The following is a 144,179-nucleotide window of genomic DNA, read 5'->3' as shown; positions in this document are numbered from 1 at the left end:
GCCCTAACGGTAGACGATTCTTCTTTGCGGAAGCTCAATAAGAGGAAGTGTGTACCAAACTACAGGTATTGGAAGATTCAGATCAAGAAGAAACGCCCTTTATTATCTAACAACCCACCTATTTTCCCAAACGATATTGTCATGGATTGTGATGAAGTTCAACAGGATCTAATCGTTGGGAAGAATGGTAACGGAGACTCTAAGAAAGCTCAGGAACCTAATTTGGAAAAAGTTAGAGGTATTGCCGAGTGCAGTGGTCTAGATGATCAAGAGCAATCTAATGCCCCTGATAATCTACACTTTAAAACACTCAGCAAAACAAAAATGTATATATGCAATTTTGCCATTGAATGAAGTGTATAGATTGCGCGTTGGGACATTAGTGAGTCTTGTGGTAATATCTGTAGTAAAACATTACCAAATATGCATTAATTTAGAATGGAAATCTTGAATTTTTAAGAAAAAAATCCTTGATTTTGTGAACCATAAAGTATCGTTTTTACTATCGCCCATAATGCATATGAAAAATAGTGAAATTGAAAGATGAGAAGCAACCTTTGTTGTAATGTATACGTAAAGCCGAAACGCAGGTGTAACATTTTGAGGTTGGAAAATTTGGCGGCCATATTGGATTTCGACGCCATCTTAGTTTTTAGCAGTTGAATGATTTTTTACAAACTCAGCGCTCATCATCATTTTCCAGCTGCTTGGGCACGTCAAGAGTTAATCATCAATATTAACCTCCTTTTCCCGAGCAGCCTAGATAGCCGCGTAGTGTCGGTAGCGGTTGTTTCAGCTGGCTAAGAATTAACACTACGGGCTGCCTGTTCCGGTGGTAAAAGTCCACCTCACAGGTGACCCCTAATTTATGGTGTAATGCGTACCGTGCCTAGGAATGAATGGTTAGGGGGGTCTAAATGAAACCTAACCGCAAACGGAGCCTGTGGAGTACCAGGTACTCTGCAGTATTGTGCCCATCCTGTGCTACCCAAAGCAATAGCGCAGGTAACCTTGTGTTTCTCCGAGATAATCGGCTGCTCTTCTTCAGTCTATAGCCTGAGGCTAAATAAGGGTGGGATCATGGATTCAGCATAAAAGAACAGCAACGATTAATCTTTGCAGACTCATGACATCATCTGGGGCAGCTCAGATATTAATTTGAGAGGCTCCAGTCTGATGGAATACTTAAGTAGTACAGATCTTGGATTACTTAACATAGGCAATCGCCCAACCTTCATGGTATCTAATAGAGAAGAAGTGTTAGACATAACGCCCTCCTCGAATAGAATCAGTTACGAGCTGACGAATTGGCATGTATCAGATGAGGAATCATTATCTGATCATCGCTACATCTTCTTTGAACATTCAGATGTTACTGCGCAGACTTTGTGTTTTAGGAATTCCCGGTCAACAAACTGGGAACTCTATATTGAATTGATTGCGACCAAATTTCATGGATATTCTCCGTCCATTGAAAATTCAAGTGATTTGGATGATGCCGTTGATACTACAACATCCTACATTATGGAAGCTTTTGAAGAAGCATGTCCTCTTCGGTCTGTAAAGATTACAAGAGGGACCCCATGGTGGAATTCTGATCTGACTAGACTCAGGAAACAATGTAGAAGGAGTTGGAACAAACGCCGTTCAGCTGGATTAGAGTCGTTCAAGTCGGCTCGCAAGGCTTACAAGAAGGCTCTTCGTTCTTCTGAACGATCCGTCTGGAAAAAAAAAGTTTTATATATTCCCAGATCCTGACGTGATATTACTGTAAAGTTGATCCTGAAAGGAGGACGTGCGTCGTATGAGGAAGCGAAGAGTTTTAGACCAATCAGTCTGACCTCTTTTCTTCTGAAATGTCTGGAACGCATTATCTATCATCACATCCGTGATGTTAATTTGACCTCTTCATGTGATTCAACATGTTTATCAATCTGGGGCCCAGATAGCCGTAGCGGTAAACGCGCAGCTATTCAGCATGACCAAGCTGAGGGTCGTGGGGTCGAATCCCACCGGTCGAGGATCTTTTCGAGTTGGAAATTTTCTCGACATCCCAGGGCATAGAGTATCTTCGTACCTGCCACACGATATACGCATGCAAAAATGGTCATTGGCATACTAAGCTCTCAGTTAATAACTGTGGAAGTGCTCATAAGAACACTAAGCTGAGAAGCAGGCTCTCTCCCAGTGAGGACGTAACGCAAGAAAGAAGAAGATCAATCTGGAAAGTCCACTGTGACTCTTTTACACAAAGTTGTATACGATATCGAGAAAGCATTCGCTCAGAAGCAATCCTGCTTGGGTGTTTTCTTGGATATTGAGGGTGCCTTTGATAACACAGCGCAACAAAAATGACATTTTTGCGTGTCTCAAGGATCAAATTATGTGTCTCTAGTAGATTTGGGGTTGCTAAATCTGATGCCGTTCTCAGAAATTTCCCAGCACGTCACAATTTTTAGCTACAGGTCGCCAAAGTTGTATAAAACATTGGTTTTATTGATGTTTACCTAAAATTTGAAGTACATTTTATCAAATTGTTTTGTAATCTTATCCACCAAGCATGCAAAAGAGGACTTATACTTTCGTTTAAGATATATTTTGGTTGAAATTTCACGATTAAATTAAGATTAAACCGATTTTTTTAACATGCTTGCAGTCTCCATACAAAATTCTTCGATTCTCTTATATGTCAAAATACAATACTTTTTTAAACCATCAAAAAATAAGTTTTCCGCATCAAAAGTATTATAAACTTTGATGATAAGTATTGTTATGCACATAAAGTGTGAATTCTGTGGCAAATATCGCAAATAAATTGCCTTACAAGCTGGCAAACTTGCATGCAAGTTGGGTGAAATAGTCTTTTTTTGCATTTTCAACAAACAATATTTGAAAAACTAGACGTGCTATGATATTTCTCTAAACGGCAATGGATTCAGCAACACTTAATTAAGTAAATAGAGGTATTTTGATGCTGGAGACAAAAACGTGTTTCGAAGTGTAACGTGTCTTTTGATGCCATATTGGAAGCCGCACGAAACCATGGGCTACCTACAATGATTACCAATTGGATTCATCAAATGCTCAAAAACCGACATCTCTTCTCGACATTGCGTCAAGCAGCGATTCGAAAATTGAGTGTTTGCGGATGCCCCCAAGGGGGAGTCTTGTCACCACTTTTGTGGAATCTCGTAGCAGATACGCTTTTGAGGCAACTCAATAATAGCGGTTTTCCAACTTATGGATTTGCCGACGACTATCTAGCTTTGGTAGTTGGTATGTGCATAAGCACCCTATTCGACTTGATGCAAAGTGCTCTTCAGGTAATCGAGAGTTGGTGTCGCCAATATGGCCTAAAACATCTATTGTTCTTTTTACGGAAAGACGAAACCACGATGGAATTCCTTTACGTCTTTTTGGTACTGAGATTAATGTAACTGATCAGGTAAAGTATTTCGGAGTCGTTCTAGATTCCAAACTTTCTTGGACACCTCACATTGATTTCAGAGTCAAAAAAGCTTGCATGGCCTTCGGTCAATGTCGGCGAACCTTTGGTAATACTTGGGGCCTCAAACCCAAGTATATCAAACGGATTTACACAACCGTTATTCGACCAATATTGGCATATGGATGTCTTGTGTGGTGGCAAAAGGGCGAAGTGAGAACAATCCAATCAAAATTGGGCCATCTCCAAAGGATGTGCTTGATGGCGATGTCTGGTGCATTCTCTACAACTCCCACAGCAGCGCTCGAGGCCCTTATTGACGTTGCGCCACTACACATACATGTATCTTTATGTATCTTATCTTAATGTATCTTAAACAAGAAGCACTTTCTTGCTCTTACCGTTAATGAGTACTGGATCTACTGGAGAAAAATCCAGTGAATCGTAGATCTACACACACTTCGTTGTTTCAACTTTTGGTGAATTGGGACAAAATGGTCCTTGCTCCAAGCGATCTCACAATTGCTTGTCACTTTCCTAACAGGACATTTACCTCACAATTCCCTTCACGGGAAGAGTGGACGTCTGGCTATTTGAAAAGAAGTATATCAAACAATATAGTATGTTACACTGATGGCTCCCTCCTTGAAGGTAGCGCTGGTGCAGGTGTATATTCTCGTGAGCTAAGGCTGTGTGGAGTGCAATCAGCACTTCAACAGCGTGTAATGGGGAAAGTCATATACTACTGTTCAGATAGTCAGGCTGCTATAAAAGCTCTTGCTTCGGCCAACTCAAGGTCGAAGCTTGTTATAGCATGTCGAACTCAAATTGAGGAACTGAATTCAGTCAACTCTGTAAACCTTGTATGGGTACCTGGCCATTCTTCCATCGCTGGAAATGAATTGACTGATGAGCTTGCTCGAGATAGAGCATCGCATGACTTCATTGGCCCTGAGCCGGCTATTCCAATTTAGAAATGCTGGGTGAAGCTTCAGATAAATTCTTGGGCGGCAACTCAGCACAAGCAATATTGGAATAGTTTGGAGTCGTGTCATCAAACAAAATTGCACATTACTGAGCCATCTCCAAGGGTGGCGAAGTATTTAACAAATCTGTCATAGCAGAATTGCAGTCTCTTGGTCAGAGCGTTGACAGGCCACTGCCGACTCAACTATCACATGGAACTTCGTATCACCTGATATGTAACTGTCCAGTTTTTTCGCAAATGCGATTCCAATTACTTGGTAAACACTTATTAAGTGAAACTGAATTCAGAAGCCTGAATCTTTAGGACATTCTGTTATTCTTAACCCGCTGTGGTAATGGGCTCTAGGCTCTCTTTACGCTTATGCGTTTTTCAGTGCCCTTTTTAGGGCGCTGTACGAACCCATTGTGGTATGGAGCTACATACTCTCATTTCGCGTATGCGATCTTCCCTCTTCAAGGGACCCCACTCCTATTTTCTCCCACCTTCTCCTTCCCTTTCCTCTCCCATCTGGTAGATGATGAAATAGGCTCAAATATGGCGATAGAACAAATCTCCCAACTAGTGGGGAACGTGTCTTTGGAGCCGGCCTTCTGATCCCTGATACGTAATGCCGAAACGCAGGTGTAACATTTTGGGTTGGAAAATCTGGCGGCCATCTTGTATTTCGACGCCATCTTAGTTTTAAGCAGTTGAATGATTTTTTAACATGTTGAATTATAAAGCCTCCGTTAAAAAACAATTAAATTCTTTTTTAGACTAAATAAATGAAAGAATTATTGCGACTTGCTTTTCCCGGGGCAAGCGACGAGGGCAGGATCAAACGGCTTTACGACATTTCGTCGAATGACATTTGGTCGAATGACGTTTGGTCGAATGACATTTGGTCGAAAGTACATTTGATCGAAAGGACATTTGGTCGAAAGGACATTTGGTCGAATTGCTTTGGAACATTTATTTTGGTCGAATGGCGTTTAGTTGAACGGAAATTTGGTTGAAAGCTTATTTTTAAATGGTTTATTGAAAGATCATCTGATCATTATGCCAAAAATCTAGGATTTCGATGATTATTGGATAACAAAATGTTACTAATCGCATAGAGATTGTTGGTAAAATAGCTGATACTTTTTCGGTTATTCAATCACTCTTGTATTCGCGCCAGTGAATTAATTATTCTTTGAAAATATCATCATTCTTCGACTGCTCAACAAGCTTTTATTTTATTACCCAACGATGGAACATAATGTTTTCATTATTTATTATTCTTTTGAAATGCCAACGTTCTTAATAATGAACAACTGATGTTAATTTGATGAAAAATTTAGAGAGAGTGCTCGGGATCTTTCTTTGAATTACGGGTTTTGCAGCTTACGGACGTGGGTAAGATTTTTGAAAGCGGAAATCAAGATTAAAACGCCAGTAAAAAAATGCTTTAAGGAAAACCTTTATGACGAAGTGAATGCTAGGTGTTGGTAACTCTACTTATGGTCAAGTGGCTTATTGTGACTTCCAGCTTCATAACTTTCCTCAAGCAAATATATGGCTGTACTGGCAGTGTTGATGACCTCGGGTAAAAAACTGAGTTTGCTGTAGAAGCTATGTATTATTAAAAATGAGAAAAAGGGCTCATTTTATGTATCGGGTGAGTAATACGAGTTGACTGAGGAGACAAAAGTCGGCTTGCTTCCATTTAGGATCAGCTTATCGAATCGCAGAACATGCCTGAACAAAAAAGCAACAGGAATCATTAAAAACCCAAGAGCTTAATCAATGTGTTGGGAGGGCGTCCATCAAATTGGATAACAAAATGTTACTAATCGCATAGAGATTGTTGGTAAAATAGCTGATACTTTTTCGGTTATTCAATCACTCTTGTATTCGCACCAAAATGGTACTCTAGAAATATTCTATGCTTTCTGTTGCAACTAAACCTTTTCGACCAAATGTCCATTCGACGAAATGTCCGTTCGACCAAATGTACTTTAGACCAAACGTCATTCGACTAAATGTCATTCGACCAAATGTCTTTCGACCAAATGTCATAGATTCGGATCAAACATGTCGCGCGTCGGTCTCGTAAGTGAAAAAGTGGCGTGATCGATGAGGTAGGTTGAAGAAAGTGAAAAAGTGCCGCGATCGGTTAGTTCTGTTTGATCTTTCGACCTTAACGCTTGCTCCTGGGCAGTGCGTCAAGAAAGCCCGAACAGTTTTTTTTTTTATTCTTTTTGGGTCGCGCGCTTATTTTTTTTTTCCTGAGTGCTTTTTTATAGCCGAGCAAACGAGTGAAGCCGAAAGTGGATTGTGGCTGCTCAGTCAAGGATAACGGATCAATTGGTGAGCTCGTTCCATGCTACTATTTCTAATCTATAAAATATGTATGACTGCACATTCAATCGTTACAATGGTGGGATGTAAATATGATTTTTCAACAAACTATGGATGGTTCGTCACTGTGAGTGTCGACACAAACTCTGATTCATGATTTATTTATGTTTAACATTTTTTTTTTTCAGAACACCTCTTATATACCTTTATTTTTGTAATTAAAAAAAACTTTGAATGGTTCGACACTACAAGTGTAGACTTGCGAAAGGTTCACTTTATTCAACAAACTTTGGATGGTTCGCCACTGTAAGTGTCGGCATAAGAATAAGAGTGTTCTATGATGTCCCAACCAATCGAGTTTTTTGTTTCTTTTCAAATGAGTAAAATATAATAACATATGCTTTCGTCCTGACAGCTGTAGGAATGTTACATTTAGGTATTTGTTCAACAAACTTTGAATGGTTCGTCACCTCAAGTGTCGGCATAATTTTCCTCTACATAGAAATTGTTCATATCAAATAAAAATATTATATTTACGTATAAGCATGTATATATCTCACAAATCATTGTTTATCATGGTCTAATCGCTTATCAAAGTGAATCCTATGACCCAACGATCCTCCCCATTAACAAACATCCCTCCCAGTAACCTTTGTGGAGATGCAGAGGCAAACACGGTCTCCAAAAAGCAAAGGTTACACACTAACATTCCTTCCCCCAATCCCACCTGACTGCAAGGACGTGGCCGGCGTTATTGACCCTGTATAAATAGAGGCACTGAATTATGCACACTGAAGAAGATTATGGCCAATCCCAGCCGAACTTCTAGTTGATTCTTTGTGCATTTTCACTGACTTCGGTCAATCACGGAATAGCAACCATTGATATGTGTAGTCAGCAGGCGTTGCAGAATTCGCTCTCATTTGAGAATGAAGCACGATCAAAGCAAGCAAAGAAAAACATCCCATCTGTTGCGGTCCACGATCGTCATTGTATCGCAAGGTGTAACAAGTCTGATAAATGGAAGCAGCGAGTGAGAGCCCCAACGAGAGAGCGATGATAAAATCCATTTTTCTCGCTTGTTTACCGTTGGGGATAGGTGTTTTTCTTTACTGGCACGATAAACAATCCACGAACTTCCAATAACAACAGTGTCCCCCAGGCTTGGAGCATGTTTAGAGGGGTTTTATCATGCACTACTATCCCCCCAATCTGATCAAACTTGTAGCAGTATACGATAAACAGTCTCTCATAATGTGCAGCATGTTATGATAGTTACAGAGAGCGATACGTGAGAGATTCTCTCAATTTTCTCAGGATTCAATCCCTGGTAGTCAGTCTAAGCTAAGCTAAGCTAAGCAAATAAATGAAAGAATTATTGCTACTTTTCAACTCGAAGATATGCAGAACAATCATTCAGGTAGAAAATACGCGTTTGATAATTTGTATTTGAAGCTAGTTAAGCTGAGGGGCTGGCTCTGTTCCAGTAGGGACGTAATATCAGGAAGAAGAAAAACAAGAAGAAGAGTAAGTGTAACGGTAGCATTAAAATTCAATATGTTGAGTGCTAACTGCTAACTCAATATGTTGAGGTGAAAACTCATTCTACCACTTAAAACCAAGTTGGCGTCAAAATCCATGATGGCCGCCAGATTTTTTTCACTCAAAATAATACTTGTATTCTTCATCTGACTCGAATAATACACCAACAATTGACTCTTTGTTGTACAAAAAATGATGTTTGCATTGATTGCACTCGCTATATACGTCAAAATCGTAGAACATAATTTAGAAAATCGTTCAATTCATAGGGTGAATACCATTGCTCACCTAGTTTTTGTAGCTTTTCTTACGCAATTTTTCTCAACTTTTTGATTGATCTAAATTACAAACTAGCAGTGCGCTGAACTTCCAATGAAAGCCATATCCTTCCTCTATACGATGCCACTAAGTTTGCTATGTGTTCCAAGGGAAATGTGAGACATATCACGTGAAGAAATACTCAAGATTTATAACAAAAATTGGCTTTTTTGCAAACTGTGCAGCTAGCTGGCGTACGAGGGGTCCACCAATTTGAGAAAACCGAAAGGACCACCCTTAAGTTTTATCGAAAACTAGCGATCAGTGACCAAAAATGGAATTCTAACGATGGGTGCCGATGGCGGCCTGGTTTCAGCGAGAATTGCTCAGATGTGCCGTTTCAGATTCTACTGTTTCTTCATGCTCATTTTTGAAAACCTTTGAGACAATATCAAATAAAATGTTCCAGTCCATCTGAATTTTTGATTCCATCATAAGCAAAACTCAAAGTAGAATTAGCTTTCTAATGCATGCTCTATGTTTAATGTCCCTGACCTTCGAACCAAAATTTCTCACGTGAAAAAGTGTGAAATAGGGAATCGGTGTGAGACTCGTCCCTATACCAACTCATTAGTTCTCACCCATTCGGGATTATCGTTTATTGTTTCCAATAAAAAAGATAAATGTTTCACCGTTGATTAGCGACGCCTTGACTTGCCGCAGTTAATTTTGAAAAAAGAAGCGAAATGACTTCAGCTTAAACCGCTTATCTCCCCTCCATCAACGACTTCTAATCACGCAAGTTCCGGACGGGGGAAGTGTAATTTTTCCTTTTTCCCAACTCTCGAGCCCACAAACATTGGATTCGGGTCGTGATGCAAGTGTGCAACAGGACGACAACGGGACCAGCAGAAATGGTGCGGTTTTCTGGTATTTGTATGTAGGAACCCAAACACGGTTAAGTGCACTAAAGATGATGGTTTTATTAGCACTTGAACGTGGGAAAATGTTCCGCTTCTTTCTAAAATACGTTTTCATAAGGATTCTATTCCATGTCGAATTATGAGGGCGGTTCACCCTTAATCTAATTGACAAACCCTCTTAGGGCTAGAAGGGAGCCTGACCAGATCAGTAACACTCTGAAGCCGGTAGGCATAAGAAAATTTAAGGAACGGAAAATTTGGAGATTTGCCCGATCAGAGTTTCCCACTGTGTACACCAAAACTATGGCCAACCATTGCGAAGGTGTTTGAATTTCCATCAATTAAGTCTCAATAAATTGAAATACAATCAATTTTCATCAATCTCTGACTCAAACATTTCATAGTACGACGGGTGTGTGTGATAGCGGTAACAGTCCCAGCGTAAATACTGACGGATTTTTAATTCGCTCTTGCTGGGATTTGATTATGCGGGCAGCAGAGAGCAAACTTTCCAAGCCATGCCGACAACTCAGTCAGTGTGACGTCGAGTTCAAAGTGCGTACTCGCGTCAGTCCCGATAAGCGAGGGAATTCCACCCACTTTGATTCATGATGATGCTATTGCACAGATTTCATCCTGCATGCTGTAGAGTTGGAAGCCTTTAAATTAGGACCATTTGTGGGAGAGAGCAAATGAATCATCGATCGCTCTGTGCGTACTAAAATTCGATAGTTTCCGAACACAAAACGAATAATGCAAAATTCGATACAGTTTACATAAAATATGATTATTCTGTGTATTTATGTACCAACATAAAATACGTTTAATTTAACATTAACATCATTTTGTAATATGCATGTTTTTTTTTTTTTTTTTTTTGTCTTTATTTAAGAGGCTTTCAGCCGAACGCTGGTTCACCTCTTTAGATACTTATATAGTTAACTTATTACTATAAACATCAATTAGATTTTTGTGTACAAATCGGTTTTCTTCAAGAGTGCTATCAATTTTGTTTCTTCAGCTTCAGAGTTTTGCAGAATGCCCGCGATGCTGGTTTGTAAATTTATAGTAGTCCTATCTAATTCTAGTTCCGTGCAATTTACAAGAAGATGTTCCACAGTAATAGGCACTGCACATGCCGGACATATTGGCCTGCAGGTGTTCGAAATGTAGTGTGGATGTGTTACTCGAGTGTGTCCGACTCTGAGTCGCGATAGAATTTGTTGTTCCCTGCGCAATTTTCGATCATTCCACTTCCCTATGTCTACCTTTATTTTCCGAAGAAAAAGGTCACGATTCATGAACCATTGGTGCTGCCACGATTCGTAGACACATTGTTGGATACTTCGTCGTGCATCAATTCCTGGAATGCTTAGGCTCCACATTCTAGAGTTTCTCCCTTGGTCAGCAAGGCGGTCTGCCTGCTCGTTACCTTTGATACCACAATGTCCAGGTATCCAGCAGAGCGTGGTGTTGGATGAGATTGCAGCCTCGATTTCTTGGATGATAGAATGTTTCTGTTGTGGGTTCTCTAATGCTGAAAGAACACTGGCTGAGTCAGTGAGGATAACGGTTGGGACTGCAGGATCGTTTATTAGATTGATAGCAAGACGAATTGCTGCGGCCTCAGAAGAAAAAACGGAGAACTCGTCTGGAACCCTTCTAGCTACGCTCAAGTTATCGCTGTATACGCCAATACCAACTTTCCCTCTAGCTCTAGATCCGTCCGTGAAAATTTTTTTGTGACTGGTGTACTTAGTGTTCAGCAAATGGTTGAGTACCGCCGATACTCTAGCAGCTGAATCTCCTGCTCGAATAGTCCGCTTCACTGACCAGTCAATTGTTGGGGCTGGTTGATTCCATTTTCTGTCTCCAACCCGATGGACTTGTGCTATCGGTGGGAAACGTATGTTCGCATTCTCTGTGAGAAGTTGTTTGGCTTTCTCGAGGACGAAAACATTTCTGCTGTCTCCATATGTTTTCTCAAGAAAGCTGATTGCCCTGTTAGCTGCTGTAATTGTCAGAAGATAGTGGAAAGGTAGTACACCAGCTTCCACACATGTAGCTAGAGTAGGAGAACTGGGAAGTAGGCCAGATGTGAGACGAATTACTCTGTTGTATACTGGACTAAGGAGATTAATCAAATCTATGTATGAGCGCACGGTAATTTCTAATCCATACAAGAGTTTGCTGATAACTATGCTACAAGCGATATTGGAGAGAGATCTTCGGTTGTTTGATTTGTGCCTACCGCTTATTGCTTTGATTAGTCTTATTCTGCACTCCGTTTCCTTCTTTATTTTATTGAAATGCGCTTCGAAATTACATTTCCTATCAATTATGACACCGAGTATTCGCAGCTCTTTTTTATAGGGTATTTCACATTGTCCTATCGTTACTGGAGTTTTCCATGGGTGATGTCTGAAGGTGCAGCAGTGTGTTACAGAGCATTTTTCAGCAGCCATGGTGAATCCAACGTTTTCTGCCCATTTAGCAACCGCTCGAACAGCTGCTTGTAGTTTCCTTCGAATTATTTTCGGACTTTTTCCAACGACAACTATTATTATGTCATCTGCATAGACAAATATGAAAATGCCTTTCGGTAGTCTATCGAAGATAGAATTCATGGCAATTAGAAAAAGTGTTACCGCCAGGACGGAGCCTTGTGGCACTCCTGTCTCCTCTTGGAACATTTTTGAACGCGTGTTTCCTATCAACACTTGAAAGGATCTCTGCTGCAGAAAGCCTTGAATAAATTTTCCCATATTTCCGACGATGCCCCAATCTATGAGCTGTCTCAGAACTTGTGGGCGCCATACTCTGTTGTAAGCTTTTGCGAGATCCAGAGCAGCGATATCCACATGGAGGTTATTCGAAAGAGCATCGTCAATTATTTGGGCAAACGAAGCAAAGTATGAACCCGTACCCCTACCTTTAAGGAATGCATGCTGCCTTTGATCAAGTTTATCCTGGAGTATTAACGTTAGGCGCCTATTCACCATACGTTCCATAATTTTAGATGCGCAACTGGTTAGCGCAATCGGTCGATAGTGACTTGGATCACTTGAGTATGTTCCCTGCTTGGGTATAGGTACCACCAAACTATGTCTCCATCCATTTGGAAAAAGGCCCATAGTCCAGACGTTGTTGAAGCTTTCAAGAAGGGATATCTTCACCCGGAAGGGTAGACGCTTGAATAAAAGGTAGCTAAGTTCGTCAGGTCCTGCTGATTTGCTTTTTGTAGAGTCGAGGGCGAATAGCAATTCTTCGACGGTAAAAGGCATGTTGTAATCGTGGTTGTTGGTATCATCGGGGATTGCTATGTTGATGCTAGGGTATTTGCTCTTTTTCTGGGTGGCCAAGAAATTCGGCGGGTATAGCGACTGCGATGAGATTTTTGCGAAATACTCTCCGATGCTGTTGGCTACAAAGGCAGGATCATTTGAAACGGTATCGTGTTGTCGTATAGTGATTCCTTGTGATCTCCTTTTTCCGCTTAAAGCATTAACTCTCCGCCACATTTCAGTGGTGGACTGGTTGCTATCGAAACCTTCTAGAAATTCTTCCCATGAATTCTGTTTCGCTTTTCGGATGATGTCTCTGCATTCGTTTCGAAGTAGTTGGTACTCTTTATTAATGTTACTCCAGTCTGGATGATCCTTGGGAGTTCGTTTTCGTCTGCGGAGGGCTTTTCTGCGAGCTTTCACTGCTGCTTTCGTTACGTCGCTCCACCAATGTAGCGCTTTTCTTCCTGGCTTACTGCTCGTTCTTGGAATGTTGGCCTTAGCAGCATCTAGGATTAGTTCGCCTAGCTGCTCAGGGTCGTACACGTGTTCTGGATTTATCGAGGTGAGTAAGTCCTGCTCATAAGTCTCCCAGTTTGCGTCGTCGAGTCGCCATCTTGGTCGCCTGGTGATTTTTGGTAAGACCTCGGTACTTAGAATTTCAATTGGATGATGGTCACTGCCCATTGGATCTGTATGGATAGTCCATCTTAAAAGTCTAAGCATTTCACAAGAAGCCAGCGAAACGTCAATACAAGATTGATAACTGCAACGGGAAAAGGTTGCACTCCCGTCGTTAAGGACGATTAGATCGTTTTCTTCGGCTACTTGTAGTATGACACTTCCTCGTTTATCGGTTTTCGATGATCCCCAGGCATAGTGATGGCTGTTCATGTCACCTAGTATTAGTACTGGTTTTTCAAGTTGGTTAAGCAGATTTTGTAGAAGGGTTCCTAGTTCGTCCACACCGTTTTGTGGAAGATATATGGAAACAACTGTATGTGGAAAGGGAAATTCCATTTTCACAGCAAGAGCGATAAGAGGCGTATTGAGTTGAACTGGAGTATGTGGAGCTGAATGGCGCACAGCGATTGCGACATTCTGAAAGCGAGTTGAGCCAGTTTTGATGTACCATTTGTATTGCCTCCGAAGAAGCTGATTAAATGCATCACCATCCGATTTTCTGCAGTGGATTTCCTGTAATGCTAAAACTTGTGGGGGATTTTCATGCGTCAATAGTTGCAGGTCGCTGAGGTTGTTGAAAAGTCCATTTATGTTCCATTGCAACGCCAGTGGAGTTGCAGTTCTGCGACTAGTCGAGGTTGTTGATGCTGAAGAGCTTGACATTCGTGTAGATTCGCAGTCTTCGGGTCTTGGTGGAGTTGGGTATTCTTGTAGAATAAGGTCACTATGCGTGACTGTAGTATGGCTGGCACTCGCCGTCTGTTGGATGTGGAACAGTCGATCGTACTCTGCGGAGTTTGATACTACTGTCGATGGTAGTGGTGCTCGGCTGCTATGCAGAACTGCTTCCTCGGGTTGATTTGGCTGAACATGGTCGGGTTTTCGGAGCGAGTGATCTTGAAGTCGATCCTCCAAAGTATGCGTGGGGACTGAAAGGGATGGCGAGACTACATACGGTGGTTCGGTGGCTTTATTGAATGTACTTGCCTGAGATATCAGGCCCCCCACACCTACTGCCGCCTGGAATGCTTCTCGGGGACGTCTGGTGATTTTTCCAGGCAGGGTCAGTGTGGGGTGAGGCCTAGGGTTTTCGAAACCCATGAAACTTTTCCGGATCTGGTCGTTTGATTTGCTGGTTACAGGGGTTGCATTTGTTCTCGTTACGATTGGTGGATTTAAAGCGTTGTCTTCTAAGGCCGCTCTGAGGGATTCCCCGTCTACGGGTTGGGGTATGGCTTCCCGGACAGTTCTTCCTCTCAGATGCGCTTCCGCTTGTGGAAGTGGGAGGGGTACTGCACTTTCCCCTCTCCCAAGCCTTTCCTCATTTGTTTGACTGATGTGATGTATAGGGGTTTCTGCGTTTTGGGCGGTGAACTGACTAGGTGCGTTGGTAGGGGTAATATTACATGCTTGTGTTTTCGTCTTGAAGAACTTAAATGGAGGAGGTACTGCTTTCTGGTGCTGGATCACCATCAGAGATATCCACAATTTCTTCTTCATCGATGTATTCTATCATTGGGTCTAGTTCCAAGTGGGATATGGCGGACTTCATCGTTTTCTTGGGAGGTGATCTTGAGCCTTCAGGAGAAGTGTTGAGGACACTCCTCATTTGTTTCAAATGTTCTTCTTCTTTCTTGGTCTTTCGTTTGCTGATTCCTTTGAGACTGCTTGTTGTAATGACAACTGGTTTCTGCTGGTCGCGTGATTCGTGTTCCGAACCCGACGGCGGCAGGGCTACATTGTCAGTTTGCTTATTAGTGGGGGTGCTGAAGTACGGTTGTAACGCTTCCACCTTTCGCTCAAGAGATTCCAACAGCGAGTTTTTCGTTTTCATTTCTTCGAAGAGTTTCAGTATCATTCCATCTTTCTTCTTGTTGTCCTCAAGTAATTTTGAAATGGTTTCGTCTTTCTTTTTATTCTCAGCCATTAGTTCTTCGAATTTACTGGCATCCAACCGAGATTGGGCAGTGACTTGCGCGTATGAACCTTGTCCTTCCTCGATACGTCTTCTGGCCTCTGGGTAGGTTAAATTCCCATCCACCTTCAATTTTACGACGGCTGCTTCTTTTCGGTATACTGGACATTTCCGACTGCCAGGGCGATGATCACCTTGACAGTTGCAACAGAAGGCCGGCGCTTGGCAGCTATCACCATCGTGTTCCTCAGAGCAGTTGTTACATCTATTCGGGCCTGGGCATCGTAGTTTTGGGTGGCCGTATCGGAAACAAGCATAGCAAAGAAGGGGATTTGGGTAAAACGGACGAGTTGGGATACGCAGAAGTCCGATTTTCACGTGATTAGGGTAGGTGGTTTGATTGAAGGTCAGTACTAGAGCTGGGGTGTTGATTAATTTGCCGTTGTCGTTCCGTGTGATTCGTTTGACGTGTGTTACATTTTGGCTGCGCAGTTTTTCGAGAGCTTCTGCCTCCGAGTAGTGGATGGCATCGAACGACGAGATTACGCATTTGCTGCTGTTGAGCCGAGGATGAGGTACTATGGTGATTTCCGTTCCGTCGAGTAGAGTGGTTGTGTTGAGCAATTTGGTCACGTGAACTGGATTCCGAACACGAAGAATGTAGCGTGAGCAACGTTCTTCGCTCTGTGCCGATTCAATCGCTTTATTTCCCACTACTGCTTCAATGCTCTTCCCTATCAAATCAGGATCCACGGGTAAAGCAGCTCCATCTTTCCCAGTCATTTGCAAAATCGTTAGTCGACCGAATTCGTTTTGTGGGTCCATGAAACTCGGGTATCTTGGACCCAACGACCCTTCGGGGTCGCCCCCGTAGGGAGTTGACATTGTTTCTGTCTTGTCAGCTATGCGGTAGTTTTTTTCATGCACTCGGAGATCGAAAACGAGCCAATGATGGGTAACAGTCACCTGTTACCTACCCCAATATAAATTGGTCAGTGACCAATTTTGAATTCGATTTCTCCCACTGTTCGGTCGATCGTCTGGTCTCTATGTGTTTCGTATAGCTGCAAATGATGCGCTGAATACAGCGATGGTCACTCACAACTCAGTCACACACGGTCAAAACGTTGAGTTGTAGTGATAACAACACTATCACTGTGAACGAATAAACCAACGTTCGGTGTCGACGAGTGTGTTGTAATGGACGCGGATCGTACACTTGTTTAGAACAAGTGGAACCGATTTTGCAACCACTAAATAGTGATTTATGGTCGATTCGACCAATAGAGACACTAGCGAAATTGTCCGCGGTCGGTAGATCTTTGCGTCCGGTTGGAGCAAGAATTTTTCCACGACGAGTCACGGATAATTTTACGAAAAACGTAGGTGAAAAGTTCGCGACGTATTTACGCTTTGGCTATTCACGCACACTCCAATATGCATGTTCTTCAGTGCCAGTTTATTCTTAATCATCCAAAATTTGGGAACCAATGTGCTTTGCAAAAGTTTTAGGGTGGATTATCGTGACGACTTGTTTGGATCAAGGTTTCTATCGGGTCTTTTTTGGGACCTTGAGTTTGTTTACTTTTCAGAGTCTATTTGAATACTTATTCGAGAAATTACTCTGGAAAGAGTTACAGCGCTCCGAGTTGTTCAAAAGATGGCTTAAATCACTTAGAGTAAAGTGGGGCAAAAGTTAGAGTGGGGTAAGAGTTTCTTTTTAAGATTTCCAGCTCAATTCAAAATAAACCTTATAAATGTCATGGTGGTTCGAATGCTATTCAAGTAAGAGACTTTCAATCCAAATATCATAAAAATCGATTGAGATTTGGAAAAATTATGGCTATTTGTTGTTTTTCGACGTGAATATTGTAATTTTTGGTCAAACTTTCGTTGCATGGAACCAATTGAAGATAAAATCTTTTTCAATATTTTATGTAAGGGCGTTTCTAGGCCTATCATAAGGTTGCTTTGAGGTGTATTAGTTTTTGCGTAGATGCTTGAAAACAATTTTTGGCCCATAGTGGGGCAAAAGTTCGAATCAGCGGGGCAAAAGTTCGACCCATGTATAAAATCACGGAAAAATTTGCAAATTGCCTAAAATCCACATATTATCTTCAAATTCAATTAAATTTGTCTGATCGTGTGAAAATTGTCACCAAAATTTTATATTTCCACATAGTTTTGTGAAAAACTGCTATTTTTGAGTATATTACAATTAACCCGGTTTTGGGCAATTTTTTGATGAAAATTTAGTGTGTATTTTTCTTCAAACTTAAGTTTACGGCTGGTGTAAAGTATGCCTATCATAAAAGGATCGATATTTTGTGTTTTAGCCAGCGAACTTTTGCCCCACACTAGATTCGAACTCTTGCCCCACCGGTGGGGCAAAAGTTCGAATAAGACAATTAATTTTCAAACTGTTATAACTAAAAATTGTTGAGATTGTAGTGTCGCACCCGTAGGTAGAATATACGGGAATCGTCGGTGGTAGTATTTAGAGGTATGTTATGCTGTGCTTAGTGGAAATGAATTGTAGATACCTGGATGAAATAAAAGGAACAGCAGTTGCTAGTTGAGTTATCAGTCAGTAGCTGTCTGCAGAGGAATGGACTAGCTTGTTTTTCTTTGTGCTCAATAAGCTATCCTGGAATTGGAATTGTCTTTGTGTACTTCCAATAGGTTATGGGCCCAGGAACGGTTCATCTGCGAGTGTGCCCTACAGAAGGTTACGGCCGCATAAGCCGTGTAACGCCGCACGGGATCCGTAGGAGGAGCTGCTGATTGGTCGGAGCATGTACAAGCATCGGAGTCGGGCCACTTGTACAGGGCTCGAGTTGAGGAGGAGCTTCGTGATCCTCGGAAGGTAGAACCTCGACGAGCTTCGTGATCCGTTAGGAGGTAGAACCTGAGCTTCGTGGTGGATAAGTAGAAGGAGCTTCGTGATCTTCGGAGGGTAGAACCTGGACAACCTTTGTGATGGACGAGATGGTAGAACCTGGAAGGGCTTTGTGGAGCTTGACGAGGAGTTTGGCGAAAGGAGGAGCAATCCGGATGTCGACACTAAGGAGGAGTGTTGAGATTGTAGTGTCGCACCCGTAGGTAGAATATACGGGAATCGTCGGTGGTAGTATTTAGAGGTATGTTATGCTGTGCTTAGTGGAAATGAATTGTAGATACCTGGATGAAATAAAAGGAACAGCAGTTGCTACTTGAGTTATCAGTCAGTAGCTGTCTGCAGAGGAATGGACTAGCTTGTTTTTCTTTGTGCTCAATAAGCTATCCTGGAATTGGAATTGTCTTTGTGTACTTCCAATAGGTTATAGGCCCAGGAACGGTTCATCTGCGAGTGTGCCCTACAGAAGGTTACGGCCGCATAAGCCGTGTAACGCCGCACGGGATCCGTAGGAGGAGCTGCTGATTGGTCGGAGCATGTACAAGCATCGGAGTCGGGCCACTTGTACAGGGCTCAGGTTGAGGAGGACCTTCGTGATCCTCGGAAGGTAGAACCTAGACGAGCTTCGTGATCCGTTAGGAGGTAGAACCTGAGCTTCGTGGTGGATAAGTAGAAGGAGCTTCGTGATCTTCGGAGGGTAGAACCTGGACAACTTTTGTGATGGACGAGATGGTAGAACCTGGAAGGGCTTTGTGGAGCTTGACGAGGAGTTTGGCGAAAGGAGGAGCAATCCGGATGTCGACACTAAGGAGGAGTGTTGAGATTGTAGTGTCGCACCCGTAGGTAGAATATACGGGAATCGTCGGTGGTAGTATTTAGAGGTATGTTATGCTGTGCTTAGTGGAAATGAATTGTAGATACCTGGATGAAATAAAAGGAACAGCAGTTGCTACTTGAGTTATCAGTCAGTAGCTGTCTGCAGAGGAATGGACTAGCTTGTTTTTCTTTGTGCTCAATAAGCTATCCTGGAATTGGAATTGTCTTTGTGTACTTCCAATAAAAATGAGTAAATATTTTGACACAAGTTTGTTCAGCAAAATTATAGCCAATATGTTGACGATTCACTGTATAGTATTTGTTTTGTTTTAACTGCTATTGTTTTCCTGGAAACTTTGATTATACCACTAAGGTCGAACTTTTGCCCACCTTACTCTATACTACCAACACACGCTATGCCTAAACCAGCAGATTATGAAGATCGAATGTACCTTGGATTTTTTCCCGTTAGAGATCAGTGTTTGGTCTATAATTTTATAATCAGAAGGTTTTAAAATATTCTATCGGTGAAATTTTTTCCATGCATTTTGTATGGGCTGAAATGCGTCGAAAAACATAATTTTCATGGGCTAAAACTGAAAAAAAAAAAACAAAATACCACCGATGGAATATTTTAAAATCTTCCGATAATGAAAATATAATCCAAATACCGAACTCTAGCGGAAAAAAATCCGAGGTACCGTAAAACGGGGTATCTTTGATAATGCGGGTAACTTTGATAGTACGTTACCCACCAGAAACGAAATGTCATAATTTCTGTTAATCGGTTAAGCAAAACGAATGCAAAACTAAAGAATATTAGTATGACACTTCATGTAGGAGCTGTTTTCATTTGAATCGAGAACATTTGAGGCTTTATATACGAATATTAAAAGTTGATGCGATTTTAGCATTTTGGAAACGCTTACAAACAATCTGTTCTACGATCACTATTTAATATAGTTTTGAACAGTTGGTTACTTATAATTTATAGCCTAGTTACTATAGAACTTGAATATGGTCTCAAATCTCTTAGCGAAAACCATTTTCACAAAATGGGACCATTTTTGTAATCTAAGTCAAATATTTCCATATAACGATAGAGGTATGCAATGCCCTATAAATGTTCGTAATTCATTCAACCTTGTTTGATTTATGCTCCATTATCAAAGTTACCCCAAAACAGAAAACCAACTTTCGATGATATGAAAAATTATGTATCCATTCAAAATAAATCTTGCGGCAATCTATCAACTGCGATCGATAGCTAGGATGCCAGTACATGTTTTAAAAATTAAAATGAAAATCTTTGAAACAGCATTCATACATATTCAAGTTTTCTTCGGAAGTCATATTCTTTCATTAACATTTTTTTCCTTAGGGGCCTGGATCAATGGTTGTATATGAAATTTTATTCGATTTGCCTAATTTCAACTTTTTATCATACTAGATAGACATATAAACAATAAAGTTTTCGAAAAATATTAGCTAAAATTTAGAAAAGTCATAGAGATTATCTTTATGCAAAATTCGAAAGATTTTAGTTGCTGCTTCGAGAGAAAATGATTACATCTATGTGAAAATCAACTATTTTGTTCGAAATTTTTTGCATGTTTCCCGGACGGCTACTACTTTAGTAGTAACTAAAAATAATTTTATTATTCTTTTTATTTATTTTTTTCTAGTATTATTTGACACGGAAAGGTTATTTATAGGATTTATCGTTATTATATTTTGAAATTTTGTTATTAAGTACCGTAATTCGGGGTGTAGTTGATGTATAAAGCGCCAAGAGAGCTATGATCCCAGATAGCCGTAGCGGTAAACGCGCAGCTATTCAGCATGGTTCAGCATGGTATTCAGCATGGTTCAGCGGGTCGTGGGTTCGAATCCCGCTAGTCGAGAATCTTTTCGTAAAAGAAATTTTCTCGATTCCCAGGGCATAGAGTATCTTCGTACCTGCCACACGATATACAAATGCAAAAATGGTCAATCGGCAAAGAAAGCTCTCAGTTAATAACTGTGGAAGTGCACATAAGAACACTAATCTGAGAAGCAGGCTTTGTCCCAGTTGGGACGTAATGCCAGAAAGAAGAAGAAGAAGAGCTATGATCCGTTACCAATTATCACTTCTTCTGTGATATCGCATTAGGCGAGCCCGCAATGAAGATGCCATCCCGGCGGCTTACAACAGCAGGTTGCTGGCAAGCAATCAGTTTGCCTCCCTGCCAGTGGACCAACCCAGACAACCAGAAATCGCATAAAAGTTCACGTTACAACTCGTTTATTCATACTAATTACATCAAACTCGCAAAACACCGTGGATAAACTCGTCACATTGATGACCTTCCTCGCATAAAACACTTCTTTTCTGAGTTCACTTGTACATTTTGTTTCGTCTCGTACACTCGTACAAACAAAATCGGATCACTCCTTAGCAGCTGTCAAATCAACATTTGTTATCATAAGTTAAGTCGGATACAAAGCCTCCAGGTGATTTCGTTATACGTACATTTTGGTTGTCTGGGAAGTCCCCCAGAAGGCGAAGGTTGCCCCCCTGTTCGCGGCGACAACGGACATCGCGGCACAGTGAACGGAACTAGCGGCCCTCAACATCAAGCCGCTATTCAAGCTGTGCCACTTCGGCACGAAGGTCATGTGCGACTCCCGCAATTACTACGAGAAGGCCGGCAAGCTGCTGAAGGCAAAGGGGTTGGAGTTCTATACCCACGATGCCAGTGCCCACGGTAGCAAGCTGCTGAAGGTGATTATTCGAGGGCTTCCGGAATACACCCCGGAGGCTATCATCGAGGAGATGGTGTTAGCCGGACTGAAGCCGACGAACGTTTTCCTATCCGGCGAGTGCAAGGAGGAAGATACCGGGACAACCTGTACCTGGCCCACCTGGAGAAAGGTTCCTCCATCATGGCGGGACTGATGAGAGTGAGAGCGCTCTTCAATATCGTCGTTGAATGGGAGCGCTACCACCCGAAGAAACGAGACGTGACGCAGTGTGGCAACTATCTCGCGTTCGGTCACGGGACGAGGAACTGCCACATGAAGCCCCGCTGTGGTAAATGTGCCGGCGCGCACGCCACGACAACATGCCAGCCGATGGAAGAGGACATCAGCCGTAATTGCCCCAAACGAGCGGAGTTCCTGGCAATCCGCCAGCAAACATCTGCCAAGAAGCTGGGACGGCAATGCCTGCGCCAACCACCCCCAGCGCTGACTGAGGAGCACTTTCCGCCTCCCCGCTACCAGGTGCCCAATCTGCCACTACTTCCATCCCGCATGCATCCCGCCAGCCGGTCCCCTCCGTTCAGCAACGCCTCGCAGCCGCCGCTGCTGCTCCATCGGTCTGGAATGCGCCCCCTCCTGGATGGGGAAATCCTGGACCCAGTGCATCCGACACTCCTCCTCCCTCCGACGATGGCTCCCTGTACACGTCGGAGCAAATGTTGGAATACACAAGGAATTTGTTCCAACGGCTGCGAGCCTGCCGTTCCAAGTCTGAACAGACCGTCGCCGCCAACTCGGTGGTATTTGCTTTCCTTTCCGAGTATGGCCCGTGAGGCCATCACCAGGATTGCAAATTGGACCGCTAGTTCCCTCCGGAACAAAGCTATCGAGCTCGTCGACTTTCTCGAAGAGAAAAGCATCGACATCGCCATCATCACGGAGATGCACATCAAGCCTAAGCTGAGCGTCTCTATTCCAAACCATCGACTTGTGCAGCTAGATCGGACCGGCTCTGAAGGAGGGGGAGTCACCATCGCTTTGCGTCACAACATGAACTGCCGCCTGCTGCCGAACCTGCAGCTTAGGCTCATCGAGGCCGTAGAAGTGCAAGCTTCGGACGGCCCGATCACCATCATCGCTGCATACTACACAACGCAAGCGAACCTCAACGACGGGTCGGAAACGGCCCTGCGACAGGACATCACCAAGCTCACTCGGCGGCACGGGCGGTACATCATCGCTGGCGACCTCAACGCGAAGCACGAAGCCTGGGGGAACCCCTGAAGAAATCGAAACGGAGTCATCCTGCAGTAAGGCCTGCAGTGAGACCAGTTCCGACAGTGTGTCGACACCCACGTCGACTACGAGGTGCGACCCGAGTCAACCGATGACGTCGATCGGCAGCTGCAGGCCATCGAAGAAGCGATCTCCCAGGCCAGGAAACAACACGTACCGGCAACCTGTCAGGTGAGCAACAACATACCAATCGATAGGCTTACTAAAGATTTGATCAGACTTCGCTACGCCATCCGCAGGCAGCACCAGCGAACTGGGCTGCCTTCCCTTAAATCCGATGTAAATCGGATGAACAAAATTATCAAGGCCAGAAACCAAGCCTAGACCAATTCCACCGCTGGTTCCACAAGATAACAATAGCCCCGTAGATCGCTTGATAACGCCTGCTGAGAAGGCAGCCGAAATAGGTCAACATTTCGTCAGCTCACATAATCTCGGACACAATATCATCAGTTCGCATGAAGCTGCCGTGAATGAGCATGCATACAACCACCATCTGATTCCCAACGACTTCGTAGAGGAGTTGGAAATCACAGCTGACGAACTCTCGACCTATTTAAAACACTCCAAAAAGGCCCCAGGTTTCGATAACATCATGAACTTGGAACTCAAGCAGTGATCTTCAACCAGTGCCTCCGGCTTAGCTACTTCCCATCGTCCTGGAAGTCAGCTAAAGTCGTCCCCATCAGGAAACCTGGCAAAGATCCTTCCTCCTCCAAAAGCTATCACCCCATCAGCCTTCTCGCAGCGTTATTAAAGCTTTTCGAAAGGGTTGTTTATCGCCGACTTCTTGCTTCCGTTGAGCAAAACAACATCCTGCTCGATGAACAGTTTGGTTTTCAACGCGGTCGTTCAACCGTGCACCAACTGTCCCGAGTCACCAACATCCTCAGACGGAACAAGTCTCTATCCAAAACCTCTTCCATGGCTCTGCATTTGACAGTGTCTGGCATGATGGCCTGGTGTTCAAGCTTCAACAATATAATCTTCCCAGCTACCTGGTGAAAATAGTGCATAACTATCTGTCAGCGATCTGTCCGGGTCTCACTAAACGGAGTAATTTCCGATGCGCACGATATCAACGCAGGCGTCCCCCAGGGCAGTGGTAGAGTGATCAGAGCGCTCACGGCAAAACTCCAAAAACGAGGCCTGGATGTCCTGACAGAATACCTTAACAGCTAAAAGATATGAATTAACGCAGCGAAGACCCAGGTCATCCTCTTCCCCCACTCCAAATCCCCCAGACTTGTTCCGGCTGAGGATTGCAATTTGCAAAGTCACCCTGAACGGCACAGCGGTGGAATGGTCCAATGAGACCGATTATCTAGGCTTGACTTTAGACAGCAAGCTGATCTTTCGACAACAAGTCGACAAAACGGTCACGAGATGCAACACGATGCTACGAATGTTGTATCCCCCGTTGGTCGACACTGTCCCAAAAGAACAAGCTTGCTGTCTACAAACAAATTATCCGTCCCGTGATCGAGTACGGCATGCCGGTCTGGGAGAGCTGCGCTAAATCGCATCATCTAAAACTCCAGAGGGTTCAGAACAAGATTCTGAGAATGGCCCTGAACGCCCCTAGGAGAATGCGAAATTCTAAGGTCCACCGTCTGGCCGAGATACAAACTCTTGAAGATCGCTTTAGTGAGTCTATCGAAAGGTACAGGGCTCGTTGCCGCACGTCAGACCAGCAGGTCATCCGCGCTATAGTCGCACCCCCCTAGGTTACCAAATTTTTGTCTTGTAAATAGCAGTCAGTAGCTAGGTTATCAAATTTCTAAAATAACCAGAGCTCCAAAGGGCCAAATTGTAGAGCAACGTCTAGTTTTCAAAGTAAACCATCTCCAAATTAAAGTAGACTAAGATTGAAAGGCCCTACGTCTGAAACGTACGATTATACTGTACACCAATAAAACGTGAAAAGTAAAAAAAGTAAAAGTGATAGGGTCGATGTACCAATAGCCGCATAGCTAAGATCAAATATTCGTATAAAATCGAAAAATAAAGCCTGCGGAATTATGTTTAGATCATCCGAAAGCTTTTTATCTTGGCTTTGTGTAAAAATTATAAAACATACGAAAACTCATGTTTTTGTATTTATTATCGCTTGTGCCACTATCGGAACACATGTGCCTATAGTAGCACTATTCCTAATTTCTGTTCCTATAGTAGCACTAGCCTCACGGAATAGGCAAAACACAAATCAAAACCGTATTTTTACAAAACTTTTATATTTTTCCTTTGAAGTGTGGATCAAAAGCGTTCGATTGATGTGAAAAGTTTCTAATTTATCAACTATTTTGTTTAATAACAAAATAGTTTCTCTTAGTAGTGCTACCATAGGAACAATAGGTTAACTATAGGTGCAAGGGAGCTAAAATTTTAAGCAAAACTATTTATTTCGATCATTTTTTGAACAAAATCGAGCTGTGTGTCAATGGTACCTAGATAAATAGCTACTGATCTTCATGTCAAAAATTATTTTGCTACGATTACCAGCGAAACGGCCGTAAAAAGCCACTAGTGCCACTATAGGGGACCGTCCACTAAGGGAACACCGACCCTAGTACTACCGCAAAATCCGAACACCATCGATCCGTTTGGCCTGGTGATGTGTTCTCCCGTGTTGCTGCGAATTCTGTTCCAGTTCCTGCGGAATCGTGATCCATATTCGACGCTCGGCAGCTGCAGCCGCTAGCTCCTTCTGCTGCTTTCGATGTCACGGAATTGCTCGTTGCTTTCCTTATTCCTCAAAGAGTTATATTCCCGTTCTTGTCAGAACAGGGTTTTCAGGAGGCAGACGATGTAGAGTGACGATTGCTTGGCAAGTTGGAGTTGGTGCAATTTGATGAAGGGATTTGCCGAGTAGATTCTGTGAACGTTGCGTCATCGGTGGCAGTCAGTCAACTAGTCCTTCGGAAGTTTTTCATCGTTGGCGTTGTGGCCAACAGTTTCCTAGGGAACGTCTCATTCTGGGCAATGGATTTCTGGGGAATGTCCCATTATGGGAAATGTCATTCTGGGAAATTTCGTACAATCCGTTTGGACTCCCAGAAGCTACTATCAAATTAGAGTAGAATCCGTCAACTCAAGTTCGAGTAGCTCCTCCTTAGAGTTGCTGAATTCCGCTCAAATTTTTACACTAACTTCTTGGATCCCAAGAAACTAAGCAAACTTGGAGGATGTAACTTAAAATTTTTGCAGTCTGATCAATATGGGCTATCCTAGTGCACACAGGCTTTGATATTTTGATATTTACGTTTTGTTGCATATCTACTAAATACACTGTGTTCAAGAATGTGTGTGTGAGAATATGCTATGAAAGCAACAAATCAAATAACATCAATTAGTTTTGAGAATATAAAGTATACAACGCTAGTACAAATCACCATTTTAGTGAATCAAATTGTCATAAAAACAACCGTTTGTCTCAACTTTTACGGATAGGGAATCAAAGCCAAACCTAAAATTTTCAAAAGCACAAATCTCGAGAACCGAACACTCGTTGAGCTGAAAAGTTAATCGATTGGTCACCACCACCTAGTGACCAATCGATTAAGTTTTCAGCTTAAACGGATGTTTGGTTTGCTTCAGATTTGTGCTCATGAAAATTTGAAGTTTGGCTTCGATTCACCTTCACCTTAACGCCGGTGTCCGGGATTCGAAGCATCCGGGCAATCCGAATCAACACGGTAGGGGAACCTGGGGTAATATGCACCCCCGGGACAAATCGACGTTTTGGGGTTTATATGAATATTTTGAATTGAGACATTTCCCGAGGATTTTTCTTATCAAATCGTATGTTGGGGTTCCATACTATCAATCCCTGATGAAAAATTGTTCGAAATTACTTCACAAATAGCCCAAAAGAGCATCGTGGGTCGTTTTGCCTCAAGGGTGCATATTACCCCAGATTCCTTTACCCTCGTGGTCACCAAAGTGCGGCCCGCACATGATTACTGTATCTCGTAAACCTGATAAGTTTCGCAATTTGTTTCTTCGGGAAGCTGTTTTATTCCCAAAGTTATGAAGAACATGTAACTAAATTATAACGAGAAATACCCACTACCGTCAAGCTACCATTCACCGTGCATTTAAGAACAATTCGCACTTCAAAAAATTATATAATTTTTTCAAATTATTTAAAGCGAACTAGAATCCCACTCCGAGGCGTACAATTATACCATAATTCAGGGAAAAATCTTAAATTAGCGATGCATAACAAAAAATACTCAAAAAAAAATGTTTGCAAATGTAATGTTAAGGTCGCCTCGTACCGTGCTATGTCACCATTTACCGTGCACACTGGTGCACCATTTACCGTGCGTATAGTTTTCGTCATGATTTAATTTCGTATCTTGGAGAAACGTTGTTGAAGGATCAACTATGTTGCTAGTAGTGTGCGCACTTAGTTTTAAGGGTATTAAAGCCTTATTTTACAATGAAAGCCATAGAAAATTGAAAAAAGGGCTAAATCATAATTTTTTCTTTGAAATCGTTATAGGAGGATTGACTGTATTGTCCAAATCATTCCATATTCGCTCAAAAATTAAATATGGAGTAATTAAATCACGACATAACAATAAATCCATTATTACCCAATAATTTCAAGCCTTTTACACTAATGCACGGTAACAGGAACCATGAATATTAGAAAGGGTCCATTCACCGTGCATTTGTGTTTCGACTGAAACATAATAAAAAATCTAATTTGCATAAAATCTTATAGTTCATACGATGAAATACATGTAACTAGAAGTATCTACGGCGAAAAACTTGTTAAAATTTTGAAAAATTTCATGCTATAACGTTAAAATGAAAAATGTGTTTTTTTTGGCGTTTTTACTGAGAGTTTTAAAAAATTCCAGTATTTAACAGAATTCGCATGATTTTGACTACTAGAACCAGGTTTTTCAGAAGGCTTTGTGACAAAAACTACTTTATTCCATCAGTTTTACCTTATATTGCTGACAAAAAAATAATTTGTGGAAAGTGTATGAATATTCTGTAGGAATTTGTATGTGTGCACGGTGAATGGAGGCCGCACTGTGACTGGTGACTTAACGGTATAATCAATCAAAATGGTTCAAAAAACAGGCCTGCAGATCACTGCTTTACCCACTCTAATACCTACTTATCGTGTTCAGAAAAATAGAAACAAAGCTTAAGTTAGCAGTTAAACTTTGAGAACTACTCTTTCCAGCTCTACTTTCTCGCTCTTTTTATTCTTTTCTGTAAAATTGAGTACATGACGGATCGCTCTGTATGATGACGGTTTTCAGTTGCAGTACCGCCCGCTTTGGCGTGATGTCTCTCAAATGCCTCCGCCTGTCAATATCCACTCAGGATGCATATTACACAAAAGACTTGCGTATTTTAAAGCAACTGACTGACTGGTGTTATCCGTTTATGCGGGACTGCAGAAGCGTGTTGCTGAATGTGGCTGTTTGAACATAAATTTTAATTTGGGGGATTTTAGCAGTGCAATTACATTCCAGAATCCAGATCAAGGGCATTCTTCTACTTGAACTTTTGTAAGAAAGACATTTTTCTAGCTTCATTCACGCAAACTGATAAATTAATTTCAAAGTGAATTTCAGGCTATTAGAATCGTAATAATATAGATAAAGATCAAAGAATGGTGCAAGTTGATTTTCAAAGCTATTGATCATATTAATATGCCGACTTGTTCTTCGCGATCTTTTTTTTTTTTAAATTGGGTGTAAAAAAAGTCGCGAACAAATTTTTTGTACGATTTATAAGTTGCTCGCTCTTATAATTTTAAACTGAAGTACCAAAACTGTAGTATTTATTCGATGTAAAAAGCTAAATTGAAACACCATCATTTTTTTAACTATATGGGGTGAGTGGAAATGTTCTTGTTAGAGATTTAATAAGTGTTCGATTTTCAAGTAGCCATAAGTAAGCAATATCTGAATATCCAAAAAACAATTTGCTCAAAGCGTTAAAAGCTAATAGAAATCATTTTCTTCTCAAATTGACGGCTTTATGGTTATGGTATTGCTGCAGATAGATAGAAAGTTTTCAATCATTCGTCTTTCGATCTTCTGTTCTTTAGACTTTTTCTCATAGATTCCGAAACATCTAATGCACTAAATACTTGGATGTTCTTCTGAAATTTGATCCAAGTCCCATGCCCGTAGCGAACCACCGGTTTTACAGACCCCCTTCATGGAAATGTTTTAGACGAAGAACACTCATCCAGCCACGTGCGTGTGCCCACGTTCAATGAAAACCCCTTTCCTCTTCTTTTTTATCTATTATTCAAATGTTTCAGAGAACGATGACGATGATGCTGATGATGGTAATGATGCTTGCCTCAAACTGTTATACGAGGGTGGACAGCAGCATAAAAATGCTCACATTCGAAGGGACGCCATGGTAGGTGGCAACCTATGGGTGGTTTCTCCGACACCAACGATGATGACGAGTTTTCCTCCATTCCTGGTGTAATTTATGCTACCAATGAGTGCGCGATGTGCTGGTGGAACGCTGTTTTCCACCAAAGCCGATGATGGGGGAATTGTCGAATCGTTCCGACCCAATGTTTAGAGAAGAGCGCGAGAGAAAGGTCGCGCTTTGGAGAGGGAGTAGTACTACACAGTCCAGACAGTTTGCCGTTTCTTCCTCGAAATACTTTTACAAGACGCAAACATTTCATCAAATTCGATTCAATTGGGAGTTTAGTTTGTCGATAGCCGATTGTGAGGTGAATAGTGTTTCCAGTTACAGCGCTCGTTGCTTCTGGTTTGCAATAGGATTAAATTGAATGCTATTCAATTAACACAGCGGGTTTTGTGTGAACGACGGACTTCAAAATAAGTTTTTATTATGTGCCGAGGACCAATATGTATTGTTATTTATGCAATTTAAAATGTGAAAACTAGAGTGATAAATGTATTATAAATCAAAACGATTTGTTGTGTGAATATTTTATGCATATGGATTAAGAGACTCGAGATTTTGCAAGATGACATACTGTGGATTGAATTAAAATTACATCGCTGAACATTTCACAAGGGACAAAGAGATAAAAAAGAAAGCGTGGTAAGTTATCAACACCGATTTAAGCTGGAAATTTTAGTATATCCCATGGTACGGTCGATTATTAGTATTATTTTAATACTGTATCTGATTTATTTATGGCCCGATTTGAATGAAATTTTCACACTTCTTCAGAAATACCTTGAAGATTAACACACATTTGTATTGGATTTTTACAATTACCAGCCACGCATACCTGAAACTACAATATTATCAAACTTGAATGAATCCGAAATTTTCTTACGCAGAGTCTTAGTTTATATTCTAACCTTTTGGAAAATCCTTGGTTCAAAATATTCTATCGGTGAGAAATTGAAAAAAAGTTTCAATATTTTATATGGAAAACTCCTAGGAGTACGAGAATACATTTCATGACTCTTAGGCTTAAAATTACTTAAAAAATAATATCAAACAAAGAAAATCGAACATATCATTTTTTCTCTAGGGCTTGTATAGTTTATATCATTACGGAGCTGGATAAATTTCGAAATTACATCATTTTAACCTAATTATCTACAATAGTTTTGGTAATACAGTCGCTTCTCCACATCTCGATATCGAAGGGACCATCGGGATAGGGAGAGATCAAGACAAAGAACATTAATTAAATGAACACTAGATTGAAAATCACTCCGTTGAAAATAGTAAGAAAACAAACTTCATTGCGAGTTGCCAAATTGTTCTGAATCATTTAAATCTGGTCTAGTAACCTTTGATAATGTTCATATCGACATATGGAGATAAATTGGGAACAAAAAATCAACAGGACTACATCGAGATATGGAGATATCGAGATAAGGAGGATATCGAGATATGCAGAGCGGAATCGTATGCAGAATGAAGGGACCGAAGCAATCATGGACATAGGGAGAGATATCGACATGTAGAACATCGAGATGTGGAGAGTCGACTGTATATGTACAGGTCGGACTCGATTATCCGGACTGTCGATTTTTTTTCACTCCGGATAATCGAATCACACAAAAAAATAGAATCTGCTCTAAAAGAACTTAAATATTATCTTTTTTCGTCGTTTATTCATTTGATGCAGTTGCGTAGCCAGCAATTATTTCTAGGAACTTTAGGGGTCTTGAGAAGAAAAAAAATATGTTGACCGGCGTACATAAAAAACAACTTTTTTCATACTACCCCCCCCCCCCCCCTACCATTCATATTGTATATTCTGCCCATAATCGCATAACAGTCCCATGTCGACTTCTGACCGATTTGCGTTTTTTGCATAAACCAACTCAACATCGTCAGAAGATCGATAAAAACTGCTAAAAAAATAGCCTTTGTTCCTAACTTGTACAAAAACAAACCCCACTTGTGTTGTCCCATCTTGAAAATATTTACATAACAGTCACATCAAAGTGCGTATAGTGGCCAGGCTCAGAATGGGAACCACTTCCAGTACTACATACGGTCTCTCGGTACTACTAGTTATTCACTGATGTGTAACGAAGTAAAGGGAAATCAATTATACAGTGAAACCTCCATGAGGCGATGTTCTATGTCTTAATATTGACTCATGGAACCATACATAAACTAAATTTCGTGGTAACTATGATGATTCGCGCAAACAGCTTTCAAAGCATTTCTGTTCCATGACTCGATGTTTCCATGAATCTATGGTCCCTTCAGATATCGACTCATGGAAGTTTAACTGTATTTAATACACACTTGCTTACGGCATGGTAAATGTTATGTATTCACGTTGTTTCGAAAATATTTTTAAATTAGTGGATATCACACATAATTATGTATTTTCAATCACGATGCATTACAGATTTTCATTTTAGATAAGGCTTATACAAATATTAATCTTCTTTTATGTCCGTAGTCAACCATTTGGGTGGTACGAGGGGAATATTAATAAATGAGGAAAAATATATAAAGTTCATTCTACATTTTTCATTTAATTTTTGTAATGATGCTTTGCTGGTGCTCAGGAATATCGAACTAAAACTTATTTTTGCATTTTTCGATAACCGTTTAAAATTGACTTCAGGAGTAGTTGCTTATAAAAAATTATACGCGAAAGCAAGATTTCCATACAAAAACCATCAGCAATTATCGTCTTCTTCATCTGCTTATTGGGAAAATACAGAAAGACTTTGACTCGGCACATCCCACGAGCGACTGTATTTTAGATCTGCGGCCAAGGCTTACAGAAGTTCTGGATCTCCCATATAACAGATTAGCTAGATTCGTCATGAATCAGGTTGTTCTGGAACACTTCGAATCCTTTCCATCGGATTCCAATTCCGCATTATCCAAAAGATGATCATCTGGGTCTCTCATGACTGGGACTCATGACTGTAAGCGCATTCCACATCATGACGTGTGTTTTGAGAAAGCATTCAATCCTATGTTTTTTTTATCTGGTGATTCATCCATGAACATACAGTATACTATCCGCAACCGCAACTCTCTATTCCGTATCTCGATATCGAGTTATAAAACGTGTAGTAAATGTGGGTTTTCATCGAGATGGTCCCTTTAACCAAAATTACCCTGATTTTGTGTTCTTTAACACGATATTTCCCTAACTCGATAGTCGCCTTAACATCGAGTTACGGAGAGTTGACTGTACGATAATAACTAAATTTTTACGGCCAAAGAATATAAATAGCAAATGAGACAACCAGTGCATTAATTACAATGAGTTTTCTTAGTAGCTGCACGTAAAAAAATCCGTTCTGATATTCGTGAACAAAATATCATAGGAAACAGAACGCACACCTTATGCAGATTCGTGCTTTAGATCCTGTCATCGAGATTCAACACATTTGATTTTCATGAACTGTTTTCACTAGTTCGGGAACAAATTGCTTGTCTGTATTCTGGCATCCTTGTTTCGTAACGCTCCCAACACCATGATTTTAAAATCACGATACCGTAAATCCAAAAATTAATAGGTATTTGTGATTTGGTCCTGGCAGCGCGAACAGGGTTGCCACATATACAGATTTATCTGTATTTTACAGATTTTCTCGCATATTTTGTTACCAAGAATCTGTATATACAGATTACAGATTTTTTATTAAAATATAGATATACAGATTCTGTATACAGAAATTGGCCAAAATTATACAGATGTATACAGATTTTTGAGTAAAATGATTTTTTGTATTTTTGAAAACGTTATAATTTAACCATTGATGTGACAATTCCGCAATGTTGTTACAAATGATTGGTATTTTCATGAATTTCTTGCATATTTTTAACTTCTAGCTCCATTTTGAAGCATACAGATTTTAAATACAGATATTTTGTTCTAGGATACAGAAATGCAGATAATTGAAAGAATAAATACAGATTTAAATGTGGCAACCCTGAGCGCGAACTCTGTTCACGCGCGCTGTCAAACATAATAACGCATGCGCAAAACCTAGTAGTCAACAAAACAAACCCGAGTGCAAAACTGCAGTTCATTTTTTGGCAGAAACTTTCTTTTTTTCAGCTTAATGCTTAGATTCGGCTGGAATATTATTTAAATATGACTTATCAAGACGTTGTTCCTGCTAAAAAAGAAGCCTGCTGCTAAAATGGAACCATTTCGTAGCTGATACGTTTCATTTCGAGTGCGTAGCTGCCTGTGCAATGGGACAAACGACGTACATTTTTTGATGCTACCCCTTCAAATTATGCAGTTTTCTGGGCTGTTCAAAGTTATACAACCTGTTCATTTACAAATATTGTACCATAATGGTAAATTTTGTGTTAATTTGAAGAAAATGTCCTAAAATAATCTTCCATAAAATGGGCAGTGGAAGGGAAATCAAAATTGGTCATTAAAATCACGGATCGCAGAACGCCGAACGCGATCCAGAACAATGTTCTGGTTCTTGTGAACGGAGTTCTTGTTTGTCAGAACAAATATCACGTTTCTATAATTCTATTCTTTTCTATGGGACCCAGATAGCCGTAGCGGTAAACGCGCAGCTATTCAGCATGACCAAGCTGAGGGTCGTGGGTTCGAATCCCACCGGTCGAGGATCTTTTCGGGTTGGAAATTTTCTCGACTTCCCAGGGCATAGAGTATCTTCGTACCTGCCACACGATATACACATGCAAAAATGGTCATCGGCATAGTAAGCTCTCAGTTAATAACTGTGGAAGTGCTCATAAGAACACTAAGCTGAGAAGCAGGCTCTGTCCCAGTGGGGACGTAAACGCCAGAAAGAAGAAGAAGATGATTTCTTTAAGCGGTCTGTGATAAGATCAACAGGCGTTACGGATGATTTGTGGAACTTTGTTCCCGAATCTGTGATTTATGTTCATGGTGTATTTTTGTAAACCGAAAATAAGCTTGTTCCTGGATTCGTGACTGATAGTGCCTATTTTTGGGAACGGTTTTATTTGCGTGTGGCTACAAAAGCGGCTTGCGATACACAACGCCTGTTCTCCAAAGTTTCAATCCCAATCAGCGGTCTTCGTAAGGAGACAGGTTACTGGGATCATGCCAAAGAGGATTTCTAAGGGCGTGGCGCAGGAATTTTCTCTGAACAGATTCAATTCGGGTAATCCAGCTGGCGTAGAATGGACACCACACTATCGCAGCAAATTCCAGAATCGAACGAACTAGAGCGCAGTAAAGGGATCTCAAACACAGCGGGTTCCTGAAACCTTCTGTTACTTTCAGAACAAAACCAAGCTCTCGAAACGATGTCATTGAAGTGGTAGTTGAACGTGAATTTCTCATCTAGCCAAACGCCCAAATCATGGACATGGTGTATTCGTTCAAGCGCTGCACCAGATAGCGTGTATTGGAAACGAATTGGATTCCGCTTTCGGTTAAACGATATTACTTGGCATTTTCGGGAAGAAACCATGCTGATCACTGGATATGTAATGTTTGCAGCTATTGAATAAGGAGTCGTTGATGATAATTTCAAATACACTTGAGCAGACACATAGTGAAGTAATACCACGGTAGTTAATCACGCAACGTTTGTCACCTTTTTTATTAATTGGAAATAGGAATGACATTTTCCAACTTCGTGGGATGAAAATTGCACTGCAAAACTTAACATGCAAAAATGAATGCTTTCCTTTCGCGTTACAATCAATAAACAGAAAGTCAAACTCTTCAGTATTTTTAGGTCGTTAGCAAATAAATAATTTCTAATTCTCAAAATTATCCTGAACTTTTATAATTTTAATACAATACAACATTTAATATGCATTTGAGGATTTTTTTAGAAATGTTTGAATGGTATACTTAAGATATAAAAAATGATTCAACTCTTTATTTTTTTTTTCTAAAAATGAAAAAACATCTTTATTTAATAATTAACGAAAGGATTGGACATCCCAAATAATGGAAAATTTTCAAATACTTTAATGATGACTGTTTTTTGAAGATATTTATTAAATTTGGACCGTTGTGGTTTCAAATTGAAACTTTGGAAGAATCAGCTAGAAAAATGGCCAGCTTTTCTTGTATGTCTTTCGAAGGAATATCCGTTCACTATCAAAACAGATGTATAAGAATGACAGGTAATAAATATTATATATTTTAATTTTTACAAGAAAAAAATTAAATGACAAGATTTTTAAAACAATTATCAAAAATTATGAGCAAAAAATAGTCTCGACTATGTTCTTTAACGGTGCCACTCAAATAGAAAGTGCTTATGGAGTCAGCCTTCAGTTACCTCTATTATAGTGGCTTTTCACCCAACAAACAACAAACATACCAAATAAATAACGATCAAACAATTTGTAAGGATTTCAAGAATCACAGGTTGATTTTCAAGTTCAATATGATTCAACTTACGGCGCCCCTGTAAAAGTGCTAGGCGCCGCGGCGCACAGTTTGAGAAGAACTGGGTAGCTATTTGATTGATAGCATCGTGTTTAAGATGCGCAAGTACCACCCTAGCCTAGCCTGGATACTAAACACTTAAAAAAAATTTCGGATTACGGTGAAATCTCAACAGCTGAAGGTTCGGTGAAAAATCACCAGGCAATCTGTAAAATCGTTGAACAAAATCATAAAGAAAAAACAAGAAAATAGTTCGACCCTGAATCGAACTACTGACCTACCGATCAGGAAGAAGGCTTGTTACCACTAAGCCAGCTTTCACTTCTTGTTAGTGGTGTGCAAAAATTGAAACAAAAGGAAACTGAAAGTTGATTTCACAGATTTTGTCGGTAAAATAGTAGATTTCACAGGAAAATCTGGGCAGTGTAGTTTTAATCAAGTACACGTCAATGTCAGTTACATCTTGTCAGCAAATTCCATTATCAACAAAGTAATTAGAGACCTCAGAAGCTTTAGTGCAAAACTTGTCTCTGCATAATTTTTCACTGGTGGGTCGCAAGGAATACGCTTGTTGGCTAAAGAATACCGGTGAAAATACCGAACACTTCGAGTTCCAAAATCGTTACAATTACTATGTTACAATTTTATCATGCCACCATAAATGATTTCAAAATTTATTTGGCACCGTCATGCGCTACATAAACCTAAACGAAAAATAATTAAAATGTTAATTTTTTTTTCTTCGAATTTTTCCTACTTGATTAATGGTATTTTTGGCAATTCAAAGCATATAAGTTTGTTTTTTTGTCTAGAGCATATTCATTTTTAGATAAATCATTTTTAATTTATTAGTTTTGGTTTTTTTTAGTGAAATGGGAAGCAAATTTTCTCAGCAATTTATAAAAAATATGATGAGTAAAACATTTTCCAGACAAAAATTACCATGTAGAAAATTTTTGGAAAAATAGTGGGAATTTTCAAAATAATATTTGTTGTTCATACTCAAACTTTCGTCCATAGACACCAAAATGATATCTTTTACTGTCTTTTTTAAATTTGAGATGTCGTAAGTTTTAGACACGGCACGGACCTATGTAGAATGTAGATCCATCTCGCCGACCTTTCACTGTTTATTTGATAGGACTTAAACGCCGATGAGGATGGGCTTATCATTGAAAAATAATATAATAAATATGCGTATCTCAGATCCCCATTTCAATCGAAAGATTCCTCATGTTGGTTGTTACGTGCATTCGTTTTTAACAATAGTTTGCTAAATCAAGACCACTTAAACTTTAAATAACATCCAATAGAAAAAAAACAGACATTCTCTACATAAGTAGTTTCTATCGTTTTTGCTCCACACTGCTCATTAGATTCTAGATTTAATAGTGAGGGTCCTCCCAAAGTTCTCATTTGGATGACTACACAAGCCATTCAAAGCATGGCAGAGGTTCAATGACGCAACCCAACACACTTAAATTATTTCACCGACGTCAGCAAAACGTTTCGCCGAGAACCCAACACATTTCAGTAATTTTCAATACCAAATCTCGGTACTTATTTTACCGAAATCTCGGCAAACGTTAGCGAGATTGGGCAAATAATTACTCAGATATCAGCTGTTGGGTTATCGGAGAATCAGTTTACCGAGATCGATTTCCGAATTTAACCCCTCTACCGGCAGCTTCATTTTTTACCGCAAAATAAATATTCAAAAATTATAACTTTCCAGTTTTTCAATTTTTTTGCACCATTTTTTCACAACATCTCAAAAAACTCTTCTAGTTTAAAAACTCTTCTAGTTCGTGTTGATATTAATCATTAGTGATCTAGTTTTAAAAACATTCCGATGTTCCTTGTGGGACCGACATTTTCCATATAAAATGTCTTTGGCGGCCATTTTGTTTTTGGTCAATTTATCAAAAAAATAAAATGTGCACTATACAATGCCAGGTAATAAGGAGCTACTCTAAAAAAAAAAGTTTCAGGAGCTAAGATTTTAGTAAATAACAACATTTTCAATATTACCTAACGTTGTTCACATTGGCTAAAGATTTCGGAGAAAAAAAAATCTTGGCCGTCGGTGATGCTTGTCCCATCGGATATTACAAAAATAAACGAGATTTTGTTGCTAATCACTCTCATTTTATTTTTTGAATAATAAACATTATTTTATTTTCTGGAATTATTTTATTTTTTGGATAATGAACATTATCTTAAAAATGGTTGGAAAACAAATTTTAAAGATCGCATTGACAATTTTAAGTTTTTGGCACATATTTGCAATGAAATCAAAACAAGTTTTTGACCTCCAAATCCAATTTTATGTATTTTTAACTCTGTTACATGAGACAGTTAGGTCTAGAGTTAGGCTTTCATCGATACTTAAATTTTGCAATGCTGCACAGTGGCACATGGCCGGACAAAACCACAAACAATCACGTTCTCAAAATCACTTGGTAATATTTTCTATAGATTTATACACCATTCAGTGACGATTTCTCAAAATTTGAGATAGAACTGTTTTGTTTTCGATTTTTGACAGCATCTTAAGTGCGGGAAAGTCAGCAAAATTGGACTTCATCAAAAAACTTTAAACAGCTGTATCTCAACGAAATTATAACTGATTTAAGCTGGCTTTATTTGAAGGCGTAGTCTTAAGCCTTAGATTTGGCTATAATAACATAACCATCAGGCATATAATAATAATCATCAGGCATATTGGCGAACCACCAGGGAAAAACCTTGAAGAAATTAGTTTTTACATACAACTTGTTTTGTAAACTTTTGATTCATTAACGATGGGATTCAATCACAAGGCTTTAAAAATTACATAACTCTTAGTGTTTTCAACATTGAAAGTGCTAAAATTTTGGTTCTCTGCTTTTATTCTCTTATACATCAATCAAGATATTTATATCTTGGATTTATCCAAATATTACAATCTAAGAAAAAAAAATCACATTTCATCATTATATGTATCAAATTTTTAAATCAATACACTTCTGATAAAAATTTACAAATACTGGATAAATAATAATTTATCAACCATTCTTAAGATGAAACCAGCATATTTTTGGACAAATTTCAATAGAAAATCGATTTTTTAATTTGATAGGTATTTCCAACAGGATCATATCAGGTATCCAAAATAGTTAATAGATCACCATTATCAAGTGATTTGAAGTTTGAAGTTTTGTCAGACCTTTGTATGACTTAAGGAGAATTCTCATAGTTGAAAGCCCTGTACATTAGCCTGGGACACGATTATATGAAAAATTTAGATTCTCGCTCCAGTCCATTTTTTGGATTGCATTTAGGTCCCATAACAACTGTACAAAATTTCAGCTGGATCGGTGAAACTAAATCTACGCGCCAGCCGTTCAAAGTTTGTATGGGATTTACTATGGAAAAACTTACTTTTGCAAAGAAAAATCACCAGACATTGCCCATTGACCTCTATAAAAATTCTGAACACAGATATCGATAGGTATTTTTATAATGAACAACATTGTCGAATTGAAACCTTCAGCCTCGTTCTCAGCATCTGGCCTCCAACTCTTGGGCACCTCGTCCAAGCCACCTCCCGTCCAGACTCTACCTCCTCACCGCAGACAGACGTTCAAGTTAGACTCAGCCACTTGTGTAAAAACATGGCCGCCACAAATCGCCAAGTGGCAATAAGCTAACAGATGGCGTTAGTGGCGTATGCGTCCCGCCACCATCCTGATCACATTTCGTTGACAGCATGACACACAACCGCTCCCACAGTCCACGTGCTCAACGCTAAAAACTATGCACCTTTTTTTCGCGCTGGGTGGGTGATGTTCCCTTTTGGTTCTAATTTCTCATGTAAAAGTTAATTACCCAAGTAACCAGTAAGCACGATAATGCGGCACGGTAACAGCATTATATGCGCATATAAGGTAATCATTTGATGCTTGTCAGTTTTATATACGCATATAATGCTATTATAATGCCAGAAAAGGCGAAATAGCGTGCCATTATAATGCGAAGATATAACCGTGCTTCTCGGCATCCCTAGTGCTGATATAAGACCACGTGAGAAACGTCAGTTGTTTTCGCCAGGTTTTTCGGGCGAATATTTTGTGCTTTCGCGTACGCAGCCAGAGAGCTTTCGCGTATGCGGCCAAGCAGCTGGTACACGAGGTAAATAAATAAATGAATGAAAACGGAAACCTCGAATAGTATGCAAAATGTAATAAAATGATTGAGATAGTATCAGGTATCAGAAGGCCGGCTCCAAAGGCACGTTCCCCACCAGTTGGGAGATTTGTGCCATCGCCATATTTGAGCCTATTTCATCATCTACCCGATGGGAGAGGAAAGGGAAGGGAACGATGGGAGGAAATAGGAGTGGGTCCCTTGAAGAGGGAAGATCGCATAAGCGAAATGAGAGCATGTAGCTCCATACCACAATGGGTTCGAACAGCGCCCTAAAAAGGGCACTGCAAAACGCGTGAGCGTAAAGAGAGCCTATAGCTCATTACCACAGCGGGTTAAGAATAACAGGATGTCCTGAAGATTCAGGCTTCTGTATTCAGTTTCACTTAATAAGTGTTTACCAAGTAATTGGAATCGCATTTGCGCAAAAACTGGACAGTTACATATCAGGTGATACGAAGTTCCATAATCGGAGTCACAACTATCACACACAAATGAGTCAGCACGCTGAATATTTGCCATGTGATAGTTGAGTCGGCAGTGGCCTGTCAACGCTCTGACCAAGAGACTGCAATTCTGCTTTGACAGATTTGTTAAATACTTCGCCACCTTTGGAGATGGCTCAGTAATATACAATTTTGTTTGACGACACGACTCCAAACTATTCCAATATTGCTTGTGCTGAGTTGCCGCCCAAGAGTTTATCTGAAGCTTCACCCAGCACTTCGAAATTGGAATAGCCGGCTCAGGGCCAATGAAGTCATGCGATGCTCCATCGCGAGCTAGCTCATCAGCCAATTCATTTCCAGCGATGGAAGAATGGCCAGGTACCCATACAAGGTTTACAGAGTTGACTGAATTCAGTTCCTCAATTTGAGTTCGACATGCGATAACAAGCTTCGACCTTGAGTTGGCCGAAGCGAGAGCTTTTATAGCAGCCTGACTATCTGAACAGAAGTATATGACTTTACCCATTACGCGCTGTTGAAGTGCTGATTGCACTCCACACATAAGAGCAAATATTTCCGCCTGAAAAACGGTGCAGTTTCTACCAAGTGAGTAAAACTGATTCAGCCTTAGCTCACGAGAATATACTCCTGCACCAGCTCTACCTTCAAGAAGGGAGCCATCAGTGTAACATACTATATTGTTTGATATACTTCTTTCCAAATAGCCAGACGTCCACTCTTCCCGTGAAGGGAATTGTGTGGTAAATGTCCTGTAAGGAAAGTTACAAGCAATTGTGAGATCACTTGGAGCAAGGACAATTTTGTCCCAATTCACCAAAAGTGGAAACAACGAAGTGTGTGTAGATCTACGATTCACTGGATTTTTCTCCAGTAGATCCAGTACCCATAAACGGTAAGAGCAAGAAAGTGCTTCTTGTTTAAGATATATGTGTAGTGGCGCAACGTCGAAAAGGGCCTCGAGCGCTGCTGTGGGAGTTGTAGAGAACGCACCAGACATCGCCATCAAGCACATCCTTTGGAGATGGCCCAATTTTGATTGGATTGTTCTCACTTCGCCCTTTTGCCACCACACAAGACATCCATATGCCAATATTGGTCGAACAACTGTTGTGTAAATCCATTTGATATATTTGGGTTTGAGGCCCCAAGTTTTACCAAAGGTTCGCCGGCATTGACCGAAGGCCATGCAAGCTTTTTTGACTCTGAAATCAATGTGAGGTGTCCATGAAAGTTTGGAATCTAGAATGACTCCGACATACTTTACTTGATCAGTCACATTAATCTCAGTGCCAAAAAGACGTAAAGGTCGAATTCCATCGCGGTTTCGTCTTTCCGTAAAAAGAACAATAGATGTTTTATTCGGGTTAACCGAAAGGCCATATTGGCGACACCAACTCTCGACTACCTGAAGAGCACTTTGCATCAGGTCGAATAGGGTGCTTATGCACATACCAACTATCAGAGCTAGATAGTCGTCGGCAAATCCATAAGTTGGAAAACCGCAATTATTGAGTTGCCTCAATAGCGTATCTGCTACGAGATTCCACAAAAGTGGTGACAAGACTCCCCCTTGGGGGCATCCGCAAACACTCAATTTTCGAATCGCTGATTGACGCAATGTCGAGAAGAGATGTCGGTTTTTGAGCATTTGATGAATCCAATTGGTAATCATTGTAGGTAGCCCATGGTTTCGTGCGGCTTCCAATATGGCATCGAAAGACACGTTATCAAAGGCACCCTCAATATCCAAGAAAACACCCAAGCACGATTGCTTCTGAGCGAATGCTTTCTCGATATCGTATACAACTTTGTGTAAAAGAGTCACAGTGGACTTTCCAGATTGGTAAGCATGTTGATTCACATGAAGAGGCATGTTTGCCAAATAAACATCACGGATGTGATGATCGATAATCCGTTCCAGACATTTCAGAAGAAAAGAGGTCAGACTGATTGGTCTAAAACTCTTCGCTTCCTCATACGACGCACGTCCTCCTTTTGGGATAAACTTTACAGTAATATCACGCCAGGATTTGGGAATGTACCCGGTAGCAAAACTGCTTACAAGTAGCTTTTTCAAAACATGTTTGATAAACTCAAATCCCTTTTGGAGCAGAACAGGATAAATCCCATCCGCTCCTGGAGATTTGAAAGGAGCAAAACTATTAAGTGCCCATTGAATCGATTCAGTAGTTACGATACTGCGAGCCGAGGCCAGAGACTCGTAACTACATGAAAAGACATTTGATTCATCCGTAGATGCTATGTCCACACATCCGGGGAAGTGTGTATTGAATAAACATTCTAAAACTTCTTCATCGGAAGAAGTAAAGTCACCATTAGGTAAGCGAATTTCGTTCACTTGGAAATCCTTAGATTTTGCAAGAATTTTGTTCAACCGACTGACTTCACTCAAACTGGAAACATTTGTACAAAGGTTTTTCCAGCCGGATCGTTCAGCAGAACGAAGAGCCTTCTTGTAAGCCTTGCGAGCTGACTTGAACGACTCTGATCCAGCTGAACGGCGTCTGTTCCAACTCCTTCTACATTGTTTCCTGAGTCTAGTCAGATCGGAATTCCACCATGGGGTCCCTCTTGTAGTCTTTACAGACCGCAGAGGACATGCTTCTTCAAAAGCTTCCATAATGTAGGATGTTGTAGTATCAACGGCATCATCCAGATCACTTGGATTTTCAATGGACGGAGAATATCCATGAAATTTGGTCGCAACCAATTCAATGTAGAGTTCCCAGTTTGTTGACCGGGGATTCCTAAAACGCAAAGTCTGCGCAGTTACATTTGAATGTTCAAAGAAGATGTAGCGATGATCAGATAATGATTCCTCATCTGATACATGCCAATTCGTCAACTCGTGACTGATTCTATTCGAGCAGAGCGTTATGTCTAACACTTCTTCTCTATTAGAAACCATGAAGGTTGGGCGATTGCCTATGTTAAGTAATCCAAGGTCTGTACTACTTAAGTATTCCATCAGACTGGAGCCTCTCAAATTGATATCCGAGCTGCCCCAGATGATGTGATGAGCATTGGCATCACTGCCCACAATCAGCGGAAGGCCTTTTGTTACGCAGTGTACGACAACTCGTTTGAAGTCATCCGTTGGGGATGGTTCATCATGTGGTAAATATACCGAACAATAGACGTATTTCCTGTTGAGGTCACCAACAGAAACATCGATTGTGACAGCACATACATCTCTGGTAGTTAACTCAGAAATGAGTGTAGCAACGATTGCTTTATTAACGAGCACGCATGCGCGGGGCATGGAGCGCGAGTTTGCCATTTCAAGCTTGCTAAAAGTAGCAAAAACTGGGTCCACAAGGTTACCTAGATAGAAGTTCCCTCTACGAAAGTAGGGTTCTTGAACTAGCGCCACTTGGGCTGCACCATTTTGCATGAGTCTGCAAAGATTGATCGTTGCTGTTCTTTTATGCTGAAGATTGATCTGAGCTAACCTAACCGTAGCCACTACCCAAACTAGGCAGGATTAAGCTTTTTGCAATCTCAGCACGAAAAAGACCAGCAACGAAAAAACCAGATCGGTATCTATTTAAAGTCGCCAAAGGCGAAAGAGCACAGAATACACTGTGTAAAACGCATAATGCGAATCCATATAGGTGATAATTTAAATTAAATGTCAACATATTCATAATCCCACCCTTATTAAGCCTCAAGATAGAGACTGAAGAAGGGCAGCCGATTATCTCGGAGAAACACAAGGTCACCTGCACCATTGCTCCGGGTAGCACAGGAAGGACTCAATACTGTGGAGGGCGCCCTGGTACCCCACAGGCTCCGTTTGCGGTTAGGTTTTATTTAGACCCCCCTAACCATTCATTCTTAGGCACGGTACGCATCACACCATAAATTAGGGGTCACCTGTGAGGTGGACTTTTACCACCGGAACAGGCAATCCGTAGTGTTAATTCTTAGCCAGTTGAAACAACCGCTACCGACACTACGCGGCTATCTAGGCTGCTCGGGAAAAGGAGGTTAATATTGATGATTAACTCCTGACGTGCCCAAGCAGCCACTGTGCTTTCGCGTACGCAGCCAGAGAGCTTTCGCGTATGCGGCCAAGCAGCTGGTACACGAGGTAAATAAATAAATGAATGAAAACGGAAACCTCGAATAGTATGCAAAATGTAATAAAATGATTGAGATAGTACAGGGTGTCCGCAAATTATCCGTACAAACTTCGAAGACATGGCTCTATACAATCAAGCATAATAAATTCAATATTCTTGTATGGTTTTGAACATTGGCTTATAATATTCTTAAGGAGTAAATTTGACACATTTCCGATTTTAAATATTTGCAAAACCAAGCCATATATATTGAGGTGTCTTAAAAGGAGCTAATTTTCGAGCTTTATTACGGAAGAAAAATGTCCATAGAACTCACTGGATTTAGATCGAATAATTGTCTATTTCCAGTCTAACTTGAAGCCTATAAACTGTAGGTAACCGCAAATAATAATATGGCATTTGGATTCATTTCTTTTACATTTTAGGGGAAACACATCTCCAGTATGACTTGCGGCCCTTAGAAAAACCGTCTCAGAAGAATTTGAATTTGCCTATCTCAGTAACAAGCAATCATTTCGAAATTATTTGAAGTTGTATTTTGTGTTAACATATAGATGTATTATGAAAGGTACATGGACATTGATTTTTCATTGTTATCAATGTGAGAACATCATTCCAATATTTAGCTGTTCGGATAATTTGCGGACACCCTGTACTTCTCCGTATCAGACTTATTCATTTTGGTGGTTTTCATCCTTTTGAGGACTTGAAATTGCCACATATTGATCCTTGTTTTATGATGATGAAATTCCTCATTTTGCGTCTCGAACCTGCGACACCTGTATTGTTGAGTTGTTGAAATTCTGCTCCTTTGCTCCTTCGCCCACATAAGATGAATAGTATTGGAAAGAAAAGTGACCAATTTAAACCACCACTTTTCCCCGTCATAAAACCTGCAATTGTAGTAGTGAGAAGACTTATGTTTGACTCCCTCTCACCCAGGCGTTGCAGAATTCGCTCTCATTTGAGAATGAAGCACGATCAAAGCAAGCAAAGAAAAATATCCCATCTGTTGCGGTCCACGATCGTCATTGTATCGCAAGGTGTAACAAGTCTGATAAATGGAAGCAGCGAGCGAGAGCCACAACGAGAGAGCGATGATAAAACACATTTTTCTCGTTTGTTTACCGTTGGGGATAGGTGTTTTTCTTTAGTGGCACGATAAACAATCCACGAACTTCCAATAACAACAGTGTCCCCCAGGCTTGGAGCATGTTTAGAGGGGTTTTATCATGCACTACTATCCCCCCAATCTGATCAAACTTGTAGCAGTATACGATAAACAGTCTCTCATAATGTGCAGCATGTTATGATAGTTACAGAGAGCGATACGTGAGAGATTCTCTCAATTTTCTCAGGATTCAATCCCTGCTCTCACCACTATATGTAAACACAAAGCACGTGGTATATCTGTCAAAACACTGGATGGCATTTAAACAGGCCCTGTATGCGAATATAGAGCCAATATAGTGCTTATTTAATGCCCGTATGCATCAGGCTTAGATGCATTAATGATGCTGTAATAGGGTTTCTATGCAGCGGAAGTGCTGTTATAAGGTGTGTAAGCATTTGTGGTGCTATTATAATGCATGTACGCATTTATGATGCTGATTAAGGGCTTATTATTAGTGCTTATGGTTACTTGGGTAAATCCATTGTAATTTTTACCACAAGTTGGCATTTAATTTACTCACAGATTCATGCTAGTACAACACCCTTGAATGATCGTAACTCATGTAAAATAAATTGGCGTGAAAATATCACAATTGTGTGAATCATTTTTAAAGTGATTGTTTTGATATTTTTGTTCAGTGGGTGGTGGACTGGGTGGTAAGCGAGAAGATTAAGCCACGTGCTTTTACGAACTGTCACTGTACTGCAGCAATTTGCTCCCTAGGTGACACCACGGTAGAATTTACACAGGAATTTTGAATAAATTTGTTCGTGCTTAAACGTCTGTCTGCGTCCTCACCGAGATTCTGCCTCCTCGTCTAGGTCATGTCTCCTCGTCCAGGTGCTTCCTTGTGGTCCCTCATTGAAGCTGCCTCAGCATCCCCCAGGCGTTCCTGGGCCCATAACCTGTTGAAATTAACTACACAAAACAAGGCTATTCCGCTCCATACCGCAGGCTACTGACTGATATTGCTACCACGTCATCACCTCTCTTTTATTCAATGTCTGGGTAAAGATATCTACAATTCATTCGCTTAAAATACTACCTCTACAATTCTTACCCATAGACATCTCCACTACAGGGTGTGTGATGTACCAGCTCTCCAACAGAAAAAAGGTCGTTCTTTATTTTAATGATATTCTGTTTCATGGTACAGGTATTTTGGTATTCACTACCAACCGCTCATCGCTAGATGGGCACATTTAAGAAAAAAAAGTGTTTCTAACAGAAACTTTTTCTTGTCCCAAATTATTTTTTAGCGTGTCATTTTCAAATAAAAGTCACAATCATCTCAGAGTTCAATGGAGCTCAATAAGTGAGTCAATTTTGTCTAAAATCAGTTTACTTTAAAATATCGAGAATTCCATGTCAGGAGGGCCCACGACGCGTTTTTCGCCGCATTATATTCGGAGTTGGCATCACTCTGTTAGAACCAAATATGAGACCTTATCGAAAATATTATTCCGTTATTTTTTGTCTAGTACCGTTGGAAAAAAAAGGACTTCGATGTACTCTGGATCCTGTGTGTATGTTTTTCAATTCGTTTTATTGTAGCATATAGGGTCAAACTCAACTGAATGTTTCAAACCAAATTCAATATGCAAATTTTGATTATTCCGTTACTTCGCAGCACATGATGACACCCGAATGGGATATAAATGACGCACACATACCCTTTGTTCAGGATATTTCCTACGATAAATTCAACGATTGGGCAGATGGTCATTGCCGTCATATCTATCTTCCAACGGATGAACAAGCTCGGAAACACATATCTGGCTGGGCTATGCGAAACACCAACAATCACAATGTAAGCATCTTGAAGAAAAGCTGCTTAGGCGTTCTTATATGCTCGGCACGGTGCTGCCTGCCGAATGGAAGCCAAATACATCTACGACCGGCAATATGTGATAAAGCCCGCAGAAAACAACAGGGACGAGCTTGTCCTAATCGAAGTTGCAAAAATGGTCGCCTAGAAGTACTACCTTGTCGAGGACACTGTGGGTACCCCGTTACACACTACTGGCGGCATACGGATAAAGCAATCTTTTTCCAAGCCAAAGGTACTCACGACCATCCAAAGCCAGAATCAAAAACATCTGGTGAAACGAGAAAACTTGTAGGTGTTTCATCTAAAACCAAAGCCAAAAAACTCTCTGTGCTGTTACTGAGAGATGCAGCGCTAGGAAATAAAGTGAGTTTTTGATTTTTGCGATTTGTTTTATTGTTTCTTTAATTCCAACTTATTTCAGCTCATGTCATTGAAGAATACATCAAAGACTACCAATAATGTGTCAGGAGAGATTCTTCAGCCCCCACCACTGATACCGGACGCGAATATAGGTGAGAAATGCAACTTTCGAATTTACGCCTTGGTTCATAATAAAATATTATGTTTTAGAGAAACAAAAATGTCAAGTTTGTTGTAAATTGCAGTGTTCATGCAAAAACACAAATGTTGGATGTACATTTTCTATTAAAACCAGTGACATGCTGAACCCAAGCAGTGGACTTCTCGAAAATGCGTATGGATGTTCACAATCGAACACGTGGTCATACTACGCGAATGCGACCGGAAATCAAATGTGTGACACTATCAGTTGTACCAATGGTCAAAACATTGTAAACCATTCCGCAAACAGTATTGAAAGTTTTCAACCAGACGAAATCTTCCAACTGGATCAACCGCTCAGATCAAATCCTCAGCAAGGCTCCAGCATAAATCCACCTCCAACAACTCTTCTAGATCTAGGAAGCGGTGCAATTTATAAGAAATGCAACCAAATTACACCAGACTACTTTATGGGAGGAAATGGCAATATATTCAACGATAATTTAATGGGTCATAGTGGAACATGTTCTAGTATTCCTCCATACGAAAACAAAACATCGATCCAATCCCATATCTACTCAACCAAATCGTCAGGCTCAGCGATTAATCCAGTTCACACTACATCTCAGTATTCTCTAGACATTTCAAAATCCATCAAAAAAGAAGTTGGTTCGAAATCATACGAATGCAGTTTTGCTCAAAGGACACGATATGACTGTGATAATAATCAAATGAACTACAAGAAAACTAGTAAGATAATCGGTTCAGCAAATATCATCAATAACAACAACAGCCCGAACGAACCGTTCGAAAGAACTGCTAATTTGTACGGAACAACATGTGATGAAGTCAACTACTGCTTCCAAAACGAAACGAGTACTTATCAGCATACCAACTACGTATCAGCTAATGCTTTCCATTCAGATGTATCTAACGCTAACTTAACCTACGGCTACACAGAGGATTGTTATCGCTATTCAGGAAATACGTACGCAAAATCCAGCCATCATGGTGGTGGAACTGGACTACACGCTCAGCAAACAAACTCCGAACTTCCGATAGCTTCGTATGAATTTTACTAATTTTGTTTAAACTTCAATTAATTGGACGATCGCATTTTGTAAAGTATACATATATCACATTCCCAATCAAAAGCCGACCATAACCAAATGGTCTCTTATACAGGGTGTTTGGTAGCGGACTTTAAGAATGTTGAGGGTAGATAGATCACCACGAGTTATGAAAAAGTGCCCAAAGAACATAGGGTCGCAAGTCACTGCTAGGTGAGTTATTCACAAGTGAAAGTTTTTCAATTTTCTCATCTTTGACGCTTTAGGGGTACCCCCTGAATTTTTACATATGTGAATAATTTTACACTTTAGATGCAAACAAAATATCTGATGCCTGTCGGAAGAGTAAAATATCCACTAAAATTTCAGAATAATTGTTTAAAACATTCACACTTAAATTATTTTACGGATTCCTGTGAAATCTCAACAGCTGAACAGTTCGGTAATAATAGTTTACGGAACAAGTTGCAGAATGATGATTTTTACAGCACGAGTCGTAAATAAGTGCTGTGAAAATCGAGTTCTGCAACGAGTTACGTACAACATTTTTTTTGCAATTTCGTAGAAGACTACTTTAGGGTACCAGAAATTATATAGGAATGCATTCACCATCATTTTACAATTTCTGAAAAAATGTTATGTAATCATTCATTACGCAACTCAAAACAGTTGCATAATGAGAAAGCGTTGCGTAATGAATCATTACAGCACTGATTTTAGTTGCGTGATGACTATTCCCGCACTGCATACTTCAGTGCAGGAAAGTAGGCCGTTTCATGACAGATTGGCGTGATGAAAAACAGCCTATTACGATGAGAAATTGCAAAAAATAAATTAACGGAGTACGGTAAATTTTTACAGTAATCGGTAAAAATTTACCGGAACCCGTAAAATTTCGACGAAATTACGGTGTTTTCTGTTGAGATTACGGTGAAATTCACCGATTTCCGGTAAAATGAGCTTAGTGTGTTGTTTTAAAACCGAAAAATTGAGCATGATTTTATTGGCTTTAAAAATTATAACATTCACACCTCACTAAATAAGGTTTCAGAGGCAAATGACTGCAAGTTGACCGATAATGTAGCTCTTTATTGGATCTTCAATCTTTATTGTTATATACACTCAAAATAATCCAAACGTCATTGTTACGTGAAAACGTGATTATTTTCCATCCCACTTTGCGCGTAGCTCTTACGTGAATCATAGGTAGTCCAGAATGAACGCATGAACTTTTGAACTTCGTCCATTCCACCGACGCTTTACATAAGAGCTAAGTGGATTTTCCGGTAGCCTTTACGAAGCGTTTCATTAGGACCTAGATGGTTTGGCATTAAATTTAACTGTAATAAAGACCAATCTTATTTCTAATAGGCTTTAGAAGAAAACTAATTCCCAATTGGGTCCTAAAATTTTTAATGAAATCTTGTTTTTATTCAATGACACGAAAGAGCATCTCACTGCAACTACTTTAGCAATTTTTCCCGCTCAAATAACGGCTGTATCATGTTTAAACTTTAGCTGTGATGTTAAAGTCACCAAAATAGCTTTGGTGAGCGAATTTGACGGATAGCGCCGACAATTTTTGTCGCATAGGATTCATCGAATGTACACGGAGAAATATTTTTACCTAATTTTTGAGTTTACTTTACCCAAAATTAAGTATATCGATTATAGTTTCAACCCAAAATCTCTCGGTTTTCTCTTTCTCCCACACGAATGTTGTCAAAAATAGAGAGAGCTGCATCTACCCAATGGGGGTACTTTGGCCCAATAAGCCAAATTTGGGTAAATGCAACTTTTCTTATGTTTGGGTCGAAAGAACTCAATTTTGCGTTAAATCAACCCAAAATTGAGTATATTTTTCTAATGGAATTAAAGCCAAACTACCTAGTGGGGACCTTGGAAATTTAGCCAAAATTGAGTTATTGGGCTCAACTATGGAATTGCGTTGAAACAACCCAAAATTGAGTTGAATTCCGTTTCCGTGTAGCGCGGTTGTTGCACCATGGCCAGATTCATTTCCCGAGCGCGTGCACGGAAAGAAATAACAATTGTGATTTAAAAAAACAGTAGCGGAAAATCAACTGATGATCATTGTCGTTCTACTATTATCAAACATTTTAATAAAAATAAAATGCTTTTAGAAGTGCGCAGCAATGCTAAATCGGTCTGATGTATTCTGCGCAGTTCATATGTATTTTCCACACGTTCTCCTATAATTGTTTTTAATCCACTTCGATACCGTCAATCCGCCCCCAAACTGGATGGCGTACACTCAGCTTAAGGTGATTATAAAACGAAGCCAAACAAGGGCACAAGACTGGAGAATCTGACAACAGTTTGCGTTGAAAACCAATCAATCTGCTTGCTTGCTGGTGGTGACTAATGGGATAAATTTTCAACGGTGAGAGCTGTTTGTTGAGAACAAACTTTTGTGCTTTTAAAAATTTGAGGTGTGGCTTTGTTCTATAATCACCTTAACGCAATTTATAATTAAGTATTGAGTTGTAAATATTAGTATATATTAGTTGTGTTGCTAGAGGACATCTTGAAAATTCACTGAGATTCTTTCAGAAACCCTTCTGAAATTATTATATGTAGTTATTTCTTTGATCGCTCTGATTTTTCCAATAACCTCCTTGGGACTTCCTATTGGACTATCCCAGAAACCCATCTTGGGTTATTATGGAAATCCTTTCAGGATTCTGCTGTAAAATTCTGGAATTCTGCCGTAAAATTCGGGAATTCTGCCGAAAATGATTTAATGATTGCTTTCCAGTGTAATGGAATCTATTTTAAAAATCTGGGTTCGGGGATTCTCACAAAATTTCTCGGGATTTCTTCTGGAAATCCAATCGAAATTATTATTTAAATTCTGATATTTTCCTCGTAATTCTTCAGTATTTCTTCCGTGAAACTCTATGAAAGTTCTTCAAAATCCCTTTGAGATTCTTTCCGAAAAATGTCTTAGATTATACCTATTATTCTAGAATACTCTAGGAAAGACGCCTGAGACTATAATCAAAAAAATCTATTATTTCACTTCACTTTCTTCCGTGTAAATTCTTGGGATTCTTTCGGAAATTCCTCTGGAATTCTTTTGTAAATCCCAATGGAATTCTCACAGAAATCCATGTGGAATACTTCCGAAAATCCTGCTAAGAATCTTCCAGATGATTTTTGGATTTTTTTAAATCTTTATTTATGGAAATCATCCGAAAATTCCTCTGTAATTGTTTGTAAATCCTCCTTATATTCTTACAGAAATCCTTCTTATATTCTTACAGATAGCAATAAGATTTTATTGTTTCTGCCTGAGATAATTTTGTATATCCAGAATTATTCCGAAAATTCCTTCGTGATTCTTTAGAATTTTTTTCTAAGAATTTTTGAGAAAAAAAACTCTGTGATTCTTATGGAAATTCATAAGGAAGTGTTTTTGATTTTTTTTCGTGATTTATCATTGCTTTTCCTTGAAAATTTTCTTAAATCCTTGGCAGAATTTTCTGAAAATCCCTCTTGAGTTCAAATGGAAATCCTCCAAGAAAACTACCGGGCAGTCACTGGGACTTTAAAAAAAATACCTATGAGATTGTTTGATTACTGATTTCTTTTTCTGAGCATCTTTTGAAAGTGACTTTTAAATGGTTCTGGAAATTCCATTTGAAATTATTCCGTAAATCTTTCTGGAGCTCTTCTGGACATCGTAATTATTCTGGAAAATATTCATGAAATCTGGATGTCTGTGACTTTTCATTGAATCTTCAGGGGTTCTTGCGAAATAACTTCTGGGATTCTTTTGGATATCACTGTAAAAAAACATTCAAAATCCATTCGAAATTCTCCTGAGATTGTTTCAGGAATTTACGAGAATCCTTAAAATAATTCCTTTAGAAATTTCCCTGATAATATTTTAGTGATTTCTCTGTGGTTCTTCTGTAAATCGACCTGGGATTCTTCCGGAAATCCTCCTTTAATTCCAAAGCAATTTCCAGAAGAATTTTCAGAAGGATATTTTTAAGAATCCTGTATATTTTTCCCTAAGAATCTCAATGTATTTAAACAAAATACCAGGACAATTTACGGTTGAATCCCACAAGAACTTCCAGTGGAATTCTTGAATGCTTATCATTCAAGCAGAATTCCAGTCGTATTTCCGGATGAATTTGGGCAGGTTTTACGGAAGAATCCCAGCAGAATTTCTTGAAAAATTCCACTAAAATTTCTGGAAGAATCTTTGAAAGATGTTTTGAAGTCCTCCAGCAGGATAACAGAAAGAAATCTGGGGGTATTGTAGAAGAATTTCTGAAAGAATCCTAGAGAGATAGTCGAAATAATAACAGTTTTCTTGAAAAATTCAGGAAACTCCCAGAGTCTAGAGGTAATTCGGGAAGAATTTCTGCAAGAATCCTTAACAGAAGGATTTGAAGGATCCTCAGAAAGATTTTCGAAAGTATCCCAGAAGGCTTCCCGAAAGAATGCTAGAAAGATATCTGGAAGATTTCCTACAGGATTTTTGGAAGAGTCCCAGACAAATTTCAAGAATATGGACGTAAAAATCTCAGTGGCATTTCTAGAAAAATTTCAGAAAGATTTTCGGAAGCATCCTCGAAAGTATTCTAAAGGGATTCCGAAAGCATCTCAGGTGATTTCCGGAAGAATACCAGAGGTATTCTCATAATAATCCCAGAAATATTTCCGGAAAAAGGCCAGAGTTATTTTCGGAGGAATTCTCGACGAATTTGTAGTAGAGTCGTAGTACATTTTTTGGCAAAATCCTCTAAAAATATCCAGAAGAATTGCATCAGGATTTTTGTTAGAATCTTCCATTGAATTTCCGAAAGAATCTTCGAGAATTTCGATTCGAATTTGATTTCCAGGATTTCAAAAGTAATCCTTAAGGAGATAAACGCAAACTCACATACAGATTTATGCAAATATTCCAATAAGATGTCCAGAAGAATCACAAAGGATATCCGAAAGAATCTCAGATATAGTACCGGAATGCTAACGATGTTTTTAGATGAGTTCAAAAGCGATATCTGTAAGTATTCTGTGATTTCCAGAAGAACTTAGAGAAAAATCAGAAATAATCTTTAGATTTCCAGAACAATCCCAGAGAGGTTTTGAAGGATTCATAAGTGATTCAAGGAAGAATCCCAGGAGGGAAATTCCATAGAATTCTGGAGTAATTTCTGGACCAATGTCTTTTTATATGCTGTATCAATATTTACAAGTAATTATAATAAACAAGTATTTATGTAACAATAACAATTTTAATTTATCGCCATAATTGAACGACAATTTTAATTAGAATGTGCATCCACCACATCATCCCTCTCAGAAGGATTGTGATTCTAAATATTTTTTTTGCGGTGATTCAGAATTGTAATCACATACTAGTTTAATTGTATGTGGTGTCATTCAATATTTAAAATAAGATTCGTTAAGCCGAACATGTTGATCCTTCGACATGAACCAACGAGCATTGCTTGAAATAATGAGATTTTTTCGATTACTTTGATTACTGATTTCTTTTTCTGAGGATCTTCTAAAAGTTACTTTCAAATGATTCCGAAAATCCCGTTTGAAATTATTCCATGAATCTTTCTGCAGTTCATCTGGACATCGGAATTATTCTGGAAAATTTTCATGAAATCTTCTGGATGTCTGTGAATATCCTTTAAATCTTTCAGGGATTCTGGCGAAATAACTTCTGGGATTCTTTTGAATATCACTATAATTTGGATTTAGAATTTTCATGGGATTATTTCAGATATTAACGATAATCCTTCATACAGAAGTGATGTTTCTGTGAATCGCCTTGGAATTCTTCTGGAAATCCTTCTATAATCCCAAAACAATTCTCAGAAAATTTTTCAGAAGGATATTTTTAAGAATCTCAATGGAATTTCTGAAAAATACCAGAACGATTTACGGTTGAATCTCACGAAAACTTCCGGTGGAATTCTTGAATGATATCCGGAAGAATGACAGTCGTATTTTTGGATGAATCTTAGCAGGTTTTACAACACAATCCCAGCAAAATTTATTGAAAAATTTAGAATAGAAAGATATCCGAAAAAAAAAACTCCAACAGGATTTTTGTAAGAGCCCCAGGAGTATTTCAAAGATATTGGCGTAAAAATCTCAGTGGAATTTCTTGAAGAATTTCAGAAAGATTTCCGAAAGCATCTCAAGTCATTTTTGGAAGAATACCAGAGGCATTCTCATAAGAATACCAGAAGTATTTCCGGATAAAAATCTAGAGTTATTTTCGGAGGAATTCTCGAAGAATTTCTAGTAGAGTCGTACATTTTTTGATAAAATCCTCTTTAAATATCCATAGTATTTCGAAAACAATTTTCAAGAATTTCAAAGAATTAATTTCCTAGATTTCAAAAGTAATCCTTAAGGAGATACACGCAAAATCACATACAGAGTTCTGCAAAAAAATCCAAAAAGATGTCCAGAATAATCGCAATGGGATATCCGAAAGAATCTCAGAAGTAATACCGGAATGGTAACGTTTTTTTGGATGAATCCCAAAGCGATATCTGGAAGAAAATTCAGAAATAATCTCAAGATTTTCAGCAGAACAATCCCAGAGAGGATTTGAAGGATTCATGAATGATTTAAGGAAGAATCCCGGGAGACGCTCCCAAAGAATTCTAGAGTACTTTCTGGAACATTTTTTTTTTTCATATGATTTATATATAAAAATACTTTGATTCAAATATATTTCTTGTGTAGCATTAAGTTTAACTACAGACATAGCTCGTAACATCAATAATAAATTAAATTTATAAATCTTTTAAACACATCCAAATTAAATAACAGTTCAAAGAGTAAAATACCATTCTCATGAGTTTTTGAGAATCATATGGTCGGTGTTTAGACAGACCAGACTAGATGAATTTTGGAGCTCTAAGGATACGTAAAGAACTCCATCAATTTTAAATCTTCCATGTTATTTTGATACAAATGTATCATCAAATAGATAAGTTCCATTATTACAGTAAATATCTATAATATTTTGATGTTTCACATGTTTGGGGTACATTTTTCTTACTCGATTGAAAAAAAACACTTGGTTCAGTCTGTCTGAACACCGACCATATCTATGTTTGCTATTTGATATTTAAATACTTGAATTGTGCTGTATCAATATTTACAGGTAATTATAATAAATAAGTATGTATAGAACAATAACAATTTTAATTTATCCCCATAATTGAACGACAATATTAATTAGAATGAGCCTCCCCCACATCATCCCTCTCAGGAGAATTTTGATTCCCAATATTTTTTTTGCGGTGGTTCAGAATTGAAAATATCAAAAGTCTTTTGTAATCACATCCTTTTTGTTCAATTACATTTGGTGTTATTCGATATTTAAAATAAGATTCGTTAAGCCGAACATGTTGATCCTTCCACAAGAACCAACAACAAGCATTGCTTATGTTAAGAGATTTTATCGTAATGCACAATCAGCCTAAACGTTCTTCCCCTTTTGTATATGTACTAATTATAATTTCAAATTATTTTAATTAAATTAGTTGTGTTGTCTACTATTGAACACGGCAATATGTTTCAAAATAAGTGGAGCTGCTTTTAAAACAAACTTTAACATCGATCAACCAAACCATAGAATATCCAATAGCGAAAAAATAATAATAATAACCGATCGTTGCAAATCGAACCGAACTGGCGCTCTGTCCGTGCGCACGCGCTTTATGCAGAGCTGTCAAACAGACTTTTGTGCCTTCCTTCTTTCGCTCTCCTTCAACTCAACAACTCAGCACGATCCACCTCGCGGTGGATTGGTGAGCTGTCTGGTTGTTGCAGATGAACACTTATCGTGTAGCGTGACATCATTATTGACACTAAGCGTGCAACTCACCAGACAAACGATAGGTGTAATTAACAACTGCCCTTTTAATTTAAAAATTGGGTCCATAAATGAACCTTGACACTTAAGATCATGTTTGACGTTCGCTTAGTCGACAAAAACACCACAGGGGTTTTAGTTTTAACACTGGGGTTATTCCTATCTGACATTTCGGCAGGGACACGGAAAACAAAATGCACCCAAAATTTGAGTTTAAGCCAAGGGGTGTGACAAAATCTAAAAAAAATGTTTTTTGGACTCAAATCAACGGAAAACATTAGAAAATTGAGTAAACATGTGTTATTGGCCTTAACTTAAGCGTTTGGCACTAAAATTGGGACAGGGCTTTAGGACCCTATTGGAAAATGTAAACAAACATAAAAGACTGTGATATTTTTTATTGTCAATCTGAGAATTTTGAATGCTGTTTCTCCAATTTTTTGAGCTTGGTCTGTCTTGTTGCAGCCTTCGCGTGCTTTAATTGATAGAGGTTATAAATCAGGTATAAGATATGAAGTAATGCAGGGATTCTTCGGTATTCAAAGCATATTTACCTTGAAATCAATCTTACACAGCGTTTAAAGCAGCAACAGCTTCTTAAGTTCTTCTAAAATCAAGCGGGCGCCATTTTAGGATTTGAGCTCAACACCGAATGTACGTACAATATGCAGATGTCAAAGTGAACTTAGGCACCTACGTGAATTTCACGTAAGCGCGATAGGTAACCTCAGTAAAAATGACCGAGACACTATTTGGTGGTTATGAATGGTTTAGTGATCTTTATCTTAGTCAGGTGAAGAGGGGGTAAAATGAATTTGGAATGATCTACGTGATTTTTCACGTAGCAATGACGTTTGGACTTTTTTGAGTGTATTATATTGAAGCTATATCTTTATGCTTTATTGCTTTATTGAATCTTTATGCTATATTTGAAAATAAAGTACCGTGGGGCAAGTGGGTATTGAAAATCATAGAGACATTAAATTGAAATAAATGAGGTCGTGCATATTTTTTAGCTTGACTCCCACCAAATATGAGCGGTATGCTGAAATTGATTTTTATGTAAAATAGAAGAAAAATACAGAAAAAGTTTTTGAAAAATGTGTCTCTACTTTTCACTTGTCCCACAAGTGGGGTAAGTGTAAAGTTTGTCGTTTTGAACAATAAAATGAAAAACTAACAGTTATATTTACGATTTCCATTAACTGTAACATTTGTAAAGAAGTCTAAATGAACAATAACATAAGTAGCATGTAAACAAAGAAAGTTTTAATCTTACCAATTCAATTGCTGTTCTGTTCAGTTATGTTTGTTGAAATTATTCGGCAACATTATTACCTACTACAGCATTTTCAATGTAAGTTCTTACATCATGGGACAGCAATTGTATTTCTGCTCTGTAGAATTTCCACCGCTCGTTATTTGTTTATAAGAAAGTCGGATATGACGTCGAATAACTTTTCGGGAGAAACCATTTTTTGGAACAGAATCCTTGAATAAAGTATTTTGATTATGTTTTTTGTGGATAGACTCATACCCCATTTTTATGTTGTGAACTAGCATTACATAGACATTCCACGAGATTCCCTGCGTTCTCTTACATTGGACCCTTTCAATCAACGTCTACCTTTCAATCGGCTGTTCGAAATAGACACAATGATACAGGAATGTTTGGCAACCTCTTTTAGAGATGTTCCGTGTTTCTATTAGCTTTTAACGCTTTGAGTAAAGTGTTTCTTAAATTATCAGCACGCTGTTTTTCTATGGTAATTGCAAACCTATAGATGCCTAAAAAGCAAACACAAATTCAATCTCTAATAAAAAAACTTTTCATTTGCCCCATGTGATTAGAAAATTGGAGATGTTTTAATTTAGTTATTTTTAGAGCTACAACGAATTCATTTCAAAACTTTTTCTATTTCAGTTTGAAACTTTCAGAGAGGACAACTTAGAAGAGGTACCGAAAATTATTTTCCGCAACTTTTTTCCACTGAATTCCACTAGATTGCACGCCGCCAACTTGTTACGGAGTACTAGTTGACAGGTTAACAATCTTTCGCTCTATTATGCAATAATGGTTGAAAAATCTCAGGAATCTCTTACCTACCGTAATGCTCTGAATGGCCTCAATGGTTTACGCATGATTTTGAAACGTTAATTCACATATTCAATATATAATAATATATACCAATTATTTTCACTTACCCCATTTACCCACTTGCCCCGCGGTACCTTATAGTAGATTTTGTTTCTGCTACTTTAAGACATGAAAAACTTATAAGAAAATTTCTTATACTGTTGGGATAATATGTACACCGGGTGACAGAGTAGAACTGACACTCTAAAGAGAAAGAAATATAACTTCAAACACAAAATTATATTTAAAAAAAATGTAGCATTTAATGCAATGATTATGATGTGGAACCACAAATCGGTTGAAAATCGAGGCAATATTGAAAGCATCTCTATGAAAAATGTCGTAAATTGGCTTTAATTATGTTTTCTGTGGCAAAGTTACCTGTCACTATGGTTTCCTGATTATATATTTCACTTTTCGAGGTTCTAGGAATGATCGCGGAACAATTTTCCTATAAACGTTAAGGTGTCCATACTGCCCCATGGGGGTTTTCACTTTGCCCCGCTAGCTTGATGGTGGCCACCAAATATAAGCTTTTTTCAAACCCTTTTTTGGAAACAAAATATTTTTTTCCAAATTATGCAACAATGTTTAACAAATGTCTTTACAGTCAAAATAAGCAAATTCCTTAGGGTGTCCATCAGGCCGTCCCTTATTTTTCGAAAATGCGAAATGTTGTAAGTTCGTCATTGTAAAGTGCCCATTTTGGTGATAAAAAAATCAGGTGAAAATTTGAAATCCGTACGTGGACGCTAGTGGTTCCCCAACGACCCTAAAGGTATTAGGTGTAGATGACCCCCGTGCGCCAAATCGAGCGCGCTGCTCTAGTGTATGCAACATGATTACGAAAAGCCACTAGTAACAAACTGATAATCAGCATAGAATTTTAAGTAAAATAATACTTTATACTGTGGATATCTTTATAAAACTGCACGCTGACATAAAATTCAGAACTACAAAAGGATCGTTCAAATATTACGTAACGCAACAGGAGGAGAGATGGGGTCTTCTGTAGTGTTACGGTCCACACAAAAATTTTAAATTTTCCATACAAAAGCTGTTACGTGGGGGAGGGAGGTTAGACCCCCTTACGCAAATTTTATGTCACGTAATATTCGAATCATCCCAAAGAAAACAAACTTCTATGCTGATTTTCAACGCGCGCAGGACATTTTGTTACTGGTGGCTTTTCGTACACTCAAAAAAATCCACACGTCAAGGCTACGTGGAAAATCACGTAGATTGCAAAAAAATGAATTTTTCTTCAGTTTACCTGACGACAGTAACAATCACCTAGACGGAGATATATATGAAATGAACCCTCAATAACATTTACTGTTGAAGAACATCACCCTTACGTGAAAAGAACATACGGGTGAATGAACCGAAATTTTGACAGTTCAACTTCTAGTTCATTCTGTGTTATGGTGAGTTGAAAAAATAATTAATTTAATAAATAATAATTTGCAATAACTTCAGAACCGCATACAATATTGAAAAATAGTGGTAAGTAAACTTTGTTTAAAATAGACTTCCCCTTTATTGCTTTATTTTTTTATTTCTTACAATAGAGCTGAGCGGAGAGTGCAGTACTGTCAACGGCAGTCGCGTTTTTGATGATCCACCTGCAATGTATCCGGTTTCGGACGAAAAGCAGCATCGTCGACATGCAAAGCCATGCACCGGACTCAACATTGAAAGCGGATCTACTGGTCTAAAAAAGAGTTGGAATCGAATTTGGAGTTGGAGACGATGAGTTGGACCACGATGGCAGACGGTTTTTTTTATCAATGTGTAGCTAAAGTGTTTTTTTTTGTGTTTGAATAAATGTTCAAATGTTATTGCTTGTTAGTTTCAATTTTAATTTCTTTCCAGTAATTAAAAAAAAAACTTAGAACAGAGGAAAAGAACCTGAAATTAATGTCTTTCCTATCTAAAGTTCCCGTAATTCATACTGGAAAAATGTTTAGAATCCAATGTTACGCTCCGTAAAAGTTACTCACAACCCTGATAACTGCTACGTGAAACTCCGGTGGATCGAAAAAAGTTCATTAACTCGTGAGTTAATTCAGTGCCACCTATGATCCACGTAGCTGCTACGTGAAAAGTGCGATGGAAAAAAACTACGTATGTTTTCACGTAGCCTTGACGTGTGGATTATTTTGAGTGTACTCATGCTGCGTACTCTAGATCAGAGAGCTCGATTTTGCGCACGGGGTCATCTACACCTAATACCTTCAGGGCCGTTGGGGGATCACTTAGCGTCCACGTACGGACTTCAAATTTTCACCTGATTTTTTTCTTACCAAAACGAGCACTTTACCGTGAAAGTGTTCAAAATTTCACATATGGCCAAATAGGGAACCACTATGACCATAACTGGCACACTTTCCCTAGTAATCTTGAGTTATGAAAATAAAATATGTATAGCTAAATTTGTCACAAAAATTCACTTCAACCAAACCGGTCTTACTTTTGAACTCTTCATTGGAAAAATATCTCAAAAATATATGTTTAAATGTCGAAGATAACTGTAGAAACGCCTCCAGAAAATTATCCAGCTGTTTTGTCAGATATTGGTCAAATTTCCATCATTATTTATTTAAATGACTCGGCTAGAAAAAAAGGAAGAAATGACTGTATCTATGGAGTTCGTCTAGTTTAGCCACTAATATCCGTGCAATTCTTGACACTTTGATTTCTTGTAGTAGCTAACTCATCCTATAGTCACCAGAGCTTGAAAATAGTGACCATTCTTCTGAAAAAAAAAGACTTAAGTGTATTTTCGTTGCAAATACATAGTGAAATTTTAGTGTTCAGCTCGGAAATAGTAACTATCTACCAGCCCTGGAAACCGTAAATATTCATTTGAATTTGCGAAACTTCCGCAACCTATCCTCACATTTGATCGCCGTCCCTTAGTTTTTCAAAACCTGTCTGCACAAGGGCCTATTTCTTCGCCTTCACTTAAGCCGTATACCACGTTTACCCATACAATTAAAATCGGTTTAAGGCCCAAACGGTGGTGAAGAAACCGCTTATAAGTGAATTAAAAGTTCCGGCAACAGGATACGTCTCCCTAATGCACCTTAAAAAAACAAAAAATAGAAAACGAATGTGATGATGATGAATGAACAGTATAGCTCCAGGATTTGTGCATAATTGTGGAATCAATAAATTAATTTATTCATCGTGAAATACGTCTAAACTAGTTCAATGTGAAGATTTTCGTTTAATTCTAATCCTAACACTTGGTATCGAACACATCCATAAACGGGAAGCTGGCACGCTCTGGTCGCAGTAAGTCCAACAGGAAACAAACGGTTCCGGCGTAGCCTTCGTACAGACTAAAGGGACGATCTGGATTGCGAGCATAACGAATGAACTCCTCATGCGTTAAATATTCCATGAACTTGATAGCACGGTAGAGGTATTTGGGATCTGCGGTCAGTCTATAGAGGAGGAGGAAGACATATCCACTGCCGGCTACACCGTGGCATATGCCCGGGCCCTTACGCAACAATCCTTTGCGCCAAACTAGATCAGCGCAACGAACACAGGATTGGAGATATTTTTGGTCTTTGAAGACAATATAAGCCTTGGCCATAAGATACACTATACCGGGTGCGCCATGACACCAATGGACCAATGTTTCGTCCCTCGTTCGTTGCAAATAATCTTGTAGCGTTACAGGAAAATTTCCTTCAGCATCCTGTAAGGACAATAAACTATTGATTGTGGCACGAACTGCAGCCAATTCGGTGCAATTCGGATTTGCTTGAAATGGTGACTCCAGCAGCATGTGCATAATGGAAGAAACTCCGTGAGCTGCTCCAAGGTATTCATCTCCCCAACAATGGTACATCAACGGAATTGGGCTGCGATGAGCTGTTGAATAGCGTTTTCCACTTTCGATTATAACTCCACAAATAGTGTTCAACGTCTCGTGAGCAAATAACTTCTTGTCGATTGTCTGATGCAGCCAATAAATCCCACTTAGATATCCCGCTCTTCCAAAGAGCAATTCGTCGCTTCCGTTTTTGTTAAAGTCAATCTTCTTGCACACGGTAATGCCAGAAGCAAAATTTCTTAGGTCTTCATCCATCTCCTGTCTTTGTCCCATTTTGTGACAAATGACAGCTGAAACCGCATAGATCCCTGCATTTCCACAGAGATAAGAACACCGTTCCTCAGCCCGAGCTGCATAGCGTACAGCTTTACTCTTGGCATTGGCCACGTACTGCTTGGCATACTGGAGGGCATCAGCTCCGAAAAGTCCATTTTCGTGCAGCCTCAGAAACATATACGCAATACCAGCATCGCCCACATACAAGTCTCCCCGATGGTCGCTATTCTTCCCCGGCTTCGTATTGTCCACGATGAGATTTACGTAGGATTGGATCAATCCCCTGATATGGTCGTCATTTTTCACTACTGGGCCTCCTACATAGTCTTGGAAAGGATTCTGAAAAAATCGTCCTCCAGCGCCAGACATTCGTCGTGTTGAGATATGGCTGCAGCTGCCGAGCAGGACACAATTGATGGAAAATCGATGGCAGATTGGTCTAAAACACAAGATGCAATTAAACATTTGCTGTCTGACTTGAAATTTTTGGTCTTTCAATACCTGATCGAGTGAAAACTCAAATTAATGAAAATTTTCCCTGGGAAAGCCTTACCTATCGATCCAAGGATCCTTTTATCTACTTTGTTGTGATTCCTTCTTCAATATGCGCTTTGCCTGTTGAGTATAAATTAGGGATGGCCAGAATGTGCCACACCGGAAAACGCACATCCATTTTATTTCTTTTCCTGCTTTTCACGTGCCATGAATACAAATTCAGTTATTAATTTAAGTTTATTTTTATTTATTATGAGCAATAATTGGGATTTTGATATAATAAATAATTATAATTTCCTTTCTTATTTTATTTTTCAGGCAAATCGTTGCTAATTTTGAGCGCAATGCAACTTTTTATTTTGGCTTGTAGTTTTGTCAGTTTTATATCCTGAAAAGGAAGAAATAAATAGCAATATAATAAATTACTAAAACAAATATAATAAATTACTAAAACAAATATAAATTACTAAAACAAATATAATTGCGCACGCTCCTAATTTCGCTCACTGCCATTTTATCCATATTAGTTGATACATATTGGATTGTATAATTGCAAGTTGTATAATCATGACTGAAGTAGAATTATTTAAAATACTAGCCAACAAAAATGTCTTTTGCAAAACATGTTTAAAATGACAGTAAGCGAAGTTAGGAGCGCGCGCGAAATATGGGTACTTTACGGTAATACTTTTTCATTTAATGTTAGTGAGAAATAACGAGGAATGTATTACCGAAGTGTAATTTGAAACACATAGTGCAAGATAAAGATTTTTTAATTTATTATTGAAACTGATGAGATTTTTGATAAAACAAATAATTATTTTCTTTCTGAGAGATCGCAGTAAGCCGCGCTCGCGACCGGTCGCAAAATTGTTCATGTCACGAATTTTCACTCTATAATTTTAGCGTTTTGGCTGATATTTGGCTGACGATTGTGCCATTTAAAAGTGACTTGGTTTTTCAGTTTTGTTAAAGAAGCATTTATTGTTGTCATTTAAAAAGTTTGTAAAGATAGTGAAACGTCTTTGCCGTAAATCTGCAGGGAAAAAGATCAACTATTCCAATCTGAAGAAACTGAAACTGAGAAAAGAAAAAGTGTTTCTCATCGGTCAAGATTTGTGAATTCGAAGTCTTCGCAAGATAAAGAAGAGCAGGATTCGAGTTGGGTTTCTTTTACATTTCGCTAGCTGAAAAGGAGTAGCTCCGGCCGCTACAATGGACGAACTTCCCATGAAGACATGCTCTGACATTCGGTGAGAACTTTCCTTTTATCATTCTACTCTATAGCATTTGAAGAAGTTAGTTGTATTGTTTGCAAATCCCTTGGCAAAACCTTTTTATTATTCCGCATTTCAGTTCGTTTCATGCTTGTGATAACATTAATTTGTATCATGGCATTGCTTCTTTTTTTTAATCACTAAACAAACTATGGATGGTTCGTCACTGTAAGTGTCGGCATAAGGCATTATCCCTGTTTTTAAAATTCTGAGCTACACGAGCATATTATTTTATATATTGGTCGCAATAACCAAAAAATAACCTTTGAATAGTCCGACAATAAAATTGTCGACGACAGATAGATAACTTTTTTCAAATTGAGGCTACATTAATCGCATCACTAACCAAGGTGAATCCTGATTATGTAGCTTTTTAACCCTCCCACTAACAATCCTCCTTCCTGTGAAAACCATGGAGATGCAGAGGTGATCTCGGTCTCTAGTAGCAATGGACGTCACACTATCATTCCTTTCCTTCCCCGATGACCGTAAGGACGTGACCGGCGCCGTTATTGACATTACTACCATTGGAGTTCTCGAAATTGTACATTGAAGATGTTAGCTACTCCCAAGCTGCACCTGTTGGTTCCCTGTACAATTTTGATTACACTGGTCAATCACGGAGTAGCAACTACGAATTGTACGGTCATCTATGCTTATACTTATGCTTATTAAAACAAATAATTATTTTCTTTCTTACCTTATTCGTTAAAAAGAATCAGTATGGCATATCTGTGCTAATGTTGAGCGCAATACAAATTTTTGTTTTGATGTTCAATTTTGTCAGTTTTATATCCTGCAAAGGAAGAAAATATGGACTGTATAATAATCCTATTTTATTTAATGCTAGTGAAAAATGATAATGAACCGCGTTAAATGTGATTTGATATACATAGAGCATACATCAGACCGGGTATGTGCGGAGTATGCGCGCCCCTTATGAAAGTTATAGCTTATCTTCCTTAAGGTGAAGCGGCGTGTAACTCAAAGAATCATTAGAATCATCATTGATGTAACAGTAGTAGTGTCGCCTTTCCATGTATATTTTCAAAACAAACAAAAAAATATAACATTTGTGTTAAGCATATTTTTATGTAAACACATGGGAAATTTAGTAGATTGACGAGTATTGGAAATCAAAATCAACTGTTCAATCGTACATATCAAAAGAAAACATTACAATTTAATGAAGGGCAACGGAATTTCTCTGTTTTTTATTGGATTTATCGCATATTTTTGTTATGCATCGGTACGGTTTATGTTTGCAATGAATGACGGTGTTGCCAGGTGAATGGTGACAGATTTTTCTAGTAAATGTTATATGCTTGTTTTCGGAATATTTGCTGCATATTATAAAAACTTATCATTTTGCAAATAGTTTTCCATCATAAGATCACTGATTTAATAAAATTTTAATGATTTTTGTGATTAATCCACATTATGCACCCCACAGACGCTCAGACGGTTTGACCAACATTGACTCCTGGGGGGCGCCAGGTTTATGCTCATGTTGGTACTATGTTTGACCGTGTGTGATGCTGTTTGACGAACCAATTTGACAGTTTGTGAAACCAATTTGACGGTTGACGAATCGATCGGCCAAAATCAAACGAGTTTGATTTTGCTCAAACCACCGGTGGGCGGAGCCAAATGTTCGACGAACCGATCGTACCGTCTGTAGGGATGTTGCACGAACACCGACGTCATCATGTCAAATTGAAGCTTCGACGTCCCAGGAACTGCCGATGCAGATGGGTGGAAAGTCAAAATGCGTGAATTTACGCAGCGTCGGTGTCATAGTGATCTATCAAATGCCCGCTCTTGAGTTGTTTCTATAATAACCGTTTTCTTCGGCAAATTCACCAAGGATTCTTTAATTATTCTTCAACCAATTTCTCCAGAAATATCTTCAATGAATCCATCAGCAGTTTCACCTGTGATTCAAAAATTCCACCATGGATTGTACCTGGATTTGAACTACAGGGATTCCATCAGGAATTTAACCATGAATTTCTCCAGGTAATCCTCTTGTAATATCTTTAGGAATTCTTCCAAAACTGCTTCATGATTCCACCAGGTGTTCTTCCAGGAATTTAATCAACATTTTATCCAGTGATTTAACAAGAAATTCCTGTAAGAATTCCTTTATAAATTCCTTCCGAAAGTTCGCCTGGAATTCCTCATGGGATTCTATCAGGAGTTCCTACAGGGATTCCATAAGTGATTCCTCTAAGAATCAAGAGTTCTTCTTCTTCTTGGCGTTACGTCCTCACTGGGACAGAGCCTGCTTCTCAGCTTAGAGTTTAATGGGCATTTCCACAGTTTTTAACTCAGAGCTTTCTTTGCCAAAGTTGCCATTTTCGCATTCATATATCGTGTGGCAGGTACGATGATACTCTATGCCCAGGGAAGTCAAGCAAATTTCCATTACGAAAAAATCCTTGACCGACCGGAAATTTAAACAAGAAACCTTCAGCAAGGTTTTGCTTTGTAGCCGCGGACTCTGATCACTCGGCTAAGGAAGGTCTCTAGAATCAGGAGTTATTCTAGAGAATTAAACACGCAGTTCCTTCAGGGTTTTTATCAGGACTAGCTCTAGGGATTCCACCGGAAGTTCCTCTCCGGATTCCATCGGAAGTTCCTCTAGGAATTCCATCAAGAATTGTTCTGAGGGTTTCATCAGATATTCGTCTAGGGATTCCATCAGGAATTCTTCAGGGATTCCATCTGGAATTCCTCCAGAGATTCGATCAGGTGTTCTTTCAGGGATTCCACCTGGAACTTAACTAGGTATTTCATCAGAAGCTTTTCCTGTGATTCTATCAGGAGATATTTCAGAGATTCCACCTGGAATTCCTCTATGGACTCATGGAACATGTTTGCGTTCAACGAGCCAAAAATAGTTCCAAACGATTCTTTTTAAAATTCTACAACGCCTTATAAATTCTCTAAAAATCTCTGTAAAGCTCAAATATTTAATGACATAAAATATTCTTCTTTACGAGAAATCCATAAGGATAATTGGATGTTATGAAATAGATGTGCAAATGAATATTGTTATAATGGCAGGAAACAAACCTGCAGAAACTACTAACGATGATTTTCGTAACATATTTCAGTGTAATGCATTGAACAAAAACAATAAAATTAAAAATAGGTTAATGATATCTAATACTTTGTATCTTTCTGATAATATAATATTGTGTATTTTTTTCACCACTAGACTGCGAAGTGCGGCCTCATAAGTGCGAAAATGGGAATAAAAGTGCGAGATTGCATCGAATCACGTTGGTGTCTTCAGAGCACTTATTCTTTGATTTACAAAGAATAAGTCCCCCAAAGACACCTACCCGATTTGATGCCATTGCGCACTTTTATTGGCGTTTCCACGCTTATAAAAACTTCTTCGATAGTCCAGTGGTGAAAGAAATGCGATATATATAATAAGATTATAAGAGTATACCAACCCGGATTCACGAATAAATCTTTTTAAAATTTAGAATGTTCCAGATTCTGAGGGAATCCTATTTAAAATTTAATCTCTTTCAAGATTTTCTTGGATTCATACTCTGGATTCAATGAAAATGTTTTTTGAAATTTTCTTGTAATCCAGCCTCTGATTTAGTTATTTATAAGATTTATAAAAATTCAGTATTGCTTGCAAATTAACGGAAAAGGCGTAGAAAATGGGACGTTCCTTGTAGTTTTGTATAATTAATGTTGTTGATAGAAAAATCCTTGGTTTTAATCATAACGAATCTTATATAAAATACCACAAATAAATTGATGAGTAAAATAGTTTTAAAGGCTATTAAAATTCCACGAATGTGCTAATCTTTCAAATTTAGTTCATAATCATAAACCAGATTATTATAGAAAATAAACAAAAAAGAATCAACAAATTCAAATTTAATGTTGCGTTAAGGTGAAACATCTCGACATCCAAGTATTACCATCACAATCGCTGACATGTGCCCCTACTCAACATTTTAAAGCCACTCAACTGAAGAAATAGTAGTCCAACGTTTTTGATCTTTATTTAAGCGTTTGTTGAATACTTCCTTTGCAAGATTAGTGCGTTAGAAATATTGGTGCAATATAGGAAGTTGCATTTTCAGCTATTACACATTGAATTTTTGGTTGATAATCACACAACGCCCAACGCATTATCTTAGGAAAAAGGATAAAATCTATATAAATAAAAATGGAGTAGTGTTTGTATGTCACGAAATGGTTTGAGAACGAATGGTCGGATTGACGTAAGTTTTTTTTTTGTAAGTTGAGTGCAAAACAAGGGATGCGGCGTGATAGTGCGAGGAAAATGTTTGGGAAAGTCTACGGAACAACGAAAAAACGGGAGAAGACTATTGTGTCATTTTGCATGGGGGATTATATGACGTTTTACAACAGCCCACTTGATGCCAAGACGAAGTTTGTTGGACGGTACCACTAGTTAGTTATAAAAAAAAGCTGCATATAATGCATATAGTGAAGAAGGGATCAAGTCTCCCCAATATGGAAAAAAATATGGAAATTTTTTCAAGCTGTGAAGTAGATTTTGTCACATTGATGTCTTCTTCTTCTTCTTGACATTACGTCATCCCTGGGACAGAGCCTGTTTCTCAGGATACTGTTCTTATGAGCACTTCTACAGCTATTACCTGAGATCTTTCTTTGCCAAAGTTGCCATTTTCGCTTTGGTATATCGTGTGGCAGATACGATGATATTGTGCTCAGCAAGATAAATCCACGTAATGCGTTTATCTGAAAATGTCGATATACCGTCGCAGTGATAATAAAAATCACCAAATGTTTCATATTTAGCCAATTTGAAACATTTGCGTCCTTGAACAACGAAAAAATCCAAGCATACTTGAGTTTTGACGTTGCGTTTGAATTGCGCGCATATCTTCTGCGCGTTACCGCCGCCGCTGGATGTGGATTTAAAATGAGCGCCGCAATACTCTATACCCAAGGAATGGATCATTGAAGGTAGTTTTTGTCAGTGCTCACCGCATCAAAACAAGAGCGCCATTGTATATGGGATTTAACATTGTGACAGCATTGCTGTTCTGTCAAACACACAAGGCTACGGTGGCGCTATCTATGCTTTCCATAGTGGCCGTTTTGGTTATTTTAATGATCCTTTCGAGGAAATTTCCAATACGAATCGAACTGTTTTGTAGCTACTCTGCTACTCGGCTAAGGAAGGCCCGTGAAGTGAGGTCGTAATGCAGAAAGAGAAAAATAAAGGAATTTTGATATCGACGTAAATATCATAATCTATAAAGACAAAATTGTTATATTTTGTGTAAATTAATACCCAACAACTGTGGTGTTGATGTTTTAAAATTACTCTTGGTTTCTGAAAAACTTATATAGTTCAGCCATGGATTCTCTTTTATGTAATTTGGTGCAACTAAAATTGGTTTGGCTCATTTGCTCTAAACTGCCGTGAATCGCAAGTCAGTCCCATCTGCATTTTCGTCAAAATTGAGTTGAGTTCAGTTTTCAACATCTCTTCCAATGCTCTTTCAGCTGCACTAATGAAATAATATGATGTGTTCGGAAAACGTGTTTGAAAACTTCACAGCCCATTTTCTCAATGCCTACTTTTTACAGATGGGACTGACTTGCGATTGACGGCAGTAAAGTGGTAGAGTTTCAGACATTTTATACCAACTAATTATAAAAGATCACATATTCATGAAAGCACGTGAAAATTATTGATTTTTACTTATAGTTATAGTAGTTTTGTTACGAATAGGCCAAGTAGTACATTTTTTTGTTTCTAAAATATATAATGATTTTAGGGTTAACTTATGGCAAACCAAAGCGGTAAAATGAGTTTTACCATTTTTTGTGAATTGTGGGATATCGGATCCGATTTCGATATTCGAAAACCGATATCGATTTTATATCAAGATTAAGGGCAACCGATATCGGTATTATCAATAAACCCTACCTCCGCACAACACTAGTAGTGTTACAACGGTGATTTAAGTGAAGGAAGCAATATTTTACATAGATTTATTTTGAAATAATGAAAAGTCTACCAGATGAACTGGAAGCTTTATTCGAAACATTTCAATTGCTGTCCCCACGATGCTGAAAAATAATGTGTCAATTTAAATCTTTTGCATGGTGTTCTTAAAGAATTTGAAGTAAATTATGTTTCTGAACAACCCAATTTCAACAGCTTTATTCTCATTGTTCTCTGAAATACACCTAAGCGAGAAAAATATCTCACTGCGGTTGGGCTGACACATTCGCTCTCCGAATCCCATGTATGAATACGGTGCTGTTCGGAATAATAGCAACGCATGCCAATTTTTACACTGAGGCAAAATTCTCGCATGATTTTCATAAGATCGCACTAATGAACGCGTTTTTTATTATTTTTTTGTTGGTTCATAAGACACTTGCGTATTTCATTCGACGAGATTGAGATTCATAAGACAAGTGTAATTTTTTCATAACAATCAATTGTCAATGTCATAAGAACGCTTATGAACCCCATTGCTCATCATTGTGAAGAACCACGTGAGGCAAATTTTCTCGGTACAGCCATTTCACTATCAGAAATTCAATATGGCTTCCGAAATGGACGTGTTTGCTGATTTGTCGCTGGCTGACTCCGTTTCTAATGCATCAAAGGGTAAATATTTTCTATTTATCATCAATTCCGCTGTAACTAAAACTTTCTTTCGATCAGATTAAGGAACTGGATCCAAAGAATAAGATTTTTGACTGAAAATTCAAAACAATTTGTATGACGCGTTAGAAATCACAAACCCCCTCATCCATTAATCCGCCCCTAATGTAAACCTGCACCAATTCAGGCGTTCTTCACAACTTTTCTCAATAATGTTTCGCTGCTGTATAATATACTTCTTCGCGTTCAACATAGGTTAGCCAACTAGAGAAAATCGAATTTTCATCCATTTTGTCGTATCGCAAATCGATTCTAATGCTTACAGTAAAGGGCTTTAAGCGAATTGCGACATGACAAAATGGATGAAAATTTTATTTTCCCAAGTTGGTTAACCTATTTTTCAACGCGGATTAGTATTATTCATTCATTGAAATTTATAATCTAAAGCTCAAATTACACAAGACAGTCTTATGGAACCAAGAATGGATCAGAACGTAATTCATAAGACTATCTATGGATTTTGTTATCAAGTCAATGCTGGTTCATAAGATCATCTTACGAAATTCCTTCGAGGTGTATTATGGAAACAACATCTGCCGAAAACCATACGATGGTCTTATGAATTTCAAAGATTTTTCTTGTGTCGTAATTCCATAAGCAAATCTTATGACAGTCTTACGTTTGCTTTCCTCAGTGATATACAAAATCGTAACTTTGATAAGCTGTAGCTTGGTTCCATTATAAACATTGTTGTGCTAAAATTTAATGCACAGAAATATAAATGTGTTTACGGATGTACTAACGGAGTTTCGATGTTTCCCAAGCACCTGCCAAAAAGTGAAATACTAATGGAATTGGTTAAGAATAATAGCAGTTTGAAACAAATGAATTTCTGTTTGACGTACATTCGAAACAGAAATGTTCAAATATTTTCTAGAACACACAATTTAAAATCGTTTTGCTATTATTTCCAAATAATTTCACCTAACATCTTACTTCTCGGCAGGGGCTGAGAAAAATTGAAAATGTTGCCATTAGGAAATTGAGTATAGGAAGCAGGATTCTTTTATTTGCACTTTTGATTCGCTCGACAGAGTTTATTTTAAGCTGCTGAGCTCATATTTGGCCACAGTATGCGTCGTATCAAAGTACTCTTCTTATTGTAAAGTATCAAACAATTCGTCCAAAAAGCATCCCATATCAAAATAAAGTGCCCAAGCAGTTCTCTACTCTATTTGTAGCTCATAGGCCAGGGGAAGTGGTTCACCTAGAGTGAATTTCTGTCAAAGAAAAAGTAGATTTTGTATGAGATTTGACAGAAAAATGAATGACAAGTTCATCCACTTCTCCTGGCCTATTAGAGAAAATATGAAGCTGATATATTATGACTGATATTGCTGTATAAGAGAACAAAACACATGCTCTACCCAAGTCAATCGTTTTGTATAAAAATTAGCATACACTACAATTATTTCGAACAGCACTGTACTGCTTCTGAAGAGTGGGAAGAGTGTGATCACATGTAGGTACGAGCTCTACCTCCACAGTATACGAGTGCGTCACTAGTGCCAGTGCGAGAGAAAGTATCATTTCCAATGTGTGTTTCACATTCATACAAGCATTAGCATACACATAGCATTAAAGTCTAAAGTTCATAACTGGACACTTGTTTTGTTAGTTGCTTTAAACTGTTGAACGTATTTAGCTGCATTTCGGGGCTAGTAAGTGTTAGCAAAATTAAATTAAAATATTTTACAAGATAATTCATTTTTTCTATATAATTCAGGCCCTTAACAATTTGAAAAGATGAGCAGAAACTTATTCAGAGCGGTAATTATGGGAGCCCCAGGCTCTGGCAAAGGTACAGTATCTGCACGTATTGTGAAGACATTCAACATGAAGCATATCTCTAGTGGTGACATGCTTCGGAATAATATTGAAAAGAGTACCGAGCTAGGCAAGATAGCCGAGAAATACATCAAAGAAGGGAAACTGGTGCCAGACATTCATATTACAAAGTGTATCCTGGGTGAACTAGCGCAACTAAAATCCAGTTCGTGGCTATTGGATGGCTTTCCGCGAACACCGGAACAAGCCGAGGATTTATGGCGCCAGGAGAAGATAGATTCAGTTATCAATTTGGATGTACCTTTCGATGTCATCGTGGACCGATTACGCAGCCGTTGGGTCCATCTACCCAGTGGTAGGGTGTACAACATTGGATTCAACGATCCAAAGGTACCGGGTAAAGATGATGTAACCGGCGAACCTCTTAGCCAACGACCAGATGATGATCCAGTGGCGGTGAGAAAACGGTTGGAGATCTACGACGCATGTACTAGGCCATTGAATGAATACTTCCATCAGCAGGGAGTATTAGTGACTTTTAGTGGTAAAACCACAGATGAAATCTGGCCGAATGTAAAAAAATATCTCGAAAGCAAAATCGTAAAGTCATAGACGTACGGTATAGGTATATTTTTGTAATATTAGAATCCAGGTCCAAGGCACAAAAGTTATGTTATCAGTAGAGCAAACAGACCAATAATAACGTATTCCAAGACTGATAAGGCATTTTGGGGTATGCAATATGCATAGAGTTAGAAGTGATAAGAACCGTTTGGTGCTACTTAGATGTCAATCAAGCTTACTTAATAGCGCATCATGAGTAATAAACTGGTTTTGAAACAATCTGCTTCAATTAAATTCTTTGATGTTAAAACTTCGAACAGTGTTTACAGTCCTTCATGTTAAATTAAGGGTGTCGCTTAGCTTAGAATAATTGATGAACGCGTTGAAAACTATGTTGAAAACGGCTGAGCTTATCGAATAATCGTGTCATTCACACGTCATACGGATGCACGAATGATGACTGGCAGAAAAAGTTATTACCTAATCAACGAGAAAATTAAGTGAAAACTGACAAAACTGGTCCCGGACTATGTGTCGCAGTTCCGAATTCCCACATTAAACCAAGCGACCTTGAAATTGACCCACATTTAAACTGTTATCTACACCAACATAATTGGATTTTCAAAAAAATGTGTATTTTCAGTATGTTGTACAACTGATCAAACTTGATTTTTTACAGTTTATGAGGCATAAGAAAACCTTGCAAATGTTACGCTTATAGGATAGGAAGGGGTAAGAACTACCAGTTTGGGCGCAATAAACCGTACCGTGTCCTACATCCACGCACATCGCCCGAAATTCCGAATTGACATGTTAACACCCTGAAAGAATTGTATGGATTCCAGTGAAATCACAACAGCTGAGCATTTCGGAAATGTAAATCAACGGAGTGCGGTAATTGTTTAGATTTTTTGGTTTATAAGATAGTCATACATCATAGTACTACAAACAAATGTCTACCTGAAATGCGAAACTACCTCTATTCCAGCAGACGCACTTAATGGAAATTCGCCACAAGGAATCAGATTGAATTTCGTAAATTTGCGTTAAGCAAACAAAATTTAAAATTGAAATTTCGTGGCAACCTAGAACCGAACCAACAACTTTGCGATCGAAATATAGTTCAAAAATATTCAACGAAATTTTACCTCAATTAAACTCTTTGGTTGATCGAGAAAAAATATTGTTTTGTCATTGTTAGAACAAGTAGGCCACTTGACGGCTTGAACATTTTCTTAAGTTGCCAGCGATTTTAGTGAGATTTTAACGTTGCCAGTCTGTAAATATAGTGTCTGCAGGTTTAAAACCCAAAGAACGATTTTCAACAGATCCAGACAATTTGTTCGCTTCGCGGATTACATGAATATAGTCGGCAAAACATTTAAAGAACGGGCTGGTGGCGAATGCGCCAAAAACAAAATACATACTAGTATAAAAACCTCAGAACATCTGCTCTGCTGTGGTGCTTTGTACAAGCTTAGATTTAAATTCCTGAACAGTGGTTATACACTACCTGTCGTAAATACGGAATTCTCTTGATAAATTATTGCAACCCTCAGCTGAATATTGAATTACCCTGAAAAGTTTAGCATCACCTCAAAACATGAACATTTATGATGCTATATCGAGAAGCTGATGATCTACAAAGGTGCGATCTTCACCAAAGTTGTTCAGTAGATCAAGAACATTCGGAAAGCCAACAATTTGATTGGCAATTTTGCCGCTAGGTGGCACTTGTGATCATGTAAAATTGAGCATTTTAATTAAGTTCTATCACAGACAAACAGACGTCACACTCTCATCGCTATCCATCGACCAACTTTTTAACGATCGATTCAAATATTGGGTAGATGGTCAATCGACCACCCGCAGCGCTCGCGTCGTTTTTGTTCGTATTTGACGTTTACACATTACCGCCACCTGTTGGTCCATCGGCCAACTACAGTGAGAGGCAAAATAAAGTGCCCACCTTACCAGTTTTCGAATTTCTCTCATTGATTTGGTTCAAATTAAAGTTAACACACCTAAATCTTTTGTGATATTTTATTTTTGATGTTCTTTTAAAGTTGCACTTACGAAATTTTGATTAAAAAAAGAATTTTACTTAAAGAAAAAGAAAATCAATTTGTATTGAAAAAAAAGTAGTGACAAAAATAAGTGCCCACTTCCTTCTTGGCCCCAGAAAAGATGATTTAAGAAAAATAAAAAGCAATTTAATAGTTAATGTGTCCTCCTTTGGCCTTAAGGACTTGCTGGAGGCTCTTCGGCATGCTTTTCACCAGGTTTTGTAGGTGTTGTGGATCTAGTTCTTCCCAGGCGCGCTCCAAGGCTTCAAAATAATTATTTTTGTTGGTAACACCAGTTTTTTCAACCCTAGCATCGAGAATCGCCCACAAATTCTCGATGGGGTTGAGGTCTGGGCTTTGTGGAGGCCATTCCAGCGGTTTAATCCGACAAGACCGGAAGAAAGACTTGGTCTTCTTTCCAGTATGCTTCGGGTCGTTGTTCTAGAGAAATATGAATTTCTCTTCAAGGCCCGTCTGGATCAGCGAAACCTCCAGATTTTCCAGCAAGATGTTAATGTAGGAATCTGCCGTCATTATTCCGTCGATTTTCACGACGCTTCCTACTCCACTCCATGAAAAACACCCCCAGACCATCACATTTCATCACATCACACTTCCATGCGTCACCGTTCCTTGGATGTGGCGCTCCTGAAGCTCGAGCTGTCTAACCGAGAGCGGCGGGCTCGTGTGTGATGCAGAGCACCACATCCAAGGAACGGTGAAGCATGGAGGAGGAAATGTGATGGTCTGGGGGTGTTTTTCATGGAGTGGAGTAGAAAACCTCGTGAAAATCGACGGAATAATGATGGCAGATTCCTACATTAACATCTTGCTGGAAAATCTGGAGGTTTCGCTGATCCAGACGGGCCTTGAAGAGAAATTCATATTTCTCTAGAACAACGACCCGAAGCATACTGGAAAGAAGACCAAGTCTTTTTTCCGGTCTTGTCGGATTAAACCGCTGGAATGGCCTCCACAAAGCCCAGACCTCAACCCCATCGAGAATTTGTGGGCGATTCTCGATGCCAGGGTTGAAAAAACTGGTGTTACCAACAAAAATAATTATTTTGAAGCCTTGGAGCGCGCCTGGGAAGAACTAGATCCACAACACCTACAAAACCTGGTGAAAAGCATGCCGAAGAGCCTCCAGCAAGTCCTTAAGGCCAAAGGAGGACACATTAACTATTAAATTGCTTTTTATTTTTCTTAAATCATCTTTTCTGGGGCCAAGAAGGAAGTGGGCACTTATTTTTGTCACTACTTTTTTTTCAATACAAATTGATTTTCTTTTTCTTTAAGTAAAATTCTTTTTTTAATCAAAATTTCGTAAGTGCAACTTTAAAAGAACATCAAAAATAAAATATCACAAAAGATTTAGGTGTGTTAACTTTAATTTGAACCAAATCAATGAGAGAAATTCGAAAACTGGTAAGGTGGGCACTTTATTTTGCCTCTCACTGTACATAGTTTCTAGCATTGGGCGTACATGATTTCGCGACTATGATTTTGATCGAGATTTGTTCTAAGTGTTACGTCTGTTTCACTGTGGTTCTATCTTGTGATCCACGTGAGATAAAAAATTCGAGTCTTTTCCAATGTTGTTCAGAAAGTCAAGGACATCCGGAAGATAGACTATATTTTGCCGCTAGATGGTGCTAGTATGCATGTGCAATTGAGCATTATAAGCATAAGGTTTATCTCGTGATCCATATGAGATAGAAAGTTCAAGTCTTCGGCAAAGTTATTCACAATGTCAAGGACATCCGGGAGAAATGTAGTTTGATTCACAATTTTGCCGCCAATGGTGCTAGTGAGCAGATAAATATGAGCATCTATCTCATCATCCAAATAAGATAGATGGTTCGAGTTTTCGACAAAGTTGATTATAAGGTCAATGACATACGAAATTTAAACAGTTTGATTCTAAGTTTTGTCACTAGGCGGCGGTAGTGAACATGTTGTATTGAGAATTTTAAGCTAGCTCTGTATTGTGATCCTGATGCAATAGCAAGTTCGAGGCTTCTACAAAGTTGTTCAGACAGTAAAACAAATCTGGACGTCACTTTGAAACAGTTTGATTCGTTTTCTCCGGCGCTTGGTGGCGCTTGTTAGAATGTGAAATTGAGCATCTTGAACTTGAAATTGAAGGGATGATCCCGTTATAAAACACATAATCAGTGCTACTGAGGTCCTAGGTTGCCACGAAAACCAAGTTTTACTCTGGTTTTTCAACTCTTTGCCGAGATATATAACATCAATTTTTGGATTAAATTAAATATATTATTAAATCTCATGATTTAATAAGAAAGAATGTCCAGATTGTTGTTCAGAATGCCTTTGGCATTTGGAAGTGGAAGTGTATAAGGTCAAAATCATATCATATTCAAGTGATTCAGGACTGATCCGTTGCATATTTTAGTATTTCAGATCGGATGCATCTGTTAAGGATTCATGTATGTTTCACTTCAGTGAAGTGATTCATGCCTGATGCACAGCATATTCAAATTATTCAAGTCAGAACCTTTTCATATCCAAGTGATTCAGGATTGATTGACTTTATATTCAAGTGATTCATGTTGATTCACTCCATACCCAATGTCTGATCCTCTTTGTATTCATATGTTTCATGTTTTAAATCATGTCAGATTCACTCCATGTTCAAGTGACTCAAGACTGATTCACTTCATATTCAAGTGTTTCAGGTTTGGTTCGCTCCATATCTAAGTGATTCACTTCATTTTCAAGTGATTCTGGATTGATTCACTTAATATAGGCTAATATTTCCAAAGCTAAACGATCACTTCGACATCTGGTGACTAGTAGGAAAACCGTCAAAAAAGAGATTGGGTTGAGAACGCACCGTGTGCAGCATAGGAAGGAGCACACAATTTACATTTTTTTTTTTCTTGGAATAGATATTTTGTAGACAATCAGAGAGCATTGAAAAACATGATAAACTTCTTTCCTTTGAAAATGTACAGATCCGGTCAGTGCTCATGTACGATTAGTGGGATAAAATTGGAAAATTGGTAAAATAATGGGTCAAAATGATTATGCCAATGGGAAATAGTTCAATAATTAATTAATTGTGACCTAATTTTTGGGATGAAAAATTGAATTTTGGAAGTAAACAAACATTTTTAGTGACATTTCTCTCCTCCTTTCCCAGCGACCTCTATGATGGTGGCGCATTATATTTGCCTATTCAAATGATTTATTTTCAAGTGCTTAAATTCGTTCCATATCCAAGTGATTCATATTTGATTCACTTCATATTCAACTGTTTCAGGTTTGACTCACTCAATGTTCAAATGATTGCAAATGATTCATGTCTGTTTCACTTCATTTCATGCTTGATTCACTTTATGTTCAAGTGATTCAGGACTGATTCACTTCATATTCCATTGATTTATGATAGCCATATCCAAGTGATTTATGTCGGATTCACTGCATATTCAAGTGTTTCAGGTCTAATTCACTTGATATTCAAGCAATGCAGATCTGAATTAAGTATAAAATACTTAATATAACTGTTCCAAGTATAACATACTTCATATTCAAGTAGTTCAGATTCTATTCACCTAGAATTTAGGTCATTCAGTATTGTTTCACTGCATTTTCCAGTTGCTCAGGTATGATTCACTTCATGTTGGGCTGATTCACTTTAAAGTGAATGAAGTCTGTTTCATTTTATATTTGAAAAGTTTAAGTGTTCTGTGGGTGATTTAGGTCTGATTTATTTATTTATAAGTGATTCATGTCTGATTTACTTCATATTCAAATGCTTAAAATTTGATATAATTCATTTTTAGTCATTCGGATTTGATTTACTTAATTTTCATGCGATTTAGGTTTGAAATACTTAATTTTCAAGTAATTAAGCTATGTTTTATTTGTTCAAATGACTCAGGTCTGATGCTTTTGATTAAATTTTCAAATGATTTAGATTGAAATCTCTTCAAAATCGAGACAGATTCACTATATTCAAATATTTCAGGTCTGTCATACTACATATTTTAGTGATTCAGGTCAGCTTCACTTCATATACCGTAAGGACGCCATTCACCGCTCATTGAATTGTTTTGAAAAATCTGAACAAATTTTTGAAATAAATGTTATCAGCATATAGTAGTATACCAAAATGGATTGTATCAGAATGAAATTCATATGATTTTATATTTTAAATTTTTTATACAGTCAACTCTCCCTAACTCGATATTGAAGGGACCATTGAGTTATGGAGGTATCGACTTACAGAACATAAAACCAGTGCATCTACGATCTAAGGGACCATCGAGTTAACCATGAAAACCAATTTCTACAATGGTTCTCTAACTCGATATCGAGATACGGAATATCGAGTAAGGGAGAGTTAACTGTATAAAATAATTTTAGGCTGTTTAAGGCGGTAAACATGAGTTTTAAGAATGATTAAATTATTGCAGATCGAAAAATGCTTCTTAGCTGCCACAGTTTGATATGTTGTCGTACTATAGTACAAAAAATACAACCAGCTAATGAAAGTAAATTAATTCCAACTAGTGCTGTATATAGGGCTTCATACTTAGGATGAGCGGTGAATGGCGCCCTAAACCTTTATCATTGACATACATGTCATTCGGTAGCATTAGGGTAATTCGCTAATTGTTGAACGCTACCCAAATGTTGAACGATCTCTAGAAACCATGTTGAAACAGGAAATTGAACCATTTTCAAACAGCTTTAATAAATTATACAGATTATTTTGTAAATTAGCTGTACTATTGGACACAATAAATTTAACCCTTTTTTTCCCACAGCTTTGTTCGACAATTTAACTATCAAAATGGCGTTTCTAAAAAAAGTGCTTGAACAAAAGTTGTTCCAAGTAAGCTATATTATTCAAAACCACAATAAAAAAAATTGATTGTTTTTCAATAGTTTGACCCTTAGGTCACTTATTTCGATGTTTGATAAGACAAATGAGCGTATAAATTTATTCCAATTATTATTGAGGTACTTGTACCAATTCGGTTTAGCCCGCGTTCGTTGAAAATCGGTGGATCACCTGTGCTACCATGGGAAAGAGAGGATTAATTAGCACATTAATTTCTTAAACGAAATATTTATTGAAAATTTTTATCGGTAGGTGAAACGAAAATTTTAATTCTCTTAGAAAAAAAACTTAAGCTGGGGCTGCTATGAAATAAGCTGTGTAGTAAAACATACTACGTATATTGGGTTAAGCACCTATTCAGGATATCAGTAATAGTCTACTTTAGTTATTTTCTAAACATCAGTACAATTTACTCGTACCTATTAATTACATAAAAACATTTTCAATTGCACTTCCGTTTCACGTAGGTACATTTTCCATTTGTTGAACACTAGCATAACATGACAGTCTCAGTTTCATCAATAGTATTGCCAGATTTTTTATTTTCGTAGCAAACACCTATATTGAAATGGAATATTGCATTACACAAAATAGTATTGTTTATTGCTTCTAAATAATTATTATTAAAAAATCCTATAATGCTGTCTGTTGCAATGATGAAAAGCGCGATTCAGTGAAGTAATTAATTGCATCTCTGGCTATATCCTGAATCATTTTCGAATTTCACTATCTTCACTATGGCATCAATGCCATCACCGTTTGTTTATTTACATCATGATTGAAATTACGCATCGGCTGCCGATTTTTCCGGAGTATAACCTCAATATCGCGATTGATGCTGTAATGTCGAAGGTAATGTACATTAGGAGAAGCCGCTAAAGTCTATGGAGTGCCGAAGGGGACGATTCACTTTCGTCGCAGCTCAGAGTGGTCAGGGAAAGTGCTTCGCGGACCTTACCCTGTCCTCACAACCGACGAGGAGCGCGAAATTGCAAGTTGAATGAATGCAGGAGTAAAGCGGTCAACATTTAGCGACAATCGTTCAACATTAGGATAAGATGGGTTATGTATGTGTTCAACAATTGGGTAAAGAACTATATTTTTAAATATATATTTCTTTATTTCAAAATGAACATTACCGTACCAAAAATGTAACAGGAATAATGTTAAACAATCGCCTACGGTGTTGAATGCTTTTTTTTTAGCAACCTTTCTATCAGAATTTCCATTAAAATCAAATAACATAAAAACATCTATCTTAACATTTCAACATTTTGCGATTTACCCTATACATTTTTCACATTTCAACCTTTTTCTTACAAAAACATTTTATTTATTTTGCATCTAGTGCAAAAAGTTGGGAAAAATATCGAACAGCCGATTTTTGGCAGAATTTAACAAGTTGGAATGCTGTTAAATGAGCGGTGAATGGCGTCCTTACGATACAAGTGATTCAAGTCTGATTCCTTTTATATTCAAGTGATTCATGTTAGATTTGCTCCATATCCAAGTGATTCGTATTTAAGTGCATCAGGTCTGATCCACTTTAAAAGTATGAATTACTTCATATTCAAGTAATTCAGATTTGATTCAATTCGAGTTTAAGGCGCAAGAAAAAATGGCACGAAAGTCAAAACTCAAAAAGCCGTTTTCTCTTTTCAAATAGACAAATCTAAGAAAATAAAAACACACAGCTCTTTGATTTGCCAAATAAAAAGGCTGTGTGTTTTTATTTTCATCAATTTGTTGTTTTAAAATGAGAAAACTGCTTTTTCAATTCTGACATTTGTGCCATTTTTTCTTGCGCCTTAAGTGATTTATTTTTGTTAACCTGCACTTTCCAATGATTCATGTCTTCTAAGCAGTTTAGGACTGATTCACTACATTCTCTAATGATTTAGGACTGATTCACTTCATATTCAAATAATTTAAGACTGATCCACTTAATTTTCAAGAATGTCTACTTAATTTTTGACAAATCATGTCAGATTCACCTCATATTTAAGTGATTCAGGTATGACATCATATTCAAGAGTTTCAGGTCTTATTAACTTCATATTCCAATGATTCAGTCCTGATTTACTCAATTTCCTAGTGATTCGGGTAAAAATCATCAAATCAAGACTACAATTTTCTATCTTATCTTGATCAGAAGATATAACTCGCTTGAAATCCTTAGTTTTATTTGCTGGCACTAACCGATTTTTTTTTTTTTTTTTTTGAAATAAAAAGTTTGTTTTTCGGATGTCCTTGACCTTTTGAAGTATTTTGCCAAAGACTTGATCTTTCTATCTCATGTGGATCACAAGATGGAACTTGCTTGAAATGCTAGCACCACCTAGCTGCAATTTTGCTAACCAAACTGTGTCTTCCGAATGTCCTTGACCATTCGAACAAATTTGCCGAAGACTCGAACATTCTATCTCATGTGGATCACGAGCTAGAACTTGGTCCAATTTTACATGCTCACTAGCGCCACCTAGCTGCAAAATTGCGAACCAAAGTGTTTGCCTTCCGGATGTCCTTGATCCGCTGAACAACTTTGCTGAAGATCGGTTCTTTGCTAATCATAACGATCTCGATGTATAGCAATGTAAATTTACCTATTTTGAGGTGATGCTAAACTTTTTGGGGGGTGATTCAATATCCAACCAGGTGTTGCAATACTAATATTAGTGAGTCCGTATTTATGACGTGTACATATGCAACCTTTTGCATAAAGGCTGCTTATTTTATAAAGTGGACACCTTATTCATAACCTTATCTGCATCGTTCAACTACTATTGTAAGATGTTATGAAATAAGCATAAGCATAAGCATAGATGACCGTACAATTCGTAGTTGCTACTCCGTGATTGACCAGAACAATCGAAGTTGCACAGGGAATTATTGAATGGGGCTGGGGATTAGCTTACCATTCTTCAATGTGCACAAATCGAGAGCTCAAATTTCATAGTCAATAACGGCGCCGGCCACGTCCTTACGATCATCGGGGAAGGGAAGGAATGTTAGTGTGACTAGCGTTGTTACTAGAGACCGAGATCACCTCTGCATCTCCACGGTTGTCATGGAAAGGATATTGGGTTAGTGGGATAAGGTAGAGATCTGGGAGTCACCAATGTGTGGTGATGCGATCCATGATATAATCACGCCTAACCGGATTCGCGAAATAGTTCCCTAATCGAATTGTACGCCGAACAAGTGTTCGTCACTCGCCCACGCAGTAGCAAGCGACGCGATCAACAGATCAAACACTACTAACGATCCGCGGCGCTTTCTCATTTCAATGAGCGAACGACGCGCGACAAGTTTGATCCTGCCCTCATCACCCGCCCCCGGAGGAACAAGTGTCAAGGTCGAAGGATCAAACACTACTCTGAGGATGGAATGCCAATAAGAAGAAGATTTAATGCATCTTTGATCTCTTTTAGAATATCCTGAAAATAAAACTTTGTTTGTCAAAGTCTAAGAATTTTAATATTTTTTTCTCACAATCATTGGTAAAGTCTTATTATAAGAGTTCTAAATATTGAAGAGTACTTATCACCGATAAAATTTATTAAACGAAGAATTTTCTGAAAAGTTAAACTATAAACTAAAACCCCGTGAAGGATTGTTGGTTCATTCAAGTTCAATAATAATGCGGTTCCAGGAATGGGTAGGCGTTTCACCCAAACTGATAAGTCACTGATAGTACAAAGCTACACAGGAAGGCATAAAAATAAAGAAATTCGATAGAATGGTCAGTTAATTCAATTAACCTCAAGTTACCAAACTACCCCCAAAAAAAAAAACAATAAGGCTAACAACGTCCCAATCGCTAGCATCCTCTTGAAAACTACCTGATTAAAGCCTAAAACAAAAGATCTCCTCTACTGAACGAAGAGGAACGCTCACATACCTGCAGCCAAATCGGATTTTGGTTGAGTCACGTCATCGCCATCATCGAACCCGTTTCCTGTCGACGCTGGAACAATTTCGTCCTCCAGACCGGCCAGGGCGTTCTGTTCCCGGGCCAAAAACTCGGCTGCCGGGTCGACTTCCGGTTGGTCAAACTTTCCATCGCCGAATGCGTCCATTTTTCGATTGATTTTCAAGCTAAATTGCACACAAAACGAACGGTCTGCGAAAACTTTTCGGGGGAGTAACTTCGCGAGTGGAGAAAATTTTGCTTCGGACTGACTGACTGCGCGATCGATGACGGAATCACTATTGTAAGATGTTATGAAATTCAGTGAAATCGATGTGAAGTTTTATAATTTGTTCATTTAATTCAATTGCAAAGTATATGTAATGTTTAGCTTTTCGGTAGTTGTTAAACTTCCACTCGGCTGGTTGGCCGTAAACCACGATTCATAATTAAAAGCAAGTATTTATCGAGCAACGGACTCATGTTCCGTAACCGGTCGTTTGAGAATGTCGCGACCCATTGGAAGCCACACAATAGAAACCTCAGCCAGCACAGTTGCTGGCTAGTGTGGTGTGTTATTTCAATACCTAAAAAATAATGCGCTCTCGGGCTAGGCATTGGATATAAATAGAAAGCGTTGTGTTTGGATGGGCATCTTATTCTTCCGAAAGAGGTGCACTTTACGAAAAAGGACCACGTGATTATTGAGCTGAAATCGAATTAAGGTTAACTTCTGCGTCCATGAGTCCTCTCGTGGCATAGGGGTAACGCGCCCTAACAAGAGATCAGGGAGTCGTGAGTTCGATTCACACCGAGAAGACGTGTAGCTTTTTCGCAAAACTTCACATCAATTTGTCCATTTAATTCAATTACAAAGTATATGTAATGTTTAGCTTCTCGGTAGTCGTTAAACTTCCACTCGGCTGGTTAGCCGTAAACCACGATTCATAATTAAAAACAAGTACCTATCCTACATTGCCCATTCCAGGGTCAGACTTGGCTTATTACCTCTCAGAGCAATTCTCTCTGCAGCTTGACATTATATTTTCCAACCAACCACAACATCAGCAAATGAGAAGTCTGATATTTATAAAATATTTTACAATTCTTTTATTAGGATCTGTAATTTCTATTTAGCTCAAGCCCAGGATATTCCAGTGATTCGGAATCGTGTATCACCTAGATATCGAAAAATAAGCACATGAATTCGAAATGAGCTTGTCCCATGAATTGAAACCAGCCTCATATGCTGATTGAGTAATTTTTCAACCTCTCCATTATCTAGAACGAATAGGTCATAGTGGCCTGTTAGTCTCTTATATTCGTCCGACTGTAACTTATACTTATGAGTACTTATGTACTACCACAACAGTACAATATGTCACCCCGTAACGCACCGCGAAAATGTGATCTACCCGCGTTACGGGTCATGGCTGCCGTATATAAAGGGAACAGTTCGGATCAATAATTTTCTATGGTGTTCTAAAGAAAACATACCTCTATTTACAACATCCGCCTCGTCTGCGTCCAAACATGTGAGATCACTTACTATGACGGTTTTTCCTCTACGGCCACCGGCGATTTTCCACTCGATGCTTTGTCGTTTGCAGTCGAAGATTTCTTTTTTGATGCCGCAGGATTTGCACTGACGAATTCGATGTCTTCTACCTGCGATCGCCGCTTTTGGATCCATTGATAGAAGGTAAACTTCGCCCAGTCACTCTTTATCAGATCAGTTGGAATGAGGTTGTGAACAACTGGTTGGAGCAGTTCAGCAAAGTGCATTTCCGATATCCGGTTTCCGTTGCTTTCCCTCCACTGGGCCAGTGCATCACGAAGCTTCTCCACGATGTGGGTTGTGAGCAATGTTTTTGACGGGAAGTACTTATTGTTAAAGTTGAAACTTTCATCTGGATTAAATGCCACTAAAATGATTCCAAGAGACCTACATGCTTGCCACAATCTGAACGATACATTTGGCCTAGTTCCGTCCACAAAAAGAACCACAGGAATAGGCATTTTGTTCAACATCAAGTACTTGTAGAAAACTTTGGTGACGTAATTGTAGAAGGTAGTGGTCGTTGAAGTGCCTTTTGGACTACTGCCATATCCATAAAATAAGGGCACTGTAGCTGCCAGTTCCAACGGAATAGTTCCATCGTGTGGATATATTATACTGGGGAAGGCTAGTCTGCCACTTGCTGATGTTATAACACCAGTAGTAATTAATTCAGATTTGCTGGACGCGTTATCGCCAGCAATGTAGTTGTAAAAATTTGAACAAAGGCCGAATTTGATTTCGTTGTACTTGAAAACACGTGAGGGATCGTTGAAGATATCGAGACAATCCAGATGCTGGAAAACAGTCTCGAAGCACTTCTGTTGTGGCAACTCAGGCGATTCTTCCATGTCCACGCGCAGATATGTGGGCACTTGAGGGTGTCGCTTGTAGAATGCTCTTACCCAACTAGTAGCTGCAATGGGAAGAAACGAAAATTAGTTAAAAATATTTGAAAAATGATGCAGGAATTGAAATATGTCATTATAATTTACTTGGGATACGTTTGAAAGGTAGGCGGGGCCTTCATTAGCCGAGTGATTAGAGTTCGGCTACAAAGCAAAGCCATGCTGAAGGTGTCTGGGTTCGATTCCCGGTTCCAGGATCTTTTCGTAATGGAAATTTCCATGACTTTTCTTGGCATAGAGTATCATCGTACCTGCCACGCGATATACGAATGCGAAAATGGTAACTTTGGTAAAGAATACTCTCAGTTAATAAATACGGAAGTGCTCGTTGAATACTAAGCTGAGAAGCAGGCTCTGTCCCAGTGACGACGTAATGCCAGGAAGAAGAACGTATAAAAGGGCACAAGCTACAAAGCGACTGAGTGGCTAAAACATATGATCTACAGAGACCACAAGCTTGAAGAGATTCCAAGCAGGAACCAAAAAAAACGTGACTGTACAGAAACCAGAGAATATTCGAAGAATAATTCAGTAAGGATGTTTGAGAGATTCCTACAAAATACAAGCAGACATTTCTCAGAAGGCACGTCTCAGAATTTCCTTGGGGATTCCTAATGATATGACTCCTTACTTACTTACTTACTTATAGTTTTTTGAGATCTTAGACAGTATACAATTCGTGTTACATTTAGTTTTTGACTGAGATGGGTTGACCTTACAGCGATGACATAGAAACTAAGCAAAATATACTGACATTCAAATTCCTTAAGGCGCAAGAAAAAATGGCACAAATGTCAGAATTGAAAAAGCAGTTTTCTCATTTTAAAACAACAAATTGATGAAAATTAAAACACACAGCCTTTTTATTTGGCAAATCAAAGAGCTGTGTGTTTTTATTTTCTTAGATTTGTCTATTTGAAAAGAGAAAACTGCTTTTTGAGTTTTGACTTTCGTGCCATTTTTTCTTGCGCCTTAATGGTTGGTCGCTTGGCATCACTGTTGAGCAGCAGTCGTGGGCTTGTATCGTGTCCGATTATTTATTAAATTTAACGTGTTTTTGCCATAGTTTAATCACGATTTTCAGTGTTTGTGTTTTCCATGAGTGTTTTTTACGGGAATATGTTGAAAATTAAGCACACGAAGTGATAAAACCACAAAAAAAGTGATTCCAAAAGTGATTTGTTTTTCATTCCACCGTGGATATCTTTTTTTCTTTTCATATTGCGTGCGTCGGGTGGTGAAGAATGTTACATGCATCATTGTGGTAGTGCAGCTATACTAATTGACAGTGAACGCATCCATTACGGACACATGAGGCAAAGCTGAATTTTGCCAAGCGTTTTTTCAAGTGATAGTGTGTCCCGTAAGACAAGACAGACATGTCAACACAATGCGACGGTGTCGCCGAAACCGAAGCTAAGTACCGATTTCTTCATTTTGCGAGGTTGTAGGTACCTAGATTATTTTGTGGATTTCGATTTAAGGCCGTGATGTAACTGTGTTTATTACACATGTACACGGTTAACTTCGGTTACGCGTCGGATGTGTGGGTATCTTGCGGCGCCCAGGGGTTTCTTTGTCTTTTTGCGCGGTTCTGTGTAGTGGTGGATCGACACATCATCAATGTAGGTACCATTGCGTGGAGGGACGGGGGAATTTTCGGGCGTCGTGGCAGGCTTGCATATTTGATGCGGGGCCGGGGTTGACAATGTGGGTGTAAAATTTCACTCGCTTGAATGTAGAGCGATATCGTGAGAGTGTAGTAGATGAGTTCGTTTTTAGTAGGCGCGTTTTGTTTAGTTTTCTACGTATCTTCGGTGCGTGATGAATTGCTTCTATGTGAACGTTTTGACAGATTATTCACTAGAAAAACGCGTGAATTTGTTGCTCTCTGCACACTTAGTGTGTGAGCGGTAAATGATTACACATTTTATCGTCAAAACGATGGGACGTAAATTGAGTAGTGTTTGATCCTTCGACCTTGACGCTTGCTTCTGCGGGGGCGAGCGATGGGGGCAGGATCGAACATGTCGCGCGTCGGTACTACAGTAGTGAAAAAGTGCGCGGTCCGTTAGTAGTGTTTGATCTATTGATCGTGTCGCTTGCTCCTGCTTGGCGAGTGACGAACACTTGTTCGGCGTACAATGCGATTATTGAATTATTTCGCAAATCCGGTTAGGCGTGATTACATCATGGATCGCATCACCAAACATTGGAGACTCCCAGATCTCTACCTTATCCCACTAACCCAATATCCTTTCCATGACAACTGTGGAGATGCAGAGGTGATCTCGGTCTCTAGTAACAACGGTTGTCGAACTAACATTCCTTCCTTTCCCCGATGACCGTAAGGACGTGGCCGGCGCCGTTATTGACTTATAAAATTTGAGCTCTCGATTTGTGCACATTGAGAATGGTAAGCTAATCCCAAGCCCCATTCAATAAATCTCTGTGCAACTCCGATTGTTCTAGTCAATCACGGAGTAGCAACTACGAATTGTACGGTCATCTATGCTTATGCTATGCTTATGCTATTTTTTCTTGCGCCTTAATGGTAGTCAATCTTTAGGAAAGAAAATTTAGAAAGAAAAAAACTTCGTAATTGCAATAGGAAATAGAGGAAAAAAGGGATGAATCTAATAGTAAAATACAATATCACAGCTCTACTCTACTAGCACTTCATGTAAGGAGTTTTCCGAGGTTCTGCAACCGATGAGGAATTTGGGGAGAAGCCGTTGGAACCAATCGTCGATTAGTTCAATACCAGCTTGCTCATGCAGATCATCAGTGGGGTGCAAATAGTCCAAGTTCATCATCATTTTTAGAACTCTGTTTCCGTTGAATCTTTGTGCGATGAGATTGGGCACAGGTGTGCCATGCTTGGAAAGCGTAGGTTAAAGTTGGTCGAAACACAATTTTGTAGAGAAGTAGCTTAGTACGAACGCTTAGTGAGCTTAGTGAGAAACGAGCGTACTATTTTGGTAGTAGCGATAGGGAAATTGCCTCGATTCATTTTGTGGAGGATTGCTGCCTGCCACACAGAGTCGTATGCTTTTTCCACGTCAAGGAGTATCATTACAGATGATTTACCTTGAGTGAAACCTGATCGAACCTGCTTAACTAGTCGCACCAACTGATGACACGTAGAGTTCCCATTTTTTAATCCAAATTGCTCGTTTGTTACCTATAATCCTAGAGACTCTAAATGTACCTCGATGCGAATTAGAATAAATCGTTCCAGAAGTTTGCTGAGATAGGAAAGGAGACTAATCGGACGATAGTTTGAGGGAAGTGTCGCATCTTTGTTAGGCTTCGGGATGGCAATAATAACGGCGTGCTTCCAACGAGACGGGAAGTGACATAATTTCCGGCATGCCGAGAACAGTCTAGCCAGTAGGACAATGCATTTCCGAGGAAGATTTTTCAGCATAACATTCTTTATTTGATCTTGACCTGGGGCTTTTTTGTTTTTTTGGTTGCGAATTTGCCTTTGTACGTCCTTTGGACGAACAAGCCAGGAATTGTCGGGAGCAGGATCAGCTTGGTTTAGGAATTCCAGAGTTCGATTGACGTCTTCTGTGGTTAGTGGATCACTTTCCATAGAGTTCGAATGGAATTTAGCGAAACTATCGGCAAGCACTTTAGCCTTCAATGCTGGAGATGCAACAATAGTTGTATTATCACGGAGTGGCGGGCTGTACTTACAGTTGTTCCGCAATGCTTTAGTTATTTTCCACAGTTGATTGCTTCCATGTTCCATCGTTTGGAGAGTTTCTCTGAATTTGGAGCCTGGTTACATTCCTCAGCGATACTAGAGTTGAACGAATGCACAATTTGCTTGTAGATGGGATCTTTTATCCGCATCCACTGACGACGCCGGCGGTTTCGTAGTGCGATAAGCAATCGAGTGCTCTCAGGAACAGTCGGTGACTAGGGGAACTGCAACGTTCTCAGCTTCCAACAGTGTTTGTGTAAGCTGATCTATCGCTCGGACGATGTCAGCTACGCTATTTAGAGCCGCATAGGACGGGTCTAGCAGGTCCAACTTCGAATTGACTACGCGTTGAAACTTTAACCAGTCAGCACCTTTGTAGCACCATATTGAGTTCAAGGATTCGGTTGGCTCGGTGTTGAGGTGAATATCGAATGCGACTGGCAGATGATCAGATGACAACTCGTTGTGAGCTATTGGTTTGGTCATGTTAACCATATCATTGGACACGACAAGATCCAGAGTTGATGGTCTGCCTCGACCGGTAGGGTGAAAAGTAAATGTGACTGGATAATGTATATGAAAGTTTCACTGCGCTACCACGCTTTGAAGAATGTTTCCTGCTTTGTTAGCCTTTATGCAATTCCATTCCCGGTGTCTTGCATTCAAATCACCAACCTCAAACAACGGCTCGTTACTCCTCATAATGTTCCTCAAGTCGATGCGGTATTGGTTCCAATCGACCGATTTTTTTACTCCCGCAAAATAGGCCGCAATGAAGCGAACGTTGATTCCGTTTTCCGTAGGTATGAAGATGCCGGTACATTCCATAGATTTTGTGGTTATATTCAATGCGACAAACTTGATATCTCGTCGGATATTTTTGTTTAGGATTTCTTTAAAGTTTCTTTTTGTCGACAGTACTTCTAACACTCTAAGTAAGTTCAGTAGAATTTAAATTTATCTCATTTCAAAATACTGACTGCTTGTTTTCAGAATAATGTCCTCTGTTTGAATCTGTGCCAATTTTCCTTTTGTACAAGCAAACTTGGGAGCTTTAGAATCATCTTCAAAATTTTATTTTGAATCCTCTGCAGAGTTTTCTTCCTGGTATTACAACAGCTAGTCCATAATGAAACAGCATACAACATGGCCGGCCTGAAGATTTGTCCGAAGATCAAAAGCTTGTTCTTAAGACAAAGTTTCGATTTTCTGTTAATAAGTGGATACAAACTTTTTATATATTCGTAACATTTGGCTTAAATGCCTTCGATGTAATTTTTGAAAGTTAAATTATGATCTAGCATGAGCCTTAAATACTTAGCTTCATCTGATCAATTTATTGGAATCCCCCTTAACGTAGCAACATGTCAACTTGAAGGTTTCAAATAAAGAGCTTTTGCTTTATGTGGGAATATTATAACTTGAGTTTTGGAAGCGAAATCTTCCATTCTTGCAGGGATATCCAAACTTTTTTGCTATATACTGCAGATGACAAGCAGGCTTCGTTCTTTGGCGGAGAGACCGGGGTAATCCGAAAACAAAGATTGTTGACAGACATCTCTGAGGTAACTCAGGTAAGTCAGATGTGAAAATATTGTATATAATATGTGTCCCAACAAGCGAACTTGCGGACTACCAGCTCTTAACCCTTTCTTTCCCACAGCTTTGTTCGACAATTTAACTATCAAAATGGAGTTTCTAAAAAAAGTGCTTGAACAAAAGGTTTTTCCAAATAAGCTATATTATTTAAAACCACAATAAAAAAATGATTGTTTTTCAATAGTTAGTTGGTTGTTTTTCAATAGTTTGATCCTTAGGTCACTTATTTCGACGTTTGGTAAGACATATGAGCGTATAAATTTATTCCAATTATTATTGAGCTACTCGTACCAATTCGGTTTAGCCCGCGTTCGTCGAAAATCGGTGGATCACCTGTGCTACCATGGGAAAGAGAGGGTTAAGAAAGCCTTTCAGACTTGGAGTTCTGATAATTACCCTGAAGTGTACGATTTTAAGACAACTTTGAATTATTCTAACAATGTATGTTGGAATGTTGAAGTGTAGAGGAAGGGGTGGTAAAATGAACACCTTAAGGAAATCATCGTGTTTCTAATAGAAAAACGGGGAATTTGTATAGTTCTATCCCACAACATCAAAAATAGGGATGTTATCTATAGCAGCAACATGAATTCAGACTGAAACAGCTAAATTATCACATATTTTTGGTGCTAGCAAAACACGATGTTAATGTTCATTTTACCTGCATTATGTGGGTAAAATGAATAGCTGTTTGTTGGTGGTAAAATGAACATCATGAAAAAATCGTGAGCAAAATAAATATTTCTGAAAATGTTTAATGCCTTACCGAAAATATATCTATTAATGATTGTAACCCATTCGAAAAAAAAAATCTAAAAGTATCAGATTTGACATCATATGATAACGATATTCACCTCACTGAAAAACCTCAAGTCTTCCGAGCTAAAAGTTACGTCAGTTCTAATTTTCAAACGTGGATTTCTAAAATCTTAGTTTTCGTTGATGTTTTCACTTTAATTGACTTACGTATCAACTTGAACACTCCGATTTATGCTCTAAATCGTCCGTGCGTGATGAAAATTCATCGAAATTTGTTTTTCCTCGGTAAAAGGCACGGTGTTCATTTTACCACCCCTGTTCATTTTACCACCACTTTCCCTATAGCAGGATCGCGAGTGCGTTGCAATTAATTGTAATTACCTTCTCCTTACCTTTTTAAGGCGGATCAAGAGTTTAAGATTATCGTCTATAATCATGGATTCGAATTTTACTTAACATTGGCTTGGCTTCAACAATGGATTTTGTAAAAATTTCTAGAGCATTGTCAAGTTTTGTTTGCAAAGGTACCTATTTGGTGTTTTAGAAATCCCGAAAGTAGATGTACTAGGACGTATCAGGTATCAGAAGGCACCCAAGCAGGATTGCTGCTGAGCGAATCAGTCACAGTGGACTTTCCAGATTGGTAAGCATGTTGATCCACATGAAGAGGCATGTTTGCCAAATAAACATCACGGATGTGATGATCGATAATGCGTTCCAGACATTTCGGAAGAAAAGAGGTCAGACTGATTGGTCTAAAACTCTTCGCTTTTTCATACGATGCACGTCCTCCATTCTGGATAAACTTTACAGTAAAATCACGCCAAGATCTGTGAATATACTCGGCAGCAAAACTGCCTACAAGTAGCTTTTTCAAAACGTGTTTGAAAACCTGAAATCCCTTTTGGAGCAGAACAGGCTCCTGGAGATTTGAAAGGAGCAAAACTATTAAGTGCCCATTGAATCGATTCAGTAGTTATGATACTGTGAGCAGAAGCAAGAGACTCATAACTACATGAAAAGACATTTGGTTCATTCGATGATGCTATGTCCACACATCCGGGGAAGTGTGTATTGAATAATCATTCTAAAACTTCTTCATCAAAAGAAGTAAAGTCACCATTTGGTAAGCGAATGTTCACTTGAAAATGCAAAATAAGATTTTGCAAAGATTTTGTTCAGCCTACTGACTATATTCAAACTGGAAACATTTGTACAAAGGTTTTTTTGCAATTTCTCATCGTAATAGGCTGTTTTTCATCACGCCAATCTGTCATGAAACGGCCTACTTTCCTGCACTGAAGTATGGAGTGCGGGAATAGTCATTACCTAACTGAAACCAGTGCTGTAATGATTCATTACGCAACGCATTCTCATTACGCAACTGTTTTGAGTTGCGTAATGAATCATTACCCAACATTTTTTTCAGAAATTGTAAAATAATGGTGAATGCATTCTGATATAATTTCTGATACCCTCAAGTGGTCTTCTACGAAATTGCAAAAAAAGTTGTACGTAACTCGTTGCAGAACTCGATTTTTGCAGCACTCGTCGTAATTATCCTACTCGGCAAGCCTCGTAGGATAAATTTACGACTCGTGCTGTAAAAATCATCATTCTGCAACTTGTTCCGTAAACTACTATTTCAGCCGAATCTTTCAGCAGAACGATTCGTTTGCAAAGCTGTGCCTATTTGGTGTTTTAGAAATCCCGAAATAGATGAACTAGGGCGTCATTTGTGAATCTTCCCTGAGCTAAATCTAAATCTACTTACACAAGTTTCGAGCCTTCTGCTTCCCGGTCCTTGGACAGTCATCTAAGATGCAACGGGCTGCTTCCAACAGTTCCGAAGCTCTACAAAACAAGCCTTTCTGGTAAACGTCCCGTGTCCACTCGACCATCAATTGCTCCTCGGCGTCAGTGAATGTAAGCGTGGGACCGGTTTTACCCTGCCGGTTCCGATCTTCATAGTAGGAGGACAGTGTTGTACGAGGGACGCCAAAGGTAGCTGCCGCCTTGAATAAACTCATCCCTTGGTCAACGGCATCGATGGCTTTGAACAAACTTTCCCTGGTGTATTGTCGAACTTTTCGCTTTTTGGGCTTCTTGGACATTGTTAGTCGTTTATCGTAAATTTACGATTTGATAGCAATATATACCTGAAAATAATATATTATTTTACAAATTGAACTGTTATGACGTAGAATTTATAATATCACTTTTTAGTAAGTAAAAATAAACATTGGTCAAGCCGCCGCCAAATCGGTCAACAAACTGATCCGGGATAGAGAACTTTAAGGTGAAACACTTCAATAATGAACCAAACTTTCGAAGTACACATCTCGCGAAAGAAGCATCAAACAACAGCTCAATTTATATTTCAGCTTTATGTACTAGAAATACAAGAAATTCGACTTCGTTCGTTCATTATTACTGTAGATTAGTACCTTTGAAATCGTGAGAAAGGGCGCAAGTCAGACATTGTGACAGCAATGTTTGGATTCCGACATGTTTCACCTTAAGCCAGAGGGCTTCGAAGTCAATGTGATGGATTTTACTAAGGTGGCGCAGATCATTGATGCGTGCCACTAGTTCTCTCTTTCATTCTCCCGCTATTCTTATGCAGCGCAAATAGTGACGTCACTAGATAGCCGTAGCAGTAAACGCGCAGCTATTCAGCAAGACCAAGCTGAGGGTCGTGGGTTCGAATCCCACCGGTCGAGGATCTTTTCGGGTTGGAAATTTTCTCGACTTCCCTGGGCATAGAGTATCTTCGTACCTGCCACACGATATACACATGCAAAAATGGTCATTGGCATAGTAAGCTCTCAGTTAATAACTGTGGAAGTGCTCATAAGAACACTAAGCTGAGAAGCAGGCTCTGTCCCAGTGGGGACGTAACGCCAGAAAGGAAGAAAGAAGAAGAACAGCGGGAGAATGAAAGAGAGAACTAGTGGCACGCATCAATGATCTGCGCCACCTTAGAAAAATCCATCACATTAGGGCCGTTGTTAATTGTACCACGATTTTCTGGTGAGTTGCAAGCTTAGTGTCAATGATGATGTCGCGCTACACGATGATTGTTCATCTGCAACAACCAGACAGCTCACCAATCCACCAGGAGGTGGATCGTGCTGAGTTGTTGAGTTGAAGGAGAGCGAAAGAAGAAAGGCACAAAAGTCTGTTTGACAGCTCTGCAGAAAGCGCGTGCGCACGGACAGAGCGCGTGCGCACGGAAAGAGCGCCAGTTCGGCTCGATTTGCAATGATCGGTTATTATTATTATTTTTTCGCTATTGGATATTCTATGGTTTGGTTGATCGATGTTAAAGTTTGTTTTAAAAGCGGAGCTACTTATTTTGAAACATATTGCCGTGTACAATAGTAGACAACACAACTAATTTAATTAAAATAATTTGAAATTATAATTAGTACATATACAAAAGGGGAAGAACGTTTAGGCTGGTTGTGCATTACGATAAAATCTCTTAACATAAGCAATGCTTGTTGTTGGTTCTTGTGGAAGGATCAACATGTTCGGCTTAACGAATCTTATTTTAAATATCGAATAACACTCATGCAATTGAACAAAAAGGATGTGATTACAATAGACTTTTGATATTTTCAATTCTGAACCACCGCAAAAAAAAAAAATATTGGGAATCAAAATTCTCCTGAGAGGGATGATGTGGGGGAGGCTCATTCTAATTAATATTGTCGTTCAATTATGGGTATAAATTAAAATTGTTATTGTTCTATACATACTTATTTATTATAATTACCTGTAAATATTGATACAGCCCAATTCAAGTATTTAAATATCAAATAACAAACATAGATATGGTCGGTGTTCAGACAGACTGAACCAAGTGTTTTTTTCAATCGAGTAAGAAAAATGTACCCCAAACATGTGAAACATCAAAATATTATAGATATTTACTGTAATAATGGAACTTATCTATTTGATGATACATTTGTATCAAAATAACATGGAAGATTTAAAATTGATGGAGTTCTTTACGTATCCTTAGAGCTCCAAAATTCATCTAGTCTGGTCTGTCTAAACACCGACCATATGATTCTCAAAAACTCATGAGAATGGTATTTTACTCTTTGAACTGTTATTTAATTTGGATGTGTTTAAAAGATTTATAAATTTAATTTATTATTGATGTTACGAGCTATGTCTGTAGTTAAACTTAATGCTACACAAGAAATATATTTGAATCAAAGTATTTTTATATATAAATCATATGAAAAAAAAATGTTCCAGAAAGTACTCTAGAATTCTTTGGGAGCATCTCCCGGGATTCTTCCTTAAATCATTCATGAATCCTTCAAATCCTCTCTGGGATTGTTCTGCTGAAAATCTTGAGATTATTTCTGAATTTTCTTCCAGATATCGCTTTGGGATTCATCCAAAAAAAAACGTTACCATTCCGGTATTACTTCTGAGATTCTTTCGGATATCCCATTGCGATTATTCTGGACATCTTTTTGGATTTTTTTGCAGAACTCTGTATGTGATTTTGCGTGTATCTCCTTAAGGATTACTTTTGAAATCCAGGAAATTAAATTCTTTGAAATTCTTGAAAATTGTTTTCGAAATACTATGGAAGATTTTTCCATAAATCCTGATGCAATCCATTTGGATATTTAAAGAGGATTTTATCAAAAAATGTACGACTCTACTAGAAATTCTTCGAGAATTCCTCCGAAAATAACTCTAGATTTTTATCCGGAAATACTTCTGGTATTCTTATGAGAATGCCTCTGGTATTCTTCCAAAAATGACGAGATGCTTTCGGAAATCTTTCTGAAATTCTTCAAGAAATTCCACTGAGATTTTTACGCCAATATCTTTGAAATACTCCTGGGACTCTTACAAAAATCCTGTTGGAGTTTTTTTTTTTCGGATATCTTTCTATTCTAAATTTTTCAATAAATTTTGCTGGGATTGTGCTGTAAAACCTGCTAAGATTCATCCAAAAATACGACTGTCATTCTTCCGGATATCATTCAAGAATTCCACCGGAAGTTTTCGTGAGATTCAACCGTAAATCGTTCTGGTATTTTTCAGAAATTCCATTGAGATTCTTAAAAATATCCTTCTGAAAAATTTTCTGAGAATTGTTTTGGGATTATAGAAGGATTTCCAGAAGAATTCCAAGGCGATTCACAGAAACATCACTTCTGTATGAAGGATTATCGTTAATATCTGAAATAATCCCATGAGAATTCTAAATCCAAATTACAGTGATATTCAAAAGAATCCCAGAAGTTATTTCGCCAGAATCCCTGAAAGATTTAAAGGATATTCACATACATCCAGAAGATTTCATGAATATTTTCCAGAATAATTCCGATGTCCAGATGAACTGCAGAAAGATTCAGGGAATAATTTCAAACGGGATTCGGAATCATTTGAAAGTAACTTTTAGAAGATCCTCAGAAAAAGAAATCAGTAATCAAAGTAATCGAAAAAATCTCATTATTTCAAGCAATGCTCGTTGGTTAATGTCGAAGGATCAACATGTTCGGCTTAACGAATCTTATTTTAAATGTTGAATGACACCACATACAATTAAACTAGAATGTGATTACAATTCTGAATCACCGCAAAAAATATTTAGAATCACAATCCTTCTGAGAGGGATGATGTGGTGGATGCACATTCTAATTAAAATTGTCGTTCAATTATGGCGATAAATTAAAATTGTTATTGTTCCATAAATACTTGTTTATTATAATTACTTGTAAATATTGATACAGCATATAAAAAGACATTGGTCCAGAAATTACTCCAGAATTCTATGGAATTTCCCTCCTGGGATTCTTCCTTAAATCACTTATGAATCCTTCAAAACCTCTCTGGGATTGTTCTGGAAATCTAAAGATCATTTCTGATTTTTCTCTAAGTTCTTCTGGAAATCACAGAATACTTACAGATATCGCTTTGAACTCATCTAAAAAACATCGTTAGCATTCCGGTACTATATCTGAGATTCTTTCGGATATCCTTTGTGATTCTTCTGGACATCTTATTGGAATATTTGCATAAATCTGTATGTGAGTTTGCGTTTATCTCCTTAGAGCAGCCGTAACGGTGCGCGACTAAACTAAATTACATGGCGCAGTATCATTACGCTGATCCGTACCGGGCGCTGCTAACCGGGGTAGCAAAATAACAGCGCTGCCTTCGGAAAGCATCGGGTGAGCAAATTTAGCAGCGCGATAGTTGCGCTGCTATTCGATTTGAATTCAAGCATACGGTGTGGGATATGAAATTCTGGTTGAAGTTTTGGAAATCTGATGCATGATGCGCATGAAGTAGAAATTTTAAAATTTTGGGAATTCGGGTAAACCTTCAAGATTTTGATAAGAATACTACACGCAAAAAAATTGTGCGGTAAAAACTACCATTTTAGGGGGTTAACTTAAGCGTTCGCACCGGCAATTTTCAGCAGACCAGAAATGCGCTTGATTTTACCATGTCTGTAGTCGAAATCAGATTGTTGTAAATTATTTCTGTCAAACGTACCAGTAATGTGGTGGGGTGTACCGTAAACATAGTAAATTGGTCTGAAATTCCATGGTAGTTTCAAGAATGGGCGTAGTCAGCAAAAATAGTAATTTTAACCGCGGAATTTTTTTCCGTGTAGGAATCTGATGCAGTTATTGGAAATCCGATAGAAGTTTATGAAATATTCGAAAATCCTCGTAAGAATTTATCGATTTCGGAGTATTATGGGATTTTGGGATTCCGACTGGAATCCTTAGAATTCCGACTGGAATCCACGGGATTCCGCCTGGAATCCTCGGGATTTCGACTGGAATCCTCGGGATTCTGACTGGAATTTTTGGGATTCCGACTAGAATCCTTGGGATTCCGACTGGAATCCTCCGAATTCCGACTGGAATCCTTGGAAGTCCGACTGGAATCCTCGGGATTCTGGCTGGAATCCTTGGGATATCGTCTGGAATCCTTGGGATTTCGGCTGGAATCCTCGGGATTCTGACTGGAATTGGAAAGAGATTTTGATAAGAATACCGTCTGGAATCCTCCGAATTTCGACTGGAATCCTCCGAATTCCGACTGGAATCCTTGGGAATCCGACTGGAATCCTTGGAAGTCCGACTGGAATCCTTGGAAGTCCGACTGGAATCCTCGGGATTCCGGCTGGAATCCTTGGGATATCGTCTGGAATCCTCGGGATTTCGGCTGGAATCTTAGGGATTCCGGCTGGAATCCTCGGGATTCAGATTAGAGTCCTCGGGATTCTGACTGGAATTCCAGTCGGAATCCCAAGGATTCCAGTCAGATTCATAATAATTACGGTCAAATTTGCAATATTTCTTGTAGGATTTACAAGGATTCCGGTAGAATTGGCAAGGGTTCCAATCAAATTAGCATCCAGTTGGATTCATAAACAATCTCAAAAATTTCCGATGGAATTCTAATAATTCCGCACCAGAATATAATAGATATTCCAGCAGAGTTACAAAAATTCCCAACTTGAATTGATCACCATTATTTTCACAACTCATATGTTAACCCAAAAAGCAACGACCGGTACGGTAACGAGTTACTAAATATGGTAGCCACCGGTGTGAGAATGAGTGACTAAACTAAAATGACAACTCTGGGGGTGATCATTTTAATCACCCAAATAGTCGCCCCCGTTAAAGATGCTCTTACATTCTACTACTTCAATTGGACATTCGCATAAGTGCGTTACTCACGCTCTCACTCTCTTAAGCCTATACGGTCAGCTGTTAAGAGCACGCTCGCAACTCGACCATGCCTTTGTTTTATTATACTAATGACCTGGTTCTGGTGTGGCATGAATAAGGAAGTTTGAATGTTTGCTACTCAGCGCTTTAAGGTTGCTACTGGTATGTTTGGTGTTATGCTTTACTTTCGGTTGGAATGTAGGAAATGTATAGAAATGGAAAGCTATGTAGGTCATGTAGAAAAGGTCACCACACCTCCCCCTTTTAAAAAGAAGAATGGTATCACCATTCTGATTAACGAGTTAATAATTAACAACGATTACCGATTAACAATAATAAACCATATTTTTCTTTTGCTTTATTTTACATTTTGATTAACCTATTTTTATGAACTGTAGATTGTTTTTTAGATTGAGGGTGAATTATAACACAGTTTGGATCTTCATTTTTATGAACAATATACGGTCCTAGATAGAAAGGATCTAGTTTTTTTCTGTTATGGTTAGAAAGATATACACTATCTCCAGGGCAAATGTTGATTGGATTAGTCTCTTCATTATTTTTCATTTGTCTCTTTTCTTTATTTTGAATGAGATTTTTTCTTGCAATTTGGTTGGTATACTGCAATTTGAATTTAAGTTCGTTATGATATTGTTCGATATTATAAATTGGCTCAATTTTGTGTACATCATGTTGAATATTTTGTGGTAATTTAGCCTTTTGGCCAAAAACAAGCTCAAATGGGGTATAACCATGTTCAGTGTGTGGAGTCGTGTTAAAGGTAAATTCGTAATATTTAACCCAATCGTCCCAATCTGTTTGGTGAGCGTTAGTGAATGATCTCAGATATTCATTTAAACATCTGTGATTTCTCTCTAACGCTCCTATAGATTGTGGGTGATAGGCAGTTGATAATGTATGCTTGATTTCTAAATGTTTACATATTTTTTCAATTACTTCGTTATTGTATTCAGACCCTTGGTCTGTTCGAAGTTGAAGAAATGATCCAAAAGTTAAGATGAAGTTATCAACAATTGCTTTAGCTAAAACGTTTGCTTCTTTTGTTGGTACAGGGATCAATATCACGTATTTCGATAAGTTACATTGCAATGTTAGTATAAATCTATTCCCGTTGTTCGTTTTTGTAAGTGGTCCCACAGTGTCTGCGGAGATAACTTCGAACGGTTTGGAAGGAGTCGTAGTAATTACTTCTGCTTCCTTTGTGTGTCTATAGACCTTATTTATTTTACATTGGACACATTTTCCGACAAAATTCATTATGTCATTTTTCATGTTTTTCCACACGAAATATTCTCTTACCTTCAGGTATAATCTATGTCTACCTACATGTCCACTGGTGGGTATTATATGAAATTGTTTGAGGATATCCTGAATTTCTTTAATATTCTTCAATATTCGTGGAGGTGTAAACAGGATAATTTTATAATTGGATATGGCAATATTTGCGATTTCCTTAAATGTTTCAATCGACATGTTCTTGAACATGTTATCCTTCTTTGAAATTGCTAGCATGTTTCTGTTATATTTACTCATGAGTGTTGATAATTGTAGGAACGCAAACTCTAAAGCTTGACTTCCATTTTTGTTTAGTATTGGAACAATAATTTGTCCTAACATTTTTCGATAGTTATGATTGAATAGTTTTAATAAAAGTTTGCTGTGGTGCACTTCACAACTAACTTTAAGAAGTTTTCTTACTTCCGAGGGGTTGTCCGTTTCCCAAATTGCAAGGTGATCAATCTTGTTCAATGGTTTTGACACTTCCACCGGTTTATTATTAGTTCTGAATGATCGAGTCATCGATCTTGTGTTTACTCTAAGGATACTTAATGTTTTCAAATCTTCTGAATTACTTGGTATTCTTGACAGTGCGTCAGCACATACATTGTCTTTACCTGGGACAAATTCAATATCAAAATCAAACTCTTCAAGTTCGAGACGCATTTTGGTCAGCTTTGAAGTTGGATTTCGCATTCCAAATAAATAAACTAGTGGTCTATGGTCCGTACGAACTTTGAACCTTCGACCGTACAGATATGATTTAAAGTAGTTGATTGCCCAGTGTATAGCAGTCAACTCTTTCTCAATTACGGGTTTATTCTTTTCTCCTTTGGTGAATGCTCTACTGGCGAATGCAATAGGTAAATCACTATGTGTGTATTTTTGAGACAATACAGCTCCACAAGCAATGTTGGAAGCGTCTGTTGTCAAAATGAATTCTTTTGTAAAGTCTGGATAGCTAAGAATTTTTGGAGAAAGTAAACAACTTTTGAGCTTATTAAATCGGTCTTGATGAAGATAATTCCATTTGAAGCTAACTCCCTTTTTTAACAAATCGTTGAGAGGTTTAGTTATTTCTGCGAAATCAGGAATAAATTTCCTATAATAATTACAGAAAGCTACAAAACGACGCACTTCATCTGCATTTGTAGGTACAGGATATTCTCTTATAATTTTGAATTTGGAATCATCTGGTAAAATTCCACAATCTGTTATTTTATGACCTAAGTATGTTACTTCGGTCTTGAAAAATTTGCATTTCATAGGGTTGAGTTTCAGGTTATAATATCTCAGTCTTTCAAAGACTTTTGATAAATTATTCAGGTGATGGTTGACTGAACATCCAATAACTACGATGTCGTCAATGTAAACGAAAGCACATTCTGGATTCAATCCAGCCATTGCTATGTTCATCATACGTTGAAAGCTATTTGGACTGACATTAAGCCCAAATGGCAATCTTTTGAAATTAAAATGTCCGGATGGAGAGGAAAATGCTGTGTATTTTTTTGATGATTCTTCTAGCGGAATCTGATGAAACCCGGCCATCAAATCTAGAGTGCTAAAATATTTAGCTCGGCCCAGTTCATCCAAAATTACATCAATACGTGGTAACGGGAATTTATCCGCAACTACCTTTTTGTTGAGTTGACGAAAGTCAACAACTAATCTCCATTTCTTTTCATTGCTATCGGACTTTTTAGGAACTAACAGTATTGGCGAATTAAAAGGTGAAGTTGATGGTTCGATGATGTCATCTTCTAACATTTTGTTTATTTGTCTGTTAATTTCATCTTTTTGCGCATGAATAATTTTATAATTGGGAATGTAAACCGCTTTTTGGTCTGTCAGTTCAATGTTTTGAGAGTAAAAATTATTTGTTGATAATTTTTCATCTGCGAGCGAAAAAATATCTTCATATTTTTCTATCAACTTTTTAAGAGAATGTTTTATGTGTGGAGGAAATTCATCTACTTTTGTCAAATTTAAAATTTCTTGTACTCTTTTTTTATGAGGTTTAGTACAACTTGTACTCACTGCCTGTTTGTAGTTTTCTAAATTTTCAATTTTTGGGACAAAATCTGTAATAATGACTGATGAATCAGTTGTGTTAATAAATTTTACTAATGGACTTTGATGTGACACGATGGTATTGCCGCAAAAGATACCTGGTTGAATCTCTTGAGACAATATCAAAGAATCTTTAGATAAATTCAAATTTGGTATTCTTCGCACCACTTCACAACGTGCAGGTATGCATATGTTGTTTTGGTAATTGTCCTCAATTGGTATTGCGATTTCTTCGTTGAAAATTCTAAATGTCAATAGCCAATGGTCGTAATCTAAATTGCATTTAAATTTAGATAAAAAATCACGGCCTAATATGCCATCAGTGTGGATAGGAAATTGTGAATCGACAGTTTGAAAATTATGACATATTGTTATGTCATTCTCAAAATATAAAGTTGCTAACGTTTCAGCTAAAGTTTCCTGGGTTCCATGCGTTATACCTGTAATTTGGAACCGTTTATTTTCATTGACTATATGTTGAGGTGGTAATTTATTTATTTTTATTATTGAGATATCTGCACCACTATCAACTATAAAGGAACATTCACGATTTCCTTCTAACCAAAGATTGACAAAATTAGCTGCCTTCAGATTTATTGTATAAATGGAGCTCGAGGTGTTGTATGGGGCAGCTGATCCATTTGACCTAAAAAATGTCGATTCATATGTTGACGTTGATTATTGTCGAAGGGGCGTTCTTGTATTTCCGACTCAGGATTCAAGTTCGGAACATTAGCAGCACCTGCTACATAGACATTTCTAGCATTGTTATTCCGATTATTATGACCTCGATTACTATTAAAGTATCGCGGTTGCATGCGATTCTGAAAATTATTTCCATTTCTGGTAGAATAATTACCGTAAGAATTTCTGTTGTTAAAATGTCCACGGTTGTTGTTACGATAATCGTATCGTTTATTATTTTGATTCCGATATTGATTTTGATAATTATTAAATTTTTGTTGAAAGTTGTGATTTCCTTTCATAGTTAGTAGTTGGGCGGAATTATCGATTTCTGGTATATTTTCGTTTACTTTTTGGATCGCATCCTTGAGATCTGTAAATGTACCTGCCTTCAGTATCAGTTTCACATCTGGATTACTGACTCCATTTATCAGGGCTTCTACACCAATCTTAGTTGACATTTTAGAAGCAACGTCCGCAGGAATTTTGCTTTCAATGTAAACATTTTTCAGTTGAATAGTGAGATTTTCAACTTCTTCGCAAAATTTTTGATTTGATTGTTTAGATTTTATCGCCTTAAGTTTTGCTATGATACTCTCAGGTGTTGTTTTATCTTGACACCTGTTTTTAACATCTTGGATTATTAGAGGTATTGTTATAGCTTCATTTGGCAATCCAATACGAGCCTTTCCTGTAAGTCTAGTTCTGAGGAATTTTGCGGCTATTTCTTCCTCACCAGCTTGAATAATTTCCAATAAAAGATTGGATGCATCTATAAATGCATCTAACCCCGCAACTGAACCATCGTATGGTTGTACCAAAGAAGTTGCCGTTTTATAATCGAACATGTTTGTTTGTATATGTTTTTTTCGAAGTTTAAAAAATGCAATTATTATATTCGCAAGTGCTTTAAATTTAATCAAATGCTTACCATAGTCTAATCTGATATCAATGAATATTTTTATTTCACTAAATAAAGAACGAGCATCTCTTAATAATGCTTTTTGATGATATTGATCATAGTCTTCTAAGATATATAGAATATTTTCGTATAATTCTTTTGCTTTCCTAAGTTTATCTAACAGGGTCGTTTTTAAATACTTCCTGTTTGGGGATTTTCTTAGGGTTTTCAGCTCTTGCTGGAGATTTGATAATAGTTCATCTACTTGTTTTTGGTTGTACATACCGATCACATATCAATTATCTTTATGGTGCGTTATGGTGCACTGTATTCCTCTGCTGCCAGGGCTCCGACGACGGCGATGAAGAGGACGAATGCGGCGATGACCTTCATTTTGACGATTTGTTGATTGGTTATTGCTGGAACCACTGTGCTGGTTCATGCTGGAACTGCGATGGATCTTCTTCGTGACACGTTGCTTTTTCAATGTTATTTTTCACTAATTATTAGTCACATCACATTGTTCTTGTTCATACATTTGTAACACGCGAACTCTTGTTACTTTTCGCTATGTGCAAATCAATTTCTCTTTTAAAACAACGCCACACGAAATATGCGCTTGTGGCTAAGATAGCCAGTACAAAACATGCTGCGATAATATCATTCGATTCTAAACTGTTTTTTGTTACAGCAGGAGCAACTTGTTGGGCTTGCTGAGCCACAATGATATTTTCTTCTTTCGACTCGGTTGCACCCATTTTTGTACTTTTAGTTCACTTTCACTTAGTTTGTAAGGGTGATGTATTTTGCTTGCTTCATAGTTTCACACCAGCTGTCAAATTCTTCTTTTAAAATTTTCACGACAATCACTGTTATAATAATTACAATTGCTATGGAAATCGAGATTAATTTCGACATTCTTCCCAACAGTGATTTATGGTTCGTTCTGCACTGATCACTAATTGCACTTGTTCACTTTAAGTAACTGTCTCTTATTAATCCTCGCGGCGCTTTTTGATTAAGTGCGAATTCACAGGTTCACTTAGGACGGTCGCCATCAGCGAGTCGCGTGGATGGTTCGGATTAATGGACATGCATAAGTCACGCAACTTCGCGGTTGATCAAACTGATTGCCTTTTGTTTATTTTTCCATATACTTATAGCTACCTTACATTCTACTACTTCAATTGGACATTCGCATAAGTGCGTTACTCACGCTCTCACTCTCTTAAGCCTATACGGTCAGCTGTTAAGAGCACGCTCGCAACTCGACCATGCCTTTGTTTTATTATACTAATGACCTGGTTCTGGTGTGGCATGAATAAGGAAGTTTGAATGTTTGCTACTCAGCGCTTTAAGGTTGCTACTGGTATGTTTGGTGTTATGCTTTACTTTCGGTTGGAATGTAGGAAATGTATAGAAATGGAAAGCTATGTAGGTCATGTAGAAAAGGTCACCACAATAGGTATTTTTTTAAAGTCCCAGTGACTGTCCGGTAGTTTTCTTGGAGGATTTCCATTTGAAGTCAAGAGGGATTTTCAGAAAATTCTGCCAAGGATTTAAGAAAATTTTCAAGGAAAATCAATGATAAGTCACTAAAAAAATCAAAAACACTTCCTTATGAATTTCCAGAAGAATCACAGAGTTTTTTTTTCTCAAAATATCTTAGAAAAAAATTCTAAAGAATCACGAAGGAATTTTCGGAATAATTCTGGATATACAAAATTATCTCAGGCAGAAACAATAAAATCAATAGCAATAAATCTGTAAGAATATAAGAAGGATTTCTGTAAGAATATAAGGAGGATTTACAAACAATTACAGAGGAATTTTCGGATGATTTCCATAAATAAAGATTTAAAAAAATTCCCGTCATCTGGAAGATTCTTAGCAGGATTTTCGGAAGTATTCCACAGGGATTTCTGGGAGAATTCCATTGGGATTTACAAAAGAATTCCAGAGGAATTTCCGAAAGAATCCCAAGAATTTGCACGGAAGAAAGTGAAGTTAAATAATAGATTTTTTTGATTATAGTCTCAGGCGTCTTTCCGAGAGTATTCTAGAATAATAGGTATAATCTAAGACATTTTTCGGAAAGAATCTCAAAGGGATTTTGAAGAACTTTCAAAGAGTTTCACGGAAGAAATACTGAAGAATTACGAGGAAAATATCAGAATTTAAATAATAATTTCGTTTATATTTCCAGAAGAAATCCCGAGAAATTTTGTGAGAATCCCCGAACCCAGATTTTTAAAATAGATTCCATTACACTGGAAAGCAATCATTAAATCATTTTCGGCAGAATTCCCGAATTTTACGGCAGAATTCCAGAATTTTACAGCAGAATCCTGAAAGGATTTCCATAATAACCCAAGATGGGTTTCTGGGATAGTCCAATAGGAAGTCCCAAGGAGGTTATTGGAAAAATCAGAGCGATCAAAGAAATAACTACATATAATAATTTCAGAAGGGTTTCTGAAAGAATCTCAGTGAATTTTCAAGATGTCCTCTAGCAACACAACTAATATATACTAATATTTACAACTCAATACTTAATTATAAATTGCGTTAAGGTGATTATAGAACAAAGCCACACCTCAAATTTTCAAAAGCACAAAAGTTTGTTCTCAACAAACAGCTCTCACCGTTGAAAATTTATCCCATTAGTCACCACCAGCAAGCAAGCAGATTGATTGGTTTTCAACGCAAACTGTTGTCAGATTCTCCAGTCTTGTGCCCTTGTTTGGCTTCGTTTTATAATCACCTTAAGCTGAGTGTACGCCATCCAGTTTGGGGGCGGATTGACGGTATCGAAGTGGATTAAAAACAATTATAGGAGAACGTGTGGAAAATACATATGAACTGCGCAGAATACATCAGACCGATTTAGCATTGTTGCGCACTTCTAAAAGCATTTTATTTTTATTAAAATGTTTGATAATAGTAGAACGACAATGATCATCCGTTGATTTTCCGCTACTGTTTTTTTTTAATTACAATTGTTATTTCTTTCCGTGCACGCGCTCGGGAAATGAATCTGGCCATGGTGCAACAACCGCGCTACATTCGATGAATCCTATGCGACAAAAATTGTCGGCGCTATCCGTCAAATTCGCTCACCAAAGCTATTTTGGTGACTTTAACATCACAGCTATTGCTTCGAAGTTGCTGCTCACGTTTAATAACCTTTCTCTTTTTAACAACCGTATGCTCGCCCAAGGTGTGTGCATTTTACTCTGTAGCCAGAGTAAGGTGTAATCACTTGGCGATAGCGGCTTGGAGGCCATCTTTAAATTGCTGGCCGTTTTGTTTACAAACATTACTGTCTTGCCTGGATGATGCTGAAACTGAAACTAGCTGTGCTGCCATCAGTGCGGACGAAATTGTCAAAAAAGAAAGAAAGGAGTAGAGCACACAAGGAGCAGGGGCGACCAGATTGGAATAATTCTTGACAACACTGTTTCTCCAACCAATCATGAGTCAATATCTCGACTACCTGTCTCAGATGTTTGTAAACAAAACGGCCAGCCCTTCCTCACCTACCCTGTCTGGTTTTCTCCACAAAGTGAGCATAATAGGACACCTTAGAGAATTGAACGCGCCTTGTGCTCGCCCAGCTCTCTCTTTCCAGCAGCAAGAATGAATGGATTTTTTCCGTTTTTCTGTTTTGTATGTTTTCATTCTTGCGTTTTGCTTTGTCGTTTTCGCGCGTTTGCTGAAAAGAGAAAGGCTGCTGGTCGTCTGTCAAAAGAAATATTAACGCCCACCTACACTGAAAAAAAAAAAGAAATGAGAGCATCCCGATTAAAAGAATTCTGGACAAACATTTCAAAAGGGCACATCGACATTGGTGAACATTGGCTTTGCAAGACGCTGTTGAGCCCAATTCAACTCGATCACGCTCACCAATACCACTATCAGGAAGAGCTAACATCAATTTTTCTGATAGTGGTGTTAGTTTGCGTGGGCGGGCTAAAAAGGGCTCAACATCAACGTGTCTGAAAAAAGGCTCAAGACCTCTTAAGCCCTTTTCAAATGTTTGTGCAGAATTATTCAGAAGGAGAGCTTCGCTCAATTCAAGCGTGTGATAGAATGAGGACGTAAATCGTATGATCGATTTCTCTTCTTCGATCCTCTCTTCTTCTGTGAATAATGGTGACAAGATTCGGGTTTGTTTGTTCTGGACAAACATTAGAAAAGGGCCCAAGAGGTCTTGGGCCTTATTTTAGAAACGTTGTTGTTGAGCCCTTTTTAGCCCGCCCACGCAAACTAACACCACTATCAGGAAGATGAATGTTAGCTCTTCCTGATAGTGGTATTCGTAAGCGTGATCGAGTTGAATGGGGCTCAACAGCGCCTTGCAAAGCCAATGTTTACCTATCTTGATGTGCCCTTTTCAAATGTTTGTCCAGATTTTTTTCAATTCAGGAAATTGATACTTGTATAGCTCAATAGACGATGACGTCGAAAATAATACTCATGATAACTGTGCGAAAGAAGTAAATAAATGAATAAAATAAATAAATGGATGACGTGAACTTGGAGGACGATTCTGACAACTACACATTTAAGGCCCTGAACCAAGACGATCATCCCTTGGTTCATGCCTTGGATTATGATAACGGAACGGACGATTCCATGTTTAGACATGACGTGCATGATAAGCCGATGGAAAAAATCTTTTACCGCGAACTATAAAACCAACTTGTCGCTGTGTGCCTTTATCTTCAAGCGTCGATTTATTGGTGAGAAGTCCGGAAGCCTTGTAGCATCTGAAATAATTTCCGGCGATTCTGTAAAACATGTTTTGGAAGGAATGTGGACGATTCTTAAAGCAATCATTTGCCGTGAAGTGATTTTCATCGATGGCGATGGAAACCAAACACCGGGGTGGAGCGACGATGAGCCGACGGTTGACGACATGGGAAAATTCGTCTACTTACAAAATCAGCACAATCGACGGCGTGTGAACATCGAATGTCCATGTACCTTATATAATACATCTAAATGTTAACACAAAATACAACCTCAAATAATTTTGAAATGATTGCTTGTTACTGAGATAGGCAAATTTAAATTTTTCGGAGACGTTTTTCCTGAGGGCCGCTAATCATACTGGACATGTGTTATACCTAAACACTAAAATAGATGAATCTAAATGTCCTATTACTATTTAAAATTACCTGCAGTTTAGTGGCTTCAACTTAGACTGGAAATAGAAAATTTTCCGGATCAATTCCAGTGAGTTCTATGGACATTTCTCTTCCGTCATAAAGCTCGAAAAACAACTCCTTTTAAGACACCTCAGTACATTTGAATTGGTTTTGTAAATACTTGAAATCGGATATGTGTCAAACTTACTTCATAAGAATATAATTAGCCAATGTTTACAACCATGCAAGAATATTGAGTTTATTATGCTTGATTGCATAGAGCCATATCTTCAAAGTTTGTACGGATAATTTGCGGAGACCCTGTAATTCTACAATAAAAAGAAACATTTTGTTGATATGGTACACACATTGGGATTTTTATTGATTTATTTAGAAAATTATAACTTAATAAATGGATTGAACTTTAAATATTTATTGAAAACATATCTGGGATATTAACCTTATGCTGAGACACATATCAGTTCTTGCGGTCTTTTCTGGAACCGCATCGACGGATTGAATATTCACTGCCGAATCTGCTACTGATACTGCTTCAGATTGCACTTTTCGTAGTATTACCCCGTGTAATCGCTCTCCACTCCTGTTCCTGCAGCCGATGCTGGTGGTCATTACTAGCAACGCTATTGAACAACAGGGTTTCCGATGGTGCCATGGATGGTGACGGGATTTGCCGATTTTTTGCTTCCGATACTGTCGGGTGTTGATATTTGTTTTGCAGTGAAAAAAGTTGTTGGGGGAGAAAATTAGTGTATGATTTTAGGCACTTTCATATTGAACTTACCAAAACATCGATTATATTAAGCGGTACAATATCCTCGATCATGTTTAGAACAGTTAATTGACGATAAAGACTTTTCTGGAGTTCAACAAGTTGAATAAAAAACATTGCGACAAAATGCGCAGCAGTAAACCACAGATGATGTAGTTTGAAAAAAGAGTTATATGGTGGATACATTTCAACCTGTTTGGATACCTTACCAGAATATTTGTAAACTATAATGGATAATCTAACAGGCATACTTGACGTCTGAGTGTGGTTTTACTGTAATCGGGAGAATGCATGAGGAACATAATTGAAATATGTTACCATTTGCATTACGTTCATGGAAATATTTGTCTACACGGAGAAATATTTTTACCTAATTTTTGAGTTTACTTTACCCAAAATTAAGTATATCGATTATAGTTTCAACCCAAAATCTCTCGGTTTTCTCTTTCTCCCACACGAATGTTGTCAAAAATAGAGAGAGCTGCATCTACCCAATGGGGGTACTTTGGCCCAATAAGCCAAATTTGGGTATATGCAACTTTTCTTATGTTTGGGTCGAAAGAACTCAATTTAGCGTTAAATCAACCCAAAATTGAGTATATTTTTCTAATGGAATTAAAGCCAAACTACCTAGTGGGGACCTAGGAAATTTAGCCAAAATTGAGTTATTGGAAACAACCCAAAATTGAGTTGAATTCCGTCTCCGTGTAGTTTAGAGAATGGTAGTTTTCTATGCGGGGAATTGGCTCCAGGATATCGACGTATGTTATTGTTCTTCAAACAAAACTCACGACAAACAAAAAATATTTTACTCGTGAACGTTCCTTCCGTTTCAAATAAATCTCAAGATTAATCTAGAACTCCATGAACACCCAGGAAACACAGGAATGATGCTCTAGGGCGGCGTAGGCATATATCCAGCTACTGATGGTTGATTTGCTTTTCCTTGTTATTACACTGAGCCAACTATTCTTGTCATAGTTATATGAGAGATATATATTTTTGCCCTATTGGAATATCATATGAATCATATCACATGGATGAAATGACAGTCTTGAACTATATGCAATATACATAACTTGCACTTCGGTCAAGCATGGCATTATGATTTGAAAAGCATGTTCTGTTTACAAGAGGGCTGCGCATATCCACCCTCATTATTGTTTACGGCGGATCCAACTTTCGATCGAATCCTATTCGTTCGAATCCATGGCCCATTTGATTTCGCTGGCGTAAACGGGAATGCAAAACGGTTTTCGATTGAAAGAGCATTCGAACGTAAACAAGAATAGGGGTGATCGTCTTCATATGCATCTGAAATGAAAATCAATGGACATAAGTAACTTGTTTTATATGCGATCTAGATGCATTTCATTATTATGTTCCATGCTGATTATAATTATTAAAATAAAATACGGAAGCAAATAATAATTTATTTTAAAACTTTTTATTTCCATTTAGGTTTGGTATTTATAAAAAACAGATTGCTCTACCGGAAATAGGTGATCATCTTAAGTTGTTGGATTTTTCGAAAAGGTCTGCTAAAAAAGAAGATTATTCTGCCGAAACAGAAACAGAAAACAGCTCGAATATTAAGTGATGATACAATACCTCATACTTAAGATAAGTATGCTGTTCCGCTCAAGAAAAGTAAAAATTTCTGCGGCAGAAATGGTCAAGATATTCTACAGTGAGCTCTATTTGAAATTACATTTCTTTTCAACTGCGTACTGCGATCAAAGAAAAATGCTTTTCTTGACCATTTCTTGCAAGAAATTTTTCACGCATCGAGATAGGCGATTACTTTTCTGTTGAAGTGCATACTTCGCTTTACGCTGAAAATGTGGTTTAAAATCGTCCTTTCAATAGTTTTCCAATGAAGTCAAACCATATAGAAAGACTTATGTGCTAGGCCACTGAAATATATTAGAAATAATCATTCTATATAGTTTTGGCAATGTATAATGATTACTCATCACTTAAAGGATAAGGTAAACTCTGAAGGTCTGAAGAGTAAACATTATTGTTTTAAAAGCTACATTTTAAAATTCTGGGTTCAGCAACGCAACTTTGCTTTCATTTCTCACTCACTTTACTAAATAACAACAGCTGAAATGATTTTGTTCAATATGACACGCATGCATATAAAAGACACATACAAGCCGGTTCGTGATATGTATATGCGAAGCTAGTATCGCTCATCCCGGATAAAAAATACAATACAAAAACAATATAACGTATTGGAACAGTACCATCAGGTCCGTCACACTCGGGCTCAGATTGGGTACCACTTCTAGTACTGCATTTCGTCCCTCGGTAGTGCAAAAGGTACCCAAGTTTGACAGATCGCAGTACACTTTTCACGGCATTCTAGATTACCTTATGAGCCATAAAATTTTGAGCAACTGCAAGGGACATGAAGGTCTTTAATTTGTCTTTGGTACCATTCAATATATTGGAAATATTACGGTTGTTAAGAAAATTTTCCGGTTTGCGGTAGCCGCAGAGTTCTACCGCAGCTGTCAAAGTTCTACCGCAGGCTTCAAAATCATTCCATCATTGAAGCAAACAAATCAATCATAGTATGCTTGAAAGAAAAAACGCTATGAAAAATAGCAACAAACAACAATCATCAAGACGGTATCCAAGGTATCATTGAAGCCTACTGGTGATTGACCAGTGCAAATCAGTGATCCCGCATATTTAAGAACCATACATGTACTGTTCCCTGTATTATTCACAAACATATGCGACAATATCGTAGCAGTTTCGTGTAACGTCCAAAATAACAATAAACCAACCGTACCAGAAACTATTTTAACCGTTCGATAAATGGTTATTGGTCAAATTACAATGTGGGGAATGGGCGGTTAAGTTATGTAACCATAAAAAAACTTCGATTTTCCCGAACAAATTTTTTCATTTACAATTTACTGAACGGTTGGCATACTGTTCACTTTTTGCCTATTTAACTGTACAGCAAACTTTTTTTGAATAGTTGAACAATAAATTTGCAATGCAAAAAAATAACGTTTATTTAATTGTTGTTTTATGGTACGTTATGTTATTTTAACCCTATACTATTCTGTTATTTTATTGTAATAACAAAGAAAATAATTGATGAGTAACTTGATGGAAAATAATGAAACAAGTAAATACGTATCGAAAAACCTTACTTCAGTATTTACGTTTATGTCAGAAGTAATATTTCAACTATACGTATTTACTTGTTTCATTATAGAATATTGAAACAAACAAATAGTTGCGTTTATATCATACAAATCGATTTTTAATTTTTTTTTGCTTCTTAAATCTCTAATTTGCACTTTTGATTTTCCGGCAAACTCCGATTTCATTTTGAGGACTTGTTTAACCGCTCACAAGTGGATACAAAAAAAATTAAAATCGCGCCTACGCCATAACAGCGGTTGTCTTCATTGATAAGTTGGAAATCCTGCAGGATGATGCACCATCGTGGAAATCCAGTCGCGTCCTAACTTTTCGCTTCAGATAAGCCGTTCTACTACAGCTACGAATCCGGAAGATACGCCTGGTGCAACCTACCGAACACAAAAAAAATGGTGAACTCAAACGTCTAGTTCCGATCATGTTTTAATTGAATGAAGCTTACCTAATTTGTTGCATGTGGCGGCAGGTGGGTTGTACGGTTTGGCTAGTCCGCGGTCCTTATATCCCAATTTGTAGCCGAATCCACAGGTAATCCAAACATTCCTTGAGGTTGGGGACAGTAGCGGTGAAATTTTCAGTTGTTTTTTTTTTGCAGCAGCCATCATACAGACCATTGAAACATCACTTCACGTTAAAAATAGGCAAAATACGGGGTGATTTACGCGTACATTTGTTGGTTTTAATTCCATTAAAACTGTTTTTTAGCAGAATCACGGCGAAGATTTTCGGCAACTTGCGAGTTTCCATTTGTATTTATTTTTCTAGCCAAGCACGGAGTAAAACACTATAAAAAATATGTGGTTGATTATGTTACACAAATAGCACTACAAAAAAGGGTTATTTATTAATATGGATTGTTAATTTATGTTGAAGCTATATTAATAATATCTCGTTATTTTGTGTGAATGAGATAAACTTAATGTTTGATCGTATTGTGTGAAAAAATCTATAACAAATCTTAATTGACGAATGATGATGAATCGTTGCGTGGCTATTTTTTTTACCGTGCCTAAAAATATCGCGCAAAACTCATCGTACACACATACCGAAGGGTGCCACAGTTTGCGAAACTGTTGGAAAGAGGTAATATATAGTGAAATGTACATGTTTAAGTGTGTTGCGCAAATATAAGCACAAATTATTACACGAATGGTGTTTTTATGTTGCTACTATTTCTAACGAGTATTCATCCCCATATACTTCAACCACGTATGGATCTTTTGATAAACTGTAACAATTTGGTTTACGTTAAACTAATTGGTTTTTATGGTCTCAAGTTTTAGGTCTTAAATTGTTCAACATTGAATCAACTGTTTGTGATACAGCAACGTTATAAGAAACAGGAAACATACTGTACGGAATGGATGAGAAATTGTATTTTTCTATGCGGGATGTGACAGCTGCGGTAGCTTTTCGTTGAACCGTAAAACGGAAAATTTTCCCTAAAATTGCAATACAATACAGTATATTGTGAAATGACAATACAATTACAGTATTGTCGCACCGCCACCAAACCGGATCGCGCCAGTGAGACTCGCGACGCGCCTCAACTCGCGCGATTTCGAAATCAATTTTTTAGTGTGGCGGCGCTGCATTCTTACGATTGTTATGAACACAGCGCACTATTCACATATTAGCTGCGACGCACGGGGCCCGAGAAAACAATAATTATAAATAAATGTTGGTCTTGATTTCTACCGGATACATAATACAATATATTGTTTTGAATAGTTCAATATATGAGATATATATGAGATTTTTGCAATATAATGTATGGGTGGTTAAGTATCGTAACAATACAAATCTAGATATTTTCTCATACTTAAATTTTGAAAACAGAATACGATATATTGTTCATGTATTATCTTGATTAGTAATTCGTGTATTGTTGTACAATACAAAAACAATTCAACGAACTGTATTTCAATTAGTGGTGAAAAGCATAGAATTTGTATTTTGTATGGATTGTCCCCCAACTTACCGGATATTCAAGCAAAAATTAGCAAAATAATTTTGACTCTATAGAAGTAAAAATATTTATCATGGTTGCATTCGTCGTCACAGCTAATGTCAACTGACTTCTAAAAAACTACTTATTTTTACATTTTGAATATTTTTCACCCAACATTTCTTGCTTTCTGAACTTATTTTGTTTACTTCTTTCGGCAAAGCTACATAGAAAAAAGCAAGAGTTGTTTTACGCGAAAATAGTAATTTGACCAAAATTGTGAGGTATACAACCAATTAAAAACAATTCAGTGTTCTGTTACAATATATAATATTGTTTTTGAATTGTATATCCAAACAAGAATAATTTAGCTTTGACATTCAATTACAATACGCTGTATTGTATCCTATACGTTATATTGTACATCAATGGTTTATTCCATTCACTGAATGATACGTTTTTATCCGGGATATTATGGGCATATCACTTAAGCGTGAGCTTACGTCTTTCATATTTATATAAGCGCTGTTGATTTCGAACTTGAATATGAATAACAAGTAGGGGTTCATTCATTTATTTCATAACGCCAAAAATTGCCAATTTTGATACCCACCCACCCCTCGTAACGCTTTTTGTATGAATATTCTACAAATTTTGTATGAGTCGTAACATCATGAGGACTCCCACCCACCCCCTTTAGCGTTATGAAATATGTGAATGAGCCCTAGGGTGATCAGAGTAATTTGGACCTACCGTTACGCGTATATAATTTGTTCATTTACGTCAAAATCAAATGGAGATGGCCAAATTATATACGCGTAACGCTCTGTCCAAAATACATAAAACACCCTATCGGAATGCATTTGAGATGTATGAGCCTAACGAGGAGTTTGATTTATATGAAATTGCTGATAAAATATCGTCCCAGATTTATTTCAGTGTACGAGAAAATAGATTCTACCCCATTACCCCGAATGCCATTAACCCGAACGCCATTACCCCGAATTCCAAAACCCCGAACGACCCATCAACCCCGAATAAAATTACCCGAAAACCAATATCATGGGGAAATGTCATTAATATCATCATGTCAAGATGATTCTACATTCGGGGTGATGGAATTCGGGGTAATGGTACATTCGGGGTGATGGAATACGGGGAAATGGCATTCCAGGTAATGGGGTAGAATCGAGAAAATAACAGTCGTAGAGGCAATGATACTTTGTATTCGTGGCGTGTTAATGCTGCACGTTCTGGAGTATTGCGTTGACCATTTTGAGAACAGAATGATTTATTTTTTCCACAAAAATAGATCAAGAGGTTTCAAAACCAGAAATTTGAAAACAATCAAAACAAAACCGTAATTTCAGACCATCAACCAACAGACGTGAAATTTTGACATTAGTTGATGTCAAAAATGTGTCAGTTCAACATGGTTGCACTTTTGATCACACTTCTGTAACCGTCACGCTTCCATACCGTGCGATTCGATTTGGTGGAAACGGTGGGAACAGCGCAATATTAATTCAAAATGTGTTACGAGGTGTGGGTAGTTGTCGAAACTTATTATTTTTGGCGTTATGAAATTTGTGAACAAAACCCTATTTTATTTCCTCCGTGTGGTGCATACTCATAATCGGACTTTGAACAGGGCTAATGAAAAGCCCCACCCTTGATTTTCTATTTCTTTTCCTCTACCGCGAAATGCCGCATTTAAGTTGGAAATGCACTCACTCCAATCTGAAACACGCATCGTATCTGTCATCAAGCGGTGCGATGAAGTGTAAACAAAAGCGTTCTCTCTCGTTTTTCCTCACGGCAGGCAGCGCACGATGATGGCGACGGCGAAAGATGACGGGCCTCATTCGATGTCTTGACATCCAATTGGAAAGAAGTGCGTAGCGTGAATTATTTTTCTCCCCTGGCGTGTGCCAGATTGTACCGTACCAATGACGGATTAATTCCGGGGTTTTTGGTGTAAATTTCTAGGTTTTCAGCAAAAAAAAAAAAAATACGTTAGTTTAGTTGCCCGCAGTGTTTAGTGCATTTTGAGGTGATTCAAAGTCACGGCAAAGGTAAATATGAACCCTTTAATTGGAAAATATACTCTTTACAGCTTGTCTCGGGTCTGGAACTGAAAGAAAATAGTGTCTTTGAGGTCGGCCATCTTTAGTTGATCGTGTTTTGTAGATAGCTAATATTATTTTTATTTCGCGAAATATTGATCAGATTTTTTAGCATCATCCTCTCTGAATGTACACGGATTATTTGAATAATGTTTGGAAAGAAATCCCTGAAATCGTTTGTAGAAATGAAAATTCGCAATTTGATGTCTAAAACATGCTGCTGATAAGGAAAAGGAGACGTGAGATGGCCGTGAACTAAATCGATATTCTGAACGATGACAAGTTTGAAGTTGGTTCCCTAGGAGACACATGCAAGGAACACGTATTTCCGGCCGTTTTGGTCTTTTTCGTCAAGGGGAGTTTTTCGTTGGCTGAATATCCTGAAATATCGCAGTATGATGCTTATATGCTAAAAATATTGATGCAATTTTTGAACCCAAAGCTTTTAAGAAACCACTCATGATGAAGATAACAAAGCTGCCGAAATAGGGGGGTCCGTAGCCTAGAGGTTACGCTTCCGCTTCATAAGCGGAAGGTCATGGGTTCAATTCCCAGCCCCTCCACAAAAAAAAACCGTCCAGCCACCAGAAGACGCCGCACGGAGGACCGTGCTTTGGGGAACACATCCATCATCCGTCAGTATCAGATGGTGACTGAGACAAACTGACCCTCTTCGCAGGCAGCTAGCCTCAAACGACTTAGGAACACGGCAAAATGAACCCCACCGCGCAAGAGCAAAGGACTATGGCATATGGAAATCGATTGGACTGAACAGCAGAGCTCTCTCCTACCTGCTCGGTGTGAGAGTAAAAGAGTAGAAGAGAGTGAAAGCAGATGTAAATATAGATTAGTTAAAAATAGATCTGTATCGGTATAGTGGATACAGATGACCTGATTCCGGCACAGTAGTGGCCATGAGCACGGAGTGCCTTAAAAAAAAAAAAAAAAAAAAAAAAAAAAAAAAAAAAAAAAAAAAAAAAAAAAAAAAAAAAAAAAAAAAAAAAAAAAAAAAAAAGCTGCCGAAAATACAAATCACCCTACCTACAGTCACCGGCAAAAATAAAAGGTCATTTGCTTGTAATCACCCAAATTGGCAACAATCGCATGTTAGAACGGAAAAATCTTTTATTAAAATGTATTTGATTTAAGTGGCTCAATCTTATATTCGTAAAGGTCACTGCTTTCACATTAAGTTGGTAAAAAACTATTAAATGATATCTCGAGTTAAAAAAACTTTATCAAAAATGATGATCAGAAGTCATCATATTTTTTTTTCATTTACATTCTTTGGAATAATGGAAAAGTATTGAAGTTGTTTCTAAAATTTGTTAATTTCCATATTCCATTCCATTTTCCATTTTTAATTTTACGATTTTAATAACGATCAAGCTGTTACTGTTTACGAGAGGGTGGGTGGATGTCAAAAATGATAATTTTCAGTGTTATTAAAATTGTAAGTGAGCCTCAAGTAAGTACTTCTACATGTGTGACTTTGTTTCATCCATACCTTGAGCTTATTTGTTTTGGAGAACTCTTTATTTTATGAAGGAAATTATAAGGATTAAATTAAAATAATTTCAATTACGGTAAAGAACTGCTTGGGCATCTTGATGATTTACTCAGGCACCTGGGGCTTTTGTCGGCCAAATTATCTGATATACAGTGGATCCACAATTAAGAATCGTCCACAATTTATGAATCAGCTGACTTTAAATGACAAAATAACAACAAAAATCAACACAAAACATCACGTAAACAATTTTACTCAAAATAAATTATAAGCGAAAATGTTTCCGTGATGTTTTGTGCTATTTTTTACTGTTATTTTGTCCTTTAAAGGCAGCTGATTCATAAATTGTGGGTGATTCTTAATTGTGGATTCACTGTAAAGCATTAAGATGCACTTAAGGGGACACGGGAGACCGTGTTATTTTCTCTATCTTTCGTCTCACTCTAACAATAATGATTATAAACTAATAGAGCTCTGAGCTAAAAAAATGATCGTTTTATCATCACCATAATGCAACCAATCCATCAAATTTTCAACGTGAACGGTTGTCACACACTTAAACGGTTTCGCCGAGAACCCAACAGCTGATATCTCGGTAATAATTTGACGATTCTCGGTAAAACTTTTACCGAGATCTCGGTAAACGTTTACCGAATCTCGGTAACGTTCGCCGAGATCTCGGCAAAAAATTCGGATTGCCGAAATTTCGGTAAAATAAGTACCGAGATTCGGCGTTAAAAATTACCGAATTCTCAGCTGTTGGGTTCTCGGCGAAAAATTTTACTGAGGTCGGTGAAATAATTTAAGTGTGCAGGTTCTATAGGTCTTAAAACTTGAACTTGAATTTCGAAGTTTGGCTTATTGTTGGTAAATATGGTTCAAATAGCATTCAAATTAAATCTCTGTCGTGTCAAGAGTAGGATCTGTTATACTAGCACAATTAACCATCTCTTTCCCATGATAGACAGCTCCAGAGCTCCATTAATTTTCGACGAACGCGAGCCAAAACGACTCAGATGAATGCTATAACTATGCCATAGTTTTCAGAAAGAGATCTATATAGATTAGAACAATCTTGAGCTTGAGCTTGAGCTTGATTGGCCGCCCGTGGATGCACTCCAGTATCGCCAGATCAGCTGCACTTACACAAGGAACCAACCGAATGACTGCTTGGGACTAACAGGCATCCTCAGTGTATAAGTGCTGGTGATCTTCTATTTTTAGGCAACAATGGCACCTGCCACGTCAGAATGCAGACCAATGAGGGGAAGGGGGAGGAATTGATGATGCATTGAACTGGCTCCCACGTAGACCGTATATTCAACTGCATCCACGCCAGTTCATGCGGGAGTGTATGGATTGGGGGAAAGGCATGGCAGAGAGGTTTGCTTTTGTGGTTAGCAGACTGCCTATGTATCAGGCGTAAGAAAGGCGTGCGCGTGGAAGTAGGAAGCGTTAGGGAAACGGTTTCTTGTCCGTCTCTGGTTCTAGCGTTTGCTATGAACGAATAGTTTGAGTGTGATATATTTAGAATGGAAGATAGAAGCAAGTGAGAGATATACAACTACAAAGTACGAGGAAAGGGACGGGCCTGGTATTGAACCCATGACCTTCTGCATATGAAGCAGAAGCGGTAGTCATCAGACCACCAACCCCGTCATATATAGATTAGAACAATCTAATAGTCAACTTATTGTTCAAATAGTGAAACTATTGATAAACAGTCAAATTACTATGAAAGAAAAAAACAACTAAAAAAATTTAAATCGATTTAAAAAATTGTCCAGCAGTGCTTTCTATAGAAACGATTTTTGATATAGAAAAAGTCTATTAAAGTCGTTGGAAACAATGGATAAAAAACCGGGAAAGTTATGTAAAATATGTCGGGAAAACCGGGAAAAAAGCGGGAATTTCAAAATCTAAATTTGGTGGCCACCCTGTAATATACCAAAAAGGATTTTTTGCAATTTCTCATCGTAATAGGCTGTTTTTCATCACGTCAATCTGGGTCCTCCATATCTTGGTATGGTTAGCATAGCTATTAGACATCATCCTCGAAAGCGCTGTTATAGCCGTAGCGGAGTTTGGGGCAAGTGTGCCATAGGGGCTAGTGTGCCACCCCTGCTTTTTATAAAAACTACATTATAAATTTTCTGTTTGAGCTTTACAATATGTTCCCTTATAGTTCACAATACAATCAAAATATGATGAAAATTGCTCTATTTTTCACATACAGTAATACCTCGATACAACGTAACCTCGATATAACGTAACCTCTTTATAACGTAACTCGATATAACGTAATTTTTACCTCGATATAACGTAACTTTTTTTGACCCCATTTATTTTTACAATTTTTATTAAAAACATGGTTTATGAACTGCTATAAACATTTTCCAGGATTCAAACACCAACCAATACTAAATCAAAGCAATTCAAGCGTTTACTATCACTAAATATAGTCATAAATCGATATCGAAATTTCTCGACGGATTCTGAGGATGCCTCCAGATATTCCGCTAAAAATTGCTCCATGGGCTTATCTTAAACTCTCCTGGTATTCATGTATAAAACTTAAAACCTATTCTTAAAATAATTCCGACAAGGATATTCCAGAAATTCCACAAGTTAACCCTCCTGATATTCATGTGTAATTTCTCCAGGATACAAAGTGGATTCAACTATGAATTCCTCAAACAATTCCACATATGATACCTTATATTTTTCCGGAGTCTAGAAATTTATAAATTATTTCAGCATTTTTTCATGAATTCTTCCAGCGGCCCTTTTAAAGAACAATCCAGTTATAATGCTCTACAAATTATTTAAAAAACCGTACATGTATTCGTCCAAAAACCTGAAGAACAATTTTCTTGGCATTTCTCCACCAATTTAATTATGATTTTCTGCAGAAATTTTTACAAATATTTATGCAGAAACCATTCTTTATTCTACTTTAGGTTCTTCAAGGATTCTATGTGAAATGAAATCTTTCATTGAATTTCATTGAATTCATCACGAATTTCGAAAGATTCCAATGATTCTTTTTCATTTGGTTCTTCAAGTAATTCTTGAAGACGATAAGTCTAGAAATTTTTCTATGCATAGTTTTTATTACAAAAATATATTCAGGGATTTTAAAAACTGAGCATCCTCCTCCTTACATCCCCCAGAAATTTCTCCTAAAATACTACCGAAAATTCCACAACGTATTCGTCCAGGAACTTTTGCTTGAAAAATTACTCGAGGATAGTTCTTGTTTTTGATAGTTTTCTAGTGATTTCTTCAACATTTTTCAAAGAATTCTTGGGACATTCATTCTAAAATTCTGTCCATAAATTACAAAAAGATTTGCTTTAGGAGTTTTACCACGAGTTCCTCATAACAAAATTCTTGAAATTCCATAACTGCTTGCTAGAAATGTTCATGGTTTGCTCAACATTAACATTTTTAAAGATTTCTGAAAGATTTCATCTATGAATTTCTTTTATAGTTTCTCCGAGTGTTCAAGGATTCCTTAAAAGTTTTTTCCTGAGTACATTTCATTGGGGATTACTGCAATAAAAAGGTAAAAGTAAAAAATAAAACAAAAAGAAAAATATAAAAAAATATATACCGTAAAATGGGGTGTTAAGGACTCGTGGGGTTTTAAGGGATTGAACTTCTCAGTCAAGTTTGACAAATCACAGACACGTGGAAAATCGATATATAAATGATCTGAAATGCTCAATTTGTTCAGAGGATTGTGAGCTGCATTATGTAATAGGAGCTATCTAAAAATATGAAGTATTGTGGTTGCTAGATATTGAAAAATTTTCAAAACATTTTTGTTCAAATTTTATAGGCTAAATACATTCATCTACAAAACCATGAAATATATTTGAGAAAAATTCGCGAGTAGCGTAGAAGAAAAGTAAATGTAATTGAGATCATAGTCCAGACAAAAACTTCTTAAAATTATATCTGGGTTTCGATTTTGAGAAACTTTTATGAAAAAATTCTCGTTTTGAAAATAAGTGGGGTGTTAAGGGATTATCTATTCTAACTTTTCTAAGTTACTAAACTCATTTGTTTTATGCCGTTATATATTTCAATATAGCTTTGGGTTGTTCCGTGAAGTTAACCTGCATGGAAAGTTAAGGGATCTATTTCGTTAGTCACTGAATATCACCAGAAAAGACTTATCTCAAAATTTGGTAAAATTGTTCGAAAATGTAGATTAAAACTGAATTGGGGATACGACTGTGATAGTTATGTTCTAGGTTATGGCTTTCACTCTATTATGCTCAAAAACGGATTTTAAGTGTTCATGTCCGAAACGTCGGATGAAAACTTAAAATCCGTTTTGAGCATAATAGACTGAAGGCCATAACCTAGAAGATAAAAACTGATTATTCTAAATATGGGGTTTTCATGATAGTATTTTCAAAAGTTGTTCCATTGCATTGGTGAAAAGTTTGGAAATAGGTTATCTTATATGAGATGGTTTTGGAGCTATTGTTTTTTTTTTAAACTGCCTACGTCCTAGATAAACAATAATAATATAAGGTTATTCCGATCTCTTTTTGGAAAACTTTTACTCGTGGTCATGTGTTAAGTGTTTTCGAGCATTGAGTACATTGTAGTATAGGTGTGTGCGATTTCCGCACTGGAAACTTTTCGTTAAGATTTTTTTTTCGATTATGCCATGGGGTGTTACATGCAAATCCGTTATTTGGTGTGGTACATTATTGAAAAGGCAATTTGGATACTTACTCTATTCAAACTGAAAGCTTATTGAAATTATCCTTCTTTTGACAAGTCATGACAAGGTTGTTCTGCACTATTCTAGGATACGAATACTGCATATAAGTATACAAATCCTTTCAAGACAATTGTGCGATGCACTTATAGCTTGGTTGAAAAAAGAATCAATATGTGTGAGAGATTTAGTAGGTAAATTAAAACGGTTAACGTTTGCAGGAGTTCCAACTTGAATTATATTGAAGTAATATCATCTTTAGATTGAACACATCATCGATATTGACCAAAATATTTTTTTTTTTTGATGTTGGCAAAATATAGTTTTACTTACAAAGCTCAAATTCCTTAACACCCCATTTTGCATTTTTCTTCAAAAATCACACATTTCTATGATTATCTCAGAAATCTGCCATAGGATCATCTTCATTGTAATTGGCTTTTGATATACACGTCGGGAGAATGGTAGGACTGTATTTTGTTCAATTATTGACATACTAGAAGTTGCTCAAAATTTAGGTAGAATTTTTTTTGTATCCCTTAACACCCCATTTTACGGTACGGAAAAATAAGTTAAAAACATATGTGAGATAAACTGAAAATGCCTGCTAGTTCAATAATATCAGTGTTAGACCCATTTTCTCATCAAACAATACATGATGAACGAAATTCAGAAAAAAAAAATATTTTGCTTCGATATAACGTAACCTCGATATAACGTAATGAAAATAAAAATCGAGTTACGTTATATCGAGGTATTACTGTATTTACATTGACATTTGCAAAGACAACCATATTTGAGTGGATTTTTATTAGATTTCGTTGTAAAAGGTAAATTATTAACAGATTTTTCTAACGTACTGTACATCGTGAAACTATTCAAATGCGTAAGTTATTGTGGCATTTGAACGAAAAAAGTATCCAGTTTGGTCGAAATCTATATTTATTGGGGCAAGTGTGCAACCTATTTGGTAAACGAAAATTGTTGGAGTGAAATTTATAAAAATGTAAGCATCATCAACAAAATCATAATAATCAACCAAAATGAGGCACCAGTAGTGGTTTCTGAAGAATAGTAGGGGAATAACTTACATTTTTGCCCCCAAAGTGATTTTTCACAAAATATTCAATCATAACGTGTTTTTCGGCTTTTAAGTACCGTTTTACATATCTATATCAAAATTTTACCATTATTTAGCGCTGGTATAGTGTAATATCATTTATTCGCCGTATTTTAAGGGTTAAACATATATTGTATTGAAACTAACTATTTTAGTTATTTGAATTGAGTAATAGAGAGTTACGCTTGTTCTGAACCTTGTTATAAAGCATCCCCTTATTACGGTGAACTTAAAATTATTTTTTAACTATCGATTAGCGTCTGCTTTGTAAGTAATATTGATAGGAAATAGAGAAAATTTCATTAAAAGTAGTATTGCATGCGACGTTCATTCGGTGGCCGTCTTGCCCCATATGGGTGGCACACTTGCCATAGTGTCGAAAACTAGGTTATTTTGGAAAAATAGGAGAAGCTCCAAAACTAATACTTTTTAAAGATATTTTCTTTTTAAATGGCACAGTGGTTATGAAAAGATGTGAAACTAACATCACGAGGCAAAATTGGTGGATTTTATAAGCTTTATGCAAAATAAGAGAACAATTTGCTTAAGGCTATATAGCCCTTCATTCGTTTTGGCAACAATGATGACTTTTCAGCTTGCATTTCAAAGTGATAAAATTCAGTCTCGATAGTTTATATTGACTTGAAAAAGTATCACTGTACGCGCTAACATGCATAAAGTTTGCTGATACTTTTTCAGCTGTGTCAGTGCAAAACTAACTGATTTTCTTTGATTCGAAATCGTGAGATGAATTAGCAACAATCATCAACGACGCGTACAAATTTCAATGACGGCCTACTTCGCCCTAAGGTGGCACACTTGCCCCAAATTCCGCTAGATGCCCTTTTACAGGCATATTCATCGTGGCTGGCGCACTGAAGTATGTAGTGCGGGAATAATCATTACGCAACTGAAACCAGTGCTGTAATGATTCATTACGCAACAGCTTGAAACCTGTCGAATTTTTTTTCCCGATTTTGTCAACCCTAAATGCAGCATGGGGCTGACAAAATCGGGACATTACTGTATATTATATGGGTCATCCATTAAGTTCTATTAGAGTGAAGAAAGTGATCTGCATGATGTTACGATCCATATATTTTAAAGGTTCCATATAAAAAGGGCGTATCTGCAGGGTTGTTGCATAAAATGGTATGTTTGTGCCGCTGTCGATAGGGTACAAATTAGTAATTTTGTGTGTGCTTTTGATGACAAAAACCTCGAGTAACGTGATCTAGCGGAAAGTTTTTGTCCGTTTTTTAGTTTCAGAATATCGAATATTGTGCAAAAATAAAATAAAAAATAAACAGGTTTGTATTTATTTATTCCAAACCAATGTAAAACTCTCTAGTTGCACTTATTTTGGTAGTGTTTAGATTGTTTTATATAACAAGACTGTTTTGACCCGTTTTATTCATTGATTTTCTCAGTATAAGAGATTAAAAGATAATTACGCCAAATGACACATAACTGAGATTTTGACTAATAATTCCTCTAAACTATCACGTCTACCAAGTCTTGAATAGCTTAAAAAGCATGTTTGTAATAAAAAAAAATTGGATAAGAAGGGGTAGTGGTAGGAATGCTAGATAAACGTCCTCTTCATGGTCATGAGCGGTCGCGCATTCAACTATCGCCAGCACCACCTCGCGCAAGCTGTGTATGTAAAAGTGCTTTTTGTATTTTTATTACGTGAACTTTTTATTCATACTTTGACCGTTTATTTATAGAACAATTTTCTGTAGTCAATCTGAAGCAAAACATTTTTCAAGAATAAATATTATTGAGTGAATGAATCACCAGATGAAGGGGCACTTATTTTTTTGACATATCTTTTCTGTGTGGTTGTAAAAACCGATATATGAATTTACTATTAGAACATGTGGTCGGGGTTCTGCTAAACCGCACCAAGTGCCAAAATCTTTATTCCGAGATATTTTACTTTAAAGTCTTTTCCTGTACTAGTTTATCGCGGATGATAATTTTATTTTTTTATCGCTAACATGCGATTAACAGTGTTAAATAAGTACACCGAGATTAAATATACTAGTAAATCATCAAAAATTAACGATGTGATTGGATTTCATTAAACAATATGAAGCACTCAGTTCACTCTGGCTGAACAAAAATTGAAAAATATGGTTCTTGGTTCGGTGTGGTTGGATGTGTTTCACAGTTTTCAACAACACAAGTAAAATTGGAGAAAAATGATGTTTATCATCACCGTGCATGTTGGAATCCATGTCACAAGTGTTTATGGGAAGGATTCGTATGTATTGAATCAAGGTTCTCACGTGTTCATAAATAGATCCTAATGATCGAAGAAAACCATGAATTCGCTCTGCCAAAACGCACCAAGTTGCTCCCATTTGGTGCTCCTTTGATGATCAAGTTCACAGTTCAATGCGTGAAGTGTTCACCAGGAATCACCATCTTTTCAGATGTACATTGACCTGCTGATGTTTTTCTGCAATATAAAAATAAGCACATAATCTAAAAGTTGTTTGATTTCCATCACCATCGGATAAAACACCAGAAAAAAAAGTTTCACCGTGATTCGAACTCTTGCCTTCTGAGTGGTAATCTAGTGTGCTACCACTAGGTCATCTTCACTTCTTGAAGGAATGGTGATAAACTTGAATCAAGTAATGTGCAGTTTGTTTGACGGGGTTTGATGGCGATAATGCCATTTTCTGAACAACTAAAGCGCACCAAGTCCACCTGAGTTGTTCACACAGCATCAGATTAAATTAATTCGTTTTTTCATTAAGGCTTCTGTGTGGTTTGATAAACAGATTATATAACAAGCTAGTGCAAGTATGTATTGCATGTAAATGCCTTTACTCCATGTCTAAATGTGATTTTCAGATAAACAGTACTTAGTGCGGTGTGGCTGGATAAAATTTGAAAGAAAACAGATCAACGCCACCGGAGCTATATTTTATTTTATTTAATCAATTGCTGCCCAATTTCACTGGCCTCTGTTTCTGTGAGTTGCTTGGAATGGATAAATTGTAAGAATATAGAAGGAAGTTGAAAAAATATAGCTTTATATCTGAAAAATGAATTCCCTCTGATGACGTGCGTTGGTTTATGGTTCACTCTGGCTGAACAAAATTACAGTTTTACATGTCCATCTAAAGAATATTTTTGATGTAAGATTACAAGGGACTGTTCAAATTACTTGATATTTTAATGGTAGAAAGGTAATGATTATTTGAGTCCTCTGGTGTAAAAAAGTCGATTAGGGAAAAATGGCACTTGGTGCGGTTTAGCAGAACCCCGACCATGTTTGGTGTGTATTATAAATATCATAAACATGAAGTACTCACATGTTGACAAAAAATGCCCTTTTTAACAAATGGTTTTGCGTTATTATAAGCAACTGAACACTTCATTTTGTCGGTGACTGTATCTGTAATGCGGTTGTAATATGTTTTTACTTGTACTACCGTTACTGTAAACTTATATACAAACACTTTGTAAGTATATCGGTCACTTCTGTCAAGCTCCGGTTCTGTAAATTCTTGTGGTTCCTGGCGTTTAAATAATCGGTCGAAATCTACCAAACAACGCTCGGTTACGAAAATTGTGTATCTTTTCCTTTCTGTCCTCCGTAGATTAATTTAAACGTAAGAAAGAGCACAATCTTATTCAGAGTCGCGAAATGTCCTCGCATCAGCTGGATCCCGATCTGGTGGAGAAGGCAATTGGATTCCATGGATTGCCGCTACAAAAAATATGGGAAGGAGAACGCGGCGATGCCGATCTGAGTCGCATTGGCGTAACCAATCCGGACTATTCCGTGTACCAGTCGCGGCAAAAGACTCTCACCTTCCACGACCGTGCCAAGCGATTCAAGTTACATCAGTTCATTTCTAAGAAAGCGGATATTTTGTATGATAGTGCATTAACACAACAATCGACGAGAGGTCGAAACGAAAGACGGCGCCCCGGCGATTTTCAGCAGTGTGAGTATCTTAATTACCATTTAAACCTCATTAATCCATTGCATGTGATTACACATTTTTGATATTTGCAGGTGAAAAGTTTTGTATTCCTCCGATTGATGCATTCATGGACGTAGAGACGGTCGATAAAGTCAATCATTTTCTGCAGGTACTTGATTCTGAACGTCTTTGTGCGATTTTTGATTGACTGTTGATTACATTAAGTAACGCTAACAAATCAATGAAGAGAATTGCGATGTGTTTGAATTATGCACATACTGAGTGAAGATACTGATGTACGACTTCTTTCTGAACGATTTTTAAGACTGCGAGACCGGGCGACGTAGTGTACGGCATTGTGGCCAATAAGACACTTCAAGGAATCATTTTCAAAGTGTTGCTATCGCTCGGAAATACTTGCTGTTTTATAAATAGCAGCTCAATCAAGGTAAGTTTTTTTGTACGATTCTATAACATTCTCTACAAAACCGTTCCCCAGAATTCCACTTCTAAGAAAACTATGGAGCTCTGCACACGAAAAAAAAAACGTGACAGAGAAGGGAGGGATGGTCTATAAATTCCGAAAAACGATGGACGTCATATTTGAATCTTTCTTACGATGAAATTTTAAGCATAATTTCCGTACGGAAGCTGTGGTAATGAAATGCACACTTGCTCCAGTCCTTATAAAATAGTCAAATAATAAATAAACATGATTACCTACTTATTACTAATGATACAATACAATTTTATAACAATGTATAATAAAGGTAAAGGTAACTAGGAAAATTGTATTTATATTTCAAATAAACAATTAATGAACATTCCTGAACTTTTTTTTCACTTCGGCTATTTATTTTCAAAAAAGAAAAATAATAATTAAAACTGATATAGCTTTCCAGGGAACGGAATTCTGGAGAATGTTGTATTATCCTATTATGTACATAATAGGTATACAGTCGCCTCTCCACATCTCGATATTGAAGGGACCATCGAGATAGGGAGAGATCGAGACATAGAACAAATTTTTAACGAATACTAGATTGAAAATCACTCCGTTGCCAGGAAAATCAACAACAAACAGATGTCAATTCGTCTTCGCAAATTGTTTTGAATCTCTAAAATCTAGTCTAGTAACCTTTGATAATGGGCATATCGACATACGGAGAGAAAATTGGGAACGAAAATGACATCGAGATAGGGAGATATCGAGATAAGGAGGATATCGAGATATGGAGAGTGAAAATGTATGCAGGGTGAATGGACCGAAAAAATCATCGACATAGGGAGAGATATCGAGATGTAGAACATCGAGATGTGGAGAGTCGACTGTATAATAATATTTTTTTTTTTGTTTCGGGTAAATTTTAGGCTTACGTCTCAAGTAACTATCTAGTGCCAGTGTACGACCGCGCTGGTGTCCCTCGTAGCTTTACGACTAGCGATCTCATATGTTGCGAAGTGGCTTCTGCTCAACCGGATGCGAGAAAACTGGTCTGTACTATGCAGCGCACTATGCTGAGTCGCGCGCCCAGTACTATCAATTATGGACTTATTTCTACTGAAGATCTTCCGCAAGTATACAAGTAAGTTAGGTTCTGAACCAGCAGGTTACTGACCAGGCGCGGGTTCCGCTGAATCGCTTAAAATGTAAACCAGAATAAATTCACTTCCTCATTTATGACACGTTTTACTCATTGAGCGAGATTGCAGAGCTCGTCGAACTATGTATAAGGGCGTGAGCCTTCAACAGTAGCTTTAAAACCACGCGAAAATGGCCGACCACAAAAGTCAAACTAAAAGACACGAATTTAATTCTTTTGGTATGATTGTGGACAATACCATTGGGAACGTAATTGGCCGATACGAGCATGAGCATCAGACATAGAAAATGTAGTTTATCGACGTTTGCGTCTGATTGAAATTCTCCTCATTCTATTTTCAACTATACACTCAGCCTTGCAGCCACAAAGGAGCTTCTAGACTACGAGTACTATCTGAACAAGTCGCCGTCTTTCAATGACCCCCAAGCCATTGGGAGTTTGATGCAAGAACTTGGACTAAGTGGGAACGAGTTCTACACCAATATGTCGAGTTTGAAAGGCAAATTTGCTCAACAGGAATATGCAGGCGAACTTCGAAATTCCCAAGCAAGCAAATGGGCGTTTAGGTAAGTTATTGTACTCAACTGTGTGATTCCATAATGTTTTCTTCTACAATGCATTCTACTGTCCAGATCTGTTGCGGAGGGTATTGAACACTTCAAGGAAGGGCGCCACAGCGAAGCGTTTCAGTGTTTGAATAAGGCGCTCAGCATTGATCCGCGCAACATCGAGGGTTTGGTGGCACGAGGAGCGTTGTACGCCAATAGTGGATCTTTCAAAAAGGCGGTCGACGATTTCGAGATGGCGTTAAAGATAAATTCGTCTCATGCCAATGCCCGCAAGTATATGGGTGAAACGCTGGTGGCACTGGGAAGAAGCTACGAAGAGGAGAGCCGTTTCGACGAAGCCAAAAAAGCGTACCAGGATTGCCTGAACATTATTCCGCACCACGAGGAAGCGCAGAATTCGTTGGATTTTCTCAAATCGAAGACATACAACAAGCAGATTGTTGCCCCAAATGAGCTAGAATTGCCCGGTAAGTTGTTAAATTTCCATAAGACTTCTCGTTTTAACCTTTCGGTTGTCTCGCGAATTTTTGTAACGCGAGTAGTCGCGCGATGTACTTTGTACAACATACTTGGTTTCTCATTTTCAACATGAAATACTTGTAATCTAGATCTAGATCTGATCTAGATTAAATATAGAAAAGCCATCTTCGACAAAGTTGTTTAGGAGTTCAAGGGCGGTGGTCATTCAGGTACGGATTCCACCACCAGGCGGTGCTAGTGTGCATGAAAGTTATATTTTGCAAATATCTCAGGAGCATGACCACTTAGAAAGATGGCATTTTCGGCAGAGATGTTCAGTATTTTAAGGGTTATCATTAATATAGCCAACAGATTCATGATTTTGCCACCAGGTGGCGTAAGTAAATATGAAACTTTTATATTGACGCTCTATGCGTGTGTGTAGTATACATGAGATTGATGAATGTGGATTATGAAAAGGGTCTGCTTGATCTGTGGGGTTTTGAATTCGAAATTTGCTATCATCTGAATTATTGGGTCACCAAGTGACTCGGTAGCTTAGTTAGTAAAGCGCTCGTCTGGCATACAAGAGTCCTGGTTTTGAATCCCAGCCGACTTGGATCTTTTTTCATAAAAAAGATAAAATCAAATTAAAATTAACCGACGTCGTTATTACTGAGGACTGCTTGCCATTGTAGAGTTTTTTTTCCCTAAATTCTAAAAGAGATTAATCAAGTAGTCTACTAGCCCATAAGTAGAAAATATTTCGGGTAAAATCCTGTGGGTTAGAAGTACATTTTCCTTCAGTCATAAAGCTCAGAAAACGACGTTCGTTAGGACCGAAAATAGTTATCCGAATAGACTAGTGTGCTATTCATGATAACTTTAAGGGTAGTACGGCCTCCAGATGAAACATTGTACGAGGTTTGTCACATTCAGGAGATCCAGACGACACGTACGGCCCGCGGGCCGCACTTTGGCCACCACGTGGTTTTAACAAATTTTACTTGATTTTACAAATAGTTGACATTAGAAATGTGTCAAAATTTTTCCTTTTGAATAAAAGGGTTCATTCAAATATTACGCAACGCAAAATTGTTGCCATTTTTAGACCCTCTCCCTTCCTCCAGGTAACAGCTTTTGTATGGAAAATTTTAAGGCACGGTAAATGGCTGAGCATGGCGTACCATTGTTACCTCGCGTACCTGCAGGAATCAAATAGATCCCTTTGTGCGGTCCTTAGCTTCTTGCCCAGCAACTTCTATCCCTACCTCCTAGCGGTGCTGACCGGGATACGAGTAACCTTGGGGAAAATCGGGTAACCAACAATGCTGACAGGGAAAGGGGGGGGGGGGTGCTTTTGCTTCTGCAAACCTGGAGCGTCTGTACTCCATGTTAGGAGCGGCTCACAACAGCGTCTGTTTCCCATGTCAGGGGCGGCTGATCATCGTCCGTGTGCCAGAGAAGGACTCTGCACAGGAACGGTAACGAGATAATACGGCCCAGAACAATCGGCAAAGACCACAGCGATTAACGATTGGAAACTCGGTACGTGGAACTGCAAATCTCTCAACTTAATCGGAAGTACTCTCATACTCTCCGATGTACTGAAGACCCGCGGTTTCGACATTGTAGCGCTGCAGGAGGTGTGCTGGATAGGTTCAGATTCTATGGTGCGTTCGTTTAAAGGTAATCATATCATCTATCAGAGCTGCGCAACACACGTCAGCTGGGAACAGCTTTTATAGTGATGGGTGATATGCAAAGGCGCGTGATCGGGTGGTGGCCGATCAACGAAAGAATGGGCAAGTTGAGGCTTAAATGTCGGTTATTCAACTTCAGCATCATCAACGTGCATAGCCCACACTCCGGAAGCACTGATGATGACAAGGATACATTTTACGCGGCTGGCCGAGCCAGTTCGGGAGTTCAGACCGACGATTGGAAAGTTCAGAGCCCACCAGCTGACGAACGAGAACGCCCGCCTCGGTACAATCTAGCGCGACTGAAACAACCGAATGTCGCCAATGCGTACGTGCAGCATCTTGAGGCAGCATTGTCGGATGAGGGCGAGCTCGATAGGGCCCCTCTTGAAGACTGCTTGAGGACAGTAAAAGCAGCCATTAACGACGCTGCGGAAAGCATTGTCGGATTTGTGGAACGGAGCTCAAGAAACGATTTGTTCGACGAGGAGTGCCAGGAGGTTTTGAAGGAGAAAAATGCAGCGCGGGCTGCAATGCTGCAGCATGGTACGCGACAAAACGTGGAACGATTCAGACTGAAGCGGAAACAGCAAACCCGCCTATTCCGGGACAAAAAGCGCCGCCTGGAAGAGGTGGATTGCCAAGAGATGGAGTTGCTGTACCGTTCTCAAGAAACGCGGAAGTTTTATCAGAAGCTCAACACATCCCGCAAAGGCTTCGTGCCGCGAGCTGAAATGTGCCGGGATAAGGATGGGAGCATCTTGACGGGCGGAAGCGAGGTGATCGAAAGGTGGAAGCAGCACTTCGATGAACACCTGAATGGCGAAGAGAACACAGGCATAGACTGTCAGGACAGCGAAGGCGACGGCTACGTCAGTACAGCGGACAGTGGAAACCAACCAGCTCCCACGATGGGGGAAGTTAAGGATGCCATTGAACAGCTCAAGAACAACAAGGCCGCTGGCAAGGATGGTATCGGAGCCGAACTTATCAAGATGGGCCCGGACAGGTTGGCCGCGTGTCTGCATCGGCTGATAATCAGAATCTGGGAAACGGAACAGCTACCGGAGGAGTGGAAGCAAGGCGTTATATGCCCTATCTACAAAAAGGGTGACAAACTGGAGTGTTAAAATTATCGTGCAATCACTATCCTAAACGCCGCCTACAAAATGCTATCCCAAATTCTCTTTCGTCGTCTATCACATATAGCAAACGAATTCGTGGGAAGTTATCACAGCCGCGCGACAATGGACCAGATCTTTTCCGTGCAGCAAATCCTCCAGAAAAGCCGTGAGTACCAAATCCCTACGCACCCGTAACACTATGTAAGAGCCCCTCCCTCCCCCTGATGCGTTACGTAATATTTGAACGATCCCTAATAGGTCACGATATTGATTGAATCATGTATGAATGCTCGGTTGCATAGACATGCCTGCAAAGCTTGTAAGGATAATATGCGGACACCCTGTAGCAATCAGGCATTGCAGAATTCGCTCTCATTTGATTTTGAAGCACGATAAAAGCAAGCGAAGAAAAACCTCTAATCTGTTGCGCTCCAGGATACTGTTTCTGTTACAAGTTGATAAATAGAAGCAGCTAACGAGAGCCCAAAAGAGAAAGAGCGATGATAAAATCCATTTTTCTTGCTTATTTACCGTTGGGGGTATGTGTTTTATCTTACTGGCACGATAAACAATCCCCGAACTTCCGATAACAATAGTGTCCCCCAGGTTTGGAGCGTGTTCAGAGGGGTTTTATCATGCACCGTTATCTCCCCGATCTGATCAAAGTTGTAGCAGTATACGATAAGCAGTCTCTCATAATGTGCTGCATATTATGATAGTTACAGAGAGCGATGCGTGAGAGATTTTCTCAGGATTCAATCTCTGGTAGCAACCATTGGTACACTTATCTCCAAAAGTATTGAAACTCTTTACTCCCATTGCACCACTCCAAAAGTTCAGAATCAACGAAGATCATAAGTTGCTGTTTCAATACTCGGTGAAGCGATTTCATTTTCTAGGCGGTTAGTGTTTGTGCAGTCACTCTAAGCAAAGCTAGCAGGTCATACTCTTAAATATAATGGGTTGAAAAATGTGCTCTTCTCGTTAGGCTCAAGGTTTCTCTTCTAGATACATTAGATAGGGTTCTGGGTAATGATTATTCCTTTGACCGCGACGCTTGGCAAAAAAAAGAGCCGCGGATGACGAATCGCGTTAGCAGTGTTTGATCTGTTACTCGCGTCGCTTGCTCTTGCGGGGTGGGCGAGCGATGAACACTTGTTTGGCGTACAATGCGGTTATCCGATAATATTGTGAATCTGGTTTGGCGTGCATATATCATTGATCGCTTTATCAGTCAACTCCCAGCTTCTTACCCTTAACCCACTAACCCAATATCCTTCCATGACAATTGTGGAGATGCAAAGGTATACTCGTTCTCTAGTAATAATGATTATCTAACTAACATTCCTTCCCTTCCTCGATGATCGCTTCAGGCGTGGCCGGCGCCGTTATTGACTATTAACCTATGAACTCTCGATTTGTGCACTTTGAGAATGGTTTGCTAATCCCAAGGCCCCCTTCTTGAATCTCTATGGAACCTCAATTATTCTTGTCAGTAACGGAGTAGCAATTACGAATTGTACGATCGTCTTTGCTCATGCTAGATACCTTGATTAGGTTCGACTATGGCATCAGAGCTCTCTCTAACTGACATGCTTTAACGGTTGATATTTTTGTTTTCACCCACAGCATTGAATATCCCCAAGTCTTCGACACACGATCGCCACAAGCAGGAAGCGGACACATCCGGTGTCAGTGGCTCCAAGCGGGACGGCTCTGAGTCTCGGAAAGACAAGAAGGGTAGCAAAAAGCAGGACAAGAAAAAACGACACAAGAAACACCACAGCAGCTCAAGCGATTCGAGTTCGAACAGTTCCGATTCCAGCGATTCAAGTTCGGATTCTGATAGCAGCAGCAGCGATTCGTCATCTAGTTCGGGTAAGTTGAATACGGGGCCACCCGTATTTCTATGAATTACAATGCATTTTCAGCAATTGAAACAAGTATGGACTGTGGGATCTATTACCTAAACGAGGAAAAGATGACCGATGAATGGCGGGAAAAGTTCCGCACCGCTGAAGACGTCTTCCCAATCTATATGCGAATGTTACGATGTGTTTTTTTCTACATCACTGTCCATATGTTTTAGGTTTGAAAAATTGCCTTCAAGTGAAGGAAGATTATATTTTGTTGTCGCTAGAAAAGGTTGATATGAGGATACTTATTTTTGCTTGAAAAGCGATGGATTATAGCGCTAATAGTAAAAACAAAGCGTTCGCACTCAGAATGGAGCATCTGAAATAACGCAATGAGAATACCCGAGAGCATCCAGCTGCAGAATGGAGTCACAGTTGATGCCGAAATGAGATAATGAGACAGACACAGAAGGTGGTTACAGCTATAAAAGCAAGCATGTTATAAACATCATTTTGCCTACTCTTCTGTAATTGCCAAGCAAATACTTTTGCTTAATTCCATTTTTACTCTCAAAGTGATAGGTTTCTCATTTAGATGATCCTATATCTCTTTTACAGATTCTTCGCGCTCGTCGAGGCCTAAGAAGCGTGGCAAGCGCAGCAAAAATGAGAAGAAGCCGAAATCACTGTCCCCACTCAGCAAGCGCATGTCGGCCGGGATGGGCAACGAAGGCCGTGCAATGGAAGTACCGTTTTCATTGGGCAATCAACCCACACATAGTCATCCGCCTGCTGGTGCGGATGATTATGAGTTGAAGGTATTTATTGCTCAAAGGACTATTTTGAAACCATTCATATGATCATACCATCTTCAGGTGCGAAAGTTTTTGGACATGCCCCGCGATGAGGATGACTACGAGGAAAAGGTTCGTCGCTTTGTAGCAGAGGCGGCCAAGTATCAGAAAGAACGTAAAGCACAAGAGGAAAAAACCAAGAAGAAAAAGAAGAAGGAAGAGAAGAAAGCCAAGAAGGAAAGCAAGAAAAAGCGCAAATCTGAAGATAAGAAAAAATCGAAAAAGAAGGATAAGGACGACGATGTGCTAAATAACGACAAATTGAAGGAAGCGTTAAAGTAAGTAAATAGACAAACCGGTTTAAATTATAAAATATTCATGTTCATTATTTACTCGCAGGATTTTTGAAAATTTTCCTGTCTTGGATGAGCTTGGCACCAAACTGTCGGAATATTATTCAAAGCTGGAAAATCAAGGAGCAGGGCCTAGCGGTATGGCTTCGGTTATGTCTTCACTGTTGACGAAAGGATCGAAGAAAGATGGCTCAAAACCCGAGAAACCAGAGGAAACTAAGGTTTCTTTGAAAACTCAAGACGTTGCAAAAGAGCGCTCGGAGAAAGAGACTAAATGGCGGATGATGTTTAATAAAGATGAGAGGGCAACTGTAAAAGAGCCAAAAGAACCAAGCAAAAGCTTTGTTCCGAAGCAGTATGCCTTTTCGAATGAGTCAGATGAAGAATCACTTGGCGTGTTTCAAATGCAACAACATCAAGCTCAGTTGCAACAAAAAGCTAGCCAGAGGACGTCTCGTTATGATGAGGACAAAAATAGAAGAAGACCTCCTACTCCGGAAAAACCGAAACCTGCAGTCTCACAAATAGCACCTGTTAAATCTGGCCCGGTTGTCTTGGACAAGTTTGGTAACTTTAGACTTGCAAATGCGGACGATGCTGCTAAACCACCGGAGCCTTCTGGGCCGCCTCGTAGATCCCGTAGTAGATCTCGTGGTCGTCGTTATGGCAGTTCAAGCCGTTCTCGATCACAAAGCCTTAGAAGGCGTTCTCGTTCTGGAAGTTTCAGGCGTCGTTTCAGTCGTTCTAGGTCACGATCCTTCAGTCGATCGCGGTCACGGTCTTACTCGAGGAGCCGTTCACGATCACGTAGCTTCGAACGGCGTCGATTCGATCGTCGTGGCTATCGTGGTAGAGGTGGATTTCATGATCGACCCTATGGTAATCGCTTCCACCGGGGTGGTTTCATGAATCGCCGAGGCGGTTTTAGAGATTTCCGTGACAACAATCGCGGAGGATTCCGTGACCGCCCTTTCCGAAATCGTTTCCGAGGAAGATTTCAGCGATCTTTCAGTCGTAGCACAAGCAAATCACCCGATCGCATTCCGGTGAGCCCGACTGAGCGCCACCGGCGGGATCGTTCTCGTGAACAGGAACGAGATCGTTCTCGTGAAAGAAATTATGAACCTAAGCGTTCGAAGGAACATGAACTTCCGAAGATGAAGGAAAAGAAGGATGAAAAACCATCTACCGAAGAAGCTAGCACATCATTTGCAGCTAACGAGATTGAAGGAAGATGGGCTGACAAGAAGGAAAGTGAAGAGAGAGATCCTCCACCACCTGGAGCAGAAGATACCTCTCTAGAAGACATAGAGAGGACGCTTGAAAAAGCACGAAAGGAAAAAAAGGAAGAAATGATGGAGCGGAATAAGGACATTTTGAAGAAAACTGCTGACCCGTAAACTATCACCATTTTTAGCTTTAGATTTGGTTGAAGCTTCTCATACAAAGAACATAAAGATACGTGAACTAATGCATATTCAAACCCAATTTCTTATTCCACTCTTCTTGTAACAGGAACAATATACCGCATCAATAAAACATCTAATAACTAATAGTGGATTTCGTATCGCTTGATGCCGAAAAATACTTTTTGTTGATAAGGAAAGACAGTCGTTGAAGCATTTGGGTTTATTCTACGACTGGCGTGAGGTGACAATTGTCGGTGTCGTATAGCGAGGTGACAATTCTCGACCCGAGTGAAGTGACTCGCCGTGCAAATCAAATGGAGAGTCACTTCACTCGAGTCGAGAATTGTCACCTCGCTATACGAGATCGACAATTGTCACCTCACGCCAGTCGTAGAATAAACCCAATTGTCTCACAACCAGTGAATCAAATTATCATCAAAATAGACAAAAAACAAACAAGCAAGCTCGCTCACAACCGTTTGTCGCAACTGTTGCGGATAAAGACACAAACAAAAGCAAAATTATCATGACAATCACGGAGCGCAACATTGTTGCAACCTTTTCAACTCGCGATTAATCAGTGTTATTTTAAACACAAAACCAAATTTGTTTTATGGATGCCGTTTGATAATGTGTCAATGTTTACCAACACGGAGAAAGTTCTCGATAATTGCAATGCGAAATCCAGAAAATCGCTGCGCACGAGGTGATCGATCTTTGTCATATTCTGCTCAAGTGATGATAAACTGATGGTGCGGAATAAAATTGTTGCAGAAAGAATATGAGGTGACAATGTCTTTGTTGCTGCGTGTTGGGTGACAATTGATTCACTGCTCACAACAGTACACTCAAAAAAATCCACACGTCGTTGTTACGTGAAAACATACGTGGTTTTTTTCCATCGCACTTTTTACGTAGCACTTACGTGGATCATAGGTAACACCGAATGAACGCATGAACAAGTGAACCTCATCAGTTCCATCGAAGTTCCACGTAACAGCTACATGATTTTTCACGTAGCTTTTACAAAGCTTTTCAATAGATCCTAGGGAAATTTTCATTTAAAGTTATCGGAATCAATTCAGGGAAATCAATCCTGTTTTGCACATGCTTTTTTATGTGTTTATTTTGAAAAAAGGACAAATAACTAAGGGATTAAACTATTATATTCCATTAATGGTTTCAAAACACTGACTGACCACCATCGCGATATCGATCGACGGGACCGTCGGAACAGTCCATGAAACGCACGTTCCTCGCAAATTTGTCCAGGGTCAGTTCCATTCAAAACAATCAACGTTCTGTAAATTGATGTAAAACAAGGTATAAAGTATAAATTAATTTGGAATTCTAAGGATTGTAACTAATATTTACCTTGGAATTGTTCTTAAAATTAGTTTGAAGTCCAGCAGCAGCAGCTTCTTTTTAGTATCGACCACCATTTTGACAACTGAGCTCAACAGAGAATGAACGCGATGACCAAATGAATTCAAATGCCTACGTGATTTTCACGTAAGTGCGATTGGTAGCCCCAGTAAGAATCACCGGGTCTCCATTTAGAGTTCATATATGCTCTGGTAATTATTACCTTAGTCAAGTGAATAGGAGGCAAAATGAATGCGGAATGATCTACGTGATTTTTCACGTAGCAATGACGTTTGGATTATTTTGAGTGTAGTTCAACTCCATCACCTTGTTAGGGGCTGTCCATAATTTACGTAAGACAATTTTTGGGATTTATATGATATAAAGACAGTGTGAACTACTGAACTCGTTTTCGAAATCATGCAGCATAACAAACGTAGTTTTTCAATCACGAAACCGTTTATTCTTAGAAAACGTGCTTAACTCATAGTAAATTGCATACATTTAGGCGTATTATGCTGGTTTCCAAAGTTTAAGTTGCAATTTTTGGTGAAATACACGATTTGTAAGCTTTTTGACGTAATTTTCTGAATCAGGAGATTCAAATTTAGTAGCGAAGAAAATTTTGTATTCTTGAACTCTTTTTTTCTATACAGTCGACTCTCCACTTCTCGATGTCTCTCCCTACGATATCTTCGGTCCCTTCATTCTGCATACATTTTCTCTCTCCATATCTCAATGTGCTCCTGTTGACTTTTTGTTCCCAATTTTCTCTCCATATGTCGATATGAGTATTATCGATGGTTACAAGAACAAATTTTCGGGATTCAAAACAAATTACCGTAAAGTACCCATATTTCGCGCACGCTCCTAATTTCGCTCACTGATATGTTAAACATGTTTTGCGAAAGACATTTTTGTTGGATAGTACCGTAAAACGGGGCGAATAGAAACGAAGCGACCTTCAATGTGAATATTATGTAATGATAACCTTCAAAAACCTACTGAAATACTTTTTTCCCGTTAGTTGAATAGCAACAGAGTACCGCTAGACTATTTTCAAATTAAAAATTTTTCTAAATTTATCATTAAAAAATTGAGAAGAAAATGTTGAAATCTCAATCATTTTTGATAGCTTGAAACATCCGCCATTCTTGCTGATTTTAAAAATGATCGAAAATTGAACCTAATTTTAAAAGTTTTATTATTTTTTCTTCACTAAGTAAATACATGTTGATATTTCTTCTAGATGCACTTAAAATGTGTTTATTTTTCCATTAAAATGAAATAAGTACTGATATTTACTGAACAGTGTTTCTATTCGTCCCATTGCGGGGTGAATAGAAACATACATTTTAATAAATCTTTGTACGATATAATTTTTATTTTTCAACAGCAATTGGGGTCTTAGCAAAGGAAGACGCGACCCATATTTAAGGCTAAAATTGGTTTTTATCCGCACGGTTTAAGTTGTACACATTCAAACATGTCGGAAAGTGTTTCTATTCGCCCCATTTTACGGTATTTTGAATAATTCTACTTCAGCCATGGTTACATAACGTGCAATTAGATAGTCCAATATGTATCAACAAATCTCGAAAACTTATTCATATAGACTCAAGTTAAAGAAGTATACAAACTTACTTTATCGATCCTTCGTGTTTCGCAGACGAAATTCTACACGTTTCGCTCTAAACCAACTTGATTTTTCACTTTTAGAACGTTTAATTTTCGGATTCACAAAACGACGAAAGTAAGATTTTCAACTTTCGCAACCTAACCACTACTTTCGCCGTCCCGTTGTATGGAGAGACAAAGTGACTTAACCACGAATCAAAACAAAACACTACTTGAGTCGATTTTACACTGGTAGAAAAACGTCGCAAGTAACGAAATAAAACGGCTTATCATGTTTCCATAAAATTCTTGGGTGAAATAATAGGAACTCCAAAGTTTTTGAACGCGAGCCCATTGTATGCAAAATTTAAGCAATGTACACGTCGAAAAAATGTTAAAAAAGTGATTCATTTTAAAACAGTTTTAGAAGACA

At 38.4% G+C, this 144,179-nt stretch overlaps 4 protein-coding genes and 2 long non-coding RNA genes across 12 annotated transcripts; 3 read left to right on the top strand and 3 right to left on the bottom strand.

Annotated features, from left to right (window-relative positions):
• The first annotated feature begins 29,838 nt into the window (after window positions 1–29,838).
• Window positions 29,839–49,304, top strand: LOC5564850. Its single transcript, XM_021839578.1, has 4 exons — window positions 29,839–30,182; window positions 47,521–48,084; window positions 48,143–48,233; window positions 48,292–49,304. Exons 2-4 carry the CDS (start codon window positions 47,524–47,526, stop codon window positions 49,302–49,304), a joined length of 1,665 nt encoding a protein of 554 aa, XP_021695270.1. The 5' UTR covers window positions 29,839–30,182; window positions 47,521–47,523.
• Window positions 49,305–62,471: 13,167 nt separating this feature from the next.
• Window positions 62,472–96,141, bottom strand: LOC5564837 (lanC-like protein 3 homolog). 7 transcript variants are annotated; one of them, XM_021845250.1, is made up of 6 exons: window positions 95,896–96,008; window positions 95,451–95,835; window positions 86,635–87,611; window positions 65,919–66,014; window positions 64,000–64,329; window positions 62,472–63,885 (listed from the first exon to the last, which is right to left on the bottom strand). In XM_021845250.1, exon 6 carries the CDS (start codon window positions 63,813–63,815, stop codon window positions 62,565–62,567), a length of 1,251 nt encoding a protein of 416 aa, XP_021700942.1. In that variant the 5' UTR covers window positions 63,816–63,885; window positions 64,000–64,329; window positions 65,919–66,014; window positions 86,635–87,611; window positions 95,451–95,835; window positions 95,896–96,008; the 3' UTR covers window positions 62,472–62,564. The 7 variants fall into 7 exon arrangements, 3 of the variants coding, with proteins under 3 accessions (XP_021700942.1, XP_001649168.3, XP_021700941.1); XM_001649118.3 differs by having other exon boundaries at window positions 63,948–64,329; window positions 95,896–96,007; XR_002500582.1 differs by lacking the exons at window positions 62,472–63,885; window positions 95,896–96,008 and adding an exon at window positions 96,124–96,141 and having other exon boundaries at window positions 64,027–64,329.
• On the top strand, window positions 73,423–74,574 carry LOC5564849 (GTP:AMP phosphotransferase AK3, mitochondrial). Its single transcript, XM_001649117.2, has 2 exons — window positions 73,423–73,594; window positions 73,660–74,574. Exon 2 carries the CDS (start codon window positions 73,680–73,682, stop codon window positions 74,331–74,333), a length of 654 nt encoding a protein of 217 aa, XP_001649167.1. The 5' UTR covers window positions 73,423–73,594; window positions 73,660–73,679; the 3' UTR covers window positions 74,334–74,574.
• A 19,430-nt stretch (window positions 96,142–115,571) lies between the features above and the next one.
• On the bottom strand, window positions 115,572–116,321 carry LOC110676628. The gene is made up of 2 exons (XR_002500578.1): window positions 115,941–116,321; window positions 115,572–115,869 (listed from the first exon to the last, which is right to left on the bottom strand). It is a non-coding gene; the product is annotated as an uncharacterized LOC110676628 (long non-coding RNA).
• Window positions 116,322–119,302: 2,981 nt separating this feature from the next.
• Window positions 119,303–140,910, top strand: LOC5564835 (tetratricopeptide repeat protein 14 homolog). The gene is made up of 11 exons (XM_021845248.1): window positions 119,303–119,521; window positions 130,564–130,914; window positions 130,986–131,062; window positions 131,219–131,341; window positions 132,265–132,479; window positions 132,851–133,063; window positions 133,130–133,533; window positions 137,982–138,230; window positions 138,827–139,026; window positions 139,084–139,340; window positions 139,402–140,910. The coding sequence occupies exons 2-11, from the start codon at window positions 130,611–130,613 to the stop codon at window positions 140,753–140,755; spliced, it is 3,396 nt and encodes a 1,131-aa protein (XP_021700940.1). The 5' UTR covers window positions 119,303–119,521; window positions 130,564–130,610; the 3' UTR covers window positions 140,756–140,910.
• A 950-nt stretch (window positions 140,911–141,860) lies between these two features.
• LOC110676627 lies at window positions 141,861–142,443 on the bottom strand. Its single transcript, XR_002500577.1, has 2 exons — window positions 142,139–142,443; window positions 141,861–142,065 (listed from the first exon to the last, which is right to left on the bottom strand). It is a non-coding gene; the product is annotated as an uncharacterized LOC110676627 (long non-coding RNA).
• Window positions 142,444–144,179: the final 1,736 nt, after the last annotated feature.

This window comes from Aedes aegypti, chromosome 2, assembly GCF_002204515.2.
Source record: "Aedes aegypti strain LVP_AGWG chromosome 2, AaegL5.0 Primary Assembly, whole genome shotgun sequence".
In the NCBI taxonomy this organism is placed as follows: domain Eukaryota; kingdom Metazoa; phylum Arthropoda; class Insecta; order Diptera; family Culicidae; genus Aedes; species Aedes aegypti.
The sequence above is the reverse complement of the archived record's forward strand: the minus strand, read 5'-3'. Positions and strand labels throughout refer to the sequence as shown.

Bases quoted from the DNA above. Each gene is read 5' to 3' on its own strand.
- LOC5564849 (XM_001649117.2), top strand. From the start codon at position 73,680: ATGAGCAGAAACTTATTCAGAGCGGTAATTATGGGAGCCCCAGGCTCT.
- LOC5564835 (XM_021845248.1), top strand. From the start codon at position 130,611: ATGTCCTCGCATCAGCTGGATCCCGATCTGGTGGAGAAGGCAATTGGA. The intron at 132,480-132,850 runs GTAAGTTAGGTT...CTATACACTCAG, and splicing joins GATCTTCCGCAAGTATACAA to CCTTGCAGCCACAAAGGAGC. The intron at 133,064-133,129 runs GTAAGTTATTGT...TCTACTGTCCAG, and splicing joins GCAAGCAAATGGGCGTTTAG to ATCTGTTGCGGAGGGTATTG.
- LOC5564850 (XM_021839578.1), top strand. From the start codon at position 47,524: ATGATGACACCCGAATGGGATATAAATGACGCACACATACCCTTTGTT. The intron at 48,085-48,142 runs GTGAGTTTTTGA...AACTTATTTCAG, and splicing joins ATGCAGCGCTAGGAAATAAA to CTCATGTCATTGAAGAATAC. The intron at 48,234-48,291 runs GTGAGAAATGCA...ATTATGTTTTAG, and splicing joins GATACCGGACGCGAATATAG to AGAAACAAAAATGTCAAGTT.
- LOC5564837 (XM_021845249.1), bottom strand. From the start codon at position 95,790: ATGTCCAAGAAGCCCAAAAAGCGAAAAGTTCGACAATACACCAGGGAA. The intron at 87,612-95,450 runs GTAAGTAGATTT...TTCCCATTGCAG, and splicing joins GCAGAAGGCTCGAAACTTGT to CTACTAGTTGGGTAAGAGCA.